General features: G+C 44.1%; 3 protein-coding genes, 2 long non-coding RNA genes and 2 other non-coding genes across 11 annotated transcripts; 4 read left to right on the top strand and 3 right to left on the bottom strand.

The window, feature by feature from the left end:
* Nucleotides 1-11,704: 11,704 nt before the first annotated feature.
* Nucleotides 11,705-19,150, bottom strand: ALOX5AP (arachidonate 5-lipoxygenase activating protein). Its single transcript, XM_062615068.1, has 5 exons — nt 19,007-19,150; nt 15,400-15,499; nt 14,193-14,263; nt 13,207-13,288; nt 11,705-12,572 (listed from the first exon to the last, which is right to left on the bottom strand). The coding sequence occupies exons 1-5, from the start codon at nt 19,074-19,076 to the stop codon at nt 12,410-12,412; spliced, it is 486 nt and encodes a 161-aa protein (XP_062471052.1). The 5' UTR covers nt 19,077-19,150; the 3' UTR covers nt 11,705-12,409.
* Nucleotides 19,151-24,836: 5,686 nt separating this feature from the next.
* TRNAN-GUU (transfer RNA asparagine (anticodon GUU)) lies at nt 24,837-24,910 on the top strand. Its single transcript has one exon. It is a non-coding gene; the product is annotated as a tRNA-Asn (tRNA).
* Nucleotides 24,911-25,124: 214 nt separating this feature from the next.
* Nucleotides 25,125-25,197, top strand: TRNAV-AAC (transfer RNA valine (anticodon AAC)). Its single transcript has one exon. It is a non-coding gene; the product is annotated as a tRNA-Val (tRNA).
* A 4,302-nt stretch (nt 25,198-29,499) lies between these two features.
* Nucleotides 29,500-46,276, bottom strand: USPL1 (ubiquitin specific peptidase like 1). 3 transcript variants are annotated; one of them, XM_062615086.1, is made up of 9 exons: nt 46,001-46,276; nt 41,716-41,882; nt 41,039-41,167; nt 39,312-39,969; nt 35,254-35,340; nt 34,722-34,851; nt 33,421-33,546; nt 32,614-32,774; nt 29,500-31,450 (listed from the first exon to the last, which is right to left on the bottom strand). In XM_062615086.1, exons 2-9 carry the CDS (start codon nt 41,812-41,814, stop codon nt 29,583-29,585), a joined length of 3,258 nt encoding a protein of 1,085 aa, XP_062471070.1. In that variant the 5' UTR covers nt 41,815-41,882; nt 46,001-46,276; the 3' UTR covers nt 29,500-29,582. The 3 variants fall into 3 exon arrangements, with proteins under 3 accessions (XP_062471070.1, XP_062471069.1, XP_062471072.1); XM_062615085.1 differs by lacking the exon at nt 46,001-46,276 and having other exon boundaries at nt 41,716-42,133; XM_062615088.1 differs by lacking the exon at nt 46,001-46,276 and having other exon boundaries at nt 41,787-42,132.
* Nucleotides 35,751-39,296, bottom strand: LOC134161862 (uncharacterized). The gene is made up of 2 exons (XR_009964116.1): nt 38,869-39,296; nt 35,751-38,278 (listed from the first exon to the last, which is right to left on the bottom strand). It is a non-coding gene; the product is annotated as an uncharacterized LOC134161862 (long non-coding RNA).
* Nucleotides 46,277-46,288: 12 nt separating the features above from the next.
* LOC134161861 (uncharacterized) lies at nt 46,289-81,458 on the top strand. Of its 3 annotated transcripts, none has more exons than XR_009964113.1 (6): nt 46,289-46,319; nt 58,957-59,131; nt 60,869-60,958; nt 61,273-61,343; nt 66,079-66,222; nt 80,861-81,458. It is a non-coding gene; the product is annotated as an uncharacterized LOC134161861 (long non-coding RNA). The 3 variants fall into 3 exon arrangements; XR_009964114.1 differs by having other exon boundaries at nt 60,872-60,958; XR_009964115.1 differs by lacking the exon at nt 60,869-60,958.
* A 13,051-nt stretch (nt 81,459-94,509) lies between these two features.
* On the top strand, nt 94,510-100,302 carry HMGB1 (high mobility group box 1). Its single transcript, XM_062615107.1, has 4 exons — nt 94,510-94,707; nt 95,014-95,159; nt 96,130-96,304; nt 98,289-100,302. The coding sequence occupies exons 1-4, from the start codon at nt 94,558-94,560 to the stop codon at nt 98,463-98,465; spliced, it is 648 nt and encodes a 215-aa protein (XP_062471091.1). The 5' UTR covers nt 94,510-94,557; the 3' UTR covers nt 98,466-100,302.
* The last annotated feature ends 42,795 nt before the right edge of the window (nt 100,303-143,097 follow it).

Below are 143,097 nucleotides of genomic sequence, written 5' to 3' on the forward strand. Positions count from 1 at the left end.
ATCTGGCATAAAATGGAAAGAGAAACAAGTGCAGTGAAAACACAGACTTTGGGATCTTCTGGGTCTTCCGAGTTTACATTTCTGTTTATGTAAGAGTCAGTCTGCTCCTGGACAGCTTGTGCCTTACATCCCCCAAGGAGATACTAATTCCTGTGGGCTGCAAACTGCGTTCTCCGAATTGGAAGAGAGATTTCATCGAACTTGGGAGAAGAGTGAAGGCAGCAAGAGGGGACAAAGCTGCATGTCCACATAGCAGCAGGGAAAATAAAACAGGGCCAGCTATGGCTGCAGTGGTGATGAGGTGCAGCAGAGCCCTGCTGATATGATACACAGCACGTGCCACACCAGCAGTAATAGAGGAGAGCAACAGCCCTCTTAGCCTTCTTCCTCCTCCCTCCCATAAATCTTCCTCCAGCTGACAGCAGGCAATGTGCTCATCTATTCCCAGTTGTAAGCATGCCTGTCCCTTTATAAATTTAACCAGATAGCCATTTTCCTATCCTTGACTCTAAGTAGTTGTGCAACTTTTGGGCACACCAAGAATGAAAAAGGAGCAGTGTGCATTTCCAAGAGATAAATATATTGCTAATGCTCCTCCTTCTGTTTCCTTTATCCCTTACTTTTGTAAATGCTTCATACATACGTGCTAACACCAGCTCCCTTGAGAGCTCAGCACTGCAATAGCTCTCTCTTCTCCTAATCTTGCCCTTCCTAGAAGGACCATCTGAAGGTATTTCTAGACATTAACCAACAGTTTCTGTGCAGGGTTCAAGTTTGCTGTCGGGAGTCACTGCTCTTCCATCAGAGTGCTCCTCCAGTGGGACAGCGTGGTCTGCTACAGCTGTGCCATAGCTCTGCTATATATCAGCATTCACTCTGGGCCATCAGATGCAATTTAGGACAGCTTCATCATTTCGTGATGGGTTTCTGCCTTGTGATGACCAACTTCTCTGTAACCCTTTGTGCACGTGAATCACCTCCAGTATAGTGATATACACCTATACGCATAGAATAGATATATTTCTGATGAAAGACAGGCCTGATAATTGCATAAATAAAGGCATACAGATAATGGAAATAAAATCAATGTACCCAGGCAGGAAATAAGTGAGTCACCAATATGAAATGCACATTACACTGCTGACAGGTGTTTTAATACAGCTTGTGAATAAGGGATTTATTTATAAGAAAAAAAGCTAAGTCAAAACCTCAGAGTCTAATTATTTATCCAGCTATGCAATTACTAGTTATAAATCTCAAAAATGGCTGAAAAAATGTTTGGGGAAATGCCAAGTCTGGCTCTGAAATGCTATTGCTAGGAACTGTGTTATTCCTACCAATATATTATGGCCAAAGACATCAGAGACTTTCCATTTTCTGGGAGCTCTGCCTTTTTGCAACAAGAAATGTGCTTTCAGTGATGGTTTTAATATCACATTACAGGCTCTGGCCACACAGGGGAGGAGGAATGGAGGTAGTTGGGCCTTTCTGGATTAAATGTCTATTATATGGTTGCCAGGGACAACAGGGACTGAGTTTAATTCTATACTCATATCCTCTGCTATTCAAATTGTTCCTTGGGGATGTGCCTGATCAAATATGAACTGCACTAAATCCTGAGACCTGTTGGAAGAGCATTGGCCTAAGTGATACAATATGTGCTGAGGCAGAAGAGGAGCGTGTGAGTCAGCCAGGGTCAGCTTAGCCTTTCCCATCCTGAAGGCTCCAGTGTTTGAGACACAGGATGGTGACAGGTCCTCAGGAGCACAGCTCAGGGACACAGCTCTGCTTCCCTCCCTGCCACTGCACACAGGGATTTTTTTTTCCTTGAAGCTGGCCCTGGTTCTGTTTCAGTGCTCTCTGCACCTTCCATCCAAGGCACACCTAATCCTGGAGGGCTCCTGTACCCAAAATCTCAGTGTCACTAGACATTTGCCAATGGTAAATTAATAAGCTCTGTAAAGTAATCCGTCAGGCCTCCTAGCATAACAAGAAGAGTACCAGTGCAAGAAGTTTGGATATATGCCATGATTTTAGCCTTACCCACCTAGATGGTGAATACAAAGAATGAGTTACATACCCTAGTATAGTTTCCACAGGGCTATTCCATGATTGTACTTTTATGGCAGGGATATCTTACGCATACCTCCCACAAATTTCTATTGTGGTTTATAATGAAAGACCCAGAAACTGGACCAGTAATGAACTATAGATTCCTTGTTAGTGTAAAACATATTACAGTAGTAAAGCATAGGAAAAAGCCAATTAGCATTTGCCATCTGGGTCAGAAAACCCCAGACAGCCACAGTAAAGAACACTGCCATGTTGAGGATGAAACTTTGGTGAAACCTTGTCCAACTGACACCTGCCAAGGCCCACTGCAGACTGGTTTGAGCTAGGTTTTGAAGACTGTCCACACAGAGATGCTTTCTGGGATGTGCAGGCTTCCTAGGTGTGCTACACCTCCACTAAAAACTGAAAAGCTGCAACACAGGCTGCTCTGAAGAAATGACTGCTGCATCACCCTCTGTGCTTTATCAGCCCAGAAGGGAGGGAGGGAAGCATTGAGGACACTGCCAAATGTTGCCCTAAGCCACACTTCCACAGCTGCTGGCACTGTATTTATGCTGGCTTTTCTGGAGGCATACATCTGATCTAGGTCTGCCCCAAGCCTGCAGTTGGTGGCATGCAGTGGGTGCAGCAGTGCAGGCTTCAGGTGCTCTGGGTAGCACTGCAGGGTGCATTCACCCTGCCTTCCATGCCTTCTGCATTGGTCCCTCCAGGGCTGCACCTGCCACACCTGGATGAAAAACCTCCTGGATGAATACAGCACATCATTCCCAAGATGCCAATTCTTCCATAAATGAGGGCTTTAGCCTGCTGCTGCCCCACCACCTGCTGAACATCTTCTGCAAGCTGCAGTGGGTCTGGGGGTGTGGGCTGGTGCATGCACCAGTCCTGCAAGTGGCAGTTCAGACACAGTTTGGCTTCCCATGTAACACACGAGCCGCAGAGCAGAGCTGCTGCCATTGGCTGCATTGCTGGATTTCTCGCTAATAACGAAGATTCGGAGGGACAGCACCATGCCTCAGGGGTCTGGGTCCAGGAAAAGGGTGCTGAGCACCAGGAGAGACATTCAGCAGCAGTGGGGAGACCTCAGGATAGAGTGGTGGGAGTGGTGGTGTTTGCTGGTGTGGGATCATCTTTCCATGGCTTGGAGAATGAAGTGATGAGAGGACAGTCATGTGGGAGAAGGCAACCTCAGCCCACAGCCCTCAGGGCTACTTTGGAAAGCTACATCCCAGAGGTCTTGACCCATATTACTTTCAAGTGGCAGCAATACAGGAGGTCAGGGCACATTTTACTTGTGTGAGCTTCCTCAGGTAGACTGTGGATGCCAGTAGGATGTTCACTTGGAGGGGTGCTTCTAAGCATCACCACGGGCCCCAGGACCTGTCTGCTCACCCAAGCCACAAGGAGACTCTTCACACCACCCCAATTTGTGTGGCTGTGCAGAGCTCCAGCACAAGGCCTGCATTGCCCTGGGCTGGCAGAGAAGTCTCCTCCGCTGGGAAATGTTAGGAAAAGGCTCCTTCTCCACTGCAAGCTGCAGCACAGGTTGGTGCCATCCAGGCTTGAGGTTTGCATGTGACTGATGGTCATGTGGGGGTGGAGGGAGAGAACAAGCCCTGCCCAGCTATGGTCTTGAGGGCCTGTCGGCTGATCTTCCTTTCATTTACAGCGCTGAATTTTTCATGCTGCACTAATAAACCCCTCTTGTACCATCCTGTAATCATTTGCTGAATCATTTAACAAAGGAACAGATTTGGCAAGGTGTCTCCTAATTGATGCGCAGCATGCATCACCGCTCTGCTCCCCTCACCTTGGTGGAGAGCCATGGTGCGTGTTTCAAAAGTAGATGGGAGCAGAAATTCATCAACACACCAGATCAGCTGTGCTGAGCCAAAACTCTTGTCAACACGATCCTGCCTCTGATGGTGGCTGAGAGCAGATCCCTGGGAGAGCACAGGGCAAACACAACGGTAATCTCCAAGCCTCCCGTGATTTCTGGCTGTGTTTAAAAGCAGCAGCTGAACCTGCACAGGATGACACTGCTGATCTCAAGTCTAACACCATAACTACCCAGGCATCTTCTGCTTTCAACCTGAGCTACACCAAGCCGAACACAACTCGCAGCCACAGGCAGAGGCTGCACCCTTTGCTCCCCAGCCTGCATTGATCTTGCAGCAGCTGTGGCCTCTCAGACTCTTTCTGCAGACTGCTGTAACCTGAAGGGATGGGTGGTCTTCTGCCATTTGAGGTGGTGTGGTGGAGCAGGGTGCTGCAGCTAAAGCAAAAGTGGGGATGAGACACTGGGGTCAGGTTTGGGAACGCAAGGGCTGGGAAAAGCACAGGGAGTTATGAACCATCTCCTTCCAGTGCCTGCAAGCTGTCAAGTGTGCTCAGCAGTGTGTGAAATCGCAGCCTTGCCATGTGCAACCTCACATCTCGACCTTCACTCGCCACTCATGATTCACATGGTGGCACCAAGTGGGAGACCTGGCCAGGTCCCTGCTTGGCAGCATGAAAGGTTAACCTGCATGTCCTGCATCTGCCAGGAGGTCCAGAATGCCCACGGTCGCATGGATGAGGATCTCTTCATCCCACTGGGACCAAATGCCCAGCAGGTCACACACCCTGTGCCTGATGAATACTGGGAATGTGACCCTGGTGAGGTCCCACTGCTCCAAATCAGGTTGTTGAACATGCTTCTCAGACCACACAGCATGGGGAGAAACCAAAATATGTTGCAGGGGATCTGGGGGGTGCAGAGGGAAGGGAGGAAGGGGCGACCTGGCATGCTGGAGCACCCCACCATAGAGCAAGAGGTGATGCAGGACACTCAACAGCCCGGAGGTCAGGGCAGCCTCTTGCAAACATATTGTAGTGTAATACTGGAGTTAGGTACCACTGCAGTGCAAATGTGGCAAGTCTTGAGCTCAGGGCTTGCAGCATCTGAGACACGCTGGGCTCAGGGAGATGTGTGCAGTCCCAGAGCAAAGAGGTGGCTCCACTGGGGTGGGGACCCACTGGTACCTCATGGGAGTAATCAGGGAGACAGGGCTGTGAAAGGGTAGTGGGTGTCACTGTTTACCTACCTTTCCACTCTCCCTTTCTCCCTTTTATAAAAGGCTGTTTCCGAGGCAGTGTCACTTGTGTGTGAACAGAAGTTCATCTGACTTTTGCCAGACAGCTGGAACTGATGTTTTATGAGCAACCTCTGTTTAGCCAAAACTGTGCTGCCCGCAGTGAAGCCCTGTCAGAAGGGTTACATCCTCCTGCCTCAGCCAAAACCAAATTAAATTAAAAAATTAAATACAAACTTCAGCCCCTGTTTGGGAAATGAAAGTACTTTTATGTAATACAGCAGCCCAGGAGCCATTAAACCAACAGTGAGTGAGAGAAGCAATGGTTGGCAAGGATTTTGGTCCCCATGACATGCCTGGGCAGAGCTTCCTGCTGCTATTTTCCATTTGTGAGCATCATTAGGATGCCATGGGTAAAGTCTGTGCTGTCAGATCTGCAGCAGACGTTGCAAGCGTGGCAGGACCCAGGTACCGTTGTGTTTTGTGCACTGATGGGATGCTGTGTCAATCCTACGGACAGTAGGAGCTGAGAGAAGCAGGGGTTGGCATCTGCATGACTCTGCAACAATTCAGTGTGAACTAAGGGAAGGAAACCTCACCCATGTGTGAGTGCATGAGACTGAGACATCAGCACAACATTTACACCCTGCAGAGAGGAAACCCTGTGAGCTCCACAGGTATTTCTGTTGGGTCCCCACTTGTGGCAGTGGGGATCAGGTTGCTGAGATAGGTTAAAAAGAAGTCAATAAAAGGGGGAAAAATTTGTCTTCATCAGGGGCTGTAGTGATAAGACAAGGGGTAATAGGTTTAAACTTTGACAGGAGAAGTTCAGGTTAGATATAAGGAAGAAGTTCTTTACTGTGAGACTGATGAGGCACTGGAATAGGTTGCTCAAGGCAGTTGTGAACGCTCCATCCCTGGCAGTGTTCAAGGTCAGGTTGGGTGGGGCTTGGAGCAACCTGGTCTAGTGAAAGGTGTTCCATGGCAGGGGGTTGGAACTGGGTGATCTTAAGGTCTTTCAAACACAAACCGTTCTGTGATTCTATGATTCTAAACCACAGTATTGTTAACTAGGTCAGGACTAAGCCATAACTTAAATGCTGATAAATGACTGCTGGCTTTGATTTATGGCTGAAGCTGTCTAGTCTGAGAGAAGGAAGTAGGTCTGCCCACCAGCATCTGTCCACCAGTAAGGGTACATGGTTCCTACAGAGGTGGGAGAGCACAGGAACAGGGCAGGCAGCAGCCATGGCTGCTGGTGGGGACGTGCACTATCCCCTCCTGTCCACTGAGAGCAGTGGGAAGGCTGGTGTTGCCCTTTGAAAAGAAATTCCTTTGCTGCAGCACAAAACACAACACAAAATGAAGCGGCTGGCTAGAGGACATCGCGCTGCTCTGCTTAATCCCAGAGCATTGAAGGGGCTCTTGCTGGGTCAGAACAATAACACAGGGACAACAAATCAACCATATGCTTGTACAAGCGGTGGCAAATAGCAGTGCAGGAGGCAGCAGCCCTTCTAAGCCTTCAAAGCATCCCTGGCCTTGCAAGAGATCATGGCACCCAAGTAATCCCTGCCAGTTCCCATGTGACAGAAATGGCACCTCTGTAACCATGAGCTGAATTCCACTGCAGCACCACCACACCTTTATTTTTTTTAGATGAAAATCACAGTCCATTTGCTCTCCTGCCCAGCATCATAGCTGGCACTTTGGTGCCTGATCCCCTTCCCCTGGGGATGAGCAGGAATAGCCCAGCGGATGGCACCCAAGCAGCTCAGTAGGCAGCCAGCATGAAGCCCCAGGAGCTCATCTGTCTGATGAAATCATCTCACAGTGTGAAGATCCTTGCAGCTGAAATTGAAAAGTTCTTTATTTCTCCTCTAAAGGGAAAACCAGCTCACTGTGGAGGCTGTTTGTCCTTTGGGGTAGGAACCTCACTCTTTCCAGCTTTCGTGTCTCTGTGCGCTGCTTGGGAGCACCGAGATGCTCTCTCTGGCAGGCAGGATGGATGGAGCAATGCTGATGCTCTCCTCCCACAGCCTCCCTCTGCCAGGGCAGGTACACCGAGGGGCAGTGGACAGGCAGCAGCTTGAGCTGGTCGTCTCCACATGACGTGTTTTCCTGAGGTTCACTACAGTGCTGTTAAAAGCTCTTCCTCTGCTGCAGCCAGTTAGCATGCAGAGCCTGCTTCTGCGTCCTAATGTCCTCAGGCACTGAGCCTCCTTGAGAGGAGGCGCAGTTTGAGATGTCCTGCACCCTCCCAGACAGCCAGGGACATCAATCTTCATTACCAAAAGGGATTGTGAAGCTTGTAGTTGTCCCTTGGGTGCTCCGATGGGACTTTCCTCTGCTGGAGTCACCATGCCTCCTGCAAGGGTGCTGCTGGGCTCTGCGAGGCTCTGCAGCTCACCAAGGGGTTTTTCCATGGGAATGCTCATCCTGCTCATTCCAGCTGGGACGTGAGACCAATTTAAAATCACCCAGGGAATACTTTTAACACTCTTCTCATTCCGTACTGCCGCTTCACTTATTCACTTATTAAGGGTGGACTATTTCCAAACATTGCCTTCATGGGAAAAAAGCAGCCACTGAGTTGGGCCGGTGGTTGGTGATTTGCCACATCCCACACAGAGAGGGCATCTGGAAGGTTTCTGTGAGTGTTAAACCAACTCCTCTCCTAAAGAAAGTATCTCAGAGCAGGTGGGAGCTGAAGAAGCTGCCCAGAGCCAGTCTTCGCTCCATGCCAGCAGAACTGCTCTTCCAATACTCAGAGACTCATTTGGAAACTTGTCTTAGCAAAAATATGACTCAGATGAAGCTGATACTGCACAGGCTGGTTTTGCATGTTCTGGGAATCTGGAAAATACTGCAGGAATCCTTTACGGGTGGTGCGCATAGTTTTTGTATCCCACTGGGATGTTACCTGCTTGCTCGGACCCACACTAAGCAGGCCTGCTCTCTTTGGGATGGGTAGGGTAGGGGTCCAGCTTCAGGACTAGGCCTCCTATGTGCCAGAATAATAAAAAGCAGCATTTGAGAGCAGCAATGCATCTGTTCAGAAATGTGGATTCTGTTGCATCACCATCAAGCTTCAAACCTCAAAGGAACCACTTATCCCATTGCCAGGGCCACCGGCGTGCCAGTAGGACTGACTTTCCACTAGAGGGTTGTAGTGCTGCACGGAAACAAATGCGGTTACTGTGGCAGGAATATTGCATGTACTCCAGGCCTTTGTCAGCAGATCAAAAGCATCCTGCGACAGCCCAGCTTCCAGCAGCCTCTGCAGTCTCTGATGTACACAGCCTGCACTCTGTGAGAGGGCTGGTGCCTGAGCAGCCTGCTTCCCTGCCTTCCCTGGAAAGCCTCTAGCATTCTCATGACTCAGCACCTACTGTACATATAGATATATATACACACACACACAGATATAGCAAGTAAACACACTGTATCTATGCGATACACACACAGACAATATGTGTGTGCATGTACCTGGGGTTTTATGCATGAGCAAAGCCCACAGCCTGGCAACAGAGTGAACAGGACTATTAGCAGTATTGGTGCAATCAGCAGGATGGGAAAGCAATAGCTGTTCACATACAGCCCCCATGCCAGGCCAGGCGCTGCTGTGCTGTGCACTGCACCAAACACGGGTGCTGGCCCCGGAGCTTGCAAACCAGCCTTGAACAGGACATGTCAGAGAGGACTGACACTTCTTCCACCAGCTATGTCCTCACATCCATCGCAGCTCAGTAGGTCCAAGTAGGTTTATGTATATGTGACCCCACTATTCACCTGCACATCTTTCACAGTAGCTGTGTATTTTTGCATATGGATTTATAAAGTCATAGAATCATAGTATGGTTTGGGTTCGAAAGGACCTTTAAAGGTCATCTAGTTCCAACCCCCCTGCAAGGAGCCTACGTTTGCAGCTTTCTGAGTAGCTGGTGTGCAAAGTTATGGTAACTACTGACAAGATCAGGGTTGGTTTACTGCCAAAACTGAAAAGTGGAGGTGTTTAACACAGCAGGGAAAGCCCTCAAACCACTGACACTGCCTGGCTTTTGAAGGAAGGGTGGAAAGGTAAACGCAACCACAGGGCGTGCCTGTAACATGATGTCCTGGTTTTGGCTGGGATAGAGTTGATTTTCTTCCTAGTATCTGGTGCAGTGCTGTGTTTTGGCTTCAGTCTGAGAACAGCGCTGATAACACACCAATGTTTTAGCTGTTGCTCAGTAGCACTTAATCCTGATCAAGGACTTTTCAGCCTCATGCTCTGCCAGTGAGGAGGAGCACAAGAAGCTGGGAGGAAGCAGGGGACACCTGACCCAAACTGTCCAAAGAGATAGTCCATACCACAGCATTTCATGCCCAGTATAGAAACTGGGTGGAATTACCCCGAGGGGCAGATTATTGCTCGGGGCAGATTATTTCTCAGGTCAGGCTGGGTATTGGTCAGCAAGTGGTGAGCGCTTGTATTGCGCATCACATGTGGTTTCTTCTGTTCAATAATAATAATAATAATAATAATAATAATAATAAAAAACCATACCTATACTATAATATATAATAGAAGTAAATATTATTCTATCATTATAATATTTTATTTTTATTATCAAACTGTTCTTATCTCAGCCCACAGGTTTTTACATTGTTCCAATTCTCCCTCCCATCCCACTGGGGAGTAGAGGTGAGTGAGTTGGTAGCTGAGTGGTACTTAGTTGCAGGCTGGGCTTAAACCAGCACAGTGGGACAATCACAGAGAATTTACATAGTGTACCACCCGTTTGTCTGATACTATTACCTTTTCCATATATAGCTAGATGGAAAATGGGTTTTGCCTACATTTTCATCTCTTTTGTTATTAGAAAGGCTTTGAGGAAGTAAGTAGGAGGTACTCTTGTGTCTTGGGTTTAGCAGTAGCAGTCAATTTTTTCTCCTTCTTAGTAGCTGGTGCAGCACTGTGTTTTGACTTTCGGCCTGGGAACAGTGCTGATAATACCGTTGTTTTTAGTTGTTGCTAAGTCATGTTTACTCTGACCAAGGACTTTGTGAGTCTCATGCTCTGCCAGGGAGGAGGGGAAGCCAGGAGGAAGCAGAGACAGGACACCTGACCCAAGCCAGCCAAGAGGTATTCCATACCACAGCACGTCATGCCCAGGGAGGTAATTGGGAGTTACCCAGAAGGGCATGGGCTCTCTTTCTGGGGTCGAACTCATTTTGGCGGGTGGTATCGTATTCTCTTTCCTTTATTTTATTTTCTCTTATCATTATTATTATTGGTGGTAGCAGCAGTGGTTTGTGTTATATCTTAGTTACTGGACTGTTCTCAACCCATGGGAGTCACATTCTTTCGATTCTCCTCCCCATCAGAGAGAAGTCAAGTGAGCTACTTCTTGCTATAGAGGACAAAAAGTCACCAGGGAGACTCATCCAGCTGGGGAGACCTACAAGGTGGGCACAAAGGGTTGGGACAGTCAAATCCACAACTGATGGTCTCCATAACCAAGTCTCAGACCTCAGGAAGACCAGGCTGGCTGGACACCAGGGACTGTGGAGCTGTGAATGAACCATCTCCTCCTCTGAACCAGCTAACAGTGGTGTCGGTGTGACATTGCTGATACCAGCAATGGGGAAGAGCTCTGTAACTCCAGGATGCAGGGGCTACCCCTCTCCTCCTGAGGTGCTGCCCTCCCACAGTGGGGTGACCCCATGGGGCAGAAGGGTCGTGGGCCACCACCAAGGATGGAAGGCTGCTGATGAGCTGTGGAGAGAAAGGATGTCAGAGAAACATGATGTGAAGCAGGGTTTGGAGTGTGTTACAGTCATTTGAGAAGGAGGGGAAGGAAGGAACCTAGGCACTGTACCTGGGAATAAGGTGTCTCAGCAGCTAAAAGGTTAGGAGTGCATTTTTTAAATTAGCTGTTTTAACCAGTGAGAACATTTATTAACCAATCATCATGCAATAAATATGTTTATTATTAATATTTCACATCTAAAATCCCTGTAGAAGATTGAAAAAGCCCTTGTATGTTATTTTGGCAGTGTGAATGGTGCAGAGGAGAGCGGCTGCGCTCAAGTGCCTCTGCCCCATCAGGCAGCAACAAAAGGCACCAGGCTTGCAGTGGCACAAAGGCAGGCAGCTTTCTGTGCCAACAGCTCTGCAAACCCTCTTCTAGCAGAGCGAGGAGTCTCTGTCTCTGTCCCTCCCAAAGGAGTCATAAAATACAGCTTTATCCACCCTGCATGCAGCAATCAGACAGGCTTAAAAGCTTAAGCACTCATAGGGTAGCAATGCTTAGAAAGATTGCACCAGCCTGTTTGCCTGCCTCAGTCCTCTTCTGTAATCCAGTCGCTCCTCGGTATGGACTTGTAGGGACACATTGTTAGAGACAGAGGCAGAACACTGAACTTGCTCATAGAGAGGGAGCTGTTAAACTTGTGTCTATGCAGGGCTGCAATGAGCCTGGTGCTGCTGCTCTCACTCCGCTTGCCAGCCAGCTGCTGGGTTGTGGAGCACACAGATCATGCACCAGGCATAGAAGATGGGAGCAAACAGATTTCTTCCTTTTATACTGTTTTATTAAACAAAGCCAAGCAAATCGAATCCAACCCCTCTGTTGATACACCAGCTTCTCATTTACTCAAGACCCCTTTCCACATCTCTGGAAGAACAAAAAGGCTGAAGAGTAGATGGGATCAGTGTCAAGAGCATTACACACATGAATATTTATCAAGGAAGACCAGACAGAGGCCAATTTGCTGCCCTGCAGCAGCAGAATCTTGGTCACCAAGTGGGAGGTGAAGGGTAGGTGAAGAGGCTGGTCCATGCCTTTACTGGGCCAAGGTGTGGGGGATGCTGGCAGAAGGCTCTGATTGTGCATGAGGATAACTGCAGAAGCCATTGGTCAGGAACAACACTGAGGGGCTCCTGGGTCTTGAAGCAAAAGCTAAGTACAACACAATTACAAAGCAAGCATACAATGTCCCTTCCAGTCATGCAATCAGCTCAAAAACTGCAGTTTAGAGAAAAAAAATCCAAAGAATTAACTGGAAGATGTTACCATTCTGTGGGCATGCTGAGTGCTCACGATAAATCTTTTCCTGAAGGAAAAAGCAAGGTTAAATCAAGCTACAAAGCCCATCAAGCATGAGATTTACAGCAATCTAAAAGGGTTATGGGTTCATTTCTTAAACAGTTGAATTATGGCTGCTTCTGGGTATCAATACATTAAGCATGCTGACCCCCTCAGTGCTATGGGGAGCTAGGGTATGAGCAACAATGGAGAGATCGCGCTGGTTATGGTTTTTATGTGCACTTCAAAGTCACTTCCGAAAAAGAAGATGAGATAGTAGTTGAGTATTCCAGCCACGGACATGAGGAACAGGAACAAAATGATGCGCTTTCCAAACAGGTGACCGGGAGTGCTGAGGAGACAGAAAGGGAAAAAGCCATTTGACTTTAATGCATGTCACCTCACACAAGAAGTCCTCAGACTTTGGACTCTGTTGTTGAGACCTGCTGAAAGACCTTGTGGCTGAGATAGATTGGGCAAATTTCCTCTCTCTCTGTTATTTCAAGGTAGTTGCAAGGCCTTCAATGCCATTTTCTGCATCCATTTGGGTCTGGATCTGGCCTCCTGTGCTCAGCATAGGCTACTGCTTACAAAAGGGACCATTCAGAGGGACTTGTATGTCTTCTCTGCCAACACAGCCTGTGGGACAATCTTATTTCTGCATGTGTGTAATGAGCTTTTGTGATATGAAAGGATGATTTTGTGCAAGTAGCGGCACAAACACAAACACATGTGTTCACAGAGGTGTGAGCAGGAGCCGCTGAAGCAGTCGCTCTGTTCCTGCAGCTCCCCTGACCCCAGAGCCACAGCACCTCCCATGTCTCCCACAGCTCCTTCCAGAAGATGTGGGCTTTTCTTTGCCATCCCATGCAAGCAGCCATTGCAGGCAGCACCATGAGCCAGCAGCTGTGCCTGTGGAAGTGGCAGCATCCAGCTGCACTGCTGCTACGTCCCCAATTTCATGAAGAGGCTCTGCAAGTCCTTACCTCTGAGTCCTCTCCCCCAGGTAGCCCACAAAGTACTTCTGCCTCACAAACAGGTACATCAGGCCGGCAAAGGCGGCAGGAGCTGGGTAAAGGGTAAGACAAGATGTTACAAACACCAGCCCAGGTCTCACTGTACGTACTGTTCCCAACTGCTGCCTGCGCTGGACCAGGAAGCTGGAACCTGCAGCCCTGGGTTATGGGATGAGTGTTGGAACCAGGATGGAGACCTGTGCATGGGAAACAGAGCACTTGCCTGCCCCTTGCTCCAGCTTTTCTACAGACTGTGTGGGTACAATCCTGCCCACAGCTATGCCCACTGCACAGCACACACTCATCCCCATTGGAAACACAGTGTGGCCATGTCAGGTTCAGGAAGGAGGGTGTTGGCTCAGGCACTGTCTTTACCAGAAGTAAAAGGCAGCTGATACATGCACTTCTCTAGGAGCAGGTGGAGGACTATGCTGTGGTCCAGTATTCATTTGTTGTTCACATAAATAAGGGCTTTCTCCTCAGTTATAATTTTCCCCACACTTGCAGGCAAAACACTCTTCTTCTGGTCAGGAACTCCCCTTTTCCAAAAATAATAGCCACGGACCACAGAAAAGTACTCATCTTAACCTCAGGCAAACTCAAATTGCACTGAAGGGGATCATAGAAATGCAGGTAAATATTCCTGGGCTGCCCTCAGCACTGGGAAGGGCTGCAGCTCTGGCAATGTAATCAAACGAGCCCGTTTCTAGTCCTGAGGGTGAATAATGTGGCATCCAGCATCCAAGTACTAAACTGTTCACCCAGAACAGAGGGATCTTATCTGTGATACCTATATGGGAAATGCCCCTGGCCCAAACTGTCCTGAATCACATCTGGGGGCATGTCTGTTGGCATAAACTGTGCCAGAAGGGTGCAGGACGGGAATCACCTCCAAAGCACTCACCATCCCTTGCTGAAAGCCAGGCAAGGTAGAAGGGAAAAACAATGAGTGTTACCTGGGCTGCAGAGAAGTCCAGCACACCAGAGCACAGCGAGGAACGTGGGGTAGGCGTGTCCGCAGTTCTGGCTGGGGAGGGATTTACACAAGAGAAATCAGAACACGGGGAAACAGAAACAAACCCAATGTGTTTCACCAGCAAACTGGATTTGGGCTGCAGTAACTACTGCGGGTGGGCTTTTACCGCCTTCTGTGCCTGAACCCAGCTCTGCCTCACCCGCACCTCTGCTTCCCTGTTCCCTTACTTGGATAATGGATGCCTTTGTCCCGCCTGGTGAGGAAAACAAACCACCCCGCGCACATGCCTGGCACCTGGGAAAGCTTTCCTCCTCTAACCTGTTTGATCAAGGCACGTGTATAATAGATGCTGTGTGCTTTACTGGCCTGGAAAATCCTTGTAATTAAGTCACATTAATCATGTTACTGGCATTGAAAGCTGCATGAAACCAACAAAAGGAAAATCACACTGCAAATAGGAGTGTCTCCTAGAGTTAACACGTGTCTTTGCAGGAGAACAGGAATGATTTACAGCTGCCTCCTTTGGCTGGGAGTGCTTTCTGAGAGGGTAGCGCTTTGCCCTGGGCAGAGGCTGGACACCTGTGAAGGGCAGGACTTGGACATCCCATTCAGTTTCAAACACATCGTCAGTACTTCACAAATAATAAAAAGTGGTTTATGTTTTCTCTTCTGGGTTGGAATTATCTTTCCTCTTCTCTCCCTGGAGGGATGTCAAAGACAAGAGATACAAAGCGAAGAGCCACATGCCAAGGGAGCTGCTGTGGACCAAGGGGCTTGTATGAGCTCTGCCACCAACCAACCCAGTGAGTTGGTGTCTTGCCAGCTCTTTCCTTTAGAGCCACAGTGCCCCAGGACACTGGCTGCACTTGCATCATCACCATTCCAGCATTAGCTACTGCTGGGTGAGATGGCTCCCAAATGAGGGATGTTGTACTCAAAGGGCTGAAAGTCCAGCATAAACACAGCACAGCATTCAGAAGGGAGATGGGTTCACCAGCAAACATATTAGAGAACTACAGGTCTGAACACTGCTGCAATGCACACAGCAAGGGAATGCAGATGAATCCTTCATTTGAGGGCACTGGGAGTTCACCTTTTGACTCCAAAAGGGTTTGTTTTAAACCCTAATGAAGAGAGAGACAGACCACTCTCTTCCCCCACCGGCTCCTCAGGGCTTGCCTACTCACTTGGCAGTGTAGACGCGATCAAAGGCAGAGGATCCTGATCGCTGGAACGCCTTGCTATTGCAGTATTTGCTTTCATGCTCCACTTTGCTCGCAAAAAAAGCTGTTAAAGAACCACAGATAATTCTGAGATGTTATTTCGAGATATTGCAGAAGCTGGTCTTTCTGGCTTCAGCTCTATTCTCAAGAACAACCAGGGTGAATGGCAGGAGAGGACATGGGTGTATGGAGGTGCAGGATGTGGCCAGCATCCTCACTCGGTCACCAAGGTATAATCAAACCATCTGTGCAAGCGCACAGTGCAGCGCGACCTCAGACATCCCCACATGTCTGTATGTGACTGGTAGCAGGGTCTTAACCCTGAGCCCTGCTTCATCCCTGCACTGCACTTCTGGCAGCCTGCACCTCTGCTGCAGTACAGCCCCTGACTCGGCCCTTTGGGCCCCTATGGGAAAAAAGCTTTCCAGCCAGAGCTGCCAACCCCAACTCTCACTCTCTAATGAATCAAAGAGACAAGGGAATTTACTCTTTCAACAATACCCAGGGATGTCCTGCAGCTCTGGCTCATTTTCCAGAAAAGCCCATTGAGAACCTGGTCCTCATGCCTGATCTCTATGTGACCATTCTGTGCGTATCTCCCTTTTAAACAACAGTGTTGTGTCAGGGTGTTAGCTGCTGTAAAACTGCAGCACTTGAAGATAATGTATCATGCGCTTGACTAACACATTTTATCTGATGACACTAAGCCAGAGACCATCCATCATGTGTCTAAATACACCAGAGAGAGAGCCCTGGCAGGCTATCAGCTGCAAGCTTTGTATTGTTGTGCATCCCATCACAGTGTACCCAATGCACTTCATGGTTTAGAATATTAGGCATATATATATATAAAAACATAACATGCCAGGAAAGATTATTATAACAATAGAAGTGTACACTGATATGCTGCAGGATTTCATCCCTGGAATCTGAAGATTTACCTCACTTTTCCCCTTACTGATGCTGTAGGTAGGTATTTTGTGTGTTCATTGCCTTCACTAAAAGCGACTGAGTGCTTTCCAAGATTGAGTGATTCCCTGAGTATGCACAGTCTTTCTCCAGGAAAACTTGCAGTGGTTTAAGCCAGTGTCCCCATGTGAGCCAGGCTGCAGACCCTCTCACTGACACCAGCACAGTGCACTGGCTGGTGCCTGGAGTACCTGGCCCTGGAGGATCCAGAGCAGACACTGTCCAGTGGCACAGCCACTGAGAGCTCTCAGCATCTTCATCCACTCATGACCTAAGCCTTTGGCATGGGGTTATTAACCTGCCTACAGGGCTGAAGCACTACAAAGGGCCAGAGCAGAGCTGACAGATCACATCCAGGGGTGGTCCCTGCTGCAGGGCTGTGCTCCCATCTCAGCAATGTTGGGCTCCTGTTAACCTGGCATTGGGGAAGCAGGAGGCTACAGCGTGAAGCAGCTTGCAACCCCATGATTATGTTTCCTACTCTTTACTCTGAGCCTGAAGACAAGAGGGTGATTTCCCAGGTGAAATGACATGGGTAAACAGAGCAGGGCTGGAACTGAAGAGTTTAATTCAGCTCAACTACGCCAGGAGATGATGCCGTGAAGCTCCAAAGCTGCTCAGGCTGCCCTGAGCCTCAGCCACTGCAGTCCCACTCCAGTGAAGTTAATGTTCAAGAATTCAGTCCAAGCCTGGCTGTTTCACAAGTTCATGCCAATAGAAACCATCCACTGATGCTTCAACCTAGTGAGTGCCCAATCTGCTCAGTGATGACCACTGATTTACCCCAAAAGCTTCTGAATTGCAACATCCCTCTGATGCAAGAACAAAACCGAAGGCTACGTGTGAGAATCAGCAGCATCCAGCCTCACAAGTCATTCTGTAGGATCTGGAGATTCCCAATATGAGTAAGATGACAGTAAATGGACGTCAGACTGGGGCAGCACCACAACCCACATCTAGCTTTCACCCAAACTGTTTTCTGATCTTGCACCAGATGCAGAAAAGCATATAAACCTGAATTTACATGGTGATGACTTCGTGTACTTAAAGACAGTCAAGCAGATGTTCAAGCTCTTTGCTGAACCAAAGCTACAGCAAGAGTTCAGTACAAATGATAACTCTTGACAAGCATGTATGCCACCTTAGTTATTACATTTGCTGCAGGACTTCCTATCAGTCCAGTCTTTCTAGACAGAAAGCCTGGGAAGGGGAAATCAGATGATGCAGGGTCTGAAATCATGGTTCAGAGCTTTGTTCCACTCGTGCTTGGCACACTAAGTCCTCTGCCAAGTGTTGCACTGCCCGCTTGCAGCAGTGGGGTCAATAATCTCACAGGCAGATTTCATTAGATGAAAGTGTGTGGCAGGCTGGAAGTCAAATGCCCATGCTTCAGAGTGAGAGGGGAAAAACATGGTATATAAAGTCCTTTGGTTAAATAGCAAGAAATGTGCATTTGGCACTTACTATGGTATGCGCTCTGATCCCACCATGCTGTATTCAGGCAGTGTCACACACTGTGCATTTACCAGAAACGAGCACTGGGTTAAACCATGTGGTATTTAGTGCCTATGTCGAAACCCAACCAGTCCATATCGCTTTTTTGGTTTTGCTTTCTGGCAGAGAGGCTTATGTAGACGCTCCCACCACTTCCCCTCTCTGCAGCAGCCCAAGAACAGCCCATTTACTAGGATTGAACTATGTTGAGTTTGCACTGGTTGGGAATCTCCCATCCCTACCAAGAAGCCTTCACAGAAGATTGCTTGCATGTGCATCAACCCCTCACCTCACTGCTGGCTCTCCTTGAACCTGGGCCATCTCAGTGTCCCTGGGGTAAAACACACTCCCTTCTCTGTATTCTGAGCAGAATTTCGTGCTAAATTGCTTAAGGACTTGCAAGAGATGATGATAAAATTAAAATGAGAAGAGAAACTTGTTGTTTTATTTAAAAGGTCCTGAAGAATGGTAGGGACTATAGACGTCTGAATAAGAGCTGAAAAAAAGAAACTTCTCCATTACAGGAAATATGCATTGTTCTTGGGACTGCAGTTAATTGAGATTAGTCGGACTGCAGGACCTGGAGATGCAGGAAAACAGTAGAGTTGCCTGCTCACAAATAACCCTAACAGTCCTCGGATGAGCTGGTGCAATTGTGACCCCTTCGTGCAGCTCTGTGTGAAGGTCTGACCCATCACAGCCCACCGGAGCCCAGCCCCTCACCATGGTGGCAAGGCTCTGACTGGTGGGCAGCTCTGCCTGCCCACATTAGGGACTTCAGCCAGGGAAGGAAGTCTCACTCATCAAATTTAAATGTATGTTGTCACAGAGTACACCAGCATGTTAGCCCTTTCACTAGCTGACATCTGTATAACAAACTCACTCCAGAATATCATGGACTAGGACCATGCAACTGCCAAGGTACAGCAACAACAGCATGGAAAATTACATGTTTAGAAAATTGTTTCATTTCTAAAGCCAAAGCCATGTGTAAGCACACACAGTTATAACCAGAGATTGTCTATCCAAATTTCAGGTCAGCATACATCATCCTGAACTCTTCTCACGTCCCCTTTCACCCTTAAGCAAATCCTTATTTTTGTCTTACCATTCTGGACAACACTTATCAAGGTGACAATGGCGAGGAGGACAACGCTTCCCAGGGTTTCCTGGTCCATTTTGCCTGTGGGTGCCAGGGAGGACACTGCAGTCTCTTTGGCAGCCCAGCCCTACAAGCACAGAAGGAGGAAGTGAAGGTCTTTCTTAACTTGAATCATTAACACTTCCTGTGGCTTCACAGGAGAGTGGCAGCACTTCACCCCGCACTCAGGTGCCTGTCAGAGAAGCAGAGCCACAGGCTCACTCACTTGTCATACACAGATGAAGCCCAGAGAAGCAAGAGGTTAGGTGTCTGTGATCTAAGAGGATATATAATGTAGGAATATATCTATATCAATAACTCCTTGGAAGACTATGACAGCTGCCAGCATTCAGCAGGCTCAGGCTTCACAGCTGTACCCCCGTTTTAGTAGTCAACCCCCAATACGGCTGAACATAACTGCTACATAATGTTCATGCCTCAGCTTTGACCCTGTGACAGCAGAGAAGCACAGGCTGCAGTGCTGGACATCTGCAGAAAGTCCCAGAGCTTCTGTCAGATCAGTGGAAAGCATCCTCATCCAAAGTGCACATCACTCACTGCCCCTAACTGCTCTGCTCCCTTTTGCCCATATTCTGATAGGGAAAAGCCTTCAAGAAATTCTTGCCTTTAGTGGGGATTTAACACTAATTCAAGTAGTATTTTCACCAGACTGAGCCCTGGACAATTTCTGCCCCGTCTTTCTGTTTCTACTCCATCACATGGTACCCGGAAGGTCTGAGTTCCACCTAGCATCCAGACCATGACAGTATAACTGGTGACCTCTCTGGATGAGACACATTCCATGGGAGTTCCCAGCAGGAGCCAAGCTGCAAAATCCACCTTGTTCAGCAGGGACACATTTATCTAAAGCTCTTATCCAGTCTCTCTATCAAGCAAATTATTATCATCTGCATTATTAGATATGGAAAACACTGATGTCCTCTGGGCACAAGCAAATACAAAGAAACATGCTGTCTGAGAGGCAGGTGATTAACGTTGTGAGTTCTGACTTACTGTTAACTCAATAAGAAAAAGTTGTCCTTCTGGGAGAACCTTCCATACAGTCCATCCAGACACAGCTGTGTGAGGAGCAAGGCCATAAATGTATCAAGGTTTAGATTTGGCCTGGTTTTAACACTTGGCAAATTTGCTTTAGGAAAAGAAAACACAAACCAACCAACAGAAGAAAAAACCCAAGAACAAAGAGAGAAGCCCAACAGCACTTTGAGAATGTTTTTAGTCTATTTTTCCCACAAAATGGTCTTTTCTTACTTGAGCATCAAAGCTCATGTTTTGAGGTCTACTGAGCACAGGATCATAGCTGGTATTTAAGGATGGTATTTAATGCTAAGCGTCCACTAATCTTCTGAGGAGGAAACTCTGTCACCTAAAAGTGGTTATGGAATTAAATCAAAGGAGGAATATTGTCCAAGCAGAGTCCAGCACTGTGATTGTGAAGAAAGGACCTGTGCATGGACATACGACAGCAGGACTCCCAGTCATCCTCCCACAGCAGGCACTGATCCTTCGCTTTCTTCTAACTGTTTTATAGCCTGCAGCTTGCTTTTGATTTACAAGGGACAGTAAAAGCAGATGAGCCCACTCTGAGATCTGCTCCAACTTGCACATACACACTTCCCTGCTTTCAAAGACTTCCCAAAGGTGGCTTCAGTTCAGCAGGACTCTCATGTTAAAGGGGATAGGAATAAGGCTGCTTAGTGCTAAAAACCCCCATAGGAGGAGTTTATGCCAGCGGATTTCCAAGCTGGCTGACCCAAGCTCCCAGCCCACACCCATGTGTTGGCCAGGTCAAGGGCTGAGCTGCCAATGCCTTCACTTCCTCCTCATCCTGCTCTTTGCTTTCCACCTCTTTGCTGCTGCTCAGCGCCTCTCACCATATCCTCATCCCTGCTTTGCACTCCTGCTCTGCCCCTTGCAATTCTTGCCTGTCCCTGGCACCTCTTGGCACTGCAGGACCTGCTGGCAGCACCACTGGAAACCCAGCTCACTACTTCCTCTTGCCAAAGCTCACTCTAAAGTCATCCCTCACATATGAGAGGAGGGGAACAGGGCTTCACCCTTCTCTCTGCAAAAAGAAACATGACATCAACTCCAGGGCTTGCTAAGCTGATCTGGGAGTGTGTAGGGAGAAGACAGCTTTGCCAGAGAGAATCTGTTTGGTATGGCTGCCTGAAAATAATAACTGCAGGGTTTTGTGTTTTTGTCAGTGTAACATCGTTCCGAGCACTCTGCTTGAGGAAAAGCAGAGGAAATCAAAAAAGTATGAGGGACATGGAAGAAGACGTCCCTTGCCTTTACCACAGCATAGCAATACTTGTTAATAGAGTCCGACAGAGCAGAACCCCCTTGCAGGGGGAACATTGTCATTTCATACTCTCTGGCACTGGAGTAGCTGCAGGATGAAAGGAGGTTCTGGTAATAATTTTGCAAATTGGGGAATTGCCTTGGCAAGGGAGGGCTAAGGTGGGACCAAAATGATTCTGCAAACAGCTTCTGCCACAGCGACACATTAAATTGTTCCCTCCGTTTGATGGCTCTTGTGTCTCCTTCTTTTGCAGGATACACTGGGTCAAGTGAAGTTGGCAGCACTGGAAAACCCTGTCCACCTGGGAAAAAGATCAGTGCAAGACACCTCCATCATATCCCTATTCAAAACAGGGGATTTTCTCAAGTAGGCAAAAAAAAAAAGGGTGAGGGACAGACGTGCCTGCACTTGCTGTAACACCCAGTGTGGTCCGTGTTCTCCAGGCACAGGTACTTCAGCAGCTGCTGTCAGACCCCAGCCCTTCTGCTCACTGCATTGCTGTGTGACACCCACATCTTCCTGTCTGAGGGAGATAACCTTGCCACAGTGAGCCGTGAAGCTCATGAAAATGTGCAAAGCCAGCGAGCTTTTCCAGTTGAGCTGCGAGGCTTCCCGCACACTGAATCCCCTCCTCTGGAAATCTTGAGCAGCCAGTCAAAATAATCCTTCTGTAGGTTGCTTTCACACTGAAGGGGAAGGGACTGGGAACACAGATCTGTAAATAAGTGTTGGGATGCTCATCTCTCCTCTCATGCACTCTGCTCGGCACTCGGCTGCAAGGACTCCAGTGAAAGGGCATCTCCTAATAAAATAAAAGCTGCTTCTGTCACATCAGTCTGCTTCAGCATCCCTTCCAAGGCCTGACAAAACCCTAAGGAGAGCATGAACAGAGATGGAAATGTGAAGTGCAACACAAAGAAAAGGGCAGTGCTGCAGTGGTTTAAACGCTGTCTTCATTTTGCATGGCCAGGAGAATAACACTGTGGGAGCAGTCACAGTGCTGCCCGGGAAATCCCTCCTTCTCCACATTGCCCAGACTTCTTTGACTTCTTCCTTGCTATGTAGGGGACAACATCCTACATTTGTACAAATTCAGCTCAAAACGCAGTGCTTGAAGGCAGAGCCCAAAGTCCCTCAGGGCCCCGGCACAGCCTCCTCCTCATCCTTTGTGTGTCACCCACCACCCTACTCAATAAAGTTTGCCCTTACTGCTGACATCCCTGTGGCTGCGCTTCACCCTTGGGTTCATTTCTGCAGCCCCATGTAACAGAGTTTGTGTGTTTGCCTTCCCCAGAGTGGTTATTTGGGTTTATCTTCATTATAATTCAGTGGGGTGACCCTGGAGAGCTGCTGCAATGGAACAAGACCAATATGAATCTGAGCCCCCCCATCAGGACGCTGGAAAACAACACGGGCACATTTGGTGTTTCTCTGCCATTGGGAGATTGAAGAATTGAGCAGGGCCAAGACAGACCTTACTGAAGCTTTTTCAGCAATACCACCCCTCTCCTCCCCCCCAGTTTCCCAGGAAGTTATTGATGAGTATGGTTTGTGCAGTGTCCAGCGAGTGGCAAAGCCACCTCGTGGGGATTTCCTCTCTGTCATCCTTCCCTCCCTCGCTCCCAAGCAGCAGGTTCTCAGCAGCCACTGTGATACCATGAGGTGTCACCGTGGTGACAGCCACCAGACAGCCCAGGGAACAACCACCCTGTCACGGGTGGAGAACCACAGTCACAGGAGAGCTAAGGCTGGAAACGACCTCTGGATGTCATCTAGTCCAACCCCGCTGCTCAAGCAGAGCCACCTACAGCAAGCTGCACAGGTATTGATACACATTGATAAGGTCTCCCTGAGCCTTCTCCAGGCTGAAAAGTCCCAGCTCTCTCAGCCTTCTTTCACAGGAGATGCTCCAGTCCCTGCATCATCTCCACAGCCCTTCGCTAGAGCATTACCAGTAGTCTGTGTCTCTTCAGTACTGGAGAACCCAGAACCGGCCTCATCAGTGCTGAACAGGGGGGAAGGATCCCCTCCCCAGCCTGCTGGCAGTGCTTAGTGCAATGCAGCCCAGGACACCATTCGCTGCATTTGCCACAAAGGCCCATTGTTGGCTCATGTTCAACTTTCTGCCAAGCTGCTTTCCAGCTGAGAGCACCCAGCATGTACTGGTGCATGGGGTTTGTCCCCAGCTGCAGGACCTTGCACGTCTTGTTGAACTTCATGAGGAACCTGTCAGCCCATTTCTCCAATCCATCAAGGTCTCTCTGGGTGGCAGCATGACTCTTTGGTGTATCAGCCACTCCTCTGAGTTTGGTGCTGTCTGCAAACTTGCTGAGGATACACTCTTGCCCCATCATCCACATCATTAATGGAGATGTTGAGCAGCTTTGATCCCTGGCTACACCACTAGTTTACTGGTCTCCAACTACATCTAGGCACTGATGACCACCCTCTGGGCCCAACTGTTCAGTCAGTCTTCAATCCACCTCACCATCATCTTATCCAACCTCTACATACACACCTTCTCTGTGAGGATCTTACAAGAGACAGTGTCAAATGCCTTACTGAAGTCCAGGTAGACAATATCCACTGCCATCTTATCAGCTACCTGGCCAACCACTTCATCATGGAAGTTTATCAAGTTGGTAGAGCACAGCTTGCCTTGGTGAGGTCATGTTGACTACTGATCATTTCTTTGTCTCTGATGTGCCTGAAGACTGTTTCCAGGATTAGCTGATCCATCACCTTCCCAGGCATCAAAGTGAAGCTGACCAGCCTGAAGCTTCCTAGGTCACTCTTCTTGTCCTTCTTGAAGATGGGGGTGACATGTGCTTTCCCCCAGCCCTGGGGCTCTTCTCCCAGTTGCCATGATCAAATATGACTAATGACCTTGCAATGACATCCACCAGCTCCCTCAGCGCTTGTAGGTACTATGGCCAATGGATTTCTGTGGGTGCAGCTTTCCTTTCTCCTCTGTCTCTGAGACCTAGCATTCCTGAGGGCGAATCGCACTCCTTTGGCATGACTTGTTTTTCACAGCTCACGTTAGCTGCTGTTATCACCTTAACACCTTTTAGATGGCTGAAAATTGATTGCTTAATAATTCATTTATAGACTTTATAGAGCGGAAGCGAGACTGCCTGGGCAGCAGATTCCTGGGTCTTCCGCTCTGCTCCCCTTTGAGATGTTTCTTTCACACTGACTCATGTGTGTCAGTGCTTCCACTTTCCATTAGCTCTTGCAAACAATTACCAAAGGTCTTTGACCCCTGCGGGATGAATTTTGCCTTCCGTTCCTCTGGTCTCTGGTCACAACCAGTCTGCTCGGTACTGCTGGAAGAGACACCACGCCCGTCCCCGCAGCCGCGGCGCGCTGCAAGAACTGCAGGAGCACAATGGCAACTGCGCGGGTTTAACGCGGGCGACCCGGGGTGTGCGGCCATCACCAACCACTTGGGGGACAGCTCCGCGGAGTGTCTCTGTGGCGCAATCGGTTAGCGCGTTCGGCTGTTAACCGAAAGGTTGGTGGTTCGAGCCCACCCAGGGACGGCAGCTGACTCTTTTTCTTATGGTGTTCGGGTCTTTTTCCTCCCCCGCTGGGTCCGGCCCGCGCTGCCGCAGATCTCCGCCGAGCCCCCAGCCTCTGCCTCCGGCGGGAGGAGTCTCCCCTTGCTCCCTGCCGGCGGAGGGGAATCGGTGCCACGCCGCCACGCCCCTTGTGCTCGCTGAAAGGCGGCCGCAGAAACAGGTTACCCCAGTGGGAGTTTCCGTAGTGTAGTGGTTATCACGTTCGCCTAACACGCGAAAGGTCCCCGGTTCGAAACCGGGCGGAAACACCAGAACTTTTAGTCCTTTTTTTTGTCTTGGCGGACGTCAGTTTTCCTTGTTCCGGCATCAAAACGCGCACAGCGCGGAGGACATTACACATGGTGAGGCCTACACATGTCCCGGTGCAGGAGAACACAAACTGCCTTCCATGCCGGGGGAGGCAAGGGCTGGGCTGGGTGTTTTATAAGGCAGATTTGGCTCATTACCCTGCTCAAGCTTCTCCTCTGCAAGGAGGCTTTCCCCATCTGCGTGGAAGGATGACCTAAAGGAGGAGAAACGGTTCTCAGCAGAGGGGGTAAAGTTTCTGCAGTGCATATAAGGAAGATGGTGGGAAAACAGTCTGGGTTGTTCCTGTTTCAGGCTGAAGGGAAAGACTGAGATGGGACAAAAACTTCAAAACCAGTATGATTCCACCATCAAATTAATAGCATTGTCACTGCTTTTCCTGAACAGCCACAGGTGTAGAAGATATTTGGTACCAGGAACCACTTAAGTTTGGGCTGGAGATAATACCCCTTAAGGATAACATTTATGGTGCTGCAGCACAAAGCATTTAAAATCTTATCCTGCCCTGGCAAAGCCAGGCATGAAGGCACAGGGATATTCACTGGAATAAAGTGCTATATTAAGAAATTCAAATGCTCAACTTCTTTCTCACAGCCTTCTCTGTCACTTAAATCTCTTTCTCTGCTACACTGACAGAAAGAGTGAGCCAGTGAAAATAGGGATATAGAAAATAAAACAACCTACACAAAAGGTGGTTATGGTATGAAGAACTGTAAAACACTATTTAAAAGCTCAAACATGTATTTTATACATAAAAAATACTGGCCGCCCTCTCCTTAAGCCAACAAGGTTTGAGCATACACACTCCACTAAAAGAGGAATGTAAAATAACTTGGGGTTCTCCCACTCTTCAGCTCTCCACCTCTGGCAGCTGCATTGACAGGCTCTGCAACAGGACCAGAGCCCATTTCTGTACACAGGAGCAGGCAGATGCCTCCTCACCAGGTGCTCCCAAACCCCACCATGGCCATCAGAGAAGCCCCTTCTGACAGTCATTTACATAAAAGAGCAATACAGACCCATGTCCAGGGAGAAATATCTCCTGAGGGTTTCAGCTTCTCTAGGAAACACGAGCTGGAGGCATTCTGACCCCAGCAGGTCATCCAGACCTTCTTTCCACTCCGTTCCCAGCATTTGCTTTCTTAATGAGCCCCATGGCTTCACCACGCTTTCCTTTGCTGTGCAGCTCCAGCATCACCCTGTAAACATCTGCACTGTCTGCGCACAGCAATGCAAACTGCATCAGTCTTGGAACCCTGTTAACCTTATCCTCCCTCTTGCTCTGTCTGCACGCTCAGATCTCTGCTCAGGCTGTAACCTCTTCCATTCAGAGTCTGCATCCTGGTGGACTTTAAAGCATAGCACACACATAGAGCTGGATTATCTGCTCGGAATCTAATGTGCTTTGCCCTGAGCACAAAGATGCTACGTGGAGAACAGCAGCTGTTCAGCTTTGCAAAAGGAACAAATAGGATGCAACAGCTGTCATTGATACATTGTCAGGAAGGGAATTGTTATTTAAAGCAAGAACCAATGCTGGAAGAATAAACAGCAATAGCCAGCCATGTTATGAAAAACATAAAGATGAAAATCAGTTTTGTATTCAGCACCACAACAAATTTCTAGAGCAGTGCTCTAGTGGCTATACAGCTAAAACCCCATCCAGGCAGCTCCTTTGCAGATGGGCTGGTTCATTACAGGCAAGATGTGAGAGACAGTCCTTTTTCCCCCTGTACTCTTGTTTTAATATATCATTAAGTAGTAAGATCTGAATCAAAGTGCCAGAGCTGATTCTGAACTAAAATCTGTAAATCTGTGAGTAGCACAGTTGTGCCCTTCCCAAATCAGACGACAGAGACTGACATTATGTGATGCAAGAGGTGAAGACACCTGAAAATATCATCAAATGCTCAAAGCTATTGGGCTATTTACCCCGTAATGCTGATAAAACCATCAAAATACAGTGACTAACTTCTGCTCATTAATCATATTTGCTATATACCCACCTAGTGTACTTCTAATTAACAGAAAACTAATACAATACTTTGTGTTCTTTTTATGGCAAATAAAAAGCAGCATTTTAAGGCTAGTCTCAAAACAACAAGTCCAACCACTGAATGCCAAATGGTTTCTTTGGTGATGGGGTTTTCATTCACTCTCATCTGAATTCTCACTTGCACAGGTTCAGAGGTAGTAAAACATTTATGGAAACTGACAAAGCTGCACAGTATCATCTTTAGTGAGCTATTTCAGGAAAATAAAAGGCAGCAAAGAATTTGCAGCACTAACAGATTTAGTTTCATACTTACTTATCTCAGGGGCTATTTATTTGCTCTTGTATCTTCTATACATGTGTGTACCCACACTGTATCCATGCAGCTGCTGACTGAGGACCCCTAACAACATCAGGAGGTCTCTTCCTTGTGGTGCCCTATGCATTCTGCATCACACCAACTCCAGGCTTGGCACTTCACTCACCCCTTGGTCTGTGTCATGTTTGGAGCCGGCAGTGAGGAGTTCCCGCTCCACAGCTGCAGGTAGTTGCCACTCAGTCACTCACAGACAGTACCTGCACTTGAAGGCAGCTCCCCACTGCTTGGGGAAACCTACAAGTAGTCGTGGTTGGAAGACACACCACTTTTTAGTGGTTTGCATATATAGAAACCACTGGCTGCAAAACTCCACAGGAAAACCTATCACCCCCCTCAAGTCTTGCAGAGGCACCTGGTTTATTCACAGACAAATCAAACTCTAAGTTTGGTCAGCAGGATTTTTAATAAGGGAATTAGTAACAGGCCAGTATCTCACCAGCAGTACACCGGCACTTTGCATTCAGAATCCATTGATTTGTTTTCTACTGTAACGTTACTGATTACACTGAAAACAAAGAAGGAGCTCAAGTTCTTTACGAAGATTTACATTTCAAGAATTAAACCATTCCTTGTCTGAAGTGCCAGTTCCATAAACATGTACATAACTGCAATAACTTGGCAAGGTGAGTTCAGTGCCACTGACAGTTTTTCAAACACTTCTTGAACCTGGTTCAAGCAATCCAAGACTATTTAAATCTGTAGCCATGCCTTGTAATACACCAAGTATGTTCAACTGCACCTACTGGAAGAGCAAGACTGAGGACTTTTTTTTTTTAACTTCAGATCTAAATCAATGAAAAGAAAAGGAGAACACCTCTGAAACTGGCTGAAATAAGGACTTGCTGGGAAAAATCTTGGTATTTTTGAGTGCAAGAAAAATGTACAGCTAATCTAATTTAGCATATAATGCCCTGAGGTCTGTGTCTCTGAATATAAGACTCTCAACTAGCAAAATGGAAGCTATACAAATCCAGAAACACCAAGACGTGAATCCCTCTGCTTACTCTCTGCTGCCCTGACACAATGTTCATTATTTTCTTCCTATTAGCCTTGCCTCTCCTTGGCACTCTCACATACAGATGGGGTGCACTGCTCTAACATCTCCTAGTGACAACTGTAATGGGTGTTAACTACAGTTGATTTTAATTCTTAGAAACCTTTCTTCTATTAATGAACTTGTAGCTATGAATAATGCAAAGTTACATCTGAAATTCCTTCTCAGTGCTGCAAACATTGGCCTGAATCTTATTAATTTTACTTTAAAAATAACCTGGCTCAGAAGACTATTCTGCCAAATTATATTTTCAGTTACCCAGGATTAAAATTCAGTACATGCTGTAAATTTAAATAGGAAAATTTCTGCCCTGCATCTGCCCTTCCTTGGATCCAAGGGGTAGACACACCAGAGTGAATTTACACAGCCGTAATTCTGAGAACAGAGTTCCTAGCAGAATACCAGCCTCCAGTTTACTGTTGCAAATGATCTTTGCATCAAAGGATGCAAACATCTCCGGTTACAGAAGGTACTTTCGTTTTCTTGGGATTTTTCTTGAATGTCAGATAAAGTAACTTCAGGAATTTGGTGATCACTACTACCTGAACAGTATTTCTTACACGATTACATCAAGACTACTGAAGTTTATTATTTCTCAAACTCAGTAGAATATGGATAAGTTTTCCATATTAAAAACAGCAAAAATGAAGACTCATAGGTGTTTTTAAGCTAAAAGTTGTAATTATATCTGACAGGTAAAATAACTGCTTCTCAGAATAATAAAATGCATTAAAACCTTATTGTCTGCTACAATAAAATAATAAAAGAAACCAACCTCAAATAGAAATTGTTCAAGTACAGCCAGTGTGCAACTAAACTAGTTAGAAAACATAATTTAATAGTGCTTTGCTTCAAAATATACATAATATTGAAAAATACTCAAACCCAAGAAACCGAATATTTACCAAGTTTCAAACAAAGTTTCATCAAAATGAGGTAAGTCTATGTCACCTGCCATTGAGCTCGGTGCTGAAATGGAGAACAGGTCTTCAAGGATGTCCTCCCTCGTAGGACTTTCAAAAGCAAGTTTTTTCACACTGGATTTGCTTACTGTATGAAGTTCTGAATTACTGTCCTTTACAGGACTGTAATAATTATGGTCCTCACTTGTCACTGCTGCATGTGGCACATTGGTCTTCTCATCGGACACTGCTGTTGGAACACTGCTATCCACCATTTCCATATACGTACATTCATCCTCACTTTTTGGAGCCTCTAAAGAAGCAACTGTTGAAGCGGGGGACAGTAATTCCGCCAGTATTTCATCATTGCTAGTGCACCCTGATACAGAGTTTGTGCTGAATTCGGATTCATTATCTGCGGCATCAATCTGACACTGCAGCTCCCTTAAAAAGCTCTGCAATAATTCACTGTCATTGTGAGATTCAGTCTGTGGTGCAGTGCTTACATCTCCATTCACAAGTTTTCCATGTTTCACCTGTTCCACTGCCAGCCTATCTAATGAAGCCAACTTCTTCTTCTTAGCATTAAGTTTTTTTAACAGTTTTAGCCGAAGTTTTTTTGTTTGGTCAGTATCTGACTCTTCTGCCTTCCCAGAGTTATGGCTATGTGAATGGAACTGAGTCACTTTACCTGAGGTACCTAAAGTATTTCCTGACTTAGTCCAAGTTGGACCTTCAGTAGTGGTATGACTTGATGTTGGAAGACGCATGCTTTGAGAAAATCCTTTGAAAGTTGATAAAGGATGAGTATTATTGCTCTGAGGAACCAGTGACTTCAGGGCCTCAGTGGTTTTGTGTGTACCTCTGCTTTGAAATCCACCAAAGTTACTTGCTCCCTTAACTGGCAACCGCACCTCACTTATTTTTTGCATTGAGGGAGTTTTGTAACTTCTCTCATTCTTGAGAGCTGAGGCACTCGAAGGCATAAAAGAATTATTCTTGTTTAATAATTTCTTTACCCAGCTTCCTACAAATCCTCTTTTTTGGTCTTTGTGTGAAGGCTGAAAGGAATTATTGGCAGCAGCAGAACCGGCAACCTGAGAATTCATTACAGTTTTGCTTGCATCTTTTAAGTTGAGTGATTTTTGTATATTCTCTACTGGTGACAACTTCTTGTTTAGCTGTAGTTCTGAATTTAATCCTCCATGCAAATTAGTTCTGCCATCTGTTCTTTGAGCAAGTGAGTCAGACAGGTCAGGATGGTGGGTTTTGGGCACAGGAGGAGTAATATTTGTTGGGTTCAACTTTTCTAGAGATAAGCAGATGCTGGAATCTTCATATAACGTGCATTTATTGCTCATAGCTAGCCTAGTTCCAGCAAACCCTCCTGTACACAGAGTGTTAGGTGAAAGATCTAATTCTTGCTTTTGGGTTGTGCCCATTTCAACAACAGGGTTATTTCCCACCACTTGTCCATTCAGCAGCGATTTACCTTCTGAGTTAACTTGAATTTCTTCAAGCATCAGTGTTGCAAGCCCATCATGTTCCTCATGGTTTAGAAAATCTGGCACAATACTTTCATCCTCAGCTATCTGATGCTGTTTCTCATCTGGATTTCTTGCAGAATCCTCTTTGAGATGTTCTGCATGTGTTTTTTCTACAGTGTTATCAAAACCACAGTGCAACACTGTGGAATTTGACTGTACATTATTAAAAGGAAAATCTTCAATATTTCTATTCGCTTCTTCTGGCACCTGTGATGTTTTCCTTTCCCAGATAGCAATATGAATCTCTGAAGGAGGAACTTCAAAACTTATATGCCTCTTGCAATATGGCCCCTTTAAATCATCACATTCAAGCCAACTTCCTGCAAAATACAATAGCAACCAGTGTAGAGCCTCAAAGACTTAAAATTGAAGTCACTATCCTCAGACACTTGCCAAATATTTGTATTACCCCATTCCCCTGGCAAGCAGAAAATAAAGGTTTTCTCCATTCTTTATTACATCAGAGAAAACTGGGAGATTTCCACTGGAAAAAGATCAAACACAAGCAGAATTTGCAGCAATATTATTACAGGTCAGAGCAGGTCAACACAGAAAAAGTAAGCTAAGGGGCTGTTTTTATCTAAGCTAATGATGCTGACATCTTGTCTGAAAACACCTGCACAGGTCTGAGAGAAGAGCCAGCTCTCAAATAATGTTTCTATGCAGGCTTTTACATTGGCTGGGTGGGAGGCACAGGATTTAAAGATAAATTGCTCATCTAATAATCTGCATCATCTTCTGCAAACTGTTAATAGATCATGAGCAAATATTTTACAGCTTTAAGAATTTAAAAATAGATATATAGGATGCATACTATGTTCCTAACTAGGCACTTCCCAGCTGCTTCCTCTCCCTACATCTTAAACTCTGGCACTGTGATTTAGACAATTTTCATGTGATCACACTTGATAAGACTGCACTCCATTCCCTTTATGGAAGCATGAGAATCAAAATATCAACTTTTCTTCTTCTCTGATTATGGCATTCCTGTCAATGGCACAACCATCACACCATTAGTCACATTTCTAACATAGATTTGTACCTCCCACCCCTCAGATGCAATGAAGTTCAGAAATGAAAAGAAACTTAATTAATGCTGGTAGTTCCGTATGTTCTTCTGCTTTCAGCCAAGAATGGATTAGTAACTGACTTCAAACTAATCAATACTGTATGTCCCACAGCTGTGCTCACACTGTATTTTTTAACTTTTACAAAGTTATCAAGGAAAACAGCTTTACCCAAATAACTTTTGCCAGCGAGTACAGTGTAGGACAAGACACTTTTTCAGTTAAAGCAAACTGAAACTTTCCCCCTGAGTAACAAAGTTCCCACAATTATTCACAAAATTTTAATATGAAGTTTGGAATCCAGACAAAACAAATCCTCATTCTTATATACAGACTGTTGAGAGTATTGCAGTAACCCCTAAAATAGTATTTGATGTAGACTCATGAAGTATTACAACAGAATTTACGGTTCTTACCATCAGAATTCAAAGACCAGGTTATGAAGTGTTGCTTATCTGTTTGATACTGAACAACAGATGTTATTTTGTAGGTGTTTTCTTCAAACTGAAATGAATAGTTCTCCAGGTTGTTATGTGGCAAGCCTTCTACGAAATGTAACATTAATATTGAGGGTACTCTAATAAAGAAACAATAAAGAATCAGTTTATATTAACAAAAGAGTGGCAAAAGTTTCTCATGAAAAAGTGTCTCAAAGAGTCCTGCCCTTTCTATTCTACTCCCACACAGGACTCTTCAGATCGCACAGTAGTCAAAGGGTAAGAATACCCCAACCGTATATTCCATTTTGTTATGGACTGGGGGGAAAAAACAGTACCACGTAAAGGATTTGGGGAGTGGGGAAAATGTGAAAAAAATAGGACACAAATGTGCCATAACCACAGTAGGAAAGGTTGTTCTGCAGTCCAACTTGTAAATGGACGATCAAACAACATTTTTATCCACCAATGGCAGGGGGGGTGAAATGGCTGACACTGGATATCAGTTGTCTATATTTACTACTTGGAAGTAAGTATTTATGACCTGGCTCAAACACATGCGCTGGTCAGCATGTTAAAAACTGCTCTCTGTTTCATGTTTATTAAACAGTTTGTCATTTCAGAATTTAAGAATTATCTATAATCTTAAAAAGTGAGTATTTATCAGAATTTAATGTTTAGAACCTCTGTAAACCCAAGATAATAGTTTGGGTTTAAAAGTGACATGTTCAGTAAATTCTCAGCATTTTATGTATTTTACTTTCAAGTTCATGTATTCAAACTTACTTTTCCAAAATCATCTGTCTTCTTTGAGATCTATCACTACAGTTATTACATGGTCCAACATGAATAGCATTAAGTGGGTGCCAATCAGGGATTATATTTGTGAATGTTGTTAGTGTTTTCCTTAATCTGGATACAGACACAGAGTAAAAAAAGAAAAAGAAAAAAAAGTGTTAAGATGAGTTGTTGATCAGAACACAATAAATACACACATTAGGAGAAAAAAGTTATAAAAATATTAAGGCAAAGCCAAATTCTATTCATATTCATGCCATTTGTGTGAATTCCAAAAGTCACCACTTGTTTTCAGGAGCTCTGTGGCCTTCAGTTTCACAGTATTTGCTCTTTCCCCCTAAGCATGTTATGTCCATTTCCTTTCCAACAGAAGACAGACCTTGTACCAGGTTCTGCGCAATTTACTGGCTAATGTAGAATCTCAAGGAGAGAGGAAGAGGCAACAAATTACCTCACAATCCATCTTACACAAGGTCTTGTTTTCAAAAAACACTACACTGGCAGCAAAGATTACACAGAAGTTACATTGTATAAAAATACAATGTACAGGATATTAAAGTGACATAACAGCATATTCATTCATTAGCTACAGAAAGGACTTCCTTTATATTCAACCTAACCTAGTTTTTCAACTTTAAAGAAAAAACAACCAGAGCACGTAACAAAGACCTTTGAACACACCCTATTAACCATGACCATACATTAGCTGGCAGTGTAACTAACAGCATTAATCTCATCTCACTTGTGGATCTAGAATTCTATTGTATAAACCTAAGACAGCGGAGAGAAACAGGTATTTTTCAAGTTGTGAGCTGTCTTCTGAAGGTGTCTCTCTTCCCGCTGACTTTAAAGGAGCTTAAGTTACTAGCTTGTACCTTCAGCTATGCAGAAGTAAATAAATTCTCAAGAAATTAATTCCCTGTAATACTATTTTAGAATAGATAATTCATGTGAGAGAATCTCTGATTCTTTGTAATCCAAATGAGTATTACAGACATTCCTCAATAGCAAAAGTGTACTAGGCTTATATTTGTTAGAACCACAACAATTCTCAGCAAAATCTCAGAGTATGGCCAGGGACTCACAAAATTACCTATTATTTCTTTTTTAAGTGACAATATGGTTGCCCTAGACACTAACTTAAAAAAGTAGATCTTAAAGCACTTAAAACTTCACCAACAAGTTTAAGCTGTTGGTGAGATCTGGAGATATGAAGAAAATCAACTATTATATGCAGATTTTAAAACAACAGAACAGTTCTATAGAAGCTACTTAGATAAAAACCTCACCGGTTCTGGTATTTGTAGCCACAACATACACATTCAAACTTCCATGAAAATGAATGCAAGAATAGTTTCTCAGCTTGTTGATCCAGTTGTAAGAGCAGAGGCAGTGCAAACACTGGACTCTCCTTCTTACCTGCAAAGATGGGACAGAAGAAACAGTCACTGACTATTTGAAATCAGCTTCCAGTACTTCAAAAAAGGAAGAAAATAAGCTTATTACTATTATTTTCATTGCAGTTATTCAAGGCTATATTTCTAATCCTCACAGCAAAGAGACTGATCCATGTTATTAGGTTGTTCTCAATGACAATTTCTTGAGTAAAGCATAGCTACAAAGATAAGATTATGCTCTCTCGAAAGTCAAAACCATTCAAAACAGCTGATCACACTGTAAAGTATGTCACTAGTAAGAATGAGGTACGTGAAAATTGCCTTACATTAGTATGTACATACATATTTTTATGTACTGATATACAAGGTATTATATGGAGAGTTTCTGGAAAGTAAATAAAGAGATGCTGCACTAATTACTTACCAACTTCACATTTAAGCCGAGTCTGAAGCTGTGCAAACATTCTGTTTCTGATTTCATTGAGATGAGATTCTGCTTTTGGAAGAACATCTAAGGAAAAAAATACGTAATGTCATCATGTATTTATGTGTAACACCCCCACCCTTTCACACACATATGTACCCCTAACATGCACTCATTCTCTGCCAGCTAATGCCTTTCATATTGACGCATACTTGCTTGAAACTGCTGGTAAAACAGCCAGTGTCTGGTATTAACCGACTGGAAAATTATAGAAGAATTTACACAAGTTATTCACACTTTACTGCAGTCTGCTAACCAGAAATTATACTTGACCTGACTTAATTACGGCTTAGTGTGCACCAACAGTTAGATACTAACAACATGCAAGGATATAGTGGAAGGTGTCCCTGCCCATGGCAGGGGGCTGGAACTAGATGATCTTAAGGCCCTTTCCTACCTAAACCATTCTATGATTCAATGACAGTGTAACCCTGGAGATTCAGAGATTAAAAGATGATTTTAAACCCTAAACATTAAGATCAAAAGTGTGGAAATTTGCTTACATGCTTTTGAATGCTACACACTTCATAATAAAACATGCTGTTTCTACATAAACACATTCTTTAAGCACAAGCAGGAATGTAACTTCTACTACACAATCATGATCACAACTTGTACAAATTGAAGGATTTAGAGCAGCTGCTAAGACTATTTACTCCTTACAAAATCTATGCATATAAAAAAGGTAAAAAAGTTTCTTGCTGCTCTATGGCTTTTAATTCTTTTTAAAAACAGCTTATGTAAAAGAGGCTTAAAAACTGCACAGAGAAGCAGAATGAACACTGCACCTATTCTCCACAACAATTTTCATTCAATCACCTATCCACTGTTGCCCAAACAAACTACTTTGTTTTCCAGCAGTTCCTGGAAATGCGAAGATTCCTGGAAAGCAGAATATATGAACTACTTCAGAATATTTCTGGACCACCACCCCCTCGCCCTGTAATAGAGTATGTATTCTATGCCACAAGGTAGATGAAATGATTTTTGCTACACCTATTATTTTTCCCAGGAAAGATATGACCTTCTTAAAGTTCTCTAATGCTCTTCTGGGACTGTATTTTATATATTTAAACACACTTATCCTGAAATGTCTATTGAAAGAAAAAAAAAAATAAATCGTAGAACCAACTAGGTTGGAAAAGACCTTTAAGATCATCAAGTCCAACCATTACCCCAGCACTGCCAAGACCACCACTAAACCAGGTCACTAAGGGCCTCATCTACACATTTTTTGAACACTTCCAGGGATGGTGACTCCACCACTTCCCTGGGCAGCCTGTTCCAATGCCTTAGCACCCTCTCAGTGAAGAAATTTTCCCTAATACCCAGTCTAAACCTCCCTTGGCACAGCTTGAGGCCATTTCCTCTTGTCCTAGCACTTGTTACTTGGGAGAAGTAACACCACATACCATTATGAAGGGCTAACAATTCATTAGCTGCTCCTCACTCAGAAAGACCACCTTATTATTTAAAACAGCTAAAGCTAGAAAGGGAGGTGCCATTCTCTACAGTTCACCAGGAGGAAATGGGATAACTGCCACCTCTCACATCAAACGAGGACCACAGGCAGAAAAGATGCACACAGGAAATAAATAATGAGATGGGGAGAAAAGACGAAGATTAGAAAGTGGTGAAAAGCAGCAGGCAGCAGTGATGAGGCTAAGAGACACAGGAGCTTAGAGAAAAAACTCTTCACCTTGGCAGGAGAAGGTAAATGGCATCCCTGGGAGTGGCCAAGAGGAAGGAGGCTGTATTACTACTCCAGGCCGGATGTGACCCTTAAAATTTCACACTCTATTGGGACAGTCAGTTTCCCCTCTAAAGGCTTAGAAACCAGAACTGAAAGTAAAACACTACACACATTTACGATATTAGAACATTCAGGAGTGCTGCGGATGTGACTCATATTTTGAACATGTAATGATGGCAATATTGTGACACTAATAGCTCCAAGTTACTATAATGGAATCCCCATGCAACATGTGGTGGAAGAACACAGCTGCAAACACTTTCATGAGGGGTCTTACATGTTTCCTCATGATTTAGGCCAGTTTAATGGCTCAGTCCTCTTTCAGATTAAGATAACAGAAATTCCATTTACTTGATGGTTGTGTACCCAGGCATTATTATTGGAATTCACAAAAAAATTTATTGTAAGTCATTTTTATCACTGATTAACATTTTCAAACCAGAGCCTGAAGTAAGATCCAAATCCATATTAGGTACATTTGGCCCAATTTGATAAAGATACCATTAATTTTTATATAAGCAGCTATTAACATTTAAATGACTTCTTCAAAATTTGATCAAAATTGCAGAAGAGATCCACTGCTAGGTGTAGAACTGTTTCTGCAATCAGATATTAGAAATTAAGCAGGATGATCTTCAGCTGCAAAGTTTGGTTCCAATACCGTTCCCAGCTTCCCCAAAAGCTACAGAATTTAGGATCATTTGGAGACTCAGGGGAAAGACCTTATGGCATGAAGCTGTGGATGGAATTTAAACTGAAATTATTTATATCCTGTTTTATTTTATGCCTTTAGTGCTATTCCATAAAGCAAATTCTAACATAAATGTAAATGTGTCAGCACTGCACAAGCAGTGTCAATGCATCTGCCCTTACATAGATGCAGTTGCTGAAGGATCCCTACCATGTAACTCTTCCCATGCTAATCTGTGAACCTTGGACCCAATGTAACGTGTCATTTGTATCCAGAACTTCTCCATGAGCAATAGACAGAATAAAATATCTCTAAAAGAATATGCAGCTGTCATGGAGCACAATGGATGGCCAAGAGAAGGTAAAAAAAAACAGCTGAGAACAGCCCCTGAATATAAAGGCTGTAGGAAGTAAAGCCCATCCTTACCTGTTGGTTTGTCAGCTGTAATCCTCACTGAATCCTTTTGCTAGTTTGGACACACGGATGCCACCAATAATACCTTTTGACTAATTCCGTCAGCTCTGCTTTACAGCTCCTATTTATTAAATTATTGCCTATCCTTTTCTACATGTTTTTAAAACAGAAACACAAAGGATTTATGAAAGCAAGAAACAAGCCATGGGTCACCTGCCCCAGGCTACATTGCAAATGGAACTGAACGAAAGGCTCTGGTTCCATCCCTGACTAACTAGAGATCAGTATTAATTTTCTAATAGATGATCTCTTAGAATTTCACTTAAGACACCAGTGGGTCAGTTCAAGAGGACTAAGACAAACAGATCTTAGTTTAAGTCTTAAACTGAATACACAGTAGAGGAGCTGATCAAAGGCCATAGTAGTTGATTAGAGTGACACATCCTCCTCTGACTCAGCTGTGCTGCCCAGAAGGTTGCCCCTAGTTGCCCATCACCACCCCTGAGCTTGGAGGTTAGTCCTCAAACCTATTAAGCTGCACATGTAACACTCACAAACCCTTTCAAGAAGGTATGAACCAGGTTAATGTGTCTGACCAATTTTGACTAAAACAGGTTAGAAGTGCTATCACCCACAGCACAGCTTGCAGACTTTAGGGGAAGCATTCCTTCAGTGAGTGCAGCTGGAGCCAGAACACAAGATATCTTCCCAGCTTTACTATTTTTGGTGTGACAAGGCAACTGCCCACTTATACAAGGATATAAGCCACAACAGAAATTACTTTGTAGATTAAGATTAGAACAACATCCTAATATGTTAACCATCAGATAGGAAGGAAACAAAGTCAGGTTCAATTACACAAAAAAATCACAAATTCTGTATGGAGGATATGACAATAAAAAATTCAAGTTATACTTAGTGTTTAATTCCTTCAAAGTGTGCATGTTTGCCCAAGAAAGAGGTTACTGGGATTCTGATAGATAAAGCACACTACTCTGCAAATTCATGATAATGAGTTGCGAATCATTCTTTTGTGAACTTGAAGTAGAATGAAGGCACATTTAAGGGAACTGTACTAAATTCCACATATTTGTAGCAGATGAGTCTGAGTATGAAGAAAGAACAGCTGAATTTACTCACCTTTTACTTTACTCCTTTTACAGGTATTCAGAAGCACAGTTGCTTGATTATATTTTATTAAGAGTTCCTGAACTAAACATTTTCCATCATCATAGTCTTCTGCTAGAGGAAATGTTAATGTTTCTAAGTGTACTAGTGCTGACAAAATACAATCTAACCAACAAAGGTTATGCAGATTTCTCCACTGAAGACATAAATCTGTGTTATTAGTGGAACCTTTATCACCTTTGAGCAAAATTTCAGATGTTGTTGAGGAAAGTTCAGAATTTGGCAAGAGTTGAGCTCCAGGACTAGAAGTATTAGGTGAACTTTCTTTAGAGTTGTTGGTGTTTGTGGTTGTGTCAAAATTCACCTTCTGGGTGCAGACCTCCACACTGATACTAGGTTTTTGCTGGTCATTTTGTAACATGTCATGTAGGCTTGACTTGGGAAGACATAAACCATTCTGACAGCTTTTGACAACAGGGTCTGTATTACTACTGTGCACACCATTTGCCACATTATTAGTTCTTGCTTTTTTTGGCTGTGATTCAACAGGAGGAAAGTCACTGATGCCACAAAATTTCCTTTTCTTATCAGTAGGTGGAACTTGATGATTTTCTGAATCAGCAGAAGTAATTATGCTGTTTAATGGTTTATAACCAAGAGGGTAGATACACTAAAGGAAAGAAAGAAAGTTACAGTGAAATCTACAAAGCAATTTCAGGTGAACAAGATCTAAAAAAACCCCACAAAACATACTCTTAAAAATGTAATGTAGGACTTCCGTAAAGTGGCATTTTAGTGAAATCATTAGATATATTCAGTCATGTTGGCTGCCACCAACCACCTCATTGTTTTTCATGAGCCCTACCATGGTTTCAAGGAGAAACTGCTCCATGACCCTGCAAGGCACAGAGGTGAGACTGACTGGTCTGCAGTTAGCCAGGTATTCCATTTTTCCTTTCTTGAAAATGGGGGTTATATTTCCCTTTTTCCAGTCATCAGGAACTTCACCTGACTGCCATGGTTTTTCACATACGATGGACAGGGGCTTAGCAACTTCATTTGGCAGCTCCTTCAGGACCCACGGACAGATTTCATCAGGTCCCAAGGACTTACATTCAGGGTCCTAAAATAATCTCGAAACTGATCCTCTTCTACCATGGGTCTAAGGTCTTCATTCTCACAGTCCCTGCATTTGCCTTTCAAGATTTGGGTGGTGTGGTCAGAGCACTTGCTGGTGAAGACTGAGGCAAAGAAGTCACTGAGAACCTCAGCCTTCTCCAAATCCAGGGTAGCCAGTTCTCTCGTTCCCTCCTGGAAACGCCCCACATTATCCCTGCTCTGTCTTTTGTTTGCGACATACCTATAGAAGCCTCTACTGTTATCTCTGACATCCCTGGCCAGACTGAATTCCAACTGGGCCTTGCTTTCCTGACCTGATCCCTAGCTTCCCAGCAACGTCCCTGTATTTCTCAATATTATTTAGAAGCAGGGAGGGGTGGCAAAAGCAACTCAGAGACCCATATCTAGCCTAGTCTGTACTAGTTTAAAGTCACCAGTCCATATGGGATTGCTATACCCTCCCCACATACAGTGGAAACAGCAGCTGAAAAGTGAGAGGCAACAAAGGCTTCTCTCAACAGTCTGCTTCCCATCACCAAAATACTGAACTTAAAGAGGTGTAAACACTGAAGGTAAAGGTCTATACGCAAACCAAAACCCCCTGTTAATTAGTGTAATACCAGAGGATTTCCACAGAGAAAAACAGACTCTTGAAAATTAATGCGGTAAGTCCGTAAAACTTGGATCTGGCCCTTCTCTCTGCAGACTGGACAATGCTCATGTGCAGCTACTTCCACAGGATTACAGTTCTGAAAAAAAATAAAAGAAAAAGCAGTATAAGCGTATGTATTTCATATGTTATCACAAGGTAAGACATACATACATATCAAGATAGAAAACCAACGTGCAACTTCTAAATGTAATAGCTAACACAATATTAAAAAATAAACTAGATTTTAAAAATATAAGATACATATTCATACAGTAGTGTTTAAAATTAATTCATTTTTTGATTTAAATATTCAAGTATTTCATAAGGCATCTTTAACAACACAATTACGTAATATTTCATTCTATTTGAACTAAACCACCAGACTCTTATTGCCAGGGAACACAAGCTCAGACCTTTGAAACACAAATAAATTTAAATAGGAATGCAAACAGCAGTAAAAATAGTGCCAGTAAAAAAATCACAGGCACAGATTTACTTAAAGTAATCTTTCGCCATTGTTAATAGATTTCCGTGGAAAATAATTTTGAGATTTTTGTGTTTTTGCAAAATTAAGACCAATTAAAAATCTCTCAAAGCAGAGAAAAATATGAACTTTGCACACATGTAAAACAAGTTTCAACTGACTTTTCCCAAATACCCCACCATGTGGAGTGTCGATTTCCCTATACCAGTCCCTTCTCCAATCACTTGCAAACCATTTGTAGTCTTCTGGGTATCCATCATCCTGAGCCACTGGCTAATTTATGTCACTTGTAACAATGTCATGACCACTAAGGCTTTCTCAAAGACTCCTGAAAAATAAGAAGTGAATAAAACAATTAAAAAAAATTAGATTAAATTTGGAGAAAAAAAAAAGATACCAACAATAATGCAGCATGTATATTCTGAGGAAATTAATTCAGAAGAGTATTTTCTTAGCTGAAAATATTTATTTTCTAGTGCAGATTATGAACTTAAAACTTCCATTAAGTAATGTAATAAATTTAACAGCTTTAGCCCCTGAATTTGCAAGCTTATCTATTCTTTGCACTCTACAAGGTCTCACAGTTTCTGCTTTGCAGAAATGTGGATGTTGTGCCTGAGCATCTCTGCTTACTGCACCTAACCCTCAGAGAGAACAAAAGCATGGGTACAACAAGATCCCATACAGTTAGAAATTGCTGCTGAGCATTTTTTTTTTAAAAAGCTACTGTTGCACCTTTCAAAACAGTGGATTTACTGAATAATCAACTATTAAAAGTTTATCCTGCAAATGTAACAATTCTTAACTACAGAAGAGCAACCTGCTGTTACTGTCACTTTTGGAAACCTCTCCTGGTGTTATTTTAACACTGTTAAAGACATCCTAGCAAACTAGAATTCTTCCACAGTTATCACTACTATATAACTGTACTGCATGTTTTACATGTGACACTGAATATTCTATTTCAAATGATTTCTCATATTCAGGGCCTAATTTTGCTCTTCTCACATATCATACATACACAGAAACTTATTTTCTGAAGGGTTTCTACAAGGATGCTGGAGAGGGATTCTTCACCACAGACTGCAGTGATATGACAAGGGGTAACGGGTTAAAACTTAAACAGGAGAAACTGAGGCTAGGTGTAAGGAAGAAGTTCTGTGAGGGTGGTGAGGCACTGGAACGGGTTGCCCAAGGAAGCTGTGAATGCTCCATCCCTGACAAGTGTGCAAGGCCAGGCTGGATGGAGTCTTGGGTGAGACGGTTTAGTGGGAGGGAAGGATAGAACTAGATGATCTTAAGGTCATTTCCAACCCTAACTATCCTATGATTCTGTTTGTGAAGAACAACTTCAGTATGAACCAGGTACACACCAGAATGCAGCTCCTTAAGTCTATTCACTGGCACTGAAGCTAACTACACCTTGAATCAGCCAGAAAAAACACTGAAGTTTAGAACTGTAGGGACCATTCTGCTCCTGTTGACTTCATATGGAACAACCTAGAATAAATACGTATCTCCTTAAGATGTTAAGAAGGAAGTAAAAGGCAAGTTAAATTGCGAAGTCAACACTATTAATCCCCTTCCCTCAGCCACGACTGTTTCTTTTTCATTATTTCCACCGACTAACATCCTATCCCACACCATGATGTCCTTTCAACCCTTTCTTACACTATTGCACTAACTCATATTATAGTTCATTTCAGAAAAAAGAAAATCCCAAGGCATTCTTGGAGACCTGTGTAAATACTAGTTTAACCCAAAACCATTTATAATCCTGGACGAGGACAGACTGTAGAGAACTGGGCAGAATACTTAAAAAAAAACCCAACCAAAACCAGAGCATAAATAAAACCAATTCAATAGAAAAATGTAACAACTTATTTCAAATCAGTTCTAAATAGCAACTTGAGTGGGTCAAAATCAGATGATGGTGTGTCTTACTGATGCTTTCGGTGTCTTCAGCAGCTCTTCTCAGAATTACCAGGCTGCAGCATGTGAAGACAGCATACCCTGACTTTTAAAACTAATGGTGGTAACGGACAGTAAGTACATAAAAATATGAACCCACATGCTTTAGAGAGCACGTTTAGTTTTCAAAGTAGATTTGGAAGGTGTACAAGAAACAGCATTGTCCCACGCTCAATCAAGCTAAAAATTCACAAATTAGCTGAGAGTATACACGCTTGTTGGGCTACAAAGGCAAGCTCTCCAATTTTTCACACAGTGGCAGTATCACTATTACACTGTGACTCTACTCTATTATCATATATTTAGTCTAGCCAGGAACTTGATTTTTGTCATGCAGGTTGTGCAGAGATCAACCATGCTAAAACAGGCAACAACTTTACTCTCCATGCTATAGCTAACAAGAAAATGTCTCTAACTATTGTTCAGGGGGCTTTTAGTCAATTCTTTGGCCTGCAGCAGTCTCAGCTCTCCAGAGTAAATAAAATACACAGATGACATGACTGGAACTCCAGGCAATTTCTCACCACATAAATATAACTCACACTCAAGAAGATTAGCAACACTAACAACCTTCAGGTTATTCCTTTTTAAGCTTGCCTTGGGTTTATAAAACATTTATTTCTCTGCAAGTCCCTGTTTTGCCTGTCATCACTCTCAAAAGGAAAGCAAGGGTTTTGTTATGTTTTCTGTTACTTCTGCTCTTATTTTTAAATACTGTTCTGAGATGTACAACACCTTCCTCAATTGTAATCACCCAGCACCACAGTACTGGAGTAAAGACTTTTACTGCACTTAAAATATAATAAACTTAAGAATAAATTATTAATTGTCCTTTTACATCAAAGACAAACTCAACAAGCAAATAGAACAGGTGTGCCAGTACTGCATATGTAGAGTGGTACCAACTGGCTTGCCTGCACTTTTCAATATTTGTAACATTACAGCAGGTTAGTAGTGATCTCTGCACAATGTACAAAACTTGTCAACAACTGCCAAAAAAACCAGCCAGTTAAAAGACTGCTGTATCAAGGGCTGAAACAAACCATTTGTAGCTTCAAGTAAATGCCACATTCCAGATGGGAAAGTACAGAGAAATGCATTTTCAAGCTTACCGGGTAATGTTTTAAACCAATTATGCTACTTTCCTTCTTTACCCTGAATACTTGAAAAATGTAACTCAAACTATGCTTCGGACCTGGTGTAATTATTAAGGTTATGCTCATGCTTCATTGATTAGAGTTGACCTAATGACTCACTGCTGCAAAACCGGGAGGTCTCCTCTATCCTCATTTCCCTCTCCCCACCTTCTCTAACAGCACATTTGTCAGACTTTCCACAGGTAACTGAACTCAAAAACCAGCAAAAAAAAAAAAAAAAATAAATCAGTAAAGCACAAGTTTTTCTGCTCTTCTAGTAAGTTAAATTAGCCTGTGAAAAGGTCCAGTGAGGTACAGAGCTGACAGGGCAGAAGACTGAAACCAACAAAAAGGTAGAGGTTTGGAAATACAGATTTGATGGATGTACTGTTAGATGGTTATGGCATTGTCTAGATGGCTGCACTTAAAGACTTACAGTCAACGGCTCTATGTCCCAAGTAGAAGCCAGTAACGACCACTGCCCCCCAGGGGTCCATAGTGGGACCAATACTGTGTAGTATCTTTGTCAATGACACAGACTGTGGGACTGAGTACACCCTCAACAACTTGCTGATGATACCAAGCTGTGGTGCAGTTGATACCCTGAAGGGAGGGGACACCATCCAGGAAGCCCTTGGCAGGCCTGAGAGGTGGGCCAGTGAAAACCTCATGAGGTTCAACAAGGCCACATGACAAGGGATAGGGACTACACACGTTTTGTTGACAAATCATTCAGTACTTCCAAAAAAAATGCCAGTTGGTACAAGGAAAATACAACCTAAACTAGTGAAGTTTATTATAGATGTGGCCAAGAGATGCAAGATCACAGGAAGGGACATGGCACAGGATGAGGGAAGAGGGATGTAGGGTGCCCACTGCCAGGGCTGTGCTGGCCCCTGGGCTGGCAGCTGCCCTTTCCACAACACCTAAAGGTGCTCTGCTGCTGAAGGTACAGCTGTGGTTAAACAGCCTCCTCAGTTCTTAATTGACATCCAAGCCGATCCATATGTTATGGAAAGACTGCAGAAGAAAGAAGCGTTCGTGGAGTCAATTGTCAGAAGGTAACAACACTGACCAACGGGTACAGACACATACACACGTGCGGCAGTACCTCACCAAGAGCACCCTTTTACCAACGAGTGCTTTCAGCCGCACCGCGCCTCCTCACTGCACATCTACTGACATGAAATACTCAGTCGGCATTCAGGAACCCGTAAGACACCCTCTCGCCCCCAGCACCGACCACGCACCAGCAGCCTCCCAGAGGGCTCCGCCTCTCCGCAGAGCTCCGCATACAACCCCCCCAGCCCGCGGGCCCCACGCCGGGCCCCGCTCTCACCTCCTGGCTGCCGCCATGACTCTGCCTCCCCGCGCCGCGCTGGCGGCCCCAGCCCCAAGATCCCCCTCAGAGGCCTTCCCGCGCCGCACGTGAGCTCTGCGGACACGGCCCTCGCCGCGAGGCCGTTACGCGGCGGCCGTTACTCAGCCGCCGTTAACCCGGGGCGGCCGCCAGGGTCAAACGCGGCCCGCATGGCAGCCCGTGGTGCTGCTGCGCAGCTTCCGGCACCTCCCCGCCGCCATGCCGGCCCGGCCCGCCCAGCTCCCGGCAGGCAGCGGAGGCGGAGCCGCTGAGCGGCGGCGGCCCGAGCGGGCCTGAGGTATTCTTTCCTGCCCTTCCCCCTCGTGGCGCGGTGGGAGGGGACGGTGCGGGCCGCGGCCTGCCCGCCTCCGTGGGGGCAGACCCTGCGAGGAGTCGGCGCCGCACCGCTTTCCGTCGGCTGCCCGAGCAAGGAAGGGCCGTGTAGCGGCTCCCTGCGTCCACCGAGGGGCGAAGCTCGGTAGCTGCGCCCGTTGCAGCGCTGTGGCATGAGCCGGCAGCCCTGCCCTCTGTAAGCCTGCGGCCCCGGAAAATACCGTGCTGCCGCCTCACAGCCGCATGGCTTCTAGCCATGCCTTTGCGCGTACTCGGAGCAGGGAGTTAGTTGATTAATCTGCAGTTCATTGAACACCTGCTTAAAATCACGCCCAGAGTGTGGTTTAACCTTTTCCGAGGTTCGGTACCTCACGGCTTGCCTTTCTCTCCTATCACTGAGACACTGGTTCCGTCAGCCCTGCTTCTGCCGGAGCGCTGTGGTGATGGCGTACTCTCCCTGTTGAAAATCTAACAGCCTAGAGCATTCTTTGCAGTCGGTTTTGGATGCTTCAGCCTCAAGAAGCTGAGGTGATGTGGAGCTCTCGGTCTCAGCGAGTATTTCTGCATTAAGAGCCTCGGGCTGAAAGAGCTCAGTTTTTGATGCTAGTATTTGAATCCGCATTGGCCCCTTTTCCTCGAGCGTGAGCTGCAAGGAGCTAAACGGCAGTGGCGTTTAGCAGCGGTCAGTGCTCTCCTTCAGCTACGTCAAGAAGGCTGGCAGTCAGTGTGGTCCAAGGCAGACAGATCTAGGGGCTGGAGGAGGGAATGAGTCAGGGAATTTTTCTAGCGATAGCACCAAAAAAAAAAAAAAAAAGCCTTCTCTATTATTGCCTGCCTCTGCTTTGCTGCCACCTTACTCTTTTACACTGTATGACTTATATTCGTGAAATAATCTGTTAGTGTATTGGCTTCATTGTAACATCCGTAACCTCGCATTTTACCGTAGCTGTTCTTTTAATTTGTACAGCAACGTTTTGAAGTTTGAATTAATGTTTGAAGATATTTTTCTCTATCAGAGGAAATTATTTGCCTGACTGGAGAAAGATTGCAATGAAACTTGGCAATAATTTTATGTGAAGTACTTTTTTGAGCCTGGGCTTGGGTTTTGATTCATTAGTGCTTTCATGGTGGAGGATGTATTTTTTTTCAGTGTACTTGCATCAAGAGTGTAAAGCACTTTGTGATACGTTGAGTAGGAGCTGGAACTGGCTGTCTCTACAGCCACTGAGACTGGTGTTTCTGCATGTGCATCCAATGCAATGTATTTAATCTCTTTTGCAGTTGCTCTGTTTAACTGTTAAAAATGGTCAAATAACATAGTCCACTGAAGAATGTTGTTAAGTAGTTTCATTAGGCAGTTGTATGTATGCGGTGATTTTACTCGTGGTATTTTAGAACTCGTAAAGTGGGTTTAGCCCTAGTAATATTTATTTATGACTAAAATACAGTGCTTGCTTGTGTGCAATTTTTAGCTTGTTTTCCTCGTAGTTTAGGTTTTCACTTTTCCCAGGGGTGACTAGAGCCCATTGTTTTGGATTGGGCTTCCACCAAGCATAAGCTTTTGTTTCAAGTATATACTTTGTAACTGATGATATGGCTAAAGGTGTTTGCTTATGTTTGTGTGTGCACTAGAATGATTAAGTAGACATTTTTCCTGCTTATTAGTATGGACTAATGTTGAAAAAGTTCCAGTATAGATTACAGTTCTCTGATCACTTACAATTCATGACTTGATGCTGTTACGATTTTTAAAGCTAACATAATATCTCCCCTCCCCTTCTTTTCCTCCCCTGCTTTTTTTTGGTAAGTTAACATATTTTGGGGACAGATTTTTTAATAGGGCCTATACAATAGGCCATGGGTAATGGTTTTAAACTAAAACAGGGTAGGTTCAGACTAGATGTAAGAAGAAATGTTTTACGATGGGAGTGGTGAAACACTGGCACGGGTTGCCCAGACAAGTTGAAGATGCCTCATCCCTGGAAGCATTCAACCTGGTCAAGTTTGAAGATGTCCCTGCTCATTGCAGGGGGTTGGACTAAATGACCTTTAAAGGTCCCTTCCTACCCAAACTATTCTATGATTTCAAGTATTTTCTATATACTGTTAAGTATCACAGTATAATTTACTGGTATCCCTCCTTTTTTCCTTCCTGATATTCAAGTTGAATAAAGGAAAGCTTGGGCCAAAGAAAAATTCCAGACCTGGGTTTTAACATGAGCTTGAAGAAGAGAGTTTGCATGTTGGCAAAGAAAGGAAACTGAGATTTTTCATCTCACAATACAATAAAACTTCATTTGGTCTGAGTAAAAGTCCTAAAGTAGTAATTACTACATGATGAAAACTCCAGAGTCACCAGGAATTGGTTTGGGTGTTCCAGATGTGGACTTGTAATGACTCTGGGATCTACTTAGGCTGCTGTTTGCTCAAATGTTGTTTTTTCTGGCATATTGTGTCAGTTTGGTTCATATTTAACTAACAGTGTTTGAGCACATGGCTTATTTCTGGTTTTATTGACTTCTGTCTTTGCCTTTTTAAAAGGTACCTTTTTACTCTTTCTTAACATAAGAAGAGTAGAAGGGTTTTCTGATACGTTTTTGAAGCTGCTTTGGTTCAGGGAAATGAACATACATACCTGATTTAACTTCCTGAATCTTGTTGCAGTGTTTTCAAGCATAATTCGCCAATTTTGTGATTACATCAGCAGTAAAGACTTCAAAACAGTTTAAGAATTAGTTTTATTTTATTACAATATTTCTAAAAAGTGTGTCTAGAATGGGCTCTTTCCATGACTGAAGCCCCTTGGCATGTACACTGATCATGTAGCATAACAGGAGAAAAACAAACCCTCTTTTCATTAGTATGTTCAGATACAGAGGAGAAGAATTAATCATATAGCGGCTTCCACCAGGGCAAGCTCTAAAATGGGTGTTGCCTAAACCTTGATATATACACACACATACACACATATATATATCAACAACATGTACATGCACACACATATATGTGTGTGTTGTTGAGATAGATATCTATCTATCTATATGTATAGATGTTGTTTCCAAAGAGTAATGTATCTGTACCAGGAATCATTATCTGGAAAATAATTCTGAATGTTGGGGAAATAATATTCAGGTCATATATTTAGAAGACTGTACTCAGGCTGAGAACATATGCTATTCATGTGTGTCTTCTAAAAATATTTTCACATGCAAATTACACACCCATTGGCTGCTTCCTTCAGACCAGATTGTCACTGCATGAAGGTCCCTGAGAAACTGAACATGGAGTAGGAGGTACTGACTGAAAACCTTTGCTCTGAAGGTTTTGTTTCTCAGCTTTTGTTTGCTTAGCTTTCCTTCTCCTTTTTCCAAGAACTAACAAAAGAACATTAACATTTAAACTTGCAAAGTACCATTTTGGAAATGTAAGAAGGATAAAGGAACTAGTTGTTTCCCTACTATGGAGTCTGTAGCCTTGCTGGAGTAGGAGGAACCCATTCACTACTCCGAGTTAAAGGCAGACTTATTTTTTTTCCCTTGGTTCTTAAGGGTAGCTCTTATTTTGTCATCCTTAAGAGGAGCATGTTCTTTGTTCTGTAGCAAAGAGAGAAACCAAACACTTCAGGCCTGATGCTGGGTTCTCAGAAATTGTTGCAAAGATTTCCAGTTGGGAATTGCACCTGGCCTTCAAAATACTTCTTAATTTTCATTTTATTATTTGAGTTATTTTAACTTCCTGTCCTGCAGCCTGTAGACTTCTGACCTCATTCCAGTAGGGAACAATAGCCAAAATTTACTGGCTTTGTGTTTTCAGAAATTAATTATTCTCAGGAATATTTCTTGTAGGAAAGTCTCAGTGATAAAAATGTTGCTTCAGAAACCCCTGTAAAGATGGGTGATGTTTGGTATGATCATGATTGCTGTGTTGTGCACTTGTGTCCTTAAGATACTTCCAGTAGTTAGGTTATATTCCTGTGGCATTGTGGTATTGCATTGCTTCTCTTAGTGTAAGTCAGCATAAATAGGAAATATATTTTCACATTGATGAAAGAAATTGAATAGGACCCAACATGAGGTTAGTCAAACAAAATTCATGTCTCTGTGTGGATACAGATCTTGTCTGGCTTGATTATGATGACAAGGACTTTAAAACGTGATATGAAAGTTTGAAGATGTTGTGGTTAAAAAACATACAAAATAAAAAGTATTAGAGCAAGTCAAGTGTTTTGAAGTTAAGTGAACAAATCATAGATAGTATTTGATGCCCTGATACGTTATGTTGGTTTCTGGTCTCATACTGGTTTTCTTTAATCGATGTTGCCCTTTAAAGGCAGCTTATATCTGACTCTTATTTTTGTTTGGTCTTTATACTGCCTTTCTGTTCTTCTGCATGTAAGTCTGAGATTTCTAAGTTTTTGGGGTTTGTTGTCTTTTTTTTCTTAGTTACGATTATAGTTTTACATGATTGACTTATGGCAGAATTCAATGACAGTAAGGTGATTCTTTAGCTTTGAGAGTAGTGATTTTCAGCAATAGTAACTGAAGGCAGTGTTTTACAAAACTTGTTGGGGTGATGTAAAATGTGCTATTTCTCTTTTGTATTTCTAAAAGGGAAATCAACTCCGAGTTACATCCACGCAAGTATACAATATTTGATGCAACACATGACCCTCTTAAAAAGGGTTTAATTGCTTCATTCTGGTTGTGAAGTGACTTTGAAGACTGCCTGGTCTGTTTTCTTGAAAACAAGTGGTAATCAAACATTAATTAAAGTCAAACCATTGTGACTTTGGGAAAATGTTTCTAAATATCTTGCCTGCAGACCTTTGTTCAGCTGTTGGCAGAACGAAGCATATTAAGTAACACACTCACTGTCCAAGAAATTAACCAGTTCTTGTTAGACTCTATTAACATGCCTCAACATTTTTCATCTCTTCGTTTCTGGTGCTTTCAAAAGCAAGGGGTCTCTTCAAGTAAACTGATTTTGTACTGCAAGATGGTAGTCCATCCTGAGAAAGAAGGAGCAATGATATATGTCATGGAAAGTTTAAAAGTGACTGTTTATATATTCTTGGTTATCTAGGTAAGCTTATATTGACATATTATTACCTATCCGTTAGAGACTTTCCCTCCAGTACTTACTGATACTTTTTCTAAGTTTTATCACTGTTATCTTGTGGTCCTTTTCTTATTCAGTCTTGGATTTTTTGCTCTGTACAGTCCCATTTAGGAAAACATCCTGTGTAAGGGTGCTAGTAGTGTTATAGCCACGAACACCACATGTGAGCAGAGGCTCCAGTTGCTGTCATCTCTTTCTAATAAGTGCTATATAAATGCAAAGAAGGACTAATTCTTATGCTGAAAATACCTGTCCCATCTCTTTCTTGAAGTGCCAACATACTGCATGCTTCCCTGATTTTTCACACAATTGCATGAGTCTAGATGGTCTGTTCAACTTGGTGAGACTAATTCTGTGTGAACTTACAGCCTTCGCAAAATCTTTCCTGTTTGAATTATCCTTTGGTGTTTTTTTTTTAATGTCTAAAAATGTGGTATCAGGCTTGAAGTTAATGCATATTTGTAAAGCAGCTGGCAAATCTCTTGGTATGAATTCATTCCTTAGGTGGGGTTAGTCAATGAAAAGAATTTGTCTTTATGAAGTGTAGGGTATAGATATTTTTATATGTCAGCTTTTATTTTGTGGTGGTGCTGAAAGGCCACATCATGATTGAATTTCATTATGTTGGTAAGAATACATGTGGTTCTTCACCATCAAAAAGCAAACATTTTGGGCCTGGAGACCATTATCCTTCTCTAAATAAATAAACATTTGAGAAAAATCCCTGAACTGTTTGTAGAGTGTTTTTTCTCTAATTCAGGTCCTGTGCTGACAGATGATGTGGGGAGTGGACATGGGGGGGTGATGGTGGTGACAAAAAAAACTATTGTTTTTTTTCCCTGTAGCCTAAAATATCAATAGTTCAACTTCTACCTGAAACCTATTACCACCTTTGTTTTGGTGAAGTCAATTTATCACCTCTCATTCTTCTGTGTTGCAACTTACTGGCATGTTAAATACATCCAATTGTATGTTCTCTTCCCTGTCAATCTCTCAGTTTTTCTTGAAAATTAGAGATAATATGTTCCAAAGCTGTGATAATGTTCAGTAATTGTTCTAGATAAAGCATAATTTCTACTTTTGTCTTTAGGACAGAAGGGAATGGCTGTAATTGTCTTTTTCAGTCTGATAGTACTTTTTCCTTATATCAGGAATTTTACTAAGCAGCCATGCTGATAATTTTCATATAACCTGTGGTGTGTTAATGCAGAAGTTCTTGAGGTGTGCTGATGCCATGTCATCTGTATACTGATGTTGTTCTCCATGTACAGTACGGTATACTTGACACTCAGCTCTTCTTTTCTTTTTCATTTGTTTGTTTTCTAGTCTAAGTTGTCAGAGAAGTAGTTTTATACCTTGGCCAAAACTGAAAACCATCTGCTTTTTATATGGCAGCAGCATCTAGCAAGGTTTGGGTATATCTGTCTTGGTAAGATATCATGAGAGCACCTCCTTGCAATTTGTTCCCTCTTTCCTTAGACAAGGTGGCACGACACTGAGTTGTTACAGTGGTGGTCTGGTACTGAGCCTTCTGTCTCAACTAGAATGCCAAGTACTATATACTACTATGCAAAGTTACCACAAATATGGAAATGCAGTTAGTTTTGTTGCAAACAAGTATTCTTTATTACTTCTAAAACCAAAAGCAATATAGTTTGGTGTTAAAAGGGAGCTTAAATATTTAGTAGAATCAACTATTCAGCTTTATTAGCCAGAAAAATATTAAAGTTTCGTGATAAAACTGTAAAAGAAAGGTATCTAAGGTAGAAATTTTGCTGGTGAAAAAATTCTGTCAGTTTGGGGAGCTGTTTTATTATTTTGCTTTCAGAGTTGCTTGCTTGATTCCTGTCTCTTGTTGCTTCCCACCTGCATCTTTCAGCCATGTCCCTTTCAGGACCATGTGGTTGGTTCATCTGCGTTTGGACAACACCTCATCGTGTGACATAACTTCTGCTACATATACATGGGTGAGAAAGTCTGCTGAGAGGTCTAAATTTAATTCTTTTTGTGAATAATAAAGAGTAACATTCTTGCAATACCCTGTACTTTAAGAGCTAGTGTATTACGCCAAATAGGAACAGGCCCTCTATGCAACCTAGCATATGGCAGTGGCTATTAATGAATGCTTGGGAAAGGCACGTAAATAATGGCTTGAGCTGTAGAATTTGAAAGGTTTTCAGTGTATTTTTTTAGAATACTGGTGTTTAAAAATGCCTTTCAGATAGGCCTAAGACCAAGGTTATCAGAACTGCTAAAGTCAATTCTTTTCTATATATCCTACTACTGTTTATTTCTTGTTGCTGTAGTTACCACTTAAATCACATTTTTATGGTTTACATAAAGTGGCCACAGTAAACAAAAATGACCATGAAATCCTAATAAAAGAACAAGTAAATAACATATTCTGTTCTTTCAGTTGTATTAAATAGATTTAATTAATATTGTTTTAATATCTGAAGTTATTTACAATAGCAGGTAACAAATTATTTCCTGGTTGTACAACAGGGTTTTAAATTCTTCCACCAAAAAAGAAGCAGAATGAAAATAGTGGTGGTAACTGCATAAATCAAGGGCTTTTTAAGAGCAGGAGAAGCTGCCTTTTCAGCCAAGTAGCTGCAAAAGGGAAGGTAAGCAAAGATACTGCTTTAGTCAGTATCAAGTCTAAATAAAGCTTTTAAAGGAGAAAACAAGCAGATCTCAGTCGGGAAAGTAAGGCAGAACGAACTGGCAGCAGTAGTAATGTGGGAAGTAAGATAATGACTGCAAGCATGAAATTCAGATATAAAAAGGCTGCCACAGAGTCATTTTTGAAGAGGGTGTGATACTGGGCTGTTTCAAATTATTATTCTTTTCCATATATATGGAATATACTTTTCCATATATATGGAATATACTTTTTTCAAAGTATATACTTCATGTATATACTTTTATATATATACTGTTATGTATGTCATATATATATATTGTTAGAATGAGTCCAGAGGAGGCCATGAAGATGATCAGGGGCTGGAACAGAGTCTCCTACGAAGACAGGCTTAAGAGAGTTGGGCTTGTTCAGCCTGGGAAAGAGAAGGCTCTGGGGAAACCTTAGAGCAGCTTCCAGTGCTTAAAGGGGGCCTACAAGAAACCTGGAGAGGGAGTATTTACAAGAGCATGTAGTAACAGGACAAGAAATAATGGCTTCCGGCTAAAAGAAGGTAGATTTAGATTAAATATTAGGAAAAAATTACTCATTATGGGGTTGGTGAGACACTGGCACAGGCTGGTCAGAGAAGTTGTGGCTGCCACATCCCTGGCAGCATTCAAGGGCAGGCTGGACAAGGTTTGGCGCAACCTGGTCTAGAGAAAGGTGTCTCTGCCCACAACAGGGAGTTGGAACTGAATGATCTTCAAGGTCCTTTCCAACCCAAACCATTCTATGTTTCTATGATTATTTAGAAGATGAGTTTTTCTTCTCTTAATTAGTTAGGGCTGCAGAGTTCATGTATCTCCACAGCATTAATAAAACTCTTACTGTATTTCATGCTTCAGAACAGAGGGACATTACTGAACTGACATAAAGCAAATTCAAATTTCTTTTGTAATTCTAATTGTGGTGCTGAGTAATCATGGTTTTATAAAACATTTAATCTTTTTCTTCTTTTTTACATTTGGATTTTTCACTGTTGTGGGGTTTTGGGTTGGTTTTGTTTTTGTTTGTTTTTTTTTTTAATTAGCAGTGCTGTACATATGAAGTCACTTCTAAGTGCACAAAAGAAAGGTGTAAACATCTGAATATAGATCCAAAATGGAGATCCTTATTAGAGCAAAATCGGAGGAACAAAATAAAACCACAGTACTAAAACAGAGATTCCCAGGCTTACTCTGCTGAAGTTCATTCACTGGCATTGATTACTGAAGGACTGTTGGTGCCAGTGGTGTTAATTTATCTGGTTTTATTGCCATCTATGAGAGCAAGGCCTCTAGCCTATGTTCACCAACCTGTTAAACGCACCTGAAACCAGGACCCCATGCCTGCTTCGCTTACTGGTTTATCACCTACTTCACTCCATCCTATTCTCATATATCAGAATCTACTCTTGTACAGCAGGCCCATTTAAAAAATCACTCTCAAAACAGTACCTGCTTGAAAGATGTTGAAAGTGAAATGAAAGTGTGACACAGTACTTCCCTAATGTGCTGTGCTTTGGAATAATGTTCAACAAGGAACTCGTCCCACAAACCCATCTGCAGATAAATAATCCTATCAAAGGCAGTTGAGTGCATTTGATTAAGGATTACAAGTGATTAGTGGTCTGCAAGGTTAAGAGTACGACCTGTATCATTAATGAGTATCCACGTATTAATGCTGCTTTGAGAGCAGGTTAAACTAGATGGCCTCTGAGGTCTGTTCCAACTGGAATAATTTCATTATTATCACACTTGTATTATTCAGATAGACATTTCATTTATTAAAAACATATTAATTGAATAAACTAAGCTCTGGCAAGTCATCACAATTATTTTACCTATTGCATCATGTTGTAGCATGGAGTTGCAAATTTGACCTAAGTTTAACACTTAAAACAGTAAGAGAAATACACCCATGCCCTTTGTCTAATGCTTTGAATTCCTTGTATACAGTTTTGTATCAGATTTAATTCCTTGTAAAAGAATTCCTTCCTAGCACACAGTTGACATGGTTCCAGATCTGGAAGTAGTCCAGAGTTGAGTGCCTGACTATTTGATGCTTTGTGTGCAGTTGAACTGTGTGAATGGACTTCAGCTTACTCTGACTAATTAATGTACTGCTAGCACTGAGACCACAGTAACAAAAGCATCCATGCAGGTTAGCAGTCTAAGAAAGGCTTGTAGCCCTAAGAACTTCCCAAAGCAAGGACTTGGAATATGAGAGGGCATATTTACATTAAAAAAACAAGCAAACAATCCCACCACCACCCCAAAATAACCCCAGTACAACCCCCCAATGTTACAGTGTACTCTGTAGATTCTGAATATATGTAGATGTTGAGACACAACTGGTTGACTTTAACAAATGACATGTTAGGTGACTATTAAGATGAACAGTCTTTATCATTATTTAAGAAATTGTATTTTGATTAACAGTAGTATCACCCTTCTCATTACGATGTGTGGGGAATTCATATGGATTTCCTTCCTGTGTTTGGGTAAAATTTGTACCTGTTGATACTTCAACTGTTTTCAATTAATATTGTTAATAAATTACTTTTAAGCCAGAAATTGGTGATGAGGGAGGAAATCTAAAAATTACTGGCTGTAAAAGGCCAATCACTTTCACATGCATGTTATCAGATATGTTTTTATGTAACTTTTTAACCCTTCCAAATACGTGAATTAAGCATGGTAACAGGATATAGCTGTTGTCATGTCTTATTGGTAGCAGCATGTTTCAGGGAAGTACTTGGGGTTTTGTACACTTTTATATAAGAAGAAAAGGAGGATGGCAACATAGCAAGTAATGTGTAAGGGTTTGACAGGTCTTACGGACTTTCAAGGGGTATAGAAAGCAACTAAAAGGAGTAAGAGGCACCAAGAGAGAGCAGAGTTACTTCCTTAGGCTGTTCTTCACTACAGAGATGTTGTGGACATTTTATTCTTTCTAAATAGTGTTGATGGGACATTGCCTGATTATTGGATTACAGAATAAAAAGATTGAATGCTAGAATAAGGTGCTAAAGAACCCTAAGTCATAAGTACTTGATGTGATTCATTCATTCAGTGGTTCTGAAGGATGAAGTGGCTGATCTGCTAATAGGAATGCATGTATGAATGCATGTAGTATGAGGTGTTGTGCCAGAAGTCCAGAAGCTATCAGTTGTTGTGCATACTGTACTTTTGAACACAAAGAGCAGATCTGGAATTTGCAGACCAAGGACTCGTATTTTAATGCCACATAAGTAGATTTGAATACTAAATGGATAGTCAAGTAGTTCTGTGAGCAGAAGTTCTAACAGTGCCTCATTTTCTATGTAGTATCTTAGAGGAAATGAAAACTACCTGCTGCAGCTGGGGTACTTACAAGGTGTCTCTCTTAGGCATGTATTTGTTCTCTAATAACATGGGCATATGCTGCAGCCTCGACTTCAGTTTGGGGGTAGGTCTTCTTTATCCACCTGCTAGTACTTGGAATTCTGAAATCTCTCAATTCTTATTAAACTGTACATGACTTGTGAATCCTCATCTCTGACAAAACTGTCAGAAGTTGGGTAGTGGGTTCAAATGTTAGGAAGGGTCAGGCATAACCTAGGGAGATACCTTAAAAAGCATTAATCTCTCCTGTCTTTAGCAGGCTAAACAATGATCTAAATTGCTTCTTTTGTTAGTGGAAGAGAGATACACACATATGTATTTATGTACTTGCGTGCCATATGTAGTTCATCCTACCTTCTTAAATTTACGATGTATGGCTTCTGGCAGGAAACTGTCTCTATAACCCAAGCAATGCTAGTGTGGCCGTACAAGCCTGTGCAATTACAGGCATAGCAAACTGTGATGCAGAGATGGAAAGTTAAAATAATCCAAGAATACCCTATACTGCTTTTAGTGGCAAAGCTGTCCTCTATCTCATAATTTACACTTAGGTGACAACAGTAGTTCCTGAAGTGCTGACGTTTGTAGCTGCAATTAGCTATGTGCTTGTTTCCTTATTGTCCCTCCTGTTGTATTAGCATAGTCATTTGTGTTGTAATGCAGTGACTTGGATCAGAAAATTGATCCGGACTTCAAGAGTTTATTGCAAGAAGCAATTTTTAACCAAAGTTAGTTCCCTAATATGGCGAAAAAATAGTGAGTGGCTCCACCAACAGATATATCTGCACAAATGTGGTTGTGGCACAAACATGAGAATAAGGAGCAGAAGGGTTACCTCTGTTTGAATTGGCACTTTTACCAAAATAGATGTTCATCAAAATTATGCCTCTAGAATCTGTTTTGGAAGTGATTAGTTTTGTCTGCAAATAAACATCCAAAGTAAAATACTGTATATGTTCTATAAAATCAGAGAAAGTTGTGGGGAACTTGAGGGCTGGATATATTAGTAAATAATGGTAGATGTCATTCGGTATTTGTGGTTATAAAATAATTCACACTGGAAGGAATAACTTGAATTACTTGAAGATAATTTCAAATTACAAGTAAATCATCTGCAACAATACATGTATGATTACGTGAAAACTTATTTGCTGTGTGCCCACTGTACAAGAAATAGGCCTAAAATTTATTGAAAGTGTGCTTTATAGTAGTATTTATGTAGAAGCTCTTTATCTGGGCATTTCTTCTCAAATGAACTATCTGGATGTCCATCTGGTTTAGTTAAGTCATTTACACTTACTTTATCAGTCAGTGCATATACATATCCTTTGTGTGTTTTAAAATGTTATGGATACATAACAAGTTCTTGAAAACTAAGTAGAGTCTTTTCAGTAAGTTTACAAAAACAAAGCCACTGTATTTCTTGCTTTCAGTTCAATCTCCTCAAATAAACTGGAATTTTTTAATAATGGCAATACATTCATTCTGCCATTTGGAGGAGCCTGTGCCACAGAATAATGATCTGAAGAAAGCTCACTTATTTGCAAAGAAGAGTCTTCATTTGGGAAGTAGTTCCGATGCAGCTAAGAGGTGCTTTGTCAAGTTCAGGTTAGTACTTCGTTTTGTTTTGGTTTTATTATACTTATTTGGTTTGGTAGGCTGGCATTTCATTTAAATTAGCTTACATGCAGTGTCATGTCGGAGCCTGACAGCCTTTGTGTTGGTCATTTGACTTATAAAGATCTTGAACTGAAAAGACACATGCAGTGGCATGTGCACTTATGAGATGTGTGGAGGGGAATTGTCTGAAAAATAATTTTAGCACAATTTATCATGTGTGGAGTAATTCAGGATGGAGATTATGATGATCATAATGCCATGATTCCCTTCTGCTACGAGTTCTTTTTCAGAGTTTTCTTATGTGTTTATTTTCTGAATTCAATATTCTGCTAAGCCAGAGTTGCTGTTTTGAATGTAAGTGTTAATTATTAAGTCTCAAATCATTCAGGGGAAATAAAAAGGAAGCCATGGTCAAGTTTTCACAACCCAAAATACCTTCAAATTTTCCACTTAAAAAAAATCTGGGTTTTAATGTTCTGTGAGTCAGATTTTTTTCTAAAATGGATCCTTAAATCTTGGCATGCTAATGCTGGATCAGGATTTAATTTTAGATGAATGGTTACTATAAGTTGTGGGTTTTGTTTGTTCGTTTTTTCTAGACATCCAATTATTTTTATAACATAATGACTTCCCAGCAGTAGTTGCTTTATACTCATATTCTGCATAAGAACTGTTTGCAGTGTACAAGTGATGATATAGAAAAACAAGAAACCCATAAACCAAAAAACCCCAAACCCCCACAATCAAATTGCTTCTTATCAGAAAGGCAGAGTAGATTTTGTCAGCCTTTACAGTGGTGCACACAGATCTAGAACCTTTTTATGATATCTGTCTACTTTGTTGCTAAATTACTAGATGACTTGCATATATAAAAATATATCTCTATAGATGTATATATTATCTGAGAAGCTTTTACAATACCATTTGTCTTGCTAAAAGTCCTACAGAATGAAAAGTACTCAATTTGGTAAATTTAATACTGTTGTATCTTTTGGGTCCATATAGGCTCCTGTTCTACCTGGTTTTGTGCACTTGCTTAGTTTCTTATCAGTGCCACTAACTTCTTATAAATGCTACGCTGGTACAGTAATGATGCTGAAGAACTTCAGTGAAGTAGAAAGAACTGTACTATTTTAGTGTAGGCCTCTACTCCCCTTAGAGAAAACATGAAGATACTTGTTTAAATCTCTACAAACATAACAGACAATTAAAGTTCAGAAACTAGTTAAGAAAAGCTTTTGAACTGTTAGAGTCCTCCAAACATGGACAGCACTAGTGAAAAAGAGCCTGTGCCTTCAATGAAGTTCTAAAACTTGAAGTGCATTTCAATGAAATCATCACACAAGAGAATTAATTTTGGAGATACTTCTTAAGTGTTCTGGGTGTATTTTGCAGTATGAATGTTATGTGTTCACCAGATACCAATTTTAAAATATTTTTTTATAAATGCTACAGAATTATAAAAACTGAGGGCTTTGATACATCTGACTTTATTTTTAATACATTTGAAGAACAATTTTCTCAAGCATATTAGGTTTTCCTGTTGGTGAGAATGTATTCTAGCTGTACATGAAGTCAAACTTTTACTGAACATGGTTCCATAGGAGCCAAAGTAGGACAAGGGTAAAACGTAAAACAAGTTCAGGATTATTCAGTAATAGTGCTTATGATGTCTGTAATATGGATATTGAAAGCAGTGAGTATATTTTCATCTGAATCTTTCAGCAGAACTATTATTGTTTCTAGTAGAACCTCCTGTTTGTGGTCAAAATTGGGGTTTCCTCAAAGAGAGTCCTGTATCTGAAGGGTGAGAAGGTAAGGTATTTGAGATTATATTATTCCAGCAAACAGTTAAAAGCAATTTCAATTACTTTTAACATACACAAATATACATAAATACTTGATTTATCATACATCAAGAAGTCTCAAATTGTTTATATCAGTTTGTTGGTTTTTTTCCTTTTTATCTCATGGGTGGAATTTCTGAAAATATTCAGCTCTGCTTTATAAATGTGTTTTCCATGAAATCAGTGAGCTGACCTGAGTGGGAATAAAGGTTGGTTTATCTTTAGTGAGACAAAGTTAAGTCATCACTAAGTGGTTTTGAAATCTCATCCTTGAAACACTAGGTCTTTGACATTCAGTGGGATGAGAATCTCAGAACAGACTGACTACTGGGGACTCCCAAGCTACAGTTCAGGTAAATAATTTCTTTGGAGGAGGAACTTAGATGTTCCTTCTTTTGAAAATTAAGATAATTAAGTACCAAAGAGTGCAATTTAAACTATAAATATTTTTCACTTAACATTTACATTTAAAATAGATATGCCTACATTTGTAAGAGGTTTTGTTAGTTACAGTTCAAGCATTATATAGTCATCTAACATTTCAGCAGTCCTGTTTCTAAAGAGGACTTTTTCACTGGCACAGAACATGAATCTCTAGTTCTATTCCCAGACACATTTTTATCTTGTTTTCCAACATGTAGCTGTGAGTGCATAGCTAGTTCAGCTACTGCAATTTCCATTTTGCAAAGGCAGAGATGTCTTTTGGTAATGCATGCATAATTTAGATGTAACAGCTTCTATATTGGAATAAGTGTTAGGGGCTCCGTTCTGATCATGGGATTAACTTGGTTTGTTCCCTCCTCCAGCTGGTCCCCACTTTCCCAAGGGAAAGGGTAGCTCAGTTTGTGTTGCAACAGCTCAGTGTAGTTTGTAACCTTAAGCCTTGCAGTCACCTGGAACTGGTGCTTCTGTACTTTATTTCTGATCTCAGAAAGCACAGTGGTGCAGCGGGTACTGCTGCCTCAGTAGTGGAAGCAGGAAGCTTGGAGAAGAACAGGGTATGCAATGGGAACAGGAGCCATTACGGCCATCTCCAGTAATCTGTACTAGTTTATCACCCAGTTTCCACTTTGCTTCTCTGTTTTGGGGAAGAGGGGGAGGAAAAGGTGGAAAATAGTTCTGTAACTGGTACAAAAAGAGCAAGAATTTTTTTCTGTTTAAAAAAACAAGTTTGCTTCTGCATGATAGTGTTCCAAAGAGAAAACATTAAAGCTTTGGGGATTTTTTTTTTTAGTATATTTTTTAAGGGCTTACCTAATTTCAATTATAGACTTACTTTTTTGCCTTCTTCAGAAAGAGAAAGATAATATAAAGGGTGAGGATTTTGAGATCAAGAATAAAAATTTAGTGTAGTTTAACAGAACAGATTAAGCAAATCAGAGATACATGTCTTATGTTTAAAAAATATTCAACTTCAGTGAACCATTAACATCAATGAGGCGATATGAGGTTTCTATTTTCAGTTCTATAGACAATGCAGACTGTGAGAGGAACAGGTGCATCTGAAGTAGATTATCTGGTTTAAGAAAATAAGCAACTATTCCTGGCAAGCAATTGGTTAAACAAAACTATTAAAATACAAGTATTTTCATAGTAGCTCTCTAATTAATTTAAGTAATTAATGGAAGAAATATGTGCTTGTAGTAAGTTGCATGTTTCTTCACAGGTGACAAAAAATACAGATATTTTTTCTTGTCCTTGACAATTCAGTAATCCTGTAATTCTTGTCACAGGTATACTAAACAACTGGGAGTGAATTTCTGCACCTCTTCAATTTCTAAGGTCATAAAATCTGAGCAACAGTTACTAAGAGTTCTTGCTGGTTGAAAGAAATCACATAGCAGACAGCACATTCAGTCTTATAGTAGTGATGTATTTTAAGAGACAGACTGTATCACTGTAGGTAAGGATGTGCCATTAGCACTGAAAAGTAGAAGCATGGTATCTGAGCAATATAGAAGCTGTGCACATACCTCTTTTTGTGCCAAATACATTGATATGTTAGTATTACAGAATATATTTGTTCTGTTCCTCTTGGAACACAATTAGTTTCCTCTCCTTTGTCCAAAAGTGCAAAAGAGATGTCTCTTACCTTGTTCTTGGGACTCATGATCTAAGAGATGTCTGTCTGAGAGAAGGCTCGTTGGCTGTGAGAACTGATATATAGCTTACCTTAGGGCTTAACAATGATAGCAGGACTGGATACCACCCAACAACTATGCCAGTTTTGGTTCCCACCATTTTGACATTCTTATTCGAGGCAGCCAAAAAAAAAATGGATCTACCATTGCTTGTGGACATAGATGGAAAAATATCTTTTACATACTGGTTTTGGTTCATATTCTTAATGAAGCACATACAGTTCACCTTTGATAAGCAAGTTATTATTGTAGATATTTTACTTTATCCAAAGATTTCTGGGAGCTTGAGTCTTATTTTCGGGGAGACAGATGGGGACACAAAAGCACGCATACATGCATTTGTCTTGAGTCTGGTTTGAAAGCTACTGTAAAACAAGTCATAAGTAAGGAGGAAAATGCATTCTTGTTTTACCAGGTGATTCTGGTGTCTCAACTCAGTTGTCTTGAGGATACTATTCATAGTGTCCTAATGGGAACACACTGGTTAAAACATTATAATTTTTAGCTCTGTTTTCCTTCAAGGACCACCTGGGGAAGTAACTGAAGTTTGTTCCTGTAGAAGCAAAAACGTTGGGATTTTTTAACAGTGTAGCCTGAATTTGCAGATGCTGTTTGAAACAACCAAATACAGTATAGAAAATTGTGTGTGTATATATATATCTATATATATTTATAGGGGTTTTATCTATAGTTACAGGCTGTATATATCTATATACATAGAGAACTATCTATATATATAGATAGTTACAGAATAGTACTGCCACCACTATAGATAGTGGTGGAAGTACAGTTGTGCAGCTGAACTAAAGGGATTTTGCTGGATAACTACTGCCTGTTACTGTCATTGACAAGTCAGAGATAATTTCCAAAGCTGTAGTCTGGTTGAGGAGGAGTATTTGCTTTTATGTGTATGTTCCAAGCCAAAACACACACTTTGTTTTTACCAGTGTTTTTACTAAGATCCAAAATCATCACAGCATTGTTGCTGAAAAGAAAAAAAAAGTTATTTTTAAAACAAAAAGTGTTATGAAAAGAACAGTGACACCTGAGTGGCACAGAGAAAACCTGTCAGCTGAACTCTTGACAGAATCTGGCGGAAATTCAGAGTCTGGTTTGTCTCTAGTAATTCCATTAACATTTCAAAGGTGGGTGATGTTCTGGGAATTTCACAGAAGGGATTATTTTTTAAGTGAAGAATTAGTGCTTTAAAGCTTTGCCTGTACTAGGACTATTGCTGCTATCTTGCAATAGGTAAATGGATTATATCTGAGACGCCAAGTTCTCTATCAGTCGTTTTGCTACTTTGTCTGTACTGGCATAATTGAAGTATCAGCCATCTTTTGCCACAGTGTGAATAGAGCTGTATCAGTATAAAACTGCATATATTGGTAGCTTATTTCTGCACAGAAGGAAACAACCTAGGGCTGGCCCCATTCCAGAAATTTTTAATTGTATTGCAGTTGCTATGCTTGTATAAACTGTTTGTATTGGAGACCTTATACCAGAAGAAAGTGACTTTGTTCTAGTTTATTTGCCTTTATCCTTAGAGCCCCATAAAAAGTCACAGCATTTCAGTTTCATAGGTTCACTTTGTGAGCAAACTTGCCCTTTACACGGACTTACCTCCATCTGTGCTACAGGCTAGAAACCATGGGTGTTTTGACAATAAAAATGCATCTTCCTTTCTAATATAAGCCTAATCTATTCAGTTAATACTAGAACAAGAACAGTGCATACTGTGAACGGTTAGAATATGTCCATCTGGCTTCATGCATCAGAGCCTATAGAGCAGCTGTCCCTAACCTGAATCCCAGCTTAACTCTGTTATTCAGCAAGGAACACGATGTTTTAGATGCTCCAATCACACTTTCAGCTGTTGTTTTATGTAACAGTGAATTGCCTTGCTTTTCTGCTGTGTAAATGAATCTTGTCCATTATATGTTGCCTAACAATGAATTAAGAAAGTTGAAGTCAGAGTATCAGAACTTGGATCGCTTGCAAATAAGGATGATTTGCATTTGCTCATTCTGTAAAGATAATGTTGAGCAGATTCAGATGATTCCTGTTTTAAAGCTACAGGTTAGGAAGAGATCTTGATCCACATTAAAAGGAGGGGAGTGGATCCTAATGGGGAAAAGTCTGAAAATCACTATAGCCCTTCTGCTCAAAGGCTGGGAGCAGTAAAGAAAGGATCTAGTCAGAGACTAGCAAGCAGGAACAGAAAGAGCCAAAAGCCTAGGGGACCTTTGACCATTCAGAGAACATTCACTAGCTTTAATTAGCTGTTCTCTGTCCTATGCTCATTGAGTGTTTGTTCCACCTTCTCTCTGTCCATTCCGCCTCTATTGCTTTAATACTGCTTACTTCATTTGATTCCCTCCACCCAATCTGCCCTCCTTACTCTGTATATCCTTCCATTTCCTGGAAACAGAAGCAAAAGCCACCCCCAAAACAGAACTAGTGTTACATTTACTACAATCACAGTGTTTGTGCTGTGTGTGAACTTTTCCCCCATGCTGTCTTATCTGTTTAGACTGCTGGTTTTTATATGACCAGGGACCTTTTACTGCTCTGTGTTTATGCGCTGTCCAGCAGAACTGGAACTTCAGTTTTCATTAGTCCTTAGAAGACCTTAAATATGATTAAGAATAATATTCCTTTATCCTGCTTTTTTATAAGAAGTTATTTCCCAACAAATGACTACCCTTAATGAGATGAGGTAGATGAGATTTAACAGGATAAGAGGAACTTTGCTTTTGTTGTTTTTCAATAGGTGAACTAGTGATTTAAAAGTATAATGTTACAACTGTGGTTATATTATAGTCCAGAATAAAATGATAAACTTTTCAGAATTAATTTTCTATTGACTATTTGCATTGCACTTGCAGTGATTTGTAAAATGTTGGCTCGTTTCCCATGTTTTACATCTTTTAAATTTGCTTTCTAGAAACCATTTTGGTAGGTGTGGGTTGCTTGTCAGAAATCCATTCCGAAGCTTGAATGCCAGGCAAGCAGGGTACTAATGATGGATACGAATGGATATCTTCAGGATAACAATGGATGCAGCATCTTCAAAAGCAGTTTCATTCTGGTAAGAATTTGCATGCAATGTATTAAACAGTATGTGATAGTTCTCAGTAAAATGTGTTTGTATATCTCTCTGAAGATTTGCCTGATTGTTCAATGAAAATTTCTTCTAAAATATGAAAAGTAGGAGCATGACTCTGCATTGTGTAGTATTTTAAATTCTGAAGCAGTGTACAACAACTTTAGTTTACTTAGTGATTTCTGGCATATAAAAATGGTTAAGTATCTTTAGAAAAGTAAGTTATTTTAGAGAACTAGTTAGTGGCCATTTATGGCCATTGTTAATGAGCCTGTTTCTCTGAATATTTAAAATTTAATATTGTGAACTGTCATGTAAAAAGAACAGCTTTCTTTTGCATTCAGAATATGTTATAACTAGCCTCTGGTGGCATATTTCACCTTTATACATGTAACTGTTCTAACAGGCATTGCATCCAACTTGCAGGAGATATGAAATACTTCTGTCATTATTGAAAAATTACTCATAGCAGGAAACTTTTAGTCCTTGTACAGGTTAAAAAAAAGAAGTATAACAGCAGAATGCTAAGTCACTACACTGGTACTACTTTGCTAGAAGCTTCACACCAGTGGAAGTTTTACAGTAACTACAGTATAAGTGGTTCCTTTTAGTTTAGTCTTTGAAACAGCTTAGGCCAACAATTCCTTAAGCAAAAATTCTTGTTTTCACCAAAACCAATTATGTTCATATCCATGTGTATACTGACTTCTTGAAATTCACAAAGAATTTGTCCTTTCTACTCCTTGAATTGCACTGGTGGTTAGTACTGCAGTAGAACTGTTCCGGTAATAGCTGGCAGTTCCTAAAGCTTCTTCTTAAAGGCATTTTTGAGGTCCTGAGTATATACTACTTAGTAAAAAGCAGCACAGAGACTGAGCATTCCTCTGATGAACTAGTTTCATAGCCGAGGTAGCTGTGCCAGCACTGAAATTAGGATTTTGACACACCTCAGGAACTCTTAATTTTCTTATGCCATGCTGAAAGCTGTGGTGGCTCAGGAGCTGATTCACAAGCAGATTAGGCATTAATCAGATGGACTACATTGGTTAGAGGGGTGGTAGTTAATGTCTGAGAGCAGTAACAGCGTTTGGTACGCTGCGTGCCTGTCAGGAGGCCTTAGCCCTGTGAAGAGGCAAGGATAAGGAGCTCAGGCATGTCATTGTGCAAACACAGATACCTCCTATGGGCACCTGATGAGAGCAGCAGAACTGTGGTGTATCCTGTTGGGGGGGAGCAGTGCCAGCCTAGCTGACAGAACCCAACTGCGCTGTACTCAGTTGCATGGTACATACATGCACCATAACTTAACAGGTATCTAAGCCAGCAGTAATTGAACAAGGGTATCCTCCTCACTAAGATACTGGGAAAGTACAGAGTGTGCCTGGTAGATGAAATCCAGAGAGGTCTGTGGCCAGATTCCAAAGGCCTGATACAAGTGTACAAGTTAGACCTGAAAAGATTAAGGTAAGCAGTCTCCTCATTTGAAATCAGATTGGTACGGAAGTGACTAATAGTGACTTCTATGTAATATCCCTTTCTGCAACACTCGTCTTTTCATTTTTACTTTCTAGGTGGGTGGGAGACAAAATCTGGCCCTGAAAGTGCTATGCACTCATTTCAGTGCCAAAACGCAAAACACAAATCAGCAACTGTAATGTAAGGGCATGCTAGGTTCCTCTAGCTGCACCAGAGAAGTATGAATGCTAGATATGTGAATGTAAGTTTAGATATCTACCTAGATATGTTTATAAGTAGTTTTTTAAACTGCTATGATTCTGTAGGCTATTGAAGTAACTTGGGATGAGGAAGTTAGGCTGTTCACAACATTTTTTGCCAGGCTAGTCTTTCATTCTGGTTCACTGCATGGCAAGTGTTTAGTTCTTTGTTTGATCTGTTTAGATTTTAAGCCAACTTCTAGGGAGGAAAAACAAGAAGGGGTGAGCTCTTCTTAAGTTTTAAAACCCCTCAAATTCTGAAGGACAATATCAATCAAGAAAAACCTAGTTTGCAGTTTCCATGACATAAAGGTATCTTATCTGCAGTTGCAGTAGTTATAAAAATCAAGGCTGGAGTGTCTTTTTCTGTGATCTTTTCTAAGGTGACTGTACTGACTGGTATTGTTTCAAATAAAAACAGTTAAAACAAGTGATTGACTTACGAAAGGGTTGACTGACATTTAGTGTTTAATTCCTCTTTTGCTGAATCATTTTTGGGATATTAGCTTTATTTCTGACACTTTAGTAGGTGGAAGCCTGAGGGGGAAAATGTTGTAGTTCTTTCACAATTCATTAGTTTGTGGATGTTTCTGTTATGTTGTTTCCACACCAAATGACTCATATGTTAAACGAACACGCCAGCTTAAAGGCATGCCCTCAATAGTGCAGCCCACAGTGAAACTTGATGCCACTGCATATAAAAATTGGAAGATGCTCAGACCCATTTGAATCCTCAGTAAGTTTGGTGCACATTGGACACGTGCTATCAATTAGTGTACTTGCTTTCCATCAGGGTACTTGCTTTCAAAAAGCTGTGTTTTACCATGTCCGTTTGCTCTTTCTCACACTGCTGTTCTGATGAGTTTGTAGGCTACGTTTGTCTGGTGAGCATTAAGTTGGAACGGAGAAACATTGATTTATTTAATAACATGGCATAGTTTCAATGTATTCTTTTCTGGACTATTTGGTGATAGACTACAGAAGTAACCTGCTTTGCATTGCCACCTGTGTATTTTTTAATAATTTAGACAGACTCAGAAATGCTTTTATTTGGGAAGTTGATAGCACACATCTAATGCCCTACATATTGTGAAAACTGTAATTAGAGTGAACCAGTTGGCCTCTGGTTATCTTACCTCTCCTTGAATTTTTATTTTCTTACCAATTTAGTTTTTCCTCGTTTAATAGAAATGTGAAAGACAAAACAGATTTACCTGTTGACAGCATCACACACATTAACAGTTACACTAAAGAAGTTTCATACCAGAACACTGTAACAAGCAGGTCTTAAACTGGCTCAGGGTTCTAGTCCTACATTTTCTATCTGCAATATGGAGACAGATGTGTACTCACAGCCTGCATTGATTTGTATACTGAAAATATGTATATAACTCCATAATTTTTGTTCTCTGGATGACAGACCTGTGGTTTCGATAGGAGTAAGATGGATTGCTGTGACAGACTAGATACAACATACCCTGAGTCAGGTACTCTGGCTTTTAAATAACAGTCCTGTTTTGCCATGCATGATACGTAGCAGAGTAGTTTATGCCAAAGTGAACGGATATATTTATATTAAAGTGCTTTTTCCATAAATTTTTCACTTAACACTACCCATGGCTGTACACTGTGTGCAAGGTTTTCTGTCTCCTGGCTCGTTTTCAGGAGGTTCTTGATGCTCACCTAGCTCTGCTTCCACTGATGTGGAGCTTATCTGCCCGTCCCTTGTCTGCTTGGGGCTGCAGGACTGTAGACACATTAATGAAAACTATGTGTAACTATTAATAAAAGTGATGACAATTTCCACAGGAAACACTGGAAGGCAATAAAGTAGCCGCTTCAGTCTTGTTTCTAGCACCCCAGACCAAGTCATCTTGGGTCATATAAGGATGCCTCACTGAAAGAGTATAAAAGGTATAAAAAATGACCATGCTACTGTTGCAGCTGCAAGTGGTGTTGAAGTATAGGCAAGGAGAGGAAGGAGGTAGCAAAGTGAAAATACATCAGAAATTGTGGCTCTGGCCAGGCTGATGCGTTGGAGAGAATGGGGTGTATGTACGTGCAGAGGGCAGTATCTCTGCCTTCCTGTACGCATGTGCCTTTAATAACCTCAGGTAGCAGCAAATGCCAGAAATGAGGCATACTGGTATATTCCACCTCTACAGGGGTAAAAGCTGCCTCAGCAGCCTGTTCTTCATGTGTGTCTTCTGAGTCTTTGGCTTGTCAAGATCCTTCCTTCATTTGTCAGGAGAGATCCTGGAATCTCATAGTGTATGCTGCAGCATGTACACTTTTGAGTCCTGCTTTCACTTGACCACCTGCTCCCTTCCTGTACTGTGTGATGGAGATGGGCAGTTCAGAGGGGCTGGGCTTTGAGGTCTAATCGGGGTTTCTATGAGCACAGACAGGCGTGATGTCAGGCGCTGAAGGTCCTGGCCTGTTCCCGTTCCTGTTGGGTCCTTCCGTCCCTTTCTCCTGGGGAGGTGGTTTCTCCCGTGGCTCCGGACACGAGTGCGCTCAGGTGGGCTCAGCCGCTTCTCTGGGACATCGCACCCGAGTCAAGCGTTGCCTGATCCCGCCGGCAGCGCGATCGGGGAAGCTGCCTCCGTCAGGGTGAGCAGGGCTTCGCCGCGGTGCCTCGGGCCAGCTGCAGCGGCCGGGCCGTTCACCCGCCGCGCGGCGCCCCCGCCGCATTAGGACCCGGGCGGGCGGCTCCTCCCCGCCGCAGCTGGGGGCGAGGGGGCGCGGCGCCGAGCGGACCTTTTCCCGCCGCGACAGCTGCTGCTCGCTCCCCATTGGCTGCCCGCGCGGGACTCCGAGGTGTGCGCCCCTCCGAGCGGGCCCGGTCCGCCCCGCGGCCGAGGCTGTCCCGACGGGCGGTTGCCGGCCTGTGGCAGCGCCCGCGGCTGCCGCGGGCTCCCGTCACCTGGCTGCTGCCTGACCGCTCCCGCAGTGCAGCGCGGTGTGGCTGTGGGCTCCACGCACCTGGAGCTGCCCTTACCGTGCGTGAGGACTGCGCTGCCACAAACGGGATTGCGCTGGGGATACCCTCGTGCCGCTGCTGTATTTCTGCTGATGCCGTGGCACGCCTTTCTAACGCGGATTTGGGCGCGCTGACTTGTTTCGTGCTGGGGAATTACATGTGCAACTGTGGGCTGTATGCCAGAGGGGGGACAGGTTCTTGCCTGCAGCTTTTGTGTACCCTGGGAAAAGACGTGTAAATAATGATAGATGAAAGTGTTTAACACAACGAGAGCTATTTTAATTATTCCAGGAAAATAATTTGCACAACATATAGACCAAATGATAAATACAACCTGAAAGCTTACCGTGTTAGTTGTAGGTTTATTGCCTTATGTCAGCTTTGTGCATATATAGTGTAACATACATACAGTGTAACTTTAGATCTTCCTTTAAAGGCTATACAGTGGATTGTGACAAATGTTCAAAACCATGCTTTGGCTAATACTAAAATATCCTCTGTTTAATGCCTGCATGATATTCATACAAGACAGGTATTGTGCTCTTAAATCAACTATTGTGTATCCTGCCGAAATCTTTGCAGTTTAATATTTAAAATGAGACATTAAGAATAAAAGCTCTCATCATTAAATAAGAATTAAAGTGGAGCAGAAGCTGATACATTATCTGACACTTGGCTTCAATGGCTGCGTATCACAAAGTAATGGCTCTCTTAAACTGTACATTAATCACCAACAAGAAGTTCAGAAATGTGTGTTTCAGCCCAGAAACTTTTACTATCAAGCAAATAGCTTTCATGCTATTGGTATGAGCAAAGAAATGCCTTTAACAAGAAATTCCTTCACATCTAAATGAAGTTAATTTATACCTTCTCCCATACAAGTTTAGTTTATTGCAATTGCCCAAGGAAAAAAGTGTGTGGGGCAACTTTGCAGGTAAGCATACAGTGAAGTATATTTCAAGTTACGTATATTCAGTACATGTTTTCAAGCATATGGTAAAATACCTTAAAAAAGAAAAATGTCCGTTTTAGAAAGTGATCAGTATTTGTGTAATTAAAATGATCACAGGCAAAATCTATACTTGTAAAAGGTGAATCTGGCAGGTGACAGTTCTACTCACAAATTCACAGCCTGTGTCATCCCCCAAAGAGTAAGTTAAACAAGGAGAGTGAATTTTATGTTCCAGTTTTCCAGTGGTGAACGGTCAGCTGCTTTCAGAACATAAATGTTATAAGGTATATTGCCTTTTGGATTCAGAAATTATATATTGCCTTTCTGCAGCCTGTTGGGTCGCTTTTATGCCAGACAGCTTTTCTGTCATTGCAAGAAATACTGCAAGACAGTAAGGTCTTCTCAGACTGACAGCTGTACATGAACAGCATGTACATGAAATTCCCTTCTCTAACAGAACCAGTACCCATGCCTACATGGAAGTGTCACTGTACAAAGTTTCTGTAGCTCTTTGAATTCTTGTTTTCTCTCATACTGGTATTAGCTTCATTGTCTCTTTCCAGGAAAGAGTTCCCAGGCAATCTTTCTGGTTCTTTGTGCTGTCTCTATTACTGACCTTTTGCACCTTTGTTTGTACCCTCTATCATACTGCGTGATACTTCAGCCATTTACTTCTGCCCTGTTCACCGGACCCAGTCACCGACTAAGCCACGAAGGCCCATCCTTGTGTTAGCAGTGTGGGCAGTCTCTCCCTCCTGTTCTCCCACTGTCTCCCACCCCCAGACAATATAATGTTGTTTTGCCTTCCCAGACACAGTGGGGAAAAAACCTCAAAACATATGAAGCCCCGTCCTTTTGCTCCTTTTCATTTTTTTCCCTTGCCTGTCTTAATGAAATTAAGACTCTTTGCTTTTCAAGAAAGAATGATAATTTTCTCTATGTTTTTGTAATGACTAATACAATGGGGTAATGTATTTTCTAGCCTTTGCTGTACAATATGCATTTCAAACTAAAACAGGATGATCTAAATGATCACGGCTAAATTGAGGAAGTGTGGACTGGATGACCAGGTAGTGAGGTGGACTGCGAACTGGCTGAAGGAGAGAAGCCAGAGAGTTGTAGTCTATGGGGCTGAGTCTAGTTGGAGGCCTGTAACTAGTGGAGTGCCTCAAGGGTCAGTACTGGGACCAGTACTATTTAATATATTCATCAATGATTTAGATGAGGGAATTGAGTGTACTATCAGCAAGTTTGCTGATGACACTAAGCTGGGAGGAGTGGCTGACACGCCAGAAGGCTGTGCTGCCATCCAGCGAGACCTGGACAGGCTGGAGAGTTGGGCAGGGAATAACGGGATGAAATATAACAAGGGAAAGTGTAGAGTCCTGCATCTGGGCAGGAACAACCCCAGGTTCCAGTATAGGTTGGGGAACGACCTGCTAGAGAGCAGTGTAGGGGAGAGGGACCTGGGGGTCCTAGTGGACGACAGGATGACCATGAGCCAACACTGTGCCCTTGTGGCTAAGAAGGCCAATGGCATCCTGGGATGTATTAGAAGGGCGGTGGTTAGTAGGTCGAGAGAGGTCCTCCTTCCCCTCTACTCTGCCCTGGTGAGACCCCATCTGGAATATTGTGTCCAGTTCTGGGCCCCTCAGTTCAAGAAGGACAGGGAGCTGCTGGAGAGAGTCCAGCGCAGGGCAACCAAGATGATTAAGGGAGTGGAGCATCTCCCTTATGAGGAAAGACTGAGGGAGCTGGGTCTTTATAGTTTAGAGAAGAGGAGACTGAGAGGTGACCTTATAAGTGTCTATAAATATATAAAGGGGGAGTGTCACGAGGATGGAGCCAGGCTCTACTCAGTGGCAAACAATGATAGGACAAGGGGTAATGGGTGCAAACTGGAACACAAGAGGTTCCACTTAAACTTGAGAAGGAACTTCTTCTCAGTGAGGGTGACGGAACACTGGAACAGGCTGCCCAGGGAGGTTGTGGAGTCTCCTTCCCTGGAGACATTCAAAGCCCGCCTGGACACATTCCTGTGTAACGTTATCTAGGTGTTCCTGCTCTGGCAGGGGGATTGGACTAGATGATCTTTTGAGGTCCCTTCCAATCTCCAGCATACTGTGATACTGTGTGATACTGTGATCTAATCAAGATAACAAACAGTATAGTGGTGGTGTACTAAGGAGTTAGTGCTTATGCTATTTCTGACTGCCTTGTTTGCGGGTGATCAGTAAGTAGTCACTTTTTGGGTGGTTTTCAGCAAGCTCTGTGATGAGGATTCTTGTTAAAACAATCCTTTACAAAAAATGGCAAGGGAGAAAATGTTCTATTTTAGGTCTTTGAAAAATAGAATTCTAGGAAACTGACTGGAAATGAGGAAAACCATGTTTTAGGTAGAACCTTCTGTGATTCAGATAAATGAGTTTATAATAATGCTGATTTTAGTTTTTAATGTATTTGACTTTACTGCATACATAAGAGCTTAATGTGGGCAAATTTTAGTTGTTTCAAAATCTTCTCTGACCATCCTGTTGAAAATGACTAATTAATAGCATTTAATGCAAACTTTAGGAAGAGTTACTGTGAGATTGTGCATAAAAGTTCAATGATGAAATCAACTTGCTATTCTTTTTGTTGACATTTTTACGTAGGAGCTATCATATTGGCTTAAACCATAACAGTTTCCTGTTTCATGAGTAAATACATCACAGTGCTTCAGCTGATGTTAACTGCAAATAAGTTTCTTCCTGATTTCTTTATGTAATAACCAGTTTGAGCTATGCTATTGTTAATAGGGACATTGTTTTCATATTTTTAACTGAATTTCCTTGATGATCAATATGAAGAAATGACACGATATGAAAAACATTTCTCATGATCAGGTTTGAATTTTCTGCACTGTGGGTGTTTCTGTGTATTTTTTTCCCTAGTGTTATCAGTTAGCAAGCATACAAATGTCTGACCTGACCTCTCTAAAGCAGTTGTTGTTTTATATGTCCATGCATAATACTCATGATTTTAAACTTCCTAATTTCTTTTCCTAGAATGCTTTCAGTATTTATCATTGCTCACATTTGAACCTTTTCTGGGTCTTTAGTATCCTTTTGGATAAAGAGTGACCTGTAGCTTGTGTGGGTTTTTAGTTTTTGTTTTTTTTTTCTGGTAAGGTCACAGCATTGATTTTTATAATCCTATTACATTGGCTTTCTTCTATTTATCCTCCATTGTTTAAGCAGCCTGGTTTATTGTTGGTTGGGTTGGTCTTTTTTACTGTAGTGGTAGAAGAGACTTTCACTAAGCAGCTGAAGTGGTGCCCTGGTTCTTTCCTGAGGCCAAAGCATCTGGTGTGCTTTCCCATTACTGCATGTTTGAATGAGCAACTTCCAATAAACAGAGGCAGGCCTACCATCTCCCTTGCACTTGACACTAACATTCACCTGCCGCAGTGATCCAGGGCATGGAACTACACTGTTTAAAAAGCAGTTCTAGGCTTACCAATAAGGGGTTGATCTTTCTCCTAGTTTTCTCCCTAAGCAAGCTCACCAGTGATGGTTGCTGCTATTGTGGCAAGATTAGAAGAGCACATGTCAAAGGAAGGAGGAGGTAGAAGTATACAACATGTTCTTTTTGCACTGATCTGCATCAGATCAGTTTAACTAGATTAAGACTGTGTAAGAGTGGTAACAGAAGTATTGAGTTTGGCATAAATGCAGGATGGATGAAAATATATTTGTAAGCATAAGATGAAAGAGCAAAACAAAGGGTTAAAGAAATGGCTTGTACTGATAATGAAGAAAGGACACTGTTTCCAGAACACCATTTCCAGCAGTATCTGTGTACCACAGCGCAGAGGACATGGCAGAGAAAGACCTTGCGTCCTAAGAGCCGGAGGATGGCAACAAAGTTGTAGTGTATTACACACACTGTTGTTTTTCCAGTTAGCCAAATGAGAAGAAACTGCAGGCAGACATTTAAGACCTATATTTCAAACTAGGAAAAACAGACAGTGGGCAGCAATATGACCTAAGATTTATGGGAGGCAAGGTAAGCAAGATCCTGAGGCAAAGGACTATCACAGCTGATTCCTGAAGGATATCCTAAAAGATCTGCTCAAAAAACAGATTTTTTTATTGATAGTTAAGGACAACTGAAATGGAGTGAGGACTTAATAGCTGGGGCCCTTGTTTTCTGTGGTGCACATAAGTTATCCTGGCTAGCCATTTGGACAGAACTATAATGATTTAAACTTGATTTGGCATTTTTGGGGTCCACTTATTAATAGCACTTTTCCCTGATTCATAGTAACCTAAATGACTGCAGATTTTATGCCGTAGTCCTCACCCCCATGTCTGGATGATTAACAACTGTACCGTAACATAGAACCAGATCCATTCTTTTGAGACACTTTGCAGTTAACTCTTTGCCATTGATTGAATTTATTATGATGAAATAGATCAATTAATCCAATATTTTGCTTTTTTTATTCTCATCAGGTTTTGATCTCTGCCTGTCTATGTCTTAGGTTTTTTGTTTGCTTGCTTCAGGAGGAAATCTTCTCTTTTGGCTTTGAAAACTTCTGTTACCTGGATGAATAGATCTGGAGCAAGAATTAGACCATCAGCAGTAGTAGTTGTTCTGTCCCGTTTCTTTTGTACATGATGCCTAGTATGACTTTTGCTTATTGTTTGCGCTATTTTCAAATTTGTGAGAGACTCCTATTTGATTCAAGTAACTTCTTGAAGCTCATTGTTCCTTCATAATGTTTTATTCTCTTTTTTTCCCCAGCAATAATCATGTTTCTGGAGACTCAGAGATTTTCTTAGCATGTAAGATATGGCTGGGGGCTTTACTTCCTTATTTTGGTCTTTAGGAATATTCTTCATGTTACTAAAATCTTTTTAATAGGGTGTATTTAAAGTTCAATAAATTTAACGGCGAGAAGTGTGTGTTGTGGGGCATGAACTCTTAGCATATAGGAAGGGGTTCCTTATATTTCATACCTTACCAGTCCTATATTTTACTATTGTCTCGTGGATGACTTCAGAAAAGAACTAATGACATGTGTCACGCATATGACAAGGATTTCTATGGTTTGTTTCCCTTACCCTGCTTTCTCTGCCAGAAGGTCTGTATGTGTCCTGGATCTACATATACCTTCCCATCAGTCTTACTCTCCCTTCTCTTTCACTGTATTGAATTGTCTTGAGGATTTGCCCATCATTCAGACTGGGGAAAAAAAACAACTGGTGCCAGCCATGAACACGTTCCAGCACTTTGTTATAGGATTCAGGAACTTAGAAAATAACAAAGTTAAAGTTGATGCATAGCTGTGCATCTTCTACTTGGCATGTGTGCATAGTTCTATGATAATTACATGATCAGGTACTGTTTAATAAAATACAGCACAGCATTGTAAGACTGGTTTTGTATTACTGTGTTACTTGGGCATTGAAGTTCCTGTGCTTCTAGGCACCACTCAAACATGGGCTGAAAAGATTATATGCAGTCCTAAATACTTACAGTGTAAATATAGTCCTGTTGAAAAGAGGAAATATACATAGATGAGCAGGGAAGTACTAGGAATTGAGGGGGAGTATTCATACTTCAAGCATCCAACTCAGAGACCTAAATCAAAAGACTGATAGATCATTTCCACAGCTTATCCAGAGACTCTTTCAAAGGACAGTTTGGAATATTTCAGGAGTGAACAAAATCCCTCTCAACAGAAATGTCTCTATTTGCTGTGTAGGAGGATCCATCTCCACCCCACACTTGCCTACTTTACACACTTTAAAATAGGTGGTGAGTATACATCTTATTTGCTCATGGGGGTTGTAGGGGCATTTTAGTAAGCTTAGTTTCAAAGAAAGCTTTGAAGGACAGTAGTGAAGTGTGTTTTCAAATATTTAAGGAAGTTTCCCTAAAATGTAAGGTATAAAACAGAAAAAGGCTCAAGAGGTTTGTTTGAAAATGTAACATGGGTGAGAGAGGAGCTAGAAGCTGGACTGCTGACACAGGTAGGAGACAGGAAGGGCAGAGAGACAAGAATTCAAACCTTTTTTTTTTTCTTCAGTAAAAAGTGAGGGGTTTTGAAAGTGTTTTGGCCAAACATAAAGTAAAAAACAGATCATACAGTGTGATCTAACGAACTTTTCAGCTTTACGTTTCCTAAAAGTTGGCCCAGCTAGCAAACCACAGCTGTCTTCCTGACACAGTTGAGGAACAATAGTTGCGGTGCTGGTAAGTGAGGAAGGGCCTTGAAAGTGAAGACAAGTAGTGTATTACGGGAGAAGTCAGGGAGAGCTTTGGAGACAGTAATGTGTTCTCCAAGTGATCAAGTAGGAAAAGGGTCTTTGCAGCAGTTTTCGGAATGAATGTGAGATTAGATTGCGTTTATCAAAAGCAGAGAAGAAAACATAATGATGATGATGATAACCTGATTGAATGCTTCAGTTGATTGGAAGAATTACGAAAAATACCATCTTGGAAATGTACTGAAAGTATCTGAAAATTATGAATATGAATCTTAGGATTTGGAGTAAATTTGGGATCTAAGGTGATGCTGGAGTTGTATCTGAGGAACAGGCAGGGTGATGGTGTAGCTGCACAGCTTTGTGTGTGTCATCAGCAATTAAGTTATTTGTATGGAAACCTTAAAGATCTGTTCTCAAATATAACTGTATTGTTTACTGTTTGGAGTTCTTCACTCCTATGATTGCTTCCCAGGTAATATTGCTTAGAATATTTCCCCACCTGCCACCAAAGACTGGACATTAATTGTTGGGATTGATTTGTAATGTTGCAGTGGGGTGTCTAGCATGAAAAGTTGTGTTTTGCATTTGCTGATCTTTTTAGTTGGTTTACAGTAATAATGAATTGGTTTACAGTAATAATCAATAGAGTTCAGTAATTTCTTTACAATTAAATTATGAAGTCTTCTAATAACTATACTCCATAGTACTTCAATAATACAATTAATTGATTCAGTTCCTTATTCTGATCCTTCCCTATGATGTAAGAATTCTCCCCAGGAGGAGGAAGCCTTCAGTTTGCTTAAGGCATTTGTAGCCAGGTCTCGTACCCAGCCACAGTCATCCTTTCCTTCCCCTTCAACATGTCCCACAACTCAGGCTGAGAAGGGGGACTGGGGAAAGGGCAGAGGAAATAGCATCTGCTCTTGGCTACTTTTCCACTGCTGCATAGTTGTATGGGCATGGTAGCAAAGAGGAGTGAATTAGAATTGTTTCTAGGTTTTTCTCACTTAAAACAGAGATGAGGCAACTTTAGTGTCAGGGAGGCATAACCCAAAGCGAGAAAAAAAACCACCTCAGCTTTTTATTTTCTTTCTTGTTATTTTTTACAATAGACACATTACTACCAGCTGTTGAAATGTAAACTGTTAATGCATTTTTGCAAGAGCAAGAAGAAAGGCTGTCTGTGGTGTCTAGTAGTTAGGTGTCCAGATTAAAGTATTACAAAAAGTATGTAGCATGCTCAGGGAAGAGAAATTAAAAATTGCCTGTCCACATATATGTAACTGAGTGACAGCCAGGTTTTAGGCTGTAACTCTCTTGAGATAAAATAATCAAAATATGACACTATATTCTAAGTGTGGTGTTGCAGGTTCTTTACCATGTACTGGTTTCTGACATGCATGTGGTGTACAAGTGGGAATTCAACATTCAAACGGAAATCAAGATTTTGATACCTATCCTGAGCTAACTCCAGCATTAAGAAGACAAACATTACCTTCTCACACAAATTTTGGAGGTCACCTCTGCCTTGCATTTTTTTTTATGAGTTGCCTCATAGATAAGCAGTCTAAGTAAAGTTAGCATCTCAGCAAAAAGGGCATCTTAATGCCCGTAATTTAATGCATAGTGAACAGAAAACTTTGTATATAGTATTTTTCCCCACCTAGCAATAATAGCAGTTTGAGTCCTTACCTCTCCATCAGTGCTGTAGGCAAATCAACATCTCTTTCAATGAATTTCAGATGTTTGTGTCCTCATGTATCTTGGAATATTTTTTAAACTTATTGATTTATTTTATGTAAAGGGTCTTGCTGCATCTTAAGCTATCAAACAGGAAGTATGAAAGTAATCAGAGAGAGTTGATTCTCCTGAACATTTTTTGTTAACAGAAAGTGTGTTTATTTTAATTTGTCTTTCTGGGGTGGGTGAGAGATGCTGCTGCTGAAGTTTGGATGACACAATACTCCACAGTGTAGCCTGTGGTTCTGCGTCTTTTTTGACCATAAACCTGATACTCCTGTAGTGTCTTCACTGCTGTTGCACATTTCAGTGGGCAAACCTCCTTATAAAGTAGACAGGTTTTTGCGACAGTGTATTTTCTTATTGGCAATTGTATATGATACTAGTGTGGGCTACCACAGGGTATCAGTATGTTAGGAAGAAACACCAGCATAAAAAGCTACTTCACTTAACACAGTGCCAGGCTAGAACTACTCAAAGCTTTCAGATAGGCATAACAGTGCATGTTTTATAGAAATAATACTACTTTCTGTCAGTTTTAGTGTTTTAAAATATGGTATGATTATCTAATTTTAATTTTTGCCACCATGTTACTAAGAGGATAAAAATCTACGCGTGTAGAAATGAAGAGTTGATGAACATAAAAATGTTACCTTTATTGATTTTAGACTACTCTCTTTTATTTAAATAATAAACCAAAATATATATAAATATCAAGAAAAGCAGCAGCATGCAAGAGGTGAGCAAACACATTGCAGGTTCTCATGTTTGCCTGAAGGGGAATATGGTGTGATCAGTTAATGCTGTATAAAGGTATCACTACAGACTTTGCGGTAGCTGCAGTGTTTTGTTGTAAAAATATAAATCTTGTAATGATCTAAACAGATTATTTTTTCTGAGACTTGTTTGGTGTCTCTTTAATTAGAGCTGTGCACTGTGTTACCTGATTTCATCCTTTTTCTGTTTACATATTTAGGCCCTGCCGCTGGATTTGTTCAAATGGACCTCGATAGCCAAGGGGCCTGACTGAGTTGGTGGGACTCTGGATAACTGCAGGTTTCTACTCTGAAGATCTGATTGTAGGCCTCCACCTAAATTTCTATTTTATTCCTCTATTGGCTTCTAATACATGAAAATTATCCTACAAAGTGGTATTGTCTTTGAGTCTCCTGCACACCTACTTTAATAGCATTCAGACACCATGTGCTTGGGATGTTGTCACAGATTGTTAAAGTATTTCTGTTGTGTCATGTGCCAAAACCTCATGATTGCTGTGACTATTGTGTTATATTTTTACATTCAGTGGCTTCCTACCAAAAATGGAGATCATCACCTGTGTTTTCAGTCATTGTGGTATTTCTCTTAACTCAGATGTGGAAGTCAGAGTAACTGTTGGAACTCTATTCAGGTCACTTTTAAAGGTGTTAGTAGACTTGGGTTTATTTGCTGAACACAAATAAGATGTACTTTATTTTATTTTGCAATGTGCTGTTTTCTTAGTAGCCTACTACTACTGAAAGCTTTCAGTATGATGATATCCTGTGATGTAGACCAATAAAATAAGTAGGAAAAGGGAGTAACTTTTACTAGCTCTCCTGTTGCTTTTCTATTTCTGTGGCTGTGGTTACATGACATACTACACAGCTGAGAGTGAGGACATCTTGTATTTTGTGAACCAGAGAATATCTTTTGTTTGCACTGTGCCCTGTCCTGTTCCATATGACCATGTTGCAGTTACACTGAGTACTAAAGTTAAATAGGTCTGATAGAAGCTGGAAAGCACTTTTCAAAATGACATTAAAGAGTTTGAGGGGAGAAAATGGAAATGCTGCATCCCTGTGCATATTAGTGTTTATATTGTATAGACTTTTTAAAGCAAGTATGCAGCAATATAGGATAATTAAGAGATTAAAAGATCCAAAACTTTCTCTGTATATAAAGAATCAGAAATACCTTTTTTTTTTTTTTTTTTGAAGGCTTATTACAGTGATATCTTAAGAGCTTCACAGTATTTGATGGGGCTTTTTGCGTATTTCCAGAACAACAGAAAAGCACCATTGTCCTGTTTGACCACGGAGAAAACCGAGCCACTTCTTCAGTCAGTAGTAAAGTTGATGATACTGATCGGGTTCTCCTGCCTTTTAACCTTGTGCCTCCAGCTCCATTCTCCCTCAAAAGCCAAAGCTTCCATTCTAATCAGCTGCTTTGCATTTCTACGTAAAGGGGCCAAGGTGTTTCAGTTTGGACTCCCAGAAAATGAGGAAGCCAAGGTTGGTGGCCATCTGCCAGGGTGCTTGGTCTGACTTGCTGCTTCTGCACAGGAGCTGATGGCAAACACAGAGGCAGAACTGAGTGTTGCTATGTGGCATTCAGCTGCCTTAACCATATGCCCATCGCTCTCTTCCTGTAGTTTTCTGTCTTGTTCTCTGCACAACTTCTGGAGCAAACACATATACCAACCTATAAATAATCTAATTCGATGCACAGCCCTGATTCATTTCCTGAGGAGTGTGTGTCCTGCGCACACACGGCAGCCACAGCCATGTGGAACAATTCAGCAGACTATGAGGGCAAATACTAAGGCTATAAAGTGTTTAAACTTTGTAATGAAATAGAATTTTTCTAGTGTAGCTTATTATAGCCAGAGATTGAAGTATTTTTAACAAGGAGCAAGAAAAATTAATGTTTTTAGAACTGGTTATAACCATTTACCTGTCTAGTATGGGAATGTGAATATTCGGCTTAGTGAAGTACAGAGCATCAGCTGGTAGGAGGAGGCTGGCTCTGGAAGGAAGGGAAGGAAGAAGGCTGGGTAGTAAATGCCATGGCTATACCCAGTATGATTTCGAGTCTCGGGGACTGTTTGGGGAGAGTTTGCCCTAGTTTTTTTTTTTTCTCTTCAGCACTCCCAGCCCAAGAAATTAGCTCCTCTGGAGTTTCTCAGTGCAATAGATGTTGGGGGGAGTGTGGTGTGTTGCTGTAGTCTGCTAATACTGTAAACAAAGAAATGGAAATCAAAGGTGGTGTTGTCTCCTCTATTTTTCTGTTGGAAGATAAGAGGAAGCACTCTTCAAGACTCCCCATTTTCTTCCAGATGAATTTCAGGGGCAACCCGTGTGATCCTTTGTCTGAAAAATAGGTAGCAAAAACTTTTCAAGTAGAAAATACCACTCTTGGCTTACCCCTTTAAATTTTCTTCCCAGTCAAACTGTAGTGACCTGTTGTGTTTGTAAGATACCAAGGATGGTGTGTAGACACCAGAGCCAGAGCAGTGGTGCTAGGAATCACAAGCTCATCTCTGTATCTTTAGACTTGATTAGGGTGATAGTTTGGTATTTTGTTTTTCTTTCCAGAGAAATCTTGCCAGATCATGGGCTAGGTTTCAGTTTTTGTTAGTGTTCTACTTTATCCATGGATGGCACTTGAGATTTGATGACTGGGCTAGCAGTTTGTTATGGGGAAAGTAAAGAAACCTCATGCTTTGTTTTTGCGTACTTTTTTTTTAATCTGGGTCATGCAGTCTTTTCCCACAAGTAACACAGCAAATTCAGATGTCCTGTGAACAGCACTGGAGATGATACTGAGATATATGGGTAGTTAGGAAGATTTTGGTCGAGCCATTCACTGAAATTCATAGAAGTCAAAACACTTGCAAAAGTACATCAGTTCCACTGGTGTTCTGATGTAAAGAAAAAATGAAAACCCTCCTTTTAACCCTTTCTTAAAATGAGGATCGGAGTTTCACAGCTGCAGAGAAATTGTAGAAGCAGGAGGAATCAGTCTGCCTAGGGCAGAATCACCTTAAGCTGGTATCTCAACATTTTGTATCATGAAACCATGGCCTGAAACTACTGCCTGTCATATCAGATAATATTATACTTGGATTTATTATGTCACTTCATCTTATGTATTGTTTCTAACCTTTTGCAGGGATTGTTTTCCTTTTCTGGTTGCTATTTGTTGGTTTAGGGTGGGGTTGTTGGTTTGGGTTTTTTTGGGTTGCATTGTGTTTCTTTTTCCCCTGAGCACCTAGTGTGAGGGAGCTCTGATCCTTGACTTGGCTTCCAGGTACTAGGATAATACAAGTAGTAATCATACCTGCTGCTAAACATTTTCTGCCTTATTTTCATTTGCATTTGTTTGCCTTCAGCTTCCAGTCATTGATTCTTGTTATGCCTTTCTCTGATGGATTAAAGAGCTCTTTAGTACTCACTGTTTTCTCCCCAGGAAGGTGCTTTTATCCTGTAATCATGTTACTTCTCAATCTCCCTCTTCCCCCCTCTTTTTAAGATAAACAGATTGAGCTTTTTATAGTTTTCATTATTTTTTTTTCACATTCTCAAATCATTTTTGTGGCTCTTTTCTATTCCTTCTCTGTTTTTTTCTATTTAAAAAAGAGACATAAACCTGTATTTTTCTAGTCACATACTTAATTTCTTCACTAGTTATGCCTGTGCTAGCATGGTCAGAAACTGATGGTTTTGCATGATCAGATAAAATAAACAGCTACTTACTAGGACTTCAACACATCTGAGTATGTAATTATTAGTGACAGAAAAGGCTGGATCACTTAAAAAACATTTAACTGCTTCATAAGCTTCAGAAGGGCTATCAGACCAGCAACAGTGGGTGTGCAGGAGAGGTTGCAAAAGTATTTGTGTTGAAGTTTTTAAGGAGACAGAAGCGAAATAAAACTAATAATCTTTATAGTAAAGCAACAAGAATACATCAAAACCCAAAGTGTTAATGGACAACACAGTAATAAGTACTTGCCAAAATTTTGTAGGTTTGAATGGAAAACCTTTGTTAGTAACAGACTGTGTGGGTCTTGGAAAGAGAGACTGAATGGACATGAATATACACATCCCTTATATCTGTTTAATCCCGTAAGTAGCCACTTGCTTATATTTTGAAACCCTGGAATAGTTACGTGATCTGTTATGCTGTAAAAGAAAAAATAACAAAGTATCAAGAATATCTTTTGTTATAAAAGCTGTCATCATTAAGTCATATGAGTTCAAATAGTCTAAATCCAGAGCTTCAAAGAGGCTCTTGAAAGTTTTACTGCTTCAGTATTTCTTACCAAAGGAGTGGCTATTCGCTTTGATTTTTATCCATGCTGTAGGACAAGGGTGAGTTAAATTTACCCTAAGGAGACTAAGGAGATACCTGCATGGTCAAAGCATCTCAGCCTACCCAGTGACTTTTTATACGTAACATGCATATTAACATCTGAATGGAATCCACACTCCCAGATCCATGGAAACCATCAAGTTTTCATTACATTGAACTACAGACTATTTAAACTCTCAGTGCTGCAGATCTGTTTAGTGCAAGTTTGTCTAACTTTGCATCTGACACAAATTTGAGGTCACCACATTGACTTTCTATCCGAACTGTCTTGCTTTTTGACTTTGAAAAAAAATGATGCCTTTCATTGTGGCAGTATTCACTCAGTGAAACTTGGGCATATTCAGTAAGGGACTTAAATTTGCTTCAGCAAAATTTAAGTTCATAGAAACATGGTAAATGAGAAAAAGAGGGGAATTAAGAGAATGTAAAAGACTTAAAGTCCTCTAAGACTCCTGAGAAAGGAGTGAAGGTGAATAAGGAAAGAATAGAAAGCCAAGTGGCCTCTAGTTAAGAAAGCACCAATCTAAATAAATTTAGACTACAAGTGTGTGTTAATGAAAAAGTTCAATACCAAGATTCTGCTTGGGGAAGTTGTCTCCCTGCAATGATGACCTGACAGAGCTCTTTTCAAAACAACTGTCTATTGTTGGAAAGAGATGAGAGAAGTGTGCATTCCCTTGAATGCCTTTTGGTATCACAGGCTTAGTCAATACAAAGTATGTAATTTCTTACATCCTAGGTTGCTTCAGTTTCTTCTCTGGGGTCTCTCAAGTCCTGAAGTAGAGTCCTTAAATAAAGGGAGATGACAGCACTGGGAAAGAAGACAATAGAAGGAGCAGGATGGTTAATTATGATAGAAGCTGGACACAGTCTGTAAGAATATTAGCATGACTTCAATTCTCTGAATGTCCATTTAAGAGGCGATCCTCTTTCCTGAACCAGTAATAAACTGGGATGGCTGCATATAATTTTTGTTTAACCAATGCAGCACCCACTGGAGTATAACATACACTGGATAACTATTCTGGGGGTGTGGAGAGAGATGTGGTGGCTAGAAAAATACTTTGCCATTAAATAGTGCTACTGATCAGTATTTGGTGAGCAGGCACAGCCGCCACAGTGCATTTTCCAGCTTATCTTCTCACCAGAGTATGGGGAAAAAGAGGAGAGAAAGGGGACAGAAAGGAGAGAGATGGAGAAAGGGTAGAATTTTTGAGGCTTCTTCTGCTCTTCCATGATACGTTCTTTGCCCTCCTTAAGTGATTCACTCTGAAAACTTTTAGTACTTATAACCTTCCTTGAGCACCTTATCACATTGGGAAGTTAGCAAGTTAATGAAGTTGCTGAATATGTGGACAATTCCCCGAATGAATGAGAAACTCTCCATTGTCTGCCATTGCATTGTCAGGGATGAGACAGACACTACTCTGACAAACATATACACTGGGCTGTATTCATTCAAAGGTCAAGACTGTCCTATCAAACTATGCAAGTTACTTTTTGAAGCTCTCTTTCCTCCAGGAGTTTGTGTAACTGCTTGTATGCAGTATAGATGTCATAGTAGATCCTGTGTAGGATCTACCAGGTAGAGCGTTGCATACTGCATCCCCTATTTCTGTGGATATCCACATCCCATAAATTCACATTATTTTCCTGTTTTGTGGAGATAATACTGTGTTAGGACTTCTAATATCAGGGTCTGTGTTGGTGTTAAGGTGTGTTCTACATATTCAGAAGCAAGTGGTTTAGCCTGTGTTGCAGGTACAGATGGAGTCCTGTATAAAGGATCAGAGTACAGGTCAGAGCGATGTTTGTATATTGTGTATTTTGAGAAAACTTATGGGAATAGAAGCTCTGTCCCAGCGCTATACCTGGCTCAAGGAATCTTTCCAATTTAGCATGCAGCATTGAGGGCTATCTGTCCCTGGATATGAGGCAACATAACTTGTTGAATCTTCTGGGCTGGATAAAATAGGAAGAATGGAATCTCAGATATTTTTCATCACTTTAGGCCTGGTTGGATTCTGTCTGTTCAGGTGTAGAAGTCTAATAGTGGTGTCAGCTTCAGAAACTTACCTGCCTCTAGACTGAAGTGAGAGAAGCTGTGTACTAATGCCTCTAGAGGAGAGTGTCTATGGAGGTGGGCAGCAACATTGTGAGGTTATTAGAAGCAGCTGATAACTGTTACTTGGTGGTGGACTTGAGTGTGCAATCACATAAATAGTCTGGAGATTTTGGAGAGGAATGGAATATTTGAATCAATGTTTCCAGAAAATTGAAGGGATAAGTAGACCTTACACTGCATGTTGTGCTCTCGGCAAATCAAACATCTCAACAGGTCAATGACTTCAGAAATAGTGCAGTTCTGGAAGAGCATTTCTTCAACTCCTTTTTGCTGTTGAAGCTGAACACAGTTCCCATCTGTCTGAAATTCTGGAGGCACTTAAAGAAGTTATGTACTTGTAGATAAGGAATATGATGCTAAAGGAATCATAAATGTCATAATAGTAAATAATTTACATTACTGTTACCATGAAACAGTTACTTTCTATACACATTTTCACTGTAAGAAAATGTTCATGGCATACTGATCCTCAGAAGAAAAGTCCACATTGACATATCTTCATCAGTTTTTCCCACTTTATGAGCTGAACAGCATGTACAGTATACACTTTTGCTATGGAAATAAGTTTTCTTGGATACTTTATAACAGCTAATTCCTCAAAAAGAGTACAGATTCTAATGTTATCAATTATACAGGTAAAAGCACCGCGTAAGTGCTGAGCCTGATTTAAGAACACGTCAGCTCTAGAAACGATAGAATTGTCTGCAGGGCTCATATGTCAACAAAAATCAGCTGGTTCACACATGAAGCCTGGCGAGGAAATTACTGCAGTGGCACATTTGCCATCTCTGCTCCCTGCCTGCCTCTCCCAGACCCTTTCCTTTAGTCAGCTGGGGCTACCTTGTCTGACTGCTGTTAACACTCCGCAGTTAATGCTCACACATATAGCCTAGCCAGACAGTCATCCATGCTGAAAGGAAAAATGGCCTTCTGATGCCCTGTTCACTAGGTAATGCTTGCTAATAGAAGGGAGCCAGCAATATATGTGGATTACTTGACACAGTCTGAGCAAATCCAGCCAGAAAGGTAAAGCAAAGCACATTCCATGCATTGTTACTATTTGCAGACATGCTAAGTCTCATTTCTTTGAATGGAGTCTTTTTCTTCCAGAAATTATTTTAAGGAAATATTTGAAGTATCTCCTGAGGATTTTAAATAAGACACCAGAGGAAAAAAAATGGTTACAAGTCTACACCTAATGAGCAATTGAAAATCGCGTTCATCTGGGGTGTGTAGAGGCTGGCACTGCAGCCTCAGGAAAAGGGCAAATAACAGCCAGTGCTTTTTCCAAATGCACTGTGAACAACCTGCCTGCTGTATGGCTGGAAGTGTTGGAAAACAGCAGTGAGAACCCGAATCACCAGCAGTTCCAGCATGTGCCCAGGTGCTCTGTCTCTGCAGATGTTTTGCTGTCATTTTGAGCTGGAAATGTAACAATTTTATTGAGAAAGGTTTTCAGATCTCATTAAAAATATCCTAACAGTAGCTTTGGATTTGACTATAAAGCTAGTTTTCATTGTGCCTGTTTCACTGTAATATTCCCTCAATTTTGACCTGAAGAAACAATGATCTTCTTCTTGGGAGGGAGGATGGAGTGACAAAATCTGGAGGCACCCTATCTCTTCATTGTCAAAGCAAGCTATGAAGTCTTCTGCTTTCCAGCCAAAACCACTGGGAGTAAGCAGTGTCTTTCACAGAAAGCAAAATCTGTAAGAGAAGGTGGTGGTGTGGAACAGCAACCTTCTTGCCCAGGGGATGTGTGCTGCCCCACATCTTGGGTCTCCTGCATCTCCTGGAATTGATGCAAGCTTCTTCTCTCACCTCTGTCAGCAACCACAGCAATGAAGTAGGCAGACTTTTCAAGGTCTGGCTCCTTATATACTGTGACTTAAATTCTGCTGAAGGAGTCTCACCAAGGCATCTCACAAGGTTATTTTGGGAGCTGCATCTCGCTCTTGATAGGCTTCACTGCCAACCAGGTGGTTTGTACTTCTTGGGATCTCCATCCTTGTTTGTTTTTGCTGGAAGTCTTCAGCTGTGAGCTGCACCGGGAATGAGGTGAAGTGAGAGGATCATTTTAAATACAATAAAACTCTGTTTTCATCATTCAGTTGGAACTTCTCTGTTTCTACTCAGCAATACACTGGTTAGAAGAATAGGTCTGTCTTTGGAGAGGCCTTCTCTGTTACTTCTAAAGCAAATGCAAACCAAAAGGATGCTTTAAAAAGAGGTTGAGAATACATAGCTGATGTTTCCATCCAAGTTCAGCTTGCTTTGTGTGGAAAAGAAATTGAACCAAAAGGCTCCTTACAAACATTTCTACTAGTTTTTGTAAGTAGCTACAAAGTGTATTGTAAAAATTGAGGTATTTGAAGATACGTTATCTAATAGAAATCGGTCTCATTCTTGCTTTGCAATAAGATGTCCAATCCTTGTGACTTTTCCCAAAGTATACTCTAGTTTGCAAAACACCAAAATTACTAAATAGGGGTTTTGAAACTTCCTGTGCAGCTATGTACTTTTTTGTTATTATTGTTTCTGGAGGACTCACAGTGGGCTGTTACATTTTGACCCGAGTATTCTGTGGGCAAAGCCTCTGTGCGTCAAGTCAAAGGTGGCTCATGTTATCCAAGCGATCTCAGCGATTTGCACCTGTCATGTGGCGCGTAATGTAAAACAGATTTGGACTTGAGTAAGGTTTGCAGAAGGAGGAATGTTTGTAAAGTATCAGAAGGGATATGGCACAACATGACATGAATGTCATATAATCAGAACCTCCTCATCACTTGCATTTTGCTAAATTCTTAGCTCTAGACAACAAGTGGGAACAAATGCCTGCCTTTTCCTGCCTTTCGGGTCTGGTTTTGATGGAAGGAACTTTAAAGAAGTTCAGTATGTGCCAAGCTATCAGCTCCTCCGTACCAGGCCATGGAACCACTTGTGCTTGTTGCAGTTTTCCTCTGTTCCATCTCTATGTAAAGGTTTCAACTTTGAGACAAACCAGCCAGAAAAACCTTTCCCTAAGACAGCATTAGTGCTTGTTGTTCATGTATTTTCTCATGATTTCACAATGCAGAACTGCTCTCTTCATGTGTCTATTGGCACTTCACAAATGAGGCAGTTTTAGAGTCATTACATAGAAGGCTCTTTGACTTCTCTAGGGTACCTTGCCAAATGATTGATAATTGTGAAGGAAGATTTTGAATTCATTTGTCTTCTCAAGAGCAAGATCTTGACAGAAGCACCAGCTTGAGGAGGGGAAACATTAGGAGGCGACAATGATAAACCAAGCAGCAACAGCAAGTGGCTCAGGCTTTGGATCCAGAACAGAAATTACTGGACTCTGATCAGATGAATACATCTTAAAAGTCATTCTTCCCTTGTAACGGCTGTTATGCTGGTGATATCAGTATCAGGTCACATTAAGAGATGCTCTGTACAATCCTTAAAAATTTTGTAGGCCACCTAAACATGAAAATAGGACAAATCTGTGTGCGCCAGACCACAAACCCTTTGAAACTTCATGGATAAGAGAGGACTTAAAGAGAACATGGTAATTATGTAGATAGTAAAAATGGACTGTTTGCACATGAACATTTGTGACCATATACCCCTCTCTTCATTCAATTTTGTTACTCAGTAAGTGCACTGATAATGCCCTTCAGGGGAGCACAGTGGTTTCTGATACGTCATAGCAGTGCTCCTCACAAGGCTGTTTGCACCAGTGAAGTGATGCAGATGTGAAGGGTTATTCCTTCCGCTCGAGTTTTCTACATCTGACTCGTGCAATGCAAGCGACTATAACAAAGGAGCAGGGTGCAAGTGGAGGACAGTGAGATGTGCCCCAGGTTACCAACCTTTCCCCGGCCCAGCCTGCCTCTTGCATGGCTCCAGAAGCTCTGAGGACCTGGGGGACTGCCTGCCTGCCGCCCCCGCTCCTTGCACCCCGGGGGTCATGAAGACAGCAAGCACCTTCCGACTCGTTCTTACTCATTGCGGGGAGCAAAAACCCCGACCCACCCCACAGCGCCGTGCAAGCGGGCAGAGCAGCGCACGCAGCAGCTCATGTGCTGGCCCGCGCCGTGAGACTGCAAAGCCGGGTGAGCGGCGCGGGGAAACGCGGGCTCGGTTCCTCGAGCCCCGCTGCGCCTCCTTTTCCGCGTCCGTGAAACTGGACGGCACGAGGCTAGAGGGGAGGGGCGCGGAAAGCGCCCGCCGCGCCGGTGCGGGGATCCCAGCAAGGCAGCGGGGTGCTGCCCGGGAGGCGGGGGGCCGTGGCGCGGCTGGCAGGGCAGGGCAGTGCCGGCCCGTGCTGCTCTCGGTCGGCGGCGCGGCACCAAGCCGCTACCTCAGAACTCCAACTCCCGCCGCCGCCGCCCGGCTCCCTCAGCTCACTTTTATATTTGCGCGCCCTTTCAATCTTCAGTGACGTGTCCCGCGCCGCTCCCAATCGGCGGAGCTCTCTGGTCAGGACAATGGAAGGGCTTCGGCCAATCGGCGCGGCGGCTGGCTTGGCGGCAGCCAATGGGGATGGGGCTGTGTTGAGAGTAATGTTACCAGCGTTGAGAGTGTGAGGAGGCTGCGTATCGATCCCGCTCTCACAGCCATTGCGGTGCACCGGGCTACACAGGGACCCAGGCAGCGCTGGGGCCGGGCGGGCGGCCGGGGTAGCGTCTCTGGGGCTCGGGACCGAGCTAGGGCTGCGTGCCGTCCGGCACACAAAGACGAGCCGAGCTGTGCCCAGGAGACCCTTCCCTGGCGGAGAGCCCCCCGGCCGGGGCGGGGCGGGGGCGCGAGGGGCGCGGGCGGCTGGCGACTTCGGAAGCGGGGCGGCGGGAGGGAGGAAAGGAGGAAAGGGAGACGGGCGAACGCAGCCGCCCGGGCGGGGAGCCGTGGTGACCAGGGGTCGCCCGCCGCGGGGGGCGCGGGCCGCGCCGTGCCCCGCCGTAAGCCGCTTACGGTACCTCGCCGTAGCCATCGCTGCGGCGGCGGGGCAGCTGGCGGGCACAGGCGCGGCGAGGCGGTGGGGGGCTTCGGGCGGGCCACGCCGCGCTGCCGGCCCTCGGCGAGCCAGCGGGGAGCGCGGGGGCAGCGGGGCGCGGGTCGGGGAGCCGCTGGCCCCTCGGCCGCCCGGCTGTAACATGGCTGACGGGAGCCGCGAGCGAGAAAACAAGGCGAGCGGCGGCGGAGCAGAGAGGCGCTCGGGCGGGCGGGGGCGCAGTTCGGGGGAACTTTTTTTTCCTGCAGCCGCCGCCGCTCTCCCGAGCGCGGGGCCCGCGGCCCAGGGGCTGCGCGGCTCTGCGGGGAGCGGAGCGAGCGGGGGTCCCCGCCGGGGCTCTGCTCGCGTCGCCGGGGCTCGGGCAGGCGCTGGAAGCGCGCCGGCCTCGCCCCCCTCAGCTCCCCGCTCCCACCCACCTCTCCCCGTCTACCCCCCGCCCGCCCTCCCCCGGCTGCAATGGCTGAGTGTGTGCGCCAGGGTAGCGGGCGCGCTCACACAAAGGGAAGGGAAGGGAGGAAGGAGCCATGTTCTCTGCGCGGCGGCGAGCGCGGGCGACGCCAGCAGCGGCCATTCCGCACCGCCCAGCCGCTGCCGACGCCCCCGCGGGACGGGGGTCGCCGCCCTGCCCCGCCGCTGTCCCTCAGCGGGGGTCCCGCGGCGTGGCCTGCCCGCCGGGCCGCGGGGGGGTGTGGTGGCGGGGAGGGGGGGGCGGGCTGCTCCGTCTCCTCAGCGTACAAAATGGAAGGAGACTCGGCGGCGGGTGACCTCCTCCGCCAGGAGCCTGCGCCATGGCGGCCGCCACCGCTGCTGCGGCGGCGCAGGCCTCGCCTCAGCGGGCAGGCCTCATGGCGGCGGAGAGCGGGGCAGGCCTGGGGCGGCGCGCCCAGCTGTGGGGGCACGGGGACGGCGGCCGGGAGGGCGCTTTGTCCCGGGGCTGCGAGCGGTGGCCGGGAGAGGGGGTCGCCGCCTGCGGGCCGCCGCAGCCTCGGCTGCCAGCGCTGGACATGTGCTCGCTGCCCGTGGGCTGGGGGCCCTCGTGTGAACGCAGAATAAAACTTCCACAGCTCCTTTGGCATAACCAGACTCCTTTTTTCCCCCTTTTCTTCTATTTTTCTTCATTTTGTCCTCTTCCCCCACCTCCAGCAGGTCTTTCAAGGGACTTGAGAAGTTTTCTGAGCCCCCCTCGCAGGGGAAGCGTCCAAAATGGCGGGAAGGAGGCTTTTAAACGCCAACTCACTGTCGCAGCGCCGGCGTTGCGGTGCTTACTCCTTCCCACAGCCTGTGGAACACCCCTGCCCCGGCCCTCCTGCCTGCCCCCCGGCCGCTAGGGAAGCCCGGGATGCCGGTTGGCTCTGGAAACATCTCCATGACACGCAGGAGCCGCTCCTGGTTCTTCAGCCCTCTTGTTTACTTGATAGAAACTTCAAACCGGACGTGTTTAGTCACAGAGCAGAAATCTGTTTCTGTCTATCCGCCAAACCGATAGGAAATACTGCTTCTGTGGCAACATGGGCAGGCGGTGCGTGCCACTCGTTTCTGTCTTTTCTCAAGCGTTTCTTTCAATTCCTGCTGAAGAGCTGAGTTTGTCAGTGTGCAAGTGGCTTTTTGCAGGGAGCTATGAAGAAATACTCTGAATGTCTGACTCGGGTGTGAAGGTTTCAGGAAGGTGTTTTTCATTCCCTCTCAGACCCTGAAAGAGTCAGATAGTCATTGTGGGGAGCAGCTCTGCCATTCGTATGTAAATGTCGTACTTTCAGCATCCCTGGCTTGGTTATAACATGTTTGACTGAGTGGTGTTTCATTCCTGTATTTCTAGGTACGCATACAAAGGGAGAATAGGCTTTTGCAGTATACGGAAAAGAAGGGTGATAATTTATGGCATACAACATTTAAAAAAAAAATAATACACGTATTTTGTAAATGAGCATCCAAGGCTTTCAGGGGAGGGGGACAGAAACACAGGCTGTAGGAAGAGAGAATTCGGTAACCCAGAGGACCAGCTGAGACACGGTAGTCTGGTACTTTTTCCTTCCTTTCATTACAACTTATTCTTTTCAAGCATATGATTGATACACTAGCAGTGATCACCACTAACTGCAGTCTCCACTGCAGTAGTTGCCTTCAGATTGCTTAGAAGGGGCATTTTTATTTGCAGGGGATCAGACCTGCATGTTTTGAAGGCCGTTTGAGATGTGAAGTTTCTTGTGTCTAGGTCACCTCAACCAGTGGTGGCAGAAATCTGCCATAAATTATCCATAAGAGAACCTTCTTCCCATCGTACAATCTCGGAATACTGCCCCAACGGGTTGTGTTTGGTCTGCTCCTTCATTGTGGCTTATTCTTCCCACCTTGGTTTGTAGCAAGTACAGGTTTTAAAGGTGTCTTTTTTTCACTTTGTTACAGAAAATCATCCAAAATGGGCAAAGGCGATCCTAAGAAGCCGAGAGGTAAAATGTCTTCATATGCCTTCTTTGTGCAAACCTGCCGGGAGGAGCACAAGAAGAAACATCCAGATGCTTCAGTGAACTTTTCAGAGTTCTCAAAAAAGTGCTCAGAACGGTGGAAGGTAGGAATAACCACTGGGGATCCATGTTGGTACCCCCGATGATTATTTTAATCAAAACCCTAAGTGACTGCTTTGTGTGAAACTATCTGAGACTGTAAATGATCTCTTTAAAGTTCAGGTTTTAGATAAGTATGAAGTGCAGTTACAAGATGAGTGGTAACAGTCCACTGTTCTTGCCTTACCTTTAGCTCCCACAACTCGTATTTTTGAATGGACTTGGATATGCTTATGAATCTTAACATATCATTCCGATCCTTACGGGTTCTTTCCAACTTGACATACTCTATGATTGTAATTGCCTTCCAGACTATGTCTTCTAAGGAGAAAGGGAAGTTTGAAGATATGGCAAAGGCCGACAAGCTTCGTTATGAAAAAGAAATGAAAAACTATGTACCACCTAAGGGGGAAACAAAAAAGAAGTTCAAGGATCCAAATGCACCGAAGAGGCCTCCGTAAGTAGATTTCTAGTTTTAGCTTATCTAGTTCAGGACGATCGTACTGGAGTGTATCTGTAAGATGATCATGTTACCCCGGTTTAGGAACTTCAGAAATACAAAGATGACATTGATTTTTCCTGACCAGTAGCATAAAGATGGGTTGAAATCTTAGTTAGAAATACTAGGTCTTTATTTCCAGGCTCATATGTTATCAGAGCTGGAATAATGTCAGCCTCTGAAAGTAGGTACAAAAAACCAACAACGTGTAGTTCAGATTTTTTTCGATTTCTGTTAAGAGCATAAATTCTAGTGTAAAATGGCAATGAAATACTTCAAGCCCTGCTCTCATCACCTGCTTGAGCAAAGTTTTTGATTGGCAGCTCACTTAAAATTACAGCCTTTTACACAGAACAGATTAGAGGGATGATCTTGACAAAACCAGCTTGGAGAATTAAAACTTCAGTCACTACAAAACGACAACTGACTTCGGATTCACCTCCTACTCAACATCAGTACTTGGTAGCAATACAGTTTTGGTCTGTGTATGTATTAAGTGGAGCTAATGCTGAAGGGAACAGGGAAGTTCCAGTAGAAGTGAATGTTCTTACTTGGGCTGATGCTGTCATCTGAAAATACTAAGTTTTGTAATAAATAATGCAGCTTCTCCATCTTTTAACAGTTCTGACTTAAAATTTTCTCCTCTGGCATCATGCACTTGTTTTTTGAGATGTTGTCAGCAGATGGTATGCAAAATTTGCCCTTCTGAGGGTCCTGCTGAAAATCGGACCAGATGTGTGGCATTACTTAAGAAACAAGGATGCATTAAGTTTTCGAAGTAGTTTGTTCAGTTTTAATGCTTTCCATTGTCATTAATGTTTGTGTCGCTTGAAGGAGCTTTTCCAAGACACTCTTTAAGAAAAAGCAGCTAGGTTCACAAAACTTTAAGTCTAAAATTAAAATAATGTTTTCTTTTTTTACTCTTTAGTTCGGCTTTTTTCTTGTTTTGCTCTGAGTTTCGTCCAAAAATCAAAGGAGAACATCCTGGTCTGTCCATTGGGGATGTTGCAAAGAAACTGGGAGAGATGTGGAACAACACTGCTGCAGATGATAAACAGCCTTATGAAAAAAAGGCTGCCAAACTGAAGGAGAAGTATGAAAAGGTAACATTGACATTTATGGAGATGTTTTGGGGAGGTCAAGCCTTAATTTAGACTTTGTTTTTTTTTTTCCCCTTCTTACATACTCTGATGCTGCAAATTATAGTATGTCAGTGACAAATTTGATCGTATTTATTGGAAAATACCCTCAAAATAAGGAGGCCTGAGGTTTGTTACTGTTAACACTAAGTTGCAGTCCCTTGTGTTCAGCTGTTTGCATTCATCTGTAGTTCAAGACCATTAGTGATGGCTTGCCGGATGCCATGGTGTCTCTCATTATTAGAACCACAGGTCACAGCAGTATCTGAGTTCAGTTGTTAGTATTAAGTAACACAAGTAAAGAATGAACTGATTCTCCCTAATTCTGGAGGGATCGATGAGCATCCCTGAATGTTAAGATTACCAATACACAGCTTTCTTAAATATATTCTTGGGATAATGTCAAAGCACTAACGAGATACTAGTTTTAGACATGTTTTTCCCAGTACCTGGTTTGTACCCAGCTACTTTCTAGTAATTAAGCATAGTTAATAAACATACGAAGCAGCATGTCATGTAATTTCTTTGATTATTAAAGCTAAATCCCCCCACCATGATGGGAGCTGTGGAACTGCTTTGCACACCCAGGGTAGCACTTTGTGGTTTTATTTCCAGAGGCAGATTCCCATCCCAGCACAAGGAAACTAAGGGAGGAGGAGATCCATGTTAGCATCCCCAGATGATGCTTTACAATGGATCAGCAGCTACCTATAACTAATGTATACCACATATATATATAGCCATTTGTGTGCTGTGACCTTCCTCTGGTATTTCTCCTGTTGGCAAACAAAACCACTTTAAAATTACAGCATTTTAGTGATCAAGGTGGCTCCTTTGAGTCCTAATTATGTGCTGGAGAGGAATTGCAGGTCTCAGAGCTTTCTCACATTGTCCTTCCTGTGCAGCTTAAACTCTTCAGCATGGCAATTGTTTGTACATACAGCCAAGGCAACTCACAAGAGACTTTTTAAGTGGTAGAATTATTAATCTTTGTTCCCAGGTACTGATCTCCACTAGTACTGCCTGTATTTCTTAGAATTACAAATGGGGTTTCACTGCTTGATTTGGTGGATATCATATCTTCTACAGATTCCATGCTGAGCTTTGAGAGAGTCTGCAGGAACTGAGATTAGTGGTGTAATGTTTGCTGGGTGGGGAATACTGGAAGGTTTGGGCCATCTGCATAAGTGTGTTGATGTTTCTCTGTTGCTGGTATGTTTCAGTCCTGTAGATTGATTCTGTTACATAATTGTTTTTGTTACTTTGGCACAAAGTTGGGAATCACTGCTTTTCTGACCTGGCCTTCCAGGTACAGTTTTGACTTCCCTGTAACAGGAACTTAATTTTGTGCATTATAAATGACTGAAATAAATTTATTGCATGCAGAAGGTGGCACTGTCTACCCTTTAATCAAGTTATACCTTTTATTTTGTAAACTTCAGTTAGGCAGAATTCTGTATAACTGCTCTTCACTGGGGCGTAACATTGTGAATATTAGGACATGTCATTCCAAGGTGTTCTTGATGGCTAATTACAATCTTGTGCTTCAAACAAGGATTTTCCTGTGCCTTTCCTTAGGCATTGTAGAATTTAGGGCTACAAAGGGACCTTAAGAGGTCTCCCTACTTCGTTTCCTTATGGGACAGTGGGCTCAGCTGTGGTTTTACAATCTGAGGCAGCAGCTTTTCCAGCCTGTTCCCAGAAGTTTAATAGCAGAGGCTTCTCAGTGTGTTCCAGCTTGCCGGTATCATTTCTGTGTTAGAGGGTTCCCCTTTTTCCAGCCTTGGGCCTCAGCTCCCTTTGTAACTGCAGCTACAGTGCCCAGTCCTACCCCTGCGGATGTGGAGAAGGGGCAAATACCCGGGGGTGGGGGGCTTCGTTTAGCAGTTGCTCAGAGCACTTGGCTGGTTTCATCTTTGAGAGATTCTTCCTGCTTTTCTCCTCCAAGGATATTGCTGCATACCGGGCCAAAGGGAAGGTTGATGCAGGCAAAAAAGTAGTTGCCAAGGCTGAGAAGAGCAAGAAGAAGAAGGAGGAGGAGGAAGATGAGGATGAGGACGAAGAGGATGAAGATGATGAAGAAGAGGAAGAGGAGGAGGATGAAGATGATGATGATGATGAATAAGTCTCTTTTAGAGCAATTTCTTTCTTGTCTATAAAGCATTTAACCCCCCTGTACACAACTCACTCCTTTTAAAGAAAAAAAAAACAAAAACAAAACAAAATTGAAATGTAAGGCTGTGTAAGATTTGTTTTTAAACTGTACAGTGTCTCTTTTTTTGTATAGTTAACACACTACCGAATGTGTCTTTAGATAGCCCTGTCCTTAGTGGTATTTCAACGGCCACTAACCTTGCCTGGTACAGTGTGGGGGTTGTAAATTGGCATGGGAGTTTTAAAGCAGGTTCTTGTTGGTGCACAGCACAAATTAGTTCTACATGGGGATGTAGTTCCTTTTTCATCTTCAGTTGTCTCTGCATCATAAAAAATAATTGTTGTTCTGTTAACTGAATACCACTCTGTAATTGCGAAAAGGAGAAACAAGAAAAGTTGCAGCTGTTTTGTTGACATTCTGAATGCTTCTAAGTAAATACAATTTTTTTTTTATTAGTATTGTTGTCCTTTCAATAGGTGCCCTTGGAAAATCATCCTTTTTCTTTTCTCTTTTTTTTTTTTTTTTTTTTTGAGGGGAACTCATCTTTTGCTTTATTGAATGCCCGTATGGGATCACGGGAATATTACAGTTTTCATCTTTAATATAACCAGCTGATAAACAAAGCTTTGATCTGCATACCCTGCATAATCGGGATAGGGTAAGAAAAGAAATACGTAGGCATATAATGAATGAACATTCTTCCATAACTGGAAACAAACCAACAAAAAAATTCAATCTCAACAACCTGAAACTTGCTCAGATTTTTGTGAAATGTAATATTCTAGTGAGTTGCATGAGTTTACCAGTCTTGGAGAGTTGAGAAGTATAGAGTTCAATTTTACAGGAATGGAATACTTGGGGGGCGAGGGAGGGCGGGGAGGGAGGGAATGTTCAATTTTGTCCTCGAAGGACCCATAGGAAGAGCGTATGCCCGTCTGGTGTGGAGGCATTTACAGGTGTGATTCCGTTACCATGTAATGGAAGTTGGATTTGTAAATCTCTGGACACTTGCGAGCGATGACCATACCTAAAATGTGTAAAGTTAAAAGCATGAAACTACCATATTATTTTTTGGTGACAGGTCTGGTGATGGCCACGGGCTTTATACCATGAAACTCTCCTGGTAGCAAATGGCCCACGAGAAATGAATTTTCTTTCTAAGATTTCTATAAATGGTACCATTATTATTTGTTAAATCTATGTAAATTCATATTTGTATTCTTGAAATTCTAGTTTTAGCCCTTTAAACAAAGCTGTATATTGTCTCAAATTGAAAATGAGATAAGATGTATTTTTCCTGTTAGGTTTTATACCGCACTCTTGATGTTTGCCCATTTTTAAGTTAAATATAGCTGTATGGAAAAGTACATTTTATTAAATTTTGCATTAAAAAATGAAATGTTTATGGTATACCAACAATGTCTAATTTGGTCAACTATAGTTCTCTTCCAAAACCAAAGCTAAGGGGTTTTTTGCATATTTAGTAAAACTTCAAGTGCTGGCAACTGTAACTATTTTCACATATACCTGCTTACCAGTCTGGGGGACAATTTGGCAATTTTGTGGTTACAAAATTATGGTTCTCTTAAGTGCCAGTGTTTAAAAAAAAAAAAAAACAACAAAAAAAGGCAAAAAAAAAAAGCATTCTTGTAATTTTACACGCTTTTGTGATGGAGTATTGTTTTGTTATACAATTTTGACTTTCAGATTCTTATTTCAATTTGCATTTATGTATAACTTCAGGAGAAATATTGAACATCTGAATCCTGGATGATACTAATAAACTAATAATTGCAGAGGTTTTAAATACTTAGTTAAATGGCTCACTTAATATTCTAAGGGGCTTTTTTGTGTGTGTGTTGGTGTTTGCAGCTATGCACATCCCTGCTTTCTGTTCAAGGCAGAACAATGCTATCCATGAGGTCTTGGGATAGAAAGCTTAGGACAGAGTTTGTTTTTTTCTCCTTAAACTGCATATCGACCGTTTAAATGCTCATAACTAATTGCAAATAAATTTTCTGTGCTGAAGGGTTTTTTTGTTTCCCCAGGTCGTCAGAGGAAAGTAGACGCGTTCCTTGTTCTTGGAACAAACATGCTTAATGAGATCCCTGTAATGTGCCTTTGTTCTCGGTGCTTGATGCTGACAGAAGTAACCTAGAGGACTCAGCTGATGTTAAAAGATGAGTAGCAAGCACTACCCCAGCAGCCAGGCGCGGTGTTTGCATCGACTGTTGGGGTTAGCACATTGATAACAAACAGTGTGCTCAAGGCTGGAGAGGGTAGGTAATACAATCATTACAAACTCTACTTTGTGAGGATGAGACCCACCCAGTGCTATGCTGCAGGGGTGGATGGTAGCTGGGAGGTGCACCAAAGACTGGACCTCTCCAGAACAGCTGTTGCTTTCTCATGAGCAGTTGATACCTGTCTAAATCATCTGAGCTTGCACATGTGTATTGGACTGAAGTCTTGTGTCTTCCAGAAAGCTGTTTTGAAACAATGAAACTACTATTTCTAAAGGGGAAATATCACAGGTAGATTAATTCTTATAAAATCAAGAGTTCAGAATTGATGCTGGAAGGGACCTCCCCTTTCTCCATCTGTGGTCCTCTGTGAGTTACAGCTGTTACTCCTCTTGGTTGAAATTCTACCTCATTCTGAGCACCCATGTGTCCAACTTGACTGCTGTGGGATTGCTTGATCTGAGGTCAGTTATTGCTGACATTGAATCTACCTCTCTGTGATTTGTAAAAGCTGGTGATTGCTGAGGGATGATGAATGGTGAAACCGCAACCGTTTTGCAGTGATTCCCTACGAGGGAACTGGGTAGCACTGGCATCACTGTCAACATGAAAAACATTTCGTGCAGCTTTAACCGTCACATAAATGCTTGATGTAGAACAAAAAAAGGAGGCCTTTTCTAAACAAAAAAAAAGATTGGTTTGGAGATAACTTGAATGTTAGTGGTAGTAATGCCTTCAGTGCCAAATGAAGCTATAATGATTTCATGGTGGTTTATCTGAAGTTGGTTCTGAACAGAGCTGCAATTGCAGCCACCTGCTTTCTAGGTATGCTCTGTAGTTTTAAACTGGTTTAAGTGTACAGATGGTGTTCATCCCTTCTGCTGTGTGTTCAGTAATCACACCGGCTCCAGCAAAAAGTTGAGCTTACTTAAAGTGTATCTGTCCCAGCAGATGGGCTGCTAGAAGCCTGAAGGAACAGCTAACCAGTGGCTGAAAGGATTCCTGCAGCTTCTTTAGGATGATGCTGGCCCAGAACCCCTTTACAGCTCCTTTTACCAGTGTATCAAACCCACTGTGAAGGAGAAAAGGCTGAATAATAGCTGGGTTTAGGCATGCTGGAAAGCAGGGAGATGAGTTTGAGGAACTTCACCAGAAGAGGAGCTGGGTGGATTGCAGCCACACCTTCAGGTTCTCTAGATGGGTGATAAGCCAAGCTTGAAAAAAAGCCTCTCCTAATTCTTGCTAGCCTAAGGGTTAAACCTGTTAGAATAAACATTCCTGTTCTGCCTTCCCAGCTACGCCTGACAGAAGATGAAAGGAATAAAGCGGATGGATAGCGTTGAGTTAGAATACATTATTCAATACTGAGTGTATCAGCAACATGGCAAGATACAAACATAATTAATACAAGAGACAATTAACATTCACTATTTCCAGGCTCTGCCTATAGCAGCTGAGCAGCTACAGGCTTTTGGGACACAAATGTGCTGATTGTTTTGTCAACAGCAGTGAAGTGCCCAGTATCTTCAAATAACGTTCCTTCCTTATGCTCTTCAGCTTACCATCGCCTGGACTTGACTAGACCCTACAGATAACATCGTTTGGGAGATGCTGTAGAAGAAAACACTGGTGTGTGGCATTTTCCTTTGGAAGGTGCAATAGACAATGTTTTAGCCCCTGGAATACCTCAAGGTTTTTTTTTTTTACAAAGGTGCTAGTCTAATGCAGTGCCTGAATGTAGATATTTATTGATAAATTCTCCCCAGCATTTGCTACGGAATTGCACCCTACATTGAAAACCACTCCAAGATGGTTTCAGTTTAGTCTGGAATAGGTTCACTTTAAATTCACACCAGCCTTTGCTCCAAAGTAATGTACTTGTGGACAAGCTGTCAGATTCTCTTCCAATGCCGGAGTAAAAACCCAAGAAAAGTAAATCTCCGAGAGGTTTGTAATGTTTTGCAGAAGATGTCTTGCATTTCTCTGTATGTCATGCTTTGGCTTTTCTTTTGACAGTGCTTCAAGCAGAAAAACAAAGATGGTTTTTTTTTCCTCCAGTGAATTTATTATTAAGAATGAAGGTCAGATTGCTCTTAGGACTGCTTTGTGCTCCTGAAAAATACAGCGTGGCTTCTGCTTCGAGAGCACCTAATTTTGAAATCAATCTGGCTGAAGCAATTACTATTAAAGGTGACCCACAAGAGAGACAGGCCTTTCCTTTTGTCACTTCACCAAAGCTATAAATTAGCTTAGTCTACCTGTTTGCTATGTCAGAAGCTGTAGCCCTCCCTGCAGCAGCAGTGCTTGAGCTCAGGCTAAGCAGTGAGAAGTTGGAGGAGCAAGATGGGCAAGTGGGATGTTCAGCTGCGCCTTTTGAAATCTTATTTATATTATTAAATCATGTTTGAATTAAATGATGAACATTTGGCATAAAGGGAGTTCCATAAAGGAATGCTTCCCGCAGCCTTTCATTTATTAAAGTGGCGGAAGCTCAAATCACACATTTCTGACCTCCTCAAAGTTCCTCAATCAAAGCAGGAAAGGCCAAACGCTGTAGCTCGAAGGCCTGGAAAGGACCCAGCTCCCCACACACCTTACAGCAGCAAGAGGTCACCCTTTAAATGCTTATTGCAAGATGCTGCTCAAAAAATTGGCTTCTCAAGGGGAAACTGAGGATGTGCTGCAATCTTTGGCGGGTGTGTTTGTTAGCAGGAGTAAGAATAACATTGTCAAACAAATCTCTTGGAAGAAACTCCAGCCGAGGTGCAACATCCCAGACACCTCCTGCTCCTTCCCAAATCAAAATGTAAGAATGCAAATAATAACTATGGGGAAAAGCCTCCCTTGCTGAAGTGCTGGGGTTGACCGTACTTTTCCTTAGCCCAGCCCAAGGGGAAAATGACCGTTCTTTAAACTAACGCCAGCCAGTTGCACTCGATGGTGCAGGCTTGCAGCAATGTTGGGGTACTGACAATGGTTCAGGGGCTCTGAGAGCCCCTTCCCTGCTGCCAGCTCGCTCCTAGGGCTGGGGAGACGCTGGGAATGAAAACCACTGTGAGGAAGGACGGCATTGAAGAGCCGGCAGGCGCCCGCTCACAGCCATACCATGCAGAGTGTAAGTGGTGGGTCATCCCAGGGTGAGGGGCTGATGCCTGGAGTTTGGAATGGAGGCGTGAAGGCAGTGGAGCGGCGGGCTGCAGAATGGGATCACAGGCACCAGCCCTGGGAAGACAAGCAGAATCACAGTGCTCTTCTTAAAAAAGCTCAGAAGTTTGTGTGGTGCCGATTCCTAGGGGAGAGAACTTCCCTGCAAAGCGTGCGTTAGCAAATGATTGAATAACAGTGACTCATGTTTCATTATCAGACTTGTCTGTAGTGGCGCTTACACTTGTTCTAGTTTTGTTGACACACATTCCTCCTGACGCCTTCCAACAAGGAAGATGCCGTGAACAAGCACTGCATTGTAAATCCAACGCTGGAAATGCAGGTGAGGATTGAGCCCTTCGGCACAGGAGCAGCTTCAGCAGCAGGTTTGGGGGATGGGAGGGTTTGGGTTTGGTGGCAAAATGCTGGTGGGTTTCTTTTGGTGGGGCACAGCACCTGTGTTGGCGTTTGGGTGTTTTACAGGCCAGACTCCTTGGGTCCTGCCTGGTGCTGATGGCTTGTCCCATAGTCGCACTCTCTACAGGCAATGTATACCTGGCTCCCAGGGGGAGGCTGCCTGTTATAGGGACCCCTCCTTGCACCAGTGTGGCCGTGACTGAGCCTTCTTCCAGCACCGTTTCCTTTGAGGTGGAAGCAGGAAATGATCTATTCTGGGGGAGCCTTTGTACCAGATGTTCAGTGGCGGCAGCGTCATCTCGAGTGCTGTGTGCGCTGCCTCTGTGCAGGAGCACACAGGCTCTGCCTCCCTGCCTCTGCCCTGCAGCCACCACTATCAGCCCCACTCTGGGGTAGGAGTGAGTCTGCCTCCCCCCGGGCTGCTGGGGGCTGGGTCCCTGTTCCCAGGTTGGACAGGAGGGTTGTCCTGCAGCCCCACAACCCCCAGGCAATCAGTGCCATTCCTGTGGTGCCAGAGGTGTCCAGGGACACCCACCAAACCATCCTGAATGCTGGGAGACAGACCCACATAACAGGGGAAAAAAAAACACTCTGTTGCCACATGGTGCAGCATCCTCAGGATGTGCTGCTGCCTGCCTTTGGTGTCCCTGGTCTGCCGGCCTTGATGCTCCTCTTTGCTTTGTCCCTTGTTCCTACTGACGTCGGTTTTTCTTTCCATCTGAATCATTTAACGTGACTCTGGAGCACAATGGGGCTGTGATTTTTTTCAAAGCCACCAGCCTGCAGGAAACAGAAGGTCTCTGAATAAGAGGGAGGCTCTTGTTACAACTTCCCTCTTATTTACTGTTCCCAGTAGCAGAGAAGTAGAAAGACAATGAATGAAATGGAGGATTAATCACACGTAGCACTGAAATATAAACATGGGGACTGCAAGTCCCAGAGCAGTGCTCTGAGCAATGGCTCGTACCCGCCGCCTGCAGAAACCCCACAGCAGCGAGGACTCCCAGGTCCAATGACAACAGGCAAAAGGCAGAGGAGACTCCATCGGCAGGGTTTCAAAGGCAAACATGCAAAATGTGGATTTTATGTGGATTTTCCTCTGTTCAGCACTCTCCAAACTTGAGTTCAAGGTGATATCCCAGTGCTTAACCATCGGCCTGTGACTCTTGAGGAGGAAACTCCCTTTTTTCCCATTTTTCTGTGTTAAAACAATAAAAGTTTGGGATAACTCCACCATCCTACAGAAGGCTTCTAAAAGTGCTTCACAGACAAGCTCCTGTCCTGCACGGTTGTGTAGCTTTGCTCCCGCTAGAGGTTGTGGGCGTTAGGCTCGCTCCCCTTTTCTCTTGCCTTTGGGTTGGTGTCCAAGCACTGATCCCATTCCTCATTTGTTTGGGTTTTTTTTAAATCAGACCCGTGCCTGTATTTGGCTTTCAGCTGCACATGTAGAGTGTTCACACCAGCCTGTGCAAAGGTGTTGAGCACCCCAAGTTAATTAGTAATAAGTTAACCTTGGTCCTCAAGCAGGCTGTTTGTGTGAGGCTGACTGCCCCCATGCAGTTCAGTGAAGGTCTTCAGTGAAGCAAAACTTTGGGAAGAAACATGAAAACGGGGATGGGTGACACAGCTCAAACTGCCTGAAATGTCTTTAATGAAAAGCTGGTTTCTGTTATCTGAATATCTGCACCTGACAGGGAGCTGCTGCTGACTTTTCTGGCCTTTAATGCATTTCTGGCATTCAATGTGAGGGCTGAGGTGAAGCAGAGAACACAGTAAAGCTGATAGAGACATTGCTCCCGGTCCTCACTCGCAAATCCAGGCAAACCTCAGAACTGCTCATTTTATAGCTCTCTTTAGGAAACAGACATGAAGAAGTTAATGAAAATTTATTTGGGCCACCTGCAATAATAAAACTGAAGTAACCTAAGCCTGAAAATACCAGGATGTGCCTGTAAGTGAGTAAAAAAGCTGGAGCATGTGGTACAATTAAGACAAAACCCAAACCAAACCAATGCGTGTTAATGGAAGACTTGGAGGATTATGCGAATCAAAGTCGAGATCGCCAAAGCTCTGGTGCTGCTGAACTCATCCCTGCCATAACCCTGTTACCAAGCCTCTGCCCTGCTGGGACCACAGAGCCCTGCTGAGGGCTCCTCCTGGCCTTGCCTTCCCCTTGCCCAAGGGTTTCGCAGCTTTGCTTTCTCTTTCTGCTTTGCAGGGCTGGCCGGGTTGCAATAGCCTCCATCGATTATTTGCACTGCTTGCACAGAAATCACAAAGAAATATGTATACTTTTTAATATAAGAATATATATTTTAATACTACTGCTAAGGCCACGCTGGTGCTGCATTAAATCAGTCAGTGATACCCTTTTAAATGCCCTTTCTAAATACCTTTCGAGAGGTATAATTTAAACACAGCAAAGGCAGGTACCCCTGGCTGGGAGACCCCTGTGGCTCCCACCACTCCGAGCCCCTGCCACTCCACGTAACAAATCTCCAACGCTTGATATGCCAGTAATTCCCTGGTGAGGAGAAAGAGGTGAGGAAGAGCCGCCTGGGGTCTCTGGTCATGGTATGAGTGCTTCCCAGATGGGTCCTTCATTGCCTGCCTTTGATTTTACTTATTTTAGGGTAACTGGTAATAGAGAGCTCCTGAGCAACCCAAATTTGGACAGTCTTTGGGGATCCAGATAATAAACTTTGGGAAGGGTCTGTTTTTCTTCTTCCACCTGCTACAGTGGAGGTTGGATGAGCTCAGGTCAGAATGGGGGTTGCTGCTGTGCCCTGCTGGGCTCCCTCTTGACCCTGCTGCTGTCAATGCAGTTCAAAAGATGCTCTTCCCAAAAGCTGCAGTTCCTCAAGGCAGTGAAATACTGAGGTTGTCTGAATAGTTCATCCCTATAAAACCCAAACCCCTCCGCTCCTTCAGGAAGGTTTAGAACCTGTGCCTTTTCCATGGGCGTTGATGGTGCTGGGTACTGAGGAGCCTGCAAAGAGATGACAATGAGAAACAAACCAGTTCCTGGGCCTCTGCCCTCTGCGTCCCTGCCGTCCCTAAGACCCCATTGTCCCCACAGCTCCATTATCCTCATGTCCCCATGGGTGGCAGGTACAGACAGGTGCTCTTGGCATCTATGGGGCTCCTTTTGGAAACCCGGGATGTGCTGCCTGCCTGCTTGCCTGCCTGCTGCTCATCCCAGTGTTATTATTCCATAGCAAACGCTGCATGCCGTAATGAGTAAGAGCTGCTGGGTCCCATGGTTTCGACCTCCCAGACAGACATCCCAGTGCTTTCACAGGCATTTTTCCAGGGGTCACTTGAATTCATGGGAATGGGAGATGTTAAATGTGCTCTGAATATGATCAGAAATACTTCTGTAGAATGCTAATCTAGAAACTGTGCTGGGGTTTTTCTCCCTTTACTCCCAGCTTTCTGGTTTGAGCACCCTGTTAGCAGAAACTCAATGAATCTTCATGAGAAGACTCCTGAAGCCTATAGGGCTTTGCCTGCTTTGTGTACTCAGTCACGACTGCTCTAGCAAGTCACCAGAACTTCAAAAAGTATCCATAATACAATAGCTTAAAAAATAAAATGGATTCTATCTTGTCACAAAGGCCGGGGCTCTGTCCCTGCAGGGTCTCACAGGCTTCAGCCTCCCTGCCAAGGCTGCGGGGTGCAGGACCCCAGCCAGGCGCCTTAAACCTCACCCCTCAAACTAAGGGTAATTCAAGGGAAGGTGCGTGCTCAGTGTCTCACCCCGCTGGGGTGAGAAGAGTGCAGGCAGAGGGGTGCAAGTTCCTGCCCCACATCCCAGCTGCCTGGCACCCCGCTCCTCTCCTGCGTCCCTTGTGACTGTGTGAGTGATAGGAGCTGTGCGGTGGTGACGGCTCCCCAGCATTCCGGGTGTTTGATCCGAGGAAACCACCAGTAAGCCAGGAAATGTCCAGATTACATCACAGGCAGAGTTCTTTTGGAGTGCTTGTTAAGGGCCGTTCCTCTGCAGTGCGGTCCCAGCTGCTTTCGGTTTTGCTTCGCATTTTGACTTTTTAGGCAAATCCTCCCCCAAACACTGCTTTACTTTGCTCTCCCTTTGATTTACAGTGCCTTTGCTCACCGTGGCCTCAGCACTCACTGGGGAGAAGGCCTTGCTTTGCCAGACCCATCCTGAAGGGAAGTGGTGTGGGATGTCTGTGGGCCACATCCTGCAGCGGGTGCATCCCATCACTGAAGAATCTGAAGCCAAGCAAGCATTGGGCCCATGGGGATGCTGGCTAGAACATGGCTCGCGGAAGGGATGTGGCAGCAGAGCAGCTGCACATTTTGCTCCCTGGGCAGCCCCATGGTGCTACAGGGAGGTACCAAAACTTCACAGCAAAACTGCACCTCGTTATTCCATCCATTTTGCAATCCTGCTAAGGAGCATCCAGCAGTGTAGGTGACCCACACATGTTTAATTTCTTTTACAGTCTCTGTTTTGATATGTGCTGGATGTGTTTTTATAGAATGAAGATTTATTAGAACCTGGAATTTTATGGCTTTAAGGTTCAATTGAGTGCATATTGTGAGTTTCTCCTTTTGGAAGTGGAGGAGAAGGTTTAAAGGAGTCCAGAGAAGCGTGTTCTGCCTGTGGCACTTGTGAAACTCTAGGCCAAGGATGACACCTTTTTGCTTAACTTCTACTATAATGTCAAAGCAAAAATTTACCATCAAAGATTATGTCTTCCACATGCGATGCCCTGCTGTAGATACAGATCACAGCAATTGTGTTGGCCTTCTTTCTTTTAAGTTATTATCTGCCATAAGAAAGCCAGGGCTCGGTGCAGGATCCAAGGAGGATGGCAAGTCAGCACTAACCCAAGCCATGTATAATTAATGATAACGTGTCTCCACTTAAAAATGTGCGCTTGCGCTCTTGGTTTGTCTTATAAAAGCACAGCAATGCCTTTGCTGCCTGCAACACTCGGGAAAGCAGCGCGGTTTAAAACACATGTAGAGCTGCAGGAGTAGCTATTAAACACGTCCCGTGTATTTATATCACATTAAGCGTAAACCGAAGTATTTTCTTGGATGCTAAACATAGCTCAGTGAAGAATGACATTGGTTCAGAAGAAAACTCGGCTCCTGTTTTGCTCTGGGAATCTGCCCAGAGAGGCTGTGGTGCCTCATCCCTGGAAACAGTCAAGGTCGGGTTTGCTGGGGCTGGCCCTGCTATGGCAGAGGGTTGGACTGGGTGATCTTTAAAGGCCCCTTCCCACCCCAACAATCTGTGATTCTATAAAGTAACTCCATAGCCCCCTGCAAAGCTATATTGCTTTTGTGTTAGGCTAGGCACAAGCGGGTCTGGGCGTCCTTGTGCCTCAGGGTTTGAGGAAGAGGATGTCCTATGGGCACCTGCTCAGTGGCCTGCAGACGATGAAGTCTTCATCATCCACCAGCAACATGGCAAGAAATAGGAAAACGCTGGTTTTGTGCTTCACTACATGGGTCAAATGGCCCTGAGTGCTCTGGTAGGTAACAACCAGCATCAGAGGAAGCAGAGCCTGAGCCCAGCTCTCTGGTTACCACTACGTAAGTAAAAAAACAAGCTCATCACAAGTGATGAGGGTAAAGTGCCAGTTTCGGTTAATAATAGAATAATAGTAATAAAAACCCAACAACCCCAAACCAACAAATTATTGCAGCATGAGGAAAGCCCCGAGTGAAAATGATTGTTCATGCCAACACCAGAAATATATCTTGTCATAAACCCGGGCCCCCACATCTGCTTCACCACCAGAGGATTCTTTATAAACAGCCTCTTTAATTTCATCTAACAGCCTGTTCGCAGACATGCAGTCCAAAAATACATCTCCTTTTCCTCCTTGCGCTATCCTGAGCTTGGCAGGGCACCAAACATGAGGTTCAGCTCCTAGTTCAAAAAGCCCTTTTTTAAGCATTTACTCAGAGCCTGATTTAGTAAAAGCTCTGTCCGGCTTCCTCTGGGCAGCCCTAATGGGATGCAGAGCCCTGCACCTCTCAGGGCTGCTCCTGACCTTTGCTTTCAGGTATGCCACCTTCCAAAAATGGGAGTGCGTGAGTGGCACAGGAAAAGGGGAGCAGAAAGCACAACAAAGGGTGCCCTAGTACTGCTGGTACCCCAAGGGATGCCCATGAACCACCAATACCCCGAGGGATACCCTGGTGCCACTGGAACCCAACCTTCCCTCCCACTGGCCCTGCCTTCTCCAGGGGAATGGGGACAAAAGCATCAAAGCCCCCAAAATAGCTTCCAACCCCAAAGTGCATGGGGGGAGGATGGATCCATCATGTCCCAGTGTGGCACCACACTGCCGAGTGCTTGTAGGTGCTCCTGAAGGAAAGACAGGGCATTCACCAAAATAGAGGTAGGGCTTGTTCCCAAAGGACCCCCAACACCAGCGGCAGGGCAGGCATGCTCACACCTCGCGATGCTGCTGTTCCCAAGCACAACATTGATTCTCTGACTTCTGATTGCCTGGGAAATCAGGAAGAGATATTGGCTGTGATTTAAAGCCAGGGCAAGAATAGATGATGTCACCCTGAAAGATAGAATACCTCCCTGCTGCTAGGGCTGCGCCACATTATGGGCCCAGGCTTCCAAAGAAATCAGTGTGGGGAGCACCACGCAATGCCGCGTTCACCACAATGCAGGGGTTAGTGCTAATTAGCTGGGTAATTCAAAACATTTAATAATTATCCCATTTGACAAACCCAGGCGCGGGTTTCAAGCCTCAAAGTCTGCAGTGATAAAGAAATATTAATGGCCTGGTGCATCTTGATGTCCAGGGGAAGAGGGTGTTTAATAGTTTCTCCTTATGGTTCAGTAACTCATTTAAATTACTCAGAAGCTACACCAGCAGCAAACGTAACCAGTGCTGCTGGGGGGGGGAGGTGGTAATGACTAGATTTTATTTAGCATTGCAGAAAGGATTAAACAGAGTAAAATAAAGGAGGGGGGAGTTTCCTGGGTGTTCGTTGAGGCAGATCCCATTGCCAAGACGTGGAGGAGGACCAGCAGAAACACCCTGGAGCTCATCCTGTTATTAAATTAGCAGCACAGGTGTGAACAAAAGGGAACTGCTGCTTTGACAACAGATGTTGTGATGGAGGGATCCTCTCTGCTGCTGCAGGGAATGCTGGTGGCACAGGGGGGGGGCTTGTCCTCACCTCCCAGAAGGGACTTTCAGACTGGCCCTTGTGGTTGTGCCACGGTGGCTCAAGGCCCTTGTGCTGTTCGGCTGTCAGTCCCCAATGGCACTTGTTCCCACAACAGGGAGGGAATCAGGGTTTGCTGGGGCATGGGATTTCACCTCACAGGGAGCACTAACGATGCCTTCCTGCTCCAAAATTGGCTGATGCCTTTCAGGTGAATTTCAGCTGAATATTTGGGGAAAACAAAGCAAAGACAGTTAATTGAGAGGGAGAAGCGGGTTTAACTGACGTGCTGCCCAGCTGTGAGCTCTGGTACACTGACCCTTCCTTTAATGTGCTACATCAGGAATGTAATTCAGTTCTAAATTAGACAGCGTACATCAGAAATCTTGCCATTTTGTAAGTCATATTTAAAGGTATTTTATTCATACAAGCATCCCCTTGTTAGCTGCATCAGAATGCCAGTGGTACCTGCGCATGCTCTGCAGGAGTTCCTGAGATGTTCCTACACTTCACATCTCCCTAGCATGGGTTCAGATAACCCCAGCTGGAGGGTACACATGGATCTTCTTGGCATCTCTTATGGCTAGTCCCATGGCCAGTGGGGTCAAATGGAAAAGCCACTTTGGAATGAAGAGGCCCAGCAGGCTGAGGTGGGCGGAGGAGTGGGATGAGAACAGACACCTCTGCCCATGTTGTGGATCTGCCATCCTCAGGGAGTTCCCAAAATTGACTGGATGAGGCCCTGGAAAACCCCATCCCTCTCCAAAGCTCTTTCAAGATTGGTTACTCCACCTGGAGCTTGCAAGCGGTGCCAATCTGGCTCCAAGCATCCTGGCTCTCAATGTATGGGATGCTCCTCAGACCCCTCAGGTAGATATGCTAAAAGGCTTCCTCCAGCAATGCTCGGAGAGGCTGGATCACCCCAGCTTCACTGATTATGTGGTAGGAAGGAGGGTAGGAAGGAGGCTTGAAGAGGTCATGTTAAGGCTGCAATTTCCAAACCAGCATGAAGGAGCTGGATGTCTTAACACCCTCAGCTTAAACAGTCCTGGCTGTTAAGGACTATGCCATAGATTTAGCATTTCCTTTACCTAATCAAGGAAACTTTGAGGGATGTTAATACCCAAGGAAAACCTTTTTTCCCCATGGGTTGCTGGTGGAAAATAGCTTGTGGGCAACCTAAGGCAATTTGGCCATAAAAGCAGAAAAAACAGAGGAGGGGAAATGCAGCCCCAGATGAAGGCTGCATGGAGACCTCATAGCAGCCTTCCAGTATCTGAAGGGGGGCTATAAGGATGCTGGGTATGGACTCTTCATTAGGGACTGTAGTGACAGGACAAGGGGTAACAGGTTAAAACTTAAAACAGGGGAAGTTTAGATTGGATATAAGGAAGAAGTTCTTTACTGTTAGGGTGCTGAGGCACTGGAATGGGTTGCCCAGGGAGGTTGTTCACCTCCATCCCTGGTGGTGTTCAAGGCCAGGTTGGACAGAGCCTTGGGTGGCATGGTTTAGTGTGAGGTGTCCCTGCCCATGGCAGGGGGGTTGGAATGAGAGGATCTTAAGGTCCTTTCCAACCCTAACTATTCTGTGATTCTAAGTTGAGACAGTAAACAGAAAAGTAACAGTTCTGAGATGTCCATAGGTTTCCTGGATTCATTTCCCTCCTTTCCCAGTGTTTTGCTGAGCACTACAGAATTCAAGCCATTATTATTTTAAGGAGTTTTTGGCTTTTCTGCCTGCAAAAATAGTCATCACTTGTAAATTGAGGCATCTTTTCTTATCTGGTCTGCAGCCAGAGGGGCTGGAAGCAATAGAAGAAGTGTGAACTTTCTCCTTCATCTCAGAGAACATTAACTTCAAAGCCCAGCCATAAACTTTCAGATGTAATGACTATTTGTCCAGAAGAGAAACACATCAGCTTGATCCATGACTGAAAGGTATAAAACACAGGGGTTACATTTGCGAAACACTTGTGAAAAATACACAGCTGTAGTTGGGTGCAGGAGGGGATGTAAGTTATTACCAGATTATTTGGGCAGGCCCCAGGGGCAGAGCCAAGGTTGTTTTAGGTCCAGCACCAAGTGGTTTCTGTCCCCAGGGAAGCCGGGCTGCCATGTAGGGACATGGCCCAGTGTGCCTTTGGTGCTCACTGAGCAGGGACCTTGTGCTGGCAGCTGCACCACTCCAACTCTTTCCCCAGTAAACAGTGGGATAACGTCTCCCCGTCCAGCTGCTCGTGCAAAGCCTTTAGGACCACCAGCACTTGCTCCTGTGTCCTTGCTTGGGCTGTGTGAGCACTGACAAAAGAAGCCTCCTTTGGTGCATCCACCTTGTCCCCTGAGCATCGCTGAGCTCCAGGCAGGGTGAGGGGTCCGCAGGCAGCCCAGCAGCGCTAGCAGAGCTAACACACACACAAAGAGATTTCAGACAATCCTGGTGAGATTCCCCCCACCCCCATCCCTACTTCTTTTTAGCAAACTTTCCACTTTTCTGTTGAAAATTCCCTGGAAAAGGAAAGAAGAGCAAGAATGTTTTTGTGTATCCATGGCTTGCGGAGGAATCTGGAGGGAGGAGAATTCATATTATGGGACTTTCTTTCCCCAGGGTAACCATTGCACATGCCCTTTCTGAGCTCTTAGGGCTGTGTAAGGAACACAGACCAGATGGCGGGTGCAATGGTCCCTGTGCGTGGCACACAGCACTCGGGGAGAGCACCTTGCGGGATGTATCGGCTATGTGGTGGAAGCGTCTTTAAAGGAAGTAACTGGGAGGTCTTGCTGCAAGGCACCAGCTCCTGCTTGCTGGGGCTGGGGGATGCGGCCCAGACCAGTGTGATTCCTGCCTAAGGATGGGGAGAGGGAAGTGCTGGAGCATGAAGGGAGGTTCTGAAAGGTCTGTAACATCTTCTGCCAACAGATTTTCTGAATCAGCCCCGTGTGAACAAGCCCAGGAGAGCTGCGTCATCCTTCAGGGCAGCTGGGCCCCTGTGGGGCAGCCCCGTGTGGGATGGGGGACAGGGGCCTGCCACCACTGCTGGGGAGCATGATGTCAGTGGCTGGGCTGCCAGGCTTTGCTGCACCTCACTTTCCCCCTGCCCCATGCTTGCCTGTCCCCTCATCCCTCTGCGAGGTGTAGAAATGCCTTCTCAAGGAACCAAGGAGCAAAACAGAGCCCCCCTTGCTTACCATGTGTGCTTAGGTCCCCAAATGCCTTTTGAAGTGGATGGAGCTGGTGGTGTGCACCCAGGTCTGTCACCACACAGGAGGTGTTGGGAGGAGATGGTGGCTCTGCTGTAAAGATGTACCTGTGCTGTGTGTTGTGTGTTTAAGTCTGCTCTTTGCAAAGGGATCCACTGTAGCGATCCCCTTTTACCTCGAATACTACCTTCTACCGCCAGCCAATCAGGTCCTGGGCTTCAAAGCACATGGGGAGCAGTGACCTGATTTATTACAGGGTCAGAAAGCAATTGCCCTTCTCTGCTTGTGTATAAATAACGAATAGTAGTTATACTTGTGAATGGAGGCCTGCCAGAGGCTTTGGGTGCCAGCTGTGACAAAGGACTTTGCAAAAGGAAGAAGCAAACAAGAATCCTGGCAGCTTTTTACCTGGCTGTGCAGCTGTGCTGAAAAAGGTGCCCTGAGGATCAAAGGGAACCTGCTCCTGTTCTCCCCAGGTGCCGTGATGCTGTGTCTGTTAGACCAGATATTAGCGCTCAGGCAGCAGAGCTATGAACAGCACAAATGTGCACTATGCTCTTCAGATGCTGGAAAAGCCAGAAGGATGCCAGATTAGATTTAGGCAAGCACATATGGATGTGTTGCCTTCTTCAGCCTTGCACCATTCCTTCAAATCTTCTGTTGGATGAAGACAGAAGGCACGGCTGTGGACAATCACAGCTGTAGAAGCATAATTGCAATTGCTGTCTGAGAGCTGCTTAGTGCTTCTGATGATCCTTGAGACCTGCAATGGATGACTACAGTACTAATGGGGAGAGTATTTTGGGGCAGGGATACAGTATATGAACAACTCTGCAGAAGGGCTGGAAAATGCCCCAACACTCCAAGCTTTTGGTGCTCACATTTCATTGAAGGGAAGATGGGCTGAGGCACAAGCACAGGTTCAAACTGAAGCCCAGATTTCTGACTCTGGGATTTCAGGCACTTGGGAATCATCTCTGTGGCAAAGTCCCATACACCATGGCTTACCCTAAAGGCTGAGGTGCCACCATAGCTCAGCTCTCAACTTTGTCCCTGGCCAGAATTACACCACAAGTCCACTGACAGCAAATCCCACCCGGTGACTTCCTATCTGCAAAGGGGTGTTCAGCTTCTGGGGAGGTAATGGGAAGGTGACAGCAGTGTAGTCTCATGTCAGTGTCGGGAACAACTGTGTTCCAGCAAAACCTCCCTCTAAACCCCATACACTGCGTAACAGATGGTACATCTGTTTCTATTTCCAGCATGATCTCACTAATCACTTTTTAAGAATCCAGCATTCAGGGTTAATCAACATGAGCTGAATTACAGCAAAGGTTCCGAAAGCAATGGAAAATCCTGTGCAACTCCCTTTGGATATCGAGGTTTATCCTCCACCTGAATTCTGCCCAAAGCCCTGTGATCCCTGCAAAGCCAGGGCCTCTCTCCAAAGAGCTCCTGCCTCTCCTGGGTCTTTGTCTGTTTGAGCAGGCAGCTCTGCCAACAGTTGATTTTTCTGTTCAGTAGTCAAACTAAAAGCTCAACAAACATGATATAGGTCAGCCCCAAACCCTCACAGGAGTGGAAGGGCAGATTCCCAAGGAGACTCTGTCTTCAGCCACAAGGCTTATGAGCAAAAGCTATCGTCTGCTATAATCCACTGCCTACAACACAGGCTCAAAGCACGTAAGATGCGAGTCCAAAACCCTTCTGTTTCTCATACAGAAGAAGGTTTTTAAAAAGGTTCCTTAGAAGCAGCATCATGCCCAGTGTGCCAGCAGCACCAGAGGCATGCTGGGACTGGAGCATAGCAAAGCCAGACACTGGCTTAGCCTGGCCATGCCTACGCGGCTCAGGCCAGCGCAGGGTGGCACTGCTGGGCTCACAGGCACTGCATCCAAAGCCTGCTTCCCGAGGAGAAAATTTGTCTTGGAAACAGCACTTGGAGCAACTCAATCATGAGCCTCAGGGTCAGTGGAGAGTCCAGTGGAATGGTCCTGGGCGGGATCCATCCCCTCTTTGCTGGCAATGTTGACATGCCCATCAGCTGTGCCTCCACCGTCACAAACAGCTCCCCAGCTGACTCGTCGGTTCTCATCCTTGATTGTCTCTGCCATGCCAGTTAGTACATGCCTGTGCTCTCTGGGCTCAGGCAGTGGTGCCCAGTGACCTGACAAGAGGCACTGAGCACAAACTGAAACACTTTTACTGTGAGGGTGCCTGCATGACGGAAGAGGTCACCCAGAGGGGCTGTGAAGTCTCCATCCATGGAGACACTCAAACCCTGACAGCATGCGGTCCCGTTCAGCCTGCTTTGGCTGTCTTGGCCTAGGCGACCTCCAGAGTCCCTTCCAGCCTCAACCATGCTGTGATTCTCTGCATTTTGTTTAAATCTCTGGCATAAAGCACCGTTATTTTCAAGTATGCCATCAATTCTGCCCTCAGTACAGGAAATTCGGCTTTCAAGCCCAGCAGCACATCGAGCCTTCACCAAATCCATGAGGCCAGAGTTTCAGGAGCAGTTTAACAACCTAACAAAGCCAGGAAGTACAGAACGTGCTATGTAAGTCAGATGTTTCTACTGCAACAACCATATGATCAAAAGTTTCTCAAGCAAAACCATTTGCTGTAAGGACAGAGTGGAGCCAAGTCCGTGTGATTCAAGTTTTAGAGTCAGTTTTGAAATGTCAGGAGTTACTTAGTGCCACCCAGTGTTGGCAGCCAGAAAGAGGGAGGTTAAATATGATTACAACTGGGTGTAACCTACTAAAACAGGAAAAAAATCTCTGCTCTCGCTCTGTGTAATTCCACAAAAGCTGTGCAGCACCAAGGCTCAGGACAGGAGTGTCCCACAGCCAACACGTGGCTTTAAGTGTCTTGTTAGAAACATACCTTCCACACTGTAAGTCGCTTTCCAACACAGGTAATCAGCGGGAGATGCAGAGAGCCTCTCCTGTCCAAGACTCGCTCCTGTAGTCTGACGTCAGTGTAGACAGAAAGTTGTGCTGAGCTTTCTGGTTGGATGTTCAGGAATTTAGATGGGAAACAGCTATAGAAGAGATGTCTCTTTCCTAGGGTAAGTAGAGTTCAGTTAAAACATTATTCACCCTTTATCTCAGATACTGCTATGACCTGCCCTTTCCTTGAAGCCTTTTAAATTATAAAGGATCCCATGTGTATCAGACATGGAAATACTCTCCCAGTTCTGATCTCCGGATGGATGAATAACTGCATGTATGCTTTTGTCCTTCAGAGGACTATATAAAGCCAGTTAAGTGGCACAGTCCCATTTAACAGCATGGGAAGTGAGGTGCCGAGCAGGCATTGTCCTCTCCATCGCTGCAGAGAGTTGGGCCTTGGCTAGGAAGAGATGGAGGGACCTGAAAACCAGAACCTGAGTGGGAAAGAGGGGAAGGGGAAAGCAAGGCACTGAGATACCTTGAACCCACCACACATGCAGGGTGAGGGGATCCCAGGGATGTGGTTTCACCTGTAGTGGCCATGTCAGAGAAATCCTCCTGACATTCTGGGATCCCTTAGCTGTTAAGTTAGTGTCATTGCCCAGAGAAAGAAAGACAACAGTGGTTTCAGCTGTTCTCTGTGGTTCTTTATTTCAGTTCCTACAAGGAAAGGGTAACACAGGAGCTTATCTCACATCGATACAGCAGCAACATGAAGGGTGGGTGCCCTCCAAAGCAACCTCACCTCCATGAGGAGCCTCTCTGGTTATCCATGGTTTTGCACAGGAGGGGCTCCTTTTCCTGCCACCCACAGAGCCACATCCCAGTGACACAGCGATCCCTGGATCTGTGCCTGCCAACAACAAGCTTACTCTCCTCTTACCTTTCACCGAGCGCTGGAAATGGGCCAGGTGGTGCGGCCGTGGCTCACGTGCCGGGAGCTCTTCTGAGGCTGAGACACTTGGACTGTTGTTTTCCTTCCCTGGCAGTGCAGAGAGGTTCCTGGAGGAGCTGGGCTGGATCTGAAGGCTCCTGTAGGAAGATCTCCTGCCATCAATTATGTCTGCATGTCTCTCTAGGGTCCCCCATGTTCTAGGTGCATCTGTACTGTGAGATTCCCAGTCCTCCTCCCACAGAGCTCATAGTTTAAAATCCCAGGTGGAAAATCACTAATTCCTGTGATGGCGGCTCAGTCTGTGCCTTAGGAATTTACCAGAAAGAGAATTTTCCCAAAGAGGGGCCACAGAACACAGTGAGCGCATAAAGAGTTGAGTGGAGGAAGGAGACCAGACAAATACAGCATTCATGGAAAAAAAACACATCTGTGTGCATGCCCCTAGTTAGGAAGGTTTACAGAGTAGGTTTACGATGAGAGACAGTCCCTGCTCCAGAGGTTTTACAGCGATCAGGATGAAATGGCAGGAAGGGAGAAGGCAGAAGCAGGAGACCTGTGAGTCCCTGTGTTGCACAGAGCAGCTCTGCTCCGTGTGCAGGTCCGAGGCACTTTCCAGCCTATAAATAACCCGGGGACGCTAATGATGCCATGAATCTCCGCTGGCTGCCGTCCCAGCCGTTTCCAGCGGCGAGGTTACCTTGCCCCTCCCAGCAGAGGCAGGTCCCCAGGGGAGCCTGGGACAGATGCTGTGTGCCCGGAGCGGGGGCCATGGCCCTCGCTGGGAGGACCCCGAGCCGGCCTTGGCAGCGCACCAGGAGGAGGTGTCCCAGGAGCAGCCCTCTTGGCTCCCAGCCTCGAGGGAAACACACCGGAACAGCCGGCAGGGAATACATGATGGCAGACAGCAGAGTACTGCTGGGGAGTGTGTGACTGCTCCTGCCTGCAGCACCCATGACCGAGACACCTTCTTCATCTCATACAAGACGATATACCTGATGGGGACCCTCTGCTCCTATGGACCCTGCTCCCTCACCTCTGCCCTTCCAAGGACAGAAAGTGGCAGGGCTCAGAGCCACAGGAGAGCAGTGAGCCCGGGAGGGGACAGCTCAGGGCAGGGAGTGGCTGTGGTGCAGGTCCCTGGGGAGACCAAGGTCTGCCCTGAGAGCTTCTCACCCATCACTCACACCCATAGTCCGTTCCTCCCCCATAGGCTAAGAGAGAAGATGTCCCTTTCTGCCTGGGGGAGCATGGATGTCTTAAACTCAGACAGTGAAAGGTGCTTTTCCTCTTTCCCACAGACACCAGGAAAATAAAAAAAAAAAGTGGATGTATGTTGCTTTTCCGTTCTGGCATGAGGCTGATCTGAGGTAGGTCAATATCAGGTGCCCCAACACATCCTTGCCTTGTCATGTATGGTATAATGAAAGAAGAGCTCTGTCTCTGCTCTTCACTAAGGTTTCACTATGAGATCCTGTGAGGAGAGCAACCCCAGGACCACATCTGCCAGGGAGAAGAGTGGCTCAGTCCCTGCTCTCAACGCTCACACTGCACCCAGAGCCGGTTTGGTGTGGTGCCATGGTACATCTGAAAAGGGTACCATGCTTTTGTTTATTTTATTATTTCTGTTACAATAGGCCAGGAAAAATGAATTCCTAAAAGAAAATGAAGTTCACACTTAATGGAAATAGGTGCCTTTGAAAACCAAGTCTACACACTGCTTTCCTGTGACCTGCCTGCTCAGATATCCAAGACGGCCAGATGCTACCACACATGGATGAAGAACTGTTCCTGTAAAACCAGATGATAGTGCTGGCCAACCTTTTCATATATCTTTTCCAAAGAGCTCAAGAAGTTGAGACATTCAGCAAGTAATATCACAGAAGAGATATAACTCAATCCCACACTGTGCACTGGATTTGTGAAGAGGAGCTAGGGACTCATATGTTAATGGCAGTACCTGAGAGGCCAACCCCAGTGAGATCCTACTATGCAATGGAGAGGAAGTTTCTTTCCCACCTTAATGAGCCTTTTTTGCAATGCTTTCACAAAGGCTCCTTTCTGGTCCCTGCTGCCTGTACCTGGCACTGTGGTGAGCTGGTCAGCACCACCACTCACCAGGACGCTGCCATTATGGATGTGCTGATGCAGTGCAGCAGGGAGCAGGCACTGCAGCAATTGTTTGGCTTCATGGAGGTGTCTGTTAGTCACATCTCCAGCAGCTTGGGGAGACTCAGTGCAGTTATTATTAACCCCTAATCGCTGCTTGTGGACTGGGTGGTTGCCAGGATAGGAATTTTCTTTATCACTGGAATTTCATCAGTTGGGTTTGCTTGCCGTGCATTAGATTGTCGCTTTTAGAGGTATAGCCATCTAAATCCTATTGTATAAACCGGACTGACATCAACCTCAGTAGGGAAATTGGGAAAAAAGCCCCTCAAAATCCTGGTTTTACTCCTGGTATCATATGTCTGGAGAAACAGCATGTCCAATAAGAAACCAGTTGGCAACTGCAGTCTGGCACAAGACACACAGAGATACTCCAGACAGACTTAATGTTCACCTTGACAAAGTAATCAACTTGTCAAGCAAAGGAAGTCACCGTGGCCAGAGTGGTGATGGAAGGTAACTAATACTCTCCATCTGCAGCATCAGGCAATTAACCATTTAAAACATTACAAGAGAAAAGCACTGAAATGTTAGAGAAGAAAACGTATAAACAGCAGTGGAGACATCAGCGACATGTAAGGGCCAGAAAATGGAAAAGGAATGCCAGAAATGTTTTATATTGGCCCCAAATGAATAACAGCCGCAAATGAAGTGGTTAAGGCTTGTTCCATATGGTAAAAATACGGGCTAAGCCAAGCAAATGGTCTTAGGTGAGTAGCATAGAAGAAATTATCTCCCTGGAGCAAGAAAGGCATCTGTTTATTTATCTCAGTTATGAAAATGTCCTTGACAGATGTTAGGAATGCTGAGCTCTCTCTGGGCAGGTCACTTACCTCCTCCCAGCTCCAGAGGAGGTACTGCTGTTCCCAGTACCCATCCTGAGCAGTCATCCCCACTCTTCCCAGGAGCGCTGAGCTCCTTCCCCTCAGAAGGCACGGCCCTCCCTGTGCCTGGAATATGCCACTACAGACAAACGTGGCTGCTATTAATATTACACTTCAAGAGATCCTTGCACTCCCCTAAAGCCTCACCTGCACAGAATCACTCTGCAGGAACAGGGCTACATAGAAAGTGCCTTTAATGGCAATACCAGCTAAAGTAATTCCTTCCTGCTGACCCCACTGTGCATTCACCCCAGAGCATGGCTCCTGCTGGCACAGCCCTTGCTGGCAGCAGGAGGGCAGTGCTGAGGATCAGGGCCCAGAACTGACCAGTCTTACACAAAATCCATCAAAAACCTGTTGCTGTTTAGAAAAAAACACCAAACAAATCAAGAACCTAACCTGAGGTACTCCCTGCTGTGCACACTGATGAAGAGGTGATGCACTGCAGCTCAGAGGTAGGAGGAGCAGCTACAGCAGGGATGGGTATTGCTGCCGAAGGTGAGCCTCAAACTATGGCCAGTATTTCCACATTTCCAAAAGGAGGGAGAGAAGGGCGACAGTGTGTCAGATGGGCAATAGCTGGAGCAAGGTGGGAGAGCTGAGCCCTGCACTAAGGCTTAAGTGAACCAATGCACACAACCACTGACAGCATTGGTGTCTCCAGGAAGGCCAGAGGACCCACACCTGATGTAAACCATCAAAAGCAGTGATTCATCAGCTCAGTCACAGAAATGTGAAATTCTCTCTTGTTGCTGTTGACAGTTAGCTCTTATATTTGCCTGGAAAACATGTCCTGATGCTCTTCCTCCAGGACACTTGAGTACACGGCAGTGGGAGCCTGTTGTTGCCTTCTGTAGGACCAGGATGATGCTGTGCTGGCCAGGCATGAAAATGAAGTTGCTCCTCTGGTCCCAGGTGAGCAATGAACAGACCTCAGGATTCAAGAACACTGGAAATGACCACAAGTATGTACACCTGGCATTTCAGTGTGCCCCTGAAGGAGCAGAGCCTCCTCGTGCTCTGAATGGGCTGCTTTAGCTAGTTTGGGTTTCTCAGTGTCCTGGAGGAGAGAGTAGGCAGTTGTGAGATTCTGTCTCTAATTGGGTCCCTGTAGTGGTAAGATTGCTTCCTTTATGATCTCTCAGTGGGAACTGGTACTTTATCCTCTGTACTCGAGTTTTATTTCTTTCCCCCTTGTTTTTCCTCCAAAGCTCAGAGTCTCCCAGTCCACTGGATGACAGCTGCAAAAGCCTCTGACATTCACTTTAAGGATGTTTCTTTTCAGCTGCTTCGCATTTGCTTTTCCCAAGCTCTTGTAGTGATATTTACTGCAGCTAATGGATTAACTCATGGCTGGACCACTTGCTCGTCTCTTCAATCCAGCACTGTTTTAAATCTTGATTAGCTGGTTTGATTTCTAAATCTCACAGAACTGCTAAGTCTGAGCTGTCCTGTCTCACACCATGATAGGGAGATGGTTCCTGGTTATGCAGGGGAGCAGCTCTGGGCAATGCACAGGCATTAGGCATTTGGGGGACTCCACCTCTCCATCAGGCAGCAAAACAGAGCATTATCCAGGGGAGGTAATTCAGTTCACAGGGAAAGTTATCTGGATACATATGTGAAAAATGATGCAAAGCAACATGCACTACATTTCTCAAGCATCTTGCACAAGCGACATTACACAAATGGACCTTTCTCCACATTTTTGCAGATCCTCTTTTCTGTTTCTAGCTTCTGAGCACATTCCTAGCAATGAACAGTGGTCCAGTTTCAAATCAGGATCCTTACTTGAGTCCCTTCATAAAATTAATCTGATTTGTGTATCAGATGTGTATCAGACCCAAGTACTTAGAGGGTCTGCAGATGTTCAGCTGTTGCCTCAGTCAAGCCATTTCTATTTTGGTAGCTAACTGTGGGTTTAGGCACCTGATCTGCAGCAATTTGATTTCCAATTCCAAAATTCTGGCCTGAAGGTAAGCAAAAAACTGGAATTTGTAGCCTGGACCTTGGGAACACACAAGTCACGTGGCTACCTAAACTCAGGCTGAAAAGCAACACACATGGAGGCTATTCACTTGTCAGAAGACAAAACAGGAAGTTATTAATATCAGAGCCTGAACTGACTTGAGAGTCAAACAGTATTAAATAGAAGGTGTCTCCACTTTTTCCTGTTTATCTCTTGCTGTTTTAGAGGATAGGGGAGATGAAGAGTCAGAGAGTTTCTCAATTTGGTGCTGCAAGGCAGTGAAATTGAGCCAGCAGACTGTACATCACCACAGTAAATATATGGCATTTCTCTCCTCAAGACCTTAAAGATTTTCTTGTACTTTTAAACAAATAGGCAACCTATTTTGAAATGATAGGGTAGCACACGACAAAATAATGCATGCAGTGACATGCAGGAGGATAGACCGAAGACCAAGTGAGCAATGAATGAAACTACAGGGGAGGGTAACAGGCTGGCTTGGTGTAATTATCATAGGAAGACACTGGAACCAAAGAACTTTCTCCTGACAAAGTGTCACTTGATTTTGAATTACCACTGTTCATTGGGACTACAGTGCCATGTCAGGTCTGTGTGGTGCTTTACCAAAGCATGACCAAATTACTGGCAGGGTCCTGGGAGGAAGCTCTGGGGTAACTCCAGAGCTTACCACCACATGGTACAGAAATGAGCAAAGCTTGCTTATGAGGCCCAGCCTCATCAAACAGCACAGCATACGCCAGAGAGCACTCAGCCCTCTGTCTGCACTGCTGCTGAACACAGGATGTGCTTTCAAACAAGGATAATCTGAAAACTGTCTTTCCACAAAGGGAACTGGACACAGTCCCTCCTGAAAGGCAAGGCAGGAAACCCTGTGCTGAGAGCAGGCAACAAAGGCAAAAAGGTGCAGACAAAGTGTTCACATAGGGGCTCATTGGCTGCTGGAGCCTTTCTGCATTTCATCAGTTGCTGCGGAGGTGACAGGGCCAGGGAGATGCCTTCCCGGCCTCCACATTCTCACAGCATTTCTCAAAGGGCCCATGCTGGGCCCAGAACAGCTGGCACTGAACAGGAAAAAAGCAAACCCCAAGACTATTTATTTGCTTTGACTTAAAACTGGGCAGGTGACTCTTCCTAGTGTAACTTGGCTTGTTTTAAAAACACAAAACACTTAACAGTAGGTACCAGCTCCCTTGGAAAGGTTTCCTTGTTCTTGGAGGAGCAGGAGATTGCATTGAGGACTCATTTGCTGGGTGATTTCACTCTTTTGGAGTTATTTGTAGGTTTGGACCCGTTCCCTCTTCCCCATCCTCTCTTGCTAAGCCACTCACAGACATGTGAAATAAACTCCTAGAAGCAGCTCACTCCCGCAGAGCCCTACACCTCTGAACTGATACCAGAAAATCACTGTTTGCACCTCTTCAGGTTTCAAGACTGAAAAAAATAGAGATGACTGATTCTTCTTTTCTATCCTGAGGAAGCTTCAGCTGCAAAGGCAAGGCAAGAGTCACTCTGTTTTCTGCCCACTGGGGTTGCAGATGTCAAACAAAACCATCACAGGTTTCATTGCTACCTCAAGGAACTCTGCTGCAAGTAACTTGCAGGGTCCTCTGACAAGATTTGTTACCTACAGCATTGATGTAAGCAGTGAAATCTTCATGGGAGGGCACAGGAGTCTCCACTCAGGCCACACTGGGGGGTGTTGAGTAGAGAAGCATGGCAAGCAGCTGCCAGGCACTTCTGTGATCATGGCTACAGTCCTTGGTAGACTCCTTCATAATCCCAAGCTTCAAGACATGTAGACATGGATGGGTCCTTCTCTGGCCCTGGTCCTGTGCTCCCACTCCTGAATTTGCTGACTCCTACCTTTGAGGACACAGTTTCAGGGATCTAAACCAAAGAAACCAAACTAAACTAAGTACATCTCCTGAGTCCCAGGCTAGTAGATCTGATAGTCCCTACCTGATAGATCTTTCTTGGAACTAGGGAGAAGAAAAAAGGTAAAGAGAGGGGGCAGAGACATCACCTTTAAAGACTTGCATCCACAGCAATCCCACACTGCTTTCCTGTCTCCTTTCTCTCCCAGCTATGCCTCTGGCAAGCTCCTGTTTTGCGCTGCAGTGCTTCTCAGAGGTCTAGCCCATTGAGATGCCAGGCTGCTCCTTAGCTCCATGCTCAGCACACACCAGGCTCTACTGCACATGGTGTGCACACCACAGATAGAAGGAATAACCACTCAGCAGCACTGAGCAAGATGCAGGAGCTGGGAAGCATTCTCTACTCTTGCAATCTACCCTTGTGGCCAGTCCCAGCCAGGCACTCCTCACTGCAAGGGATCTGTAAATCCTTGGATTTACCTGCCTTCACATCCTAACAGGCATCCCAGAGATGGGTGCCTCCCGCCTCAGCTCACAGATGAGGAGGAGGGAGGGAGGAAGAATGTTTCAGACGAAATGGAATTAGGCAAGGCAAAAGTGGTTACTAGGAAAAGTAAATGAATGGTATCAAAATAGATACAAATAGTTTTCATGGTTTAAGCAAGGTGAAACTTAGCAGAGTGAAGGGAAAGCATTCTACAGAGTGAATTAGAGAGATTTAGAGAACATTAGTTCCCTGTGTAGCTCAGGTCAATCATTGCTTTGCATTTGAAAAATCAGATGAAGGATTCCTTCTGCTGTCCAATGTATACGGTCAAAAGGCAACAGAGTGAATCCCTTCAGGGTCTGATATGGCTCTCTCTCATACCCTACCTGAATGACTCACAAGCTTCAGAGTACTCATGCGCCTCAGGGGTATGGAAGCGTTGTTAGAGAATGAGGGGCAAAAAGGCAGAGGGGATGGGATCAGCTTTCCCAAGGGAGCCACTGGCAAGGCAGAAACCTGGACATAGACAATGTAAGTCCCAGGCTAGCAGCTGAACTTCCAGGAACATCCTCTTCTCCTCCAAAATGTGAGAAAAGAAGAAACCAAACCTAAAGCCACATCACAGTGATTTAAGTTAAGAATCCTGGCTGCACTATCCCACAGAGCAATCACCGCACAACCCTGGCTGGTTCCACCACCACCATCTTACCTTTCCCCTCTCAGGTTTTCTCTTGCATCTTGGCATGAATTGGGAGCTGCCTGAGGCAGAGGCTGTTTAACCTTCCCCATTACTTTACATGTGGCATGCAGTATCATGGGGTATCTTGCAGGGTTTGACTCTGAATTGAGTTTTTCAGTTGAGAGTCAAATTATCTAATACCACTTGTGTCTGCCTTGCTCGTCCCTGTGAGCAGTTGTCAGAAACAACATGAGTGACCAAAAGCCATCTCTGCACAACACTCAGGTTTTACTGTCTCTGCTCACTCAGATTTTTTATATTAGGGAGATTATTTAGGTTGTGGGTGATAGCTCTTGAGGGTGACAAGAACCTTGTTAGTGAGTCTGTCCTTAGGCTAGCAAGCCTAAAGAGCTGCATGCAGCAGAAAGTGCTTGATAGGAATGAAGCCCCACAAATGTGTTTATGAAAACTCTTATGTCCAAAGTGCTGCTGTGAAGGATTTATGCAACTGAGATGTGAGTATGTGTTTCTGTTCCACTACCGGCTTATTCCTATGAATCACCCCTCTCCCTGCCCTTCAAAGCTTTGCTCTGAATATAGTGATGTATACTGCTCCTGAAGAGCCTTGGGAGAGAATCTAGAGGGTAGAGATTTGCTTCAAAGTAAATCTTCAAACATCTGTTTGTACTTACGGCACAAATATTTAGCATACTACAGCACAGAGCTGCCTGTAGCTTCAAGGCAAACGCAAATGCTAAGAGGTATTAAATACTCATAAACATAAACAAGATAGCCTGGAGTAACTTATCAGTTAGGTAGTAATGGGTGGGGAAAGGCTTATTGTGTGTTTAAAGCCCAGCCTTTTTCCCACTGATATTTTCCCTGTTAGTTATGGGTCAGGGGGAGGAAAACTGGCAATATTGCTCAGGTCGGAGTCAGTCCTGACTCACCCCTGCAGCGGGTCCTACCTCCTGCTGCACCAGTGTGCAAAGGCAGTCTATGGCCAACCATCCTTGACAGCAATGCTATTTACTACAGCAGGTTTCTCCTGTTGGAATAGGAGTAACTAGTCCCTTTGGCTAGCTTGCATCTTGTCTCTGCTCCCTGCTGGCTTCTTGTGCCCCTCCTCACTGGCAGAACATGACAGACTGGAAAGTCCTTGGTCAGGGTAAGTGCTGCTTAGCAACAACTAAACCATCAGTGTGTTATCAGCATTGTTCTCAGACTAAAGCCAAAACACAGCACTGCACCAGCTACTAGGATGAAAATTAATTGTATCCCAGATGAAGCCAGGACACAGATCCAGGATAAGGGGTACTTGCCTGGCAGCAGAGGTCTTGCTAGTTGGCTATACAGGGGCATTAGGAGGAGTCTCTAGCCTCACATTACTGTTTGGTTGGAAAAAAGATGAGCAGATGAAGACATTATCCCTCCTTAATACTACTCTACCACAAAAGGCTAAAGTGGAGCTGCGACATTAGGACACTTGCACCATTGTCCAAGAGAGAGATAACATGATTAAGCTGGTAGAAGCTGCTAGTAGTTTGGTCCTCACACTCCCTGGTAGGTGAATGGGGAGATCATCCATCTGGCTTGTTAAAGTCCCTGAATCATCTCCTGTTAGGTTCTGATGGCTGCCAGTTTTAGTGCAAAGAGGGGACAGAACGGTTGGGCAGAACCTGTAAAGATTGAAACAGTGCTGTTCCTGATGGGCATAAAACATTATGGACAGCATCTCAGTTCACAGCCTCTTGTCTAGTCTAATCCCACCTCCTTGGAGATTTCAACTCAACTGCCATTTGGAGCAGCTCTGCCCTGGACATACATTGTACTCTGCCACCTCTGCTGCAGAGACAGTAATGTCTGTCAGCAGAGCAGTAACAAACAGCTGTGTGGGTCACCTCTTCAGCCACTTCACCATCATTTGCTAGAGCTCATTTATCAGAGCTCTAAATCACAATGCAGACACTAAAAATCAGCCTGAGATGGATATGCCTGGACCACGAAACCTGCAAATCCTCTGAAAAAATGCAACCTAGCCCAATAGATAGTGCCTTCTGCAGGAGAGATGATTTTTGTTCTTGTCAACAAGAAAAGCACTTTTACACCAATGCTTTTGGCAGTATGGAAACATCCCTGTGTACTACAAGGTACTTACTACATGGACAGAAGCTTCCAGAGTAGATCCACATTCACTTCTGCATGTCTGGAGGTGAAGAGGGCTTTTCAGTCATGCTGAGATAATGCGACTGAGCCAACAGGAATTAAAGCTATGCCCTTTTCTGCCTGTTAAGACATGGTAAAAGAAAGCAGCCACCTTAAATCAAAGGGTCCAGATTCAGGGAGGTGCTCCAGCTAGAAATCAGAAGGCAGTTTACAGATACTTTGATAACTTGAGCTTTCATCATTCCACAGGCCCCCGAGATCAGTTGGTGAGGGCTGAGTGAGTTTCCTCATATAGTATTTGAAGGCAAAGTCAATCTACATTTGCTTCCCAACAGGCAAGCCCAGGCAGCTACAGCATGTTATAAAAAGAGATTAAATGCAAGTTTTGCAGTGTTACTGTCTGAAAAGATACAATCAGTTCTATAGTTAGGAGCTTAGGAGTTAGGATTTTAAATCTGATGTAGGCAGCTTTGAAGCACCAGTTTTGTCAAGAATATCCCATGCTTTGTCCTATCTTGAAAACTGAATTGTTTGGCTATTAAAAGAGATTAATGTAATCTCTGTGTCTATGAAATTGGATTTTGAAGCAGCTTGCTCACTGCACTATCGCCAGAGCAATGAATGAAACCTCTGCTCCTATTCACGTTGCTACACATTGTATGTCACACCTTGTTTGAACCCAGAGTGTGCTGGCATCGCCAGTGGGACAGAGTACCTGGCAGAGGTGTGTAGCCAGCAGGGCAAGGGAAGCTCGCCAGAGGCCACTGGTGACGGACTGTGCTGCTTTGGACCCCTCAGTGTGAGCAGGCCCAGGAAGAGAGATACTGAGATGGTGGGGCAGAGCACACAGGCTGGGAACAGAGGTTGAGGGAGCTGTGTGGGTTTATCCAGAGAAAAGGAGGTGGAGGGGGGGTGATCTAACAGGAGCCCACTCCAAATCATGCCTCCCTCAATGGGAGTTACATGACTTGACAGAGCCAAACATGAACAGCAGGTGGAAGAGTGAGGGGCAACAAGCCCAGGCTGGAGCTTAGGAGATGAGAATGGACATCAGTGAAAACACGGCCCAGAGAGGGGGACTCTCCATCCTTGGTGGCTTTCCTGACTTGGAGAGACTATAGCAAGGCTGACCTGACCTTGAACGACAGTGCTGTGCTAAGCGGGATTCTGGAGGAGCTTGGACCTTCAGAGGACCCTTCCAACCAGCATTTCTGTATTTCTGTGCTTTTTTGTAGTGAGGGAGCTGGGTGTGGTTCAGCTCCATTGATCCGTGTCCCTTTATCCTCACTAAACATCTGGTCCTGCAGTCCGAAAATCCTGAAATAGTGCTTAGAAAACACTTCAGAAAATTCATGTGGGAAACCTTTCTTCTGCTCATGGCTCACGACCATTGAGCCACGGTCTGCTACAGAAAGTTCTGGAAGCAAACTATCTCAAACATCTGGTTTCATAAAACATTGAAAGCAAGCACAGGATTCTTCCCAGCTGTGAACCACTTTCTCCTTGGCAGAGGTAAGCTCTCAGTGCCCCAGGGTCAGAAAGCAAGACTGGACAGTACCTCACACTGAGGCAGTACCAGTTCTCAAGGCAATCCCACATCTTGTGTGGGGTCACAGTTGCCACAGTCTTGAATTCCACCAGGTCAGTTTGGGCTCCAGGAAGGCAAATACAATTACACAGGAGATGTGCACATGCACAAACTGAAGCCTCATGCTTCTACCTAGAGCAAGAGAAGATTCTTAACCTCAAGGGGAGTCATGACTGCTAGGACCAGACTGTAATAAAAGCTAAAGTGGCCAAGCTGCACAGAGTCAAGCATGGGACCTTTGACAGCTGTATCACTACATTATCCCATGGCACAAATATTCCTCAGTGTTCTGTTCCTCCTGTAGACAGAATATGCTATCAGAGGTGGGGATGATCAACTACACCATCCTCATTACAGACTCCTTGCAAGTTATGTTGTGGGATTCCCCATCTCTGAGCTCCATGCTGAGGAGGACACCGGGACACAAGTGATAAGTATAAAGAATACTCTGCTGGCCCTACACTCACCTTGGGAAACCAGGGACCTCAAAAAAGTTGCCTTTGCAACCTGGGAAACCAAAGCTGAGGCTGGTTCTAGGTGGGGGGGGAGCAAGGAAAGGCAGAGCAGCTCTGCTGAGTGCAGCACATGTCAGCAGGCTCCTTTTCTACAAAGAGGGACCATGAAGCATCTTCTGGCTGTCCCAAGCAATTGCTCTCTAGCCAGTCTTTGTAATGTTTGTCAGCCCCTTGCATCCTTTGGATGTCCTCTGCTATGGGGGTTTAAAATGGTTATTCTTCCCTTTTTGCAGCAAGAATCTAACTTGTTTTCTGTCTTTCCCAGAAGTATCCTTGGTTGAGTGGCTTGGGAAGCACCCTGGCAATAGCAAGGTTGTTGTAATGACCGATTGCTCCAGGGCAGTGGATGATTTTGTGCTCCTGATACAGGGAGAAGGGCTGAAGAAGAAGAAGTTAAATCAGTGGGTGCCTGTAATTGTCGTGCTTCTGATGCACCTGGCAAAGGCTGCAGAAATGGGTAGAGGACTAATGGAGCAGCCCCACACCCCAAAGCACCACAGACCATCTCACCACCAGCAGCAAGATGCCCAGCACTGGTGGAAGGGACAAAGAACTCGCATCTGTGTCCTCTGCTTTCAGGCAGAAAAAAAAGAATCTTTTGTAATTTCTCTTCCTTTTGGTCTTTGTAAACAGTTTTAGAGACTTGTTTATACAGAACTTGTTTTGTCCAGTTGGATGCATCTAGGTTACTTGTTCTGTCTGTTCTCTCCAGTTGTAAGCACTTTCCCACTAATTGCTGTTTCCGTGACCAAAAGCTTTACTTTTGCCTTCTGAATTCATATTGAATTGACAGCACATGCATACACAGCCCCAATACTGCCCTCAATACCTCAATGCCCCTACCGCCACTGAGATGGCAGACAGAAGGACCTCAGTAGCACACTGTCCCTCCAACATTGGCATGCTGCTGGCTTATCTCTAGCAAGCCTGGTTTCATCCCTTTCTCCCCTCAAATCCAGTTTAAAGCTCTTTCAATGAGCCTGCTAGCTCTTGTGCAAAGATCCTTTCCCCCCTTGAAAGAGGTGTACCCCGTCTGTCACCAGGAGGGCTGGTGTCGCGTAAAACGACCCACGATCAAAAAACCCAAAATTCTGCTGGTGACACCAGGCTCGAAGCCAGGTATTGATCTGCTGGCTCTTCCCATTTCCTCCCTCACCATTCCCTGCAACTGGAAGAATAGAAGAGAACATTACTTGTGCTCCTGATCCATTGACCAGTCATCCCAAGCTCCTGAAGTCTCTCTTGACTGCCCTCAGGCTTCTTGTTGCAACTTCATCGCTGCCTACCTAAAAAATCAGTAATGGATAATAGCCTGAGGGTTTTACCAGGGTAGGAAGCTTCCCCTGCACATCTTTAGCCCAGGCCTGACGGAGGCAGCTGGCTTCCCTAAGTAGTTCTGGTCTGTATATTGGGCCTTCTGTTGCCTTCAGAAGGGAATCTCCTATGGCAATGACCCATCTTTTTTGCTGTATGGAAGCAGTTTTGATGTAGGGAAGAGGCCATCTTAACCTCAATGACACTTAACAAGCTCCATGAACCATCATCCTTGCCATCATTCGGTTCTACCTGTAGAGCCTCACACTCATCATGTGTATGAACATGGGTAGGTTGGGGCAGTCACAGAGGAGAAGTGCCTGCTGCCCCGGGCAGGAGCTTGTCACCATTGTCCCCTATCCCTTAAATCCCTGCGTTCAGCCAGGCAGAGAGACGATCAGGAATCCTCTGTATCATGCATCCTGTTGGGCCTGTCTTAGGCAGGGTGTGATTCCACTAGTCTGTATTACTAGGATAAAGCTCAAGTGAGCACTGCATGTTACATTTGGCTCTACTAGCTCCTAGTGCCATGATCCTGCCCATATCCACCCATTTGTTCTTACAGTCGATTCCCTTTGAGCATGTGTGCTTTGTTCCTTGTTCAGAGTCCAGTGAAGCACGATCCTGGTTATGAGTATTGGTTCTTAGGGACCGTAGTAGTGACATTAATGAAGTTAGTAGAACCCCCATGACAAAATTCCCTATTATTGCTAAAAGCCATCCACATATCTATAGAATTATTAGTTAATGCTGCTCTCTCTTCTGCTACTGTAACTTGGATATAATGATAAATTTGTATGATAAAGCTTCTACACTGAAATGATACTTGCCATCAGTAATGTGGTCTTAAATGTATGAACTGAAAACTCACTTGCACCAACCAACAACATTGTCTAAGCACCAGAAAACATGAAAAAGAAACGTTCTTGACTCTGCCCCAGTAAAGCTGCCACTTAGATATTTTTGAAATTTAATTAAGCAAATGTCATCATTCCTAACACAAACCATCTTGTGGTGAGCATGCTTGTGAATGCTTGCAGCAAAGCAGAAAGGAGAATTGGAACCCTGAGGAGCTAGGAATTATTCCCATATTAGGTACTATTTCCACAATGAGCTGCGTTCCCAGTTTATCCATTTTCATTATGCCAGTTTATTGCATTGATTGCAGGGATGTGTGTTTAGATTTAAACCTCATTTTCGCAGGTTCTGCATGAACAAGTCACAAAACAGTCCCTGCTCCTGTGTAGTGTCACAGTGACCTGAAAGCAGAGGATAAAGGATAGAGGATAGAGGATAAAGGCGATGAGGAGAAGGTGCAAACTGATGTCTCCAGCAAAAAAGAACATTTTACAGAGCAGGCAAAATCTTGCTCTTCCAGAGGAAAAATGTACAGCATGAAAGTACACAGGGGCTATGCATACATCTCATATTTAAGGGTGGATGCAGTGCTTATGAAATGAGATAGATAAATAGTCTAAGAAATTTTAGTCCCCTCCATCTAGAAAACAAATTTATCAGGTGGCCACATTCCTCCACAGGGATCTGCCAAGCCCAGATTTAGAAGGATCTGGGAGGGAGGGGACAGTTCAGGCTCTGCACTCACTGCAGTTTAAGCTCTCTGTTCCCACTGCCATCAAAAGCAGTGTCTTCACCACTGCGACCTCCCCATCCCCTGGAAAAGGGGTTAAAGAACTAATACTTGCAGACCTCAGGTGTGACAATAAACCCCCCACTGCCTCCAGCAGAGCCCAAGCTGTCCCTGGGTCTAGGATCAGACACTGGAATCTGAAGGTAGAAGGCAACAGATTATTAATGAGGAGACCTGTGTTTTGGTAATGTGGCAGTGGGAAACATCGTGTTACAGCTTCAGCAAACAGTGCATATATAACATGCCACTGCGAAATCTGGAAGTCTTTGTACTCTAATACTGTTAGGAGAAGAAAAAAGGAAAACTTGTCCATATTTCTGAATATACTCTCTTCTTCAGAAAATAATGTTGACAAAGCCAGAACAGGCCTGCTATATCCAGCTCTTGTGTACATGTCCTCATTCCTATGGCTTAATAAGCATAATGAACTATGAGGGGAAGGTAAATAGTCTTCATTCCACATCTCCAAGGATAATAAGAAAGAAGAGATTTCAAACATTGGTAATGACTTGGAGAGCTGCACATTGCTTAAAACATCGACCACGAGCCAAGAAATACCCCTCAAGGCTGCAATCAAAAACTGTTTTGGCTCTGCACTGTGAACAGAAATTCTATTTGATCAACAGAGCCATTGCAACAGCAGACTTGATGTTTGGAGGCTGGAAGCTCGACTCTAAATCAGCACCCCGCACTGCAGCTGAAGCCTCCTGCACGGTGAAGCTCTGGGCTCATGAAGTACAGTTCTGTTTAGCAGCTTCAGGTTAATCATGGTGATGACTGAGGAGCATCTCTGAAGCTTTGCCCTTTGCTAGCTTAGAGGTCTGCATAACTTTTCATGGGGAAACAGGAGAGATCTGAGAGTGGCCAAACCACTCCTCTCTTTTTGTGAGTGGATGTTGCTTTGGGGGAATGGGATCAGCTGAACTTTTTGTGAAGAGGTTCATTCAGCCTTCTGCTCTTAGTAGCTGGTACAAGCATGGAGGCAATCCCTGACCTATAAGCCATGCAGGCTAAGAAGAAAGCAGACATGTATGTGTGTCCTCAACCAGAAAAAGACATTGGCCTACCAGAGAATACTGGCAGGGAGTAAAGGGAGGAAGTGAAAACTGATTTTTAACAGAGTTTCTCAGAAAGTGACGCTTTCTCAAAATATTTTGGATTTTTGTTGTTGTTGTTGAAACGTAAAAAGTAGACAACACTTAAGTTGAAATTTGGAAAACTGAAGCTCTATTATTCATGTATAAATCTGTCATCATAGATGTGTTTCCTGCTGGTGTCACTAAGGAAAAAGAAGAGTTTTGAGAAGATAGATGGTTGTGAAGAGCAGAAGTCATTTTCAGCAAGCAACAACAAGCTGTACTGATACAAGAAAACCAAAGCATGATACTGACTGCTCCTAAATACCACATATTAAACCCTATCTGGGTAATTACTTAGGGACATATGGATTATTGGCATCTCCATACTACGGTGTGGTGATCTGGCAAAACAGAACCTGCTCTAACCATGGGAATTGGATAAAAAAAAGGGAAACCAAACAGCCAACCCTAGAGGTTCCTGTTCAGCAAAAAAAGGCATAGAGACCCATACCTGTGTCAGGGACACAAGAGCTCCAATGCAAGCCAGACATGACCTGCCTGAGGTCCTCAGGAGAGAAGAAGGAACTTCAGACAAACGTGCCATAGAAAAGAGCTCTAGAGCCCAGAGAAGTAATCGGGTCCTCACAGGCCATGAGCAAAAGGGTCAAGTACAGCAAAACAAAACAAGCTAGAAGCAGACATATTGTGGGTGTGTGATGTACGCTTACTGGCACCCCAACACTGGATCAGGTTGCACAGGGAATTTGTGGATTTCCCCCATTGCTGGAAAGTCAGGTTGGATGATGCAGTGAAAGATGTCTCTGCCCACAGCAGAGGGGGTGGACCAGATGATCTTTGAAGGTCTGCTCCAACCCAAACAATTCTATGATTCTCTGATTTCCTACTTAAGCATAGAAATATGAAGCCTGGAATGTGCTGGGCTTGACAGTTTGAACTACTGTTAAAAGCAATGCAGCTTTTCCAAGCATCATTTCAGTTTAGTTTTTATTCAACTTTTGTAAACAGAAAAGCACTAACACCAGGTTTGCTTGCTTGTTTGTTCGTTTTTCCCAAATAATGTGTCAGTGCAAGGAGTTTGCAATGCTTTTTATAGTCTGTGACCTTCTTATTCAAACCCAGGCAGTATGAAAAGAGGCGATGATAAATTATGATTGAAGATTTACCTTTCTCGGAAGAAGGAAGATAGGGGCAAAACACAGAAAAGGGGAAACACAGGAGAAGAGGAAAAGCAAGCACTTTGTCCACTGTTACCTCCAAGCTTTATGTCTGCCAGAAACAAAACAAACCACCTACAGGAAAACTGTATGTTTATTTCCAGTGAGAAATACACAGGTTAACATCCCAGCTAAAGCCACATGGCAGTGGGAAAGTACAAAAGTTTGTATCCTTGTCATACAGCCAAGGTGAGCATTGGCTTTCTGCAGAGTGGCCTTGGATGGGCAGAGACATTTCTGTACAGGGGAGATAGAGATCACAATCACTCTATAACTGTTACCCCCAATCTCTACTTCAAAACCCATGTAGTGTTTCCATAGCGTGGTGGCATGTTCGGGTACAGGCCCCCCAGGCAACCTAACAGCAGTGAGCCCTGGAGAAGGAGTGGAGCAGCCACCCCAGGTTGCTGAGAACAACTGCCAGAGCAGTGTGAGTCCGTAAAAGAGGTTGGCACCTACCCCTGTCAACAGAAGTTCATTTGTAATTACATCAAATCCCAGGAAGGGCATGTGTTGCATCACAGCAGATTTGGGGCTAATGGGGGAGATGCTGACACAGTATCTTTTGTCTCTTGCCTCGATAAACCACAGAGGTGGTAACAGGTAATTCCCACCAAGGTAAACACGGGCATTTCACACCTCGCGGGCGTGCTGAGGACAAGCAGTGCAGCATCAGTTCCCATTCATGCCTCTGTGTAACCACGGACCTGTGGCTGGGCTCCAACATCCCAAATCCTTTCTCTGAGATCAGGTGCTGGCCTGGTCCCTGGCCAGCTCTAGCAGCAGAGGGCTGTGAAGGTATCTCAAAGGCTTGCCCCTTCTCTTCCCGCAAAGGCAGGCACTGAAGCAGGGTCTCCTGCCATTACTCACAGGAATTACTGAGACGTGAGCAGCAGCTGGGACTTGGCCCAGTTCAATGTGCACTGGTCACAGAAAGACACCACAAGTAGGGCCATGGTTATTTCTACTCCTTCAGTGCAGGTGTGTCCCCTTGCTAAGACCCACTTTCCTACAGAGGCTCTGAGTGAGCCCCTTCATCCTCTGGACCTCCTGTCTGCCAAGGAGAAAGGGACCTGATTACCAGCACAAGTAACATTTCATCCTTTAGGAGAGCTGGGAACAAACAGCCCCATCCAGTCCAACATGACTAAACAGATCCGCACAGGCACTGCCATGCAGGCTGTGAGCGGAAACCAAGCACAGCACGCTGCGGGTTGGCAAGCCCAGGCTTTTCTTCGAGTGGAGGCTCATCCTTCCCTTTTATTTAAGCAACACTTCCAATGGGAAGAAAGGCTGGAAGAAACTACTGCTTCATCAGGGGGGCCTTTCACCAAGCTTCACGGTGCTGCTAAGAGGAATTCTGCCTGTTTTCCTTGAAAATGAGTACACCCAATGCCTTTGCAAAAGGACAGAGAGGAGGAGCCATGCACGAAGAAGGCAGAGATAGGAAGGATACCCTGTGGCAGGGAGAAACTCCCCAGCTTGTGTAACTTGCCCGGGTAGAGTATTGCTCTGACAAGTTACGCAGGCTTCTACAGTAGCTATGAATTCGATCCCGTAAAAGCACAAGTATCAACAACTCAATCACGCGCCGGGGTCACATGGCAGCAAGGACAGCACACAGTAGCAAATGTGGATTTTTGTTTTCATTTTGCTTGCTTTTTAATATAAAGAAGGAGTGAGGAGTGAAGCTGGGGGGGGGAGGGCTTTTTATTGCTCACTGGGAGGTAAATAAGGTCTGCAGCAGCTCCTGCTTTGCTGCTGCTTTCCCTCAAGAGTACAGGGCTCACCACTCAGTGGATAAAGAACTGGCTGGATGGCTGCACACAAAGAGTTGTGGTCAGTGGCTCAGTGTCCAGCTGGAGACCAGTAACGAGTGGTGTCCCTCAGGGATCGGTGTTGGGACCGGTCTTGTTCAACATCTTCGTCACTGACATGGACAGTGGGATTGAGTGCGCCCTCAGCAAGTTTGCCGATGACACCAAGCTGCGTGGTTCAGTTGATACCCTGGAGGGAAGGAATGCCCTCGACAAGCTTGTGAGGTGGGCTAATGCCAACCTCATGAAGTTTAACCATGCCAAGTGCAAGGTCCTACACCTGGGTCGGAGCAATCCCAGGCACAGCTACAGGTTGGGCAGAGAAGGGATTCAGAGCAGCCCTGCAGAGAAGGACTTGGGGGTGTTGGTCGATGAGAAAATGAACATGAGCCGGCTTCAGTGTGCGCTTGCAGCCCAGAAAGCCAACCGTATCCTGGGCTGCATCAAAAAGAGCGTGACCAGCAGGTCGAAGGAGGTGATCCTGCCCCTCTACTCTGCTCTTGTGAGACCTCACCTGGAGTATTGTGTGCAGTTCTGGTGTCCTCAACATAAAAAGGACATGGAACTGTTGGAACAAGTCCAGAGAAGAGCCACGAGGATGATCAGGGGACTGGAGCGCCTCCCTTATGAAGACAGGCTGAGGAAGTTGGGGCTGTTCAGCCTGCAGAAGAGAAGGCTGCGTGGAGACCTTGTAGCAGCCTTCCAATACCTGAAGGGGGCCTATAGGGATGCTGGAGAGGGACTCTTCATTAGGGACTGTAGTGATAGGACAAGGGGTAACGGGTTCAAACTTAAACAGGGGAAGTTTAGATTGGATATAAGGAGGAAATTCTTTCCTGTTAGGGTGGTGAGGCACTGGAATGGGTTGCCCAGGGAGGTTGTGAATGCTCCATCCCTGGCAGTGTTCAAGGCCAGGTTGGACGAAGCCTTGAGTGAGATGGTTTAGTGGGAGGCGTCCCTGCCCATGGCAGGGGGGTTGGAACTAGATGATCTTAAGGTCCTTTCCAACCCTAACTATTCTATGATTCTATGAGGTTCTGCCAGGGCTGGGAACGCTGCATTGTTACCAGGGCTTACAGACCCAAGGCTGTTCTGCAGCCCAGAGTGACTTTGATGCTGTCTCACCACATCTCACTGACTGACCTGAAGGCAGGAGTTTTGGCTTAGTGCCTGGCACAGCCCTGAGTGGCAGGCAGCGGTGTCTTAGGGAAAATGATGAAGGTATGAGGAGATAGCATCATAGAATGGTTTGGGTTGGAAAGGACCTTAAGATCATCCAGTTCCAAACCCCTGGCATGGGGCAGGGACATCACACACTAAACGATGTCAGGATCATGGCCTGGGAGGGATGCTGTGAGGGGCTGTGTGACCAGGATCCTGAGTCATGCCAATACAGCATGGCTCAATGGTGATCCCTCTTAGCCTCAGTGCAGTGCGAAGCACAGGCTGGCACAGACTGGCTGGGGTGGCACACAGCCAAGAGGGCTCCCTGCAGCACCTACCTCTGCCCTGGCCGTGGCATGCACCCTGCAGCCAGCAGTGAGGCCAGCATCCCTGCTGCTGCACTGGCAGCTCTGCCTCAACACCAGACCACTTGCTGCCCGGTCATGTTTTACTGGTCACAGGCGGTTATCTCTGTTCCAAAGACACATGTCAAAATCATCTTGTCCCAAAGTGTCTCAAAGTGAAAGAGTTTGTTTTAACTCACAGAAACCCCTAGGGCTTTTACTTCTCTGTCTCCACCTCTCTTCATTTTCTGTGGTGTCTGAGACCCTAAAGACTCAAACCGGACAACAAACCACGTTCTTGTTTTGACAATTTTCAAATGAAAACCCTATCTTTTCTTTACCCACTTCTCTCATGCAGTATCTACTTATAGATCTGCATATTTGGGGTCCATTTTCAACAATCCTGTTCACATTAGACATAGATTATTGCAATGAGCCGAAATAACAGGTCAGCAAACAGTCTACTTGCCTTTTTCATGATAGGGAGTGCAGCAAACCATCCCTTCCAGACAGAAAGAAATCAAAGCTCTGCTGTCTTACACCATGAGGTACTCGCGTAGATGCAGCTTTTCTTGGCAAAGCTAAGCTCTACTGATGAATCTTGTGTGCACACATGTAAAACAGCACAAGTGTGCATACCCGGAGCTGGAAGAGCAGCATGGGGTCAGGCTCCTGCCTTCTCACATCCCTACCCATGGCTTGGCTCAGCTCGTTTCATTTAACTCCTCTGGTACAATTAAAGCAGCACACACTCCAATGTGGCTGCAGTGATGCTGCTATAAAAATACAGGAAGGGAAACTAGATTTAACAGACTATGGCAGCTTCGTGCTAGCATGACTGTTCACACCAGCAGTCGTACCAGCATCAATTTCCTTGTGAAGATATGGATTACCCAGCTGAAAGTCCTGTATGGGCAGGAGCACTGTGGAGAGGTAAGACCCCTGTACTACTTGGCAGGAGCAGCCTGTGTCTTGCAAAGTATCCTCCTGATTTAGAGGAACCAGAAATGTAAAGGAGAGTATTTGTTTTCCTTTTAAAAATAGCTTGTTCTAAGGAATGCCGTTTTCAACCGCAAGAGGATACAAGATGGAAGGGATACAAGACCTAATAACCCACCTGGAAATACTTTGTATGGAAAAGCAGTTCAGCGAGTTTGGGGACTGTGCCAAAGAATTATCACACAGGCCTTGCTTGATATGCTTTGGGTTTGTGGGCAGCTTTTACAACCTAGCAGGATTCCCAACGCTGAGGTGCTTTTAAGCTGCCCGTGTATCTGCCTGGCCCTTATTGCAGCCCTGGCTGCTGGCCAAAGAGATTCTGTTTGTGAGACAGCGAACAAGTGAGGATCATTACAACCTGGAAGAAACTCAGATCTTGCTCACTGAGGACTCTGGAAGCACAAAATGGGACACAGAAAGTAGAGAAATGTACTGGAATGTGGGAGCCAGTAAGGAGATAGCAAGCTCCCAAATTTCACCTATTTAGGACATGGTCTGCAGGCTGCGGGGCATATTGTGTGCAGAAGTAGGTGAACCTGGATGCAGGAGAATAAGAGGTTTCTTGTAAGGTCTGCATAGATCTCCTGCCCTGAGGCAACTGCACATCAGCAAATCTTCATTCTGACCATGCAGTGGTGGATTCCAGTGGCTTCTCCACAGCTGTGACTCTGCTCTTCATCCTCCATGGTCATGAGTGATCATATGGCCACAGGAGCAACAGCATAGTGTTAACAAAAGTGAGAGCTTTCAGAAGCCCATGGCAAAGCCTCTGCTGCATTCTCTTCAAGAGGAGGGAAAACAGTTCAATGAAAAAGTAAAGATGCTTCCCCCTATATTTGTTTGAAGTAAAGAGGACTACTAAAGAAACCACCCAACCTCCTGCAGAACAGGACAATTGAACTCTGGCATGTACGGGGTTCCTGGGTAGCATTTCCAAATGAAAAGTCATGGATATTTTTAGCAATCTTTTTTTTTGGGGGGGGGAAGGGGAAGGAGAAAAGAAGGAAAGAAAAGTAAGTTCCACAGAAAGCTGCCATTCTTCATTGAATCAGAAACAGAACTTTTTGGAGGTTTACCAACCAGGCATTTTTGTGTGGAAAACACTAACTCTGCAGGTTGGGCACTGTCCAAGGGAAAACACACACCAGTTTTGGACAGGAATAGAGTTAGAGGTCTAGATGCGTTCACTCTAAAATACCTGCCAAACAGTCCCTGCCATGGCAGGACATGAGACACTGCAATGCCTGTTATTTTTCTGTAGCACATTATAGGTCTGGCTTTTGGTCTCTGACTGCGCATCCACACAGTTTTTGGGAGGTGTCAGTGAGTCCTGGAGTACAGCTTGCCCACTGCAGTCAGTGGACATCCAGTCAGGACACTATTGGAGTTACAGGAGCTTTTTAGGTGAGTTTGACATCTGCACTTGGACAGATGAATTATGCCCCTCACTGCAGTGAGGGGACTGAAGGGAAGGGATGTTGGACTGTGGTTTCTCAGGGGTGGTAACAGGACTGTTTTGTTTAGTCTATCCTTCTTCTGAAGGATAAATCCATGTTTAGCATGAGACAAGGCAAAGAAAGAGCAGGAAACAAGCTGGGGAAATGGTCAGCCCCTGAGCCGTGATGGGATTTGGTGTTTGCTTGAATTTGGGGACTGCTAAAGTGATATCTGCTAAGTCTGGTGTTTTACACTTGATACTGCTGCTTGCCATGAATCTCTGGTCAGTGGATAAGGTCAGGAAACAGAAGCACAGTTTTTAGCATGAGGGGCTTCCTCCTCCCACTGAGAAGTCCCAGACCCACCCCTGCTCTGCATTTCATCTCATGCATGGTAAGGAGAATTTTTAGGTTGTTTTTTTTTTTCTAGCCCTCTTTAAACTCCCCCTCTATCCTCAATGCGTGCTGTAACAATATTGGAGCACCCACCTTTCCCATCTGCTTGCCTGCATACACTTGCCCATGCAGTTTTCTTCCTGTGTTTCACCTTGTGCTAAATGTGATGCTTTCCTCAATAAGGCAAATCTAATGAGGGATCAAGACAATCCAACTTTTACCTATGGAAGGCATCTCGTTGGGACTGCAGCAAAGCAAACCCTTTATCTGGATGGGTTTATGTTCCCTTGCTCCACCTGTCCCCAGTCTCACATCCTCGCTCTTGAAGCCACACAGTCCCATGGAGCAGGGCCTTCCACCTGTACTGAGAATACCTGATTGTTTCACTTTTATCTGGAGGGAGAAGCCTGTGTTCATATTCTCGCCTGGGGCACAGCACAGCTCTCGAGCAGGACTAGTATTTCTGGTTTCTTCACAATACCAACTTTATCAGCCAGAAGAAAGCTGAACTCTTTACAAAGAGGGTCACAACAAGCTTGGCTAGAGCCTTGTACCAGTTGGCTGTGTCCTCTTGAGTGCCTCGGGCTGGGACTGCATCAAAGAACATGGCCACTGGTGCAAGCAGTCTCGCTCATTCATGAACACATAAAACAGCTCAGTGTCCTCTTCCTTCTGTGCTTTCATGCTCCAGAATCTCAGCAGAAATTGTACAGGATTCAGGAGAGCCAAAATATCTATGCCTCTATATGTATGTATAGGTGGGTATATGTGTATGAAAGGTGGGCTAGACA

This window comes from Pezoporus occidentalis, unplaced genomic scaffold (assembly GCF_034315485.1).
Source record: "Pezoporus occidentalis ecotype Australia unplaced genomic scaffold, CSIRO_AGI_Poc_V1 ctg18, whole genome shotgun sequence".
NCBI lineage: Eukaryota > Metazoa > Chordata > Aves > Psittaciformes > Psittacidae > Pezoporus > Pezoporus occidentalis.

Excerpts from the sequence above, each read along its gene's own strand:
- ALOX5AP (XM_062615068.1), bottom strand. The coding sequence starts at position 19,076 with ATGGACCAGGAAACCCTGGGAAGCGTTGTCCTCCTCGCCATTGTCACC. Across the intron at positions 15,500-19,006 it reads GATAAGTGTTGTCCAGAATG|CTTTTTTTGCGAGCAAAGTG; the intron begins GTAAGACAAAAA and ends GTTCTTTAACAG. Across the intron at positions 13,289-14,192 it reads TGGACTTCTCTGCAGCCCAG|CTCCTGCCGCCTTTGCCGGC; the intron begins GTAACACTCATT and ends CCCTTTACCCAG.
- USPL1 (XM_062615086.1), bottom strand. The coding sequence starts at position 41,814 with ATGATGGATACCCAGAAGACTACAAATGGTTTGCAAGTGATTGGAGAA. Across the intron at positions 39,970-41,038 it reads TTCTCTGTGGAAATCCTCTG|TGTATCTACCCTCTTGGTTA; the intron begins GTATTACACTAA and ends TCTTTCCTTTAG. Across the intron at positions 34,852-35,253 it reads TCGGCTTAAATGTGAAGTTG|GTAAGAAGGAGAGTCCAGTG; the intron begins GTAAGTAATTAG and ends CCATCTTTGCAG.
- HMGB1 (XM_062615107.1), top strand. The coding sequence starts at position 94,558 with ATGGGCAAAGGCGATCCTAAGAAGCCGAGAGGTAAAATGTCTTCATAT. Across the intron at positions 94,708-95,013 it reads AGTGCTCAGAACGGTGGAAG|ACTATGTCTTCTAAGGAGAA; the intron begins GTAGGAATAACC and ends ATTGCCTTCCAG. Across the intron at positions 96,305-98,288 it reads TGAAGGAGAAGTATGAAAAG|GATATTGCTGCATACCGGGC; the intron begins GTAACATTGACA and ends TTCTCCTCCAAG.